At 39.3% G+C, this 144,179-nt stretch overlaps 2 protein-coding genes across 7 annotated transcripts; one reads left to right on the forward strand and one right to left on the reverse strand.

Annotated features, from left to right (window-relative positions):
* Positions 1–25,806: 25,806 nt before the first annotated feature.
* Positions 25,807–58,010, forward strand: PSIP1 (PC4 and SRSF1 interacting protein 1). 4 transcript variants are annotated; one of them, XM_080921162.1, is made up of 16 exons: positions 25,807–25,935; positions 26,280–26,489; positions 29,674–29,750; positions 35,468–35,606; positions 37,605–37,709; positions 38,885–38,947; positions 44,393–44,486; positions 45,441–45,516; positions 47,226–47,451; positions 49,041–49,159; positions 51,565–51,620; positions 52,243–52,313; positions 52,528–52,629; positions 52,732–52,945; positions 54,254–54,365; positions 55,453–58,010. In XM_080921162.1, exons 2-16 carry the CDS (start codon positions 26,418–26,420, stop codon positions 55,511–55,513), a joined length of 1,587 nt encoding a protein of 528 aa, XP_080777288.1. In that variant the 5' UTR covers positions 25,807–25,935; positions 26,280–26,417; the 3' UTR covers positions 55,514–58,010. The 4 variants fall into 4 exon arrangements, with proteins under 4 accessions (XP_080777288.1, XP_080777291.1, XP_080777290.1 ...); XM_080921165.1 differs by lacking the exons at positions 51,565–51,620; positions 52,243–52,313; positions 52,528–52,629; ... (1 more) ...; positions 54,254–54,365; positions 55,453–58,010 and adding an exon at positions 50,139–50,661; XM_080921164.1 differs by lacking the exons at positions 51,565–51,620; positions 52,243–52,313; positions 52,528–52,629; ... (1 more) ...; positions 54,254–54,365; positions 55,453–58,010 and adding an exon at positions 50,219–50,661.
* Positions 43,321–80,197, reverse strand: SNAPC3 (small nuclear RNA activating complex polypeptide 3). 3 transcript variants are annotated; one of them, XM_080921166.1, is made up of 12 exons: positions 79,895–80,197; positions 79,171–79,248; positions 71,842–71,926; positions 66,734–66,838; positions 65,609–65,758; positions 64,342–64,424; positions 62,352–62,516; positions 61,312–61,419; positions 58,363–59,671; positions 57,480–57,577; positions 52,424–52,620; positions 43,321–44,097 (listed from the first exon to the last, which is right to left on the reverse strand). In XM_080921166.1, the coding sequence occupies exons 1-9, from the start codon at positions 80,194–80,196 to the stop codon at positions 59,524–59,526; spliced, it is 1,224 nt and encodes a 407-aa protein (XP_080777292.1). In that variant the 5' UTR covers position 80,197; the 3' UTR covers positions 43,321–44,097; positions 52,424–52,620; positions 57,480–57,577; positions 58,363–59,523. The 3 variants fall into 3 exon arrangements, with proteins under 3 accessions (XP_080777292.1, XP_080777293.1, XP_080777294.1); XM_080921167.1 differs by having other exon boundaries at positions 57,480–57,596; XM_080921168.1 differs by lacking the exon at positions 52,424–52,620.
* Positions 80,198–144,179: the final 63,982 nt, after the last annotated feature.

Raw genomic sequence — 144,179 nt, forward strand, 5'->3', positions numbered from 1 at the left:
CCAGTGGAGCAATAAAGACACTAACCCCCCCCAAACTTTCAACCCAAAATTTATCCTGTTTACAAGTAATGCAGGCAAGGGGGAGAAAGCAGAGACTGAGGGAATGGCCAACCAATAACCAACCCAACTTGAGACCCGTCCCATGGGCAAGCACCAATCCCTGACACTATTAATGATACTCTGTTGTGTTTGCAGACAGGAACATGGTGTCCTCTGAGAGGCTCCACTCAGCAGCTGACTCAGACAGATACAGACACCCACAGCCAAAGAACGAAGAGCTCAGGGAGTCTTATAGGAAGAAAGATTGTAGGTCCTGAAGAGGATAGGAACTCTGCAGGAAGACCAACAGAGTCAACTAACCTGGATCCTTGGGGCTCACAGAGACTGAACCACCAACCAAAGAACAAACACAGGCTGGACCTAGGCCTCCCCACACATATGTAGCAAATGCGCAGCTTGACCTTCATGTGGTCCCTGAACAGCCGGAGCAGGACTATCTCAAAAGCTGTTGCCTGTATTAGGATATATTCTAGCTGGGCTGCTTTGTCTGGCATCATTGGGAGAAGTGCCTAACCTTACAGTCTTGGAGTGCTAGGGTGGATAGATACCCAGGAGGCCTCACTCACTCAGAGGAGAAGGAGATGGGGAAGGATTTTGAGAGAGGGTGACCAGAAGGGGTGGGCTGTAAAGTAAATAAGTAAAACAATAAATAAATAAAACAAGATTGTCTCCCACCCCCCGTAGGCTCATTTATTTGAGTGCTTAATAATCTCTGGAGTGAAAAATCTTTGATAGGATTAGAAGAATTAGGAGGTGTGGCCTTACTGGAGGAATCATGTCTCAGGGTGAGCTCTGAGGTTTCAAATACCTATCTCAGGCCCAGATTGTCTGTCTGTCTGTCTGTCTGTCTGTCTGTCTGTCTGTCTCTCTCTCTCTCTCTCTCTCTCTCTCTCTCTTTCTCTCTCTCTCTCCCCCTTCTCTCTTTCTGCCCCACTCCCCCTCCTCTTCCCCTCTCTCTCCTGCCGCCATGTTCTCCCCATATTGATCATGGACCAAGCCTCTGAAGTTCTAAGCTCCTAATTAAATTCTTTTACAAACACTGCCTTGGTCATGGTGTCTCTTCACAGCAATGGAACAGTGACTAAGACAGTGTCTAGTCTCATTTATGTTGCTGTGCTAAACACCCTAACAAATGATGCTTTATTTGGCTTAAAATTCTGGGTTGCGGTCCTTTATTTCGGGTTTGTTGGGGCTTACAGCATCACATTCACTGTCGATAGCAGAGAGGAAGTGTACAGGTCCCTGTCTGACTCTCTCAGACATCTTTTCCCTCCTACACTGCTCAGAGCCCCAGCACGCCACGCTGGGGCTTCCGATTATTGATTGTTACATTAACTGTTTCCCTCAGACATGCCCACAGGCCAGTCTGACCTAGATAGTTTCTTACTAGCACACTCTTCCTGGGAGACTGCAGTTGTGACCAGTTGACAGTTATAACTAAGCATCACACTCGCCATCGGGGGAAATGAAAATCAAAAGGACATTATGATTCCACCTTACCCCAGTCAGAATGTCAGTCACTAAGGAAACAAACAAATATCTACAAATGGTGGCTAGCATTCGTGTGACCACAAGAAACTCACGTAGGCTGCTTGTAAGAATGCAAACTAGTCTAGCCACTAGGGAAACCAGTGCGGGCATTTCTCAAAGCAAGCAAGCAAACCAAACTAAAAGTGAACTTTCCATGTGACTCCTGAGACATTTGGAAAATGTGTGTTTAGCCAAACGACTCAAGGCCATCAAGTCACACAGATAAGTTGTCACACAGATAAGCTGCACGCCAGCGCTGGGTTTCTGTATGCTCATCTTTCTCACCTGAGCACCACTGCTGGGGGCCTCTATACAAGACTCTGTTCAATGGGCGAAAACAAAAAGCTGGAGCGTGGCTCCAGGGAGGGCTTCTGGCTTGTCTGAGATGGTAAACCTGTCCCTGCATCCTATGCCATTTCTTCCTTCCTGAAACTCACATATGGCCCTCAAGAGAACAGTCATCTCCTTCCTGCGAGTCCACTACACAGCCAACAACAGCCACAGCAGCCATCGGTTCTCCAGCGGCCATGACAACATTCGTTTTCTCCTTTAACTTTTCCTGTTCTTTGTGTTCTAGGGTTTGAATCCAGGTTCTTAGATGTACTATGCACGCACGCACCCTTTCCTGAAAGCTCACCCTTTTAGGTGCCTTAGTGCTAGGTTTACAGACTCACCACCACACTTCTCCTTTCTACTTCTTAAATGAATACTGAGGACAGTGGTGAGCATAGGTTATAAGACAGGGTGATGGCGTTAAAGAGAGAACTAAGAGCACAGACGAGAGAGAGAGAGAGAGAGACAGAGAGACAGAGAGACAGAGAGACAGAGAGACAGAGAGAGATCAGTGTGAAAAAAGAAAGTCAAACAAACATCAAAAGGAGGGACTCATAGCTTAATCTATGTGATATCAAGAGTTTCTATCCTAAGATGATGCGCTGGGTAAATAACGGAATGACATGAAGTAGTTACAAAAGGCTGGTCTTCCTTACTTCCTAAACTACAGATTGAACAGAAGGCCTTTGTACATCCTGGACAAGCATGCTATACACTGGGCCATATACATCCTAAGCTGTGTGTGTGTGTGTGCTCTTGCGTGTGTGCATACACATGTAGATTCTGTGGATTAAACCCAGATCATTAACTTTGGTGACAAGTGCCTTTTCCTGCTAAGCCATCTTGCTGGTCCCTGTAATTTTTAAGGCAGGATCTCACTAAATAGACTGGGGTGGCCTTGAACTCACATTGTATCCCAGATGGGCATTGATGCATGGTCCTCTTACACCACTCTCTTGAGTAGCTAGGTGTGACAATTAATATTGATTGTGAACTTGACAGGCGCTAGAACCACCTTGGAAATAAACCTTCAGACACATCTTGAGTTAACTAAGTAGGAATTCCTTAGTTATTGTATTAGTGGGTGGGTAGCACTGTCTCAGGGCTGAGGTTCGGGACTGGGTACAAAGGACAATACAAGTAGAACTCCAGCGTTCCTCACTCCATCCCTAATCTTGGATGCAATCTGACCTCAAGCTCCTGCCCCCTGGAAGTCCCTGCTATGACAGACTGAGCCCTTGAACTGTGAGCCAAAAGAAGCCCTTCCTTAAGTTGCTTTTCTCAGGTTTGTTTTATTCCTTTGTTTGCTGTCTGTCAGTCTGTCTGTCTACCTATCATTTCTGTGCTTTCTCACACTCAGAACGTAAGGCAGAGTAGAAAGCCATGCATGTACATGGGAGGTACCCTTGTATCCATGCAGAGGCCAGAGAAGGACACCAAGTGTTCTGCACCATCATACCCTGTCATTTTGCTAGGCTGAGTGGCCTGCCATCAAGCTCCTGGGATCTGTCTCTACTCCCCAACATGGAGTGTAGAGATTTGGTCTGTTGCTATGTATTGTAATGCTAAATACTGGTTTCCAAAGTCTCTCATTGCTTCCCCAGGACCATAAGGTCCTCATGTACACCAAGCAATGCTATGTAACCTTGTTTTTACTTCTGATTTTACTGGATATATTTTATTTACATTTCGAATGTTATCACCTTTCCTGGATTCCCCTCCATATTCCCTAACCCCTTACCCCTCCCCCTGCTTCTGTGAGGGTGTTCACCCACCCACCTACCCTCTCCTGCCTCCCCTTCCTGATATTCCCCTACACTGCAGCATCAAGCCTTGGCCGGACCAAGGGCTTCTCTCATTGACAACAAGGTCATCCTTTGCTTCATGTGCAGCTGGAGCCATGGTCTGTCCACGTGTACTCTTTGGGTAGTGGTTTAATCTCTGGGAGCTCTGGTTGGTTGGTATTGTTCCTATGGAATTGCAAACCCCTTCAACTCCTCTAATTCTTTCTCTAACTCCTGCATTAAGGACCCAGTTCTCAGTTCTCTGGTGGTCTGAGAGCATCTGCCTCTGTATTTGTTATGCCCTGGCAGAGCCTCTCAGGAAACAGCTATATCAGGGTCCTGTCAGCATGCACTTCTTGGCATCAGCAATATTGTCTGGGTTTGGTGGCTGAATATGGGCTGGATCTCCAGGTGGGGCAGACTCTAGATGGCCTTTCCTTCAGTTTCTGTTTCAAGCTTTGTCTCCAAATTTCCTCCTGAGAATATTTTTGTAACCTTGCTCCTTAATTTACAACTATTATTTGAATAAAGATGCCTACAGCCTATCTGGAGAGAAGAAAGGCAGGTGGGGTTTTTGATTCCCAGGCTTGGGGTCTGTCTTAGTCAGGGTTTCTATTCCTACACAAATATCATGACCAAGAAGCAAGTTGGGGAGGAAAGGGTTTATTCAGCTTACACTTCCATATCATTGTTCATCACCAGGGGAAGTCAGGACTGGAACTCAAGCCGGTCAGGAAGCAGAAGCTGATGCAGAGGCCATGGAGGAATGTTATTTACTGGCTTGCTTCTCCTGGCTGCTCAGCTTGCTTTCTTATAGAACCCAGGTCTACCAGCCCAGGGATGAAACCACCTACAATGGGCTGGGCCTTTCCCCCTTGATCACTAGTTGAGAAAATGCCTTACAGTTGAATCTCACAGAGGCATTTCCTCAGCTGAGGCTGCTTTCTGTGATAACTCCAGCTGTGTCAAACCAGCCAGTACAATTGACCCCTTGTCAACGTGACACACAAACATCACTATTAAGCCTCAACCCTTACTTTCTTATTTATCCCCAAGATCTAAATAACCTTAAGAGACCCACAGTCTTTACAAAATCTTAATTTTAAAAATCTCAATCCCTTTAAAATATCCAATCTATTTTAAAATTCAAAGTCCTTTTTCAATTCAAGGTCTGTTAACTGTGAGCTCCACTAAAATACTTTCTTTCTTCAAGAGTGAAAAATATCAGGGCACAGTCACAATCAAAAACAAAATCAAACTCTAACCATTCAATGTCTGGGATCCACTTACAAACTTCTGGGCTCCTCCAAAGGCTTGGGTCACTTCTCCACTCTGCCCTTTGTAGTACACACCTTGTCTTCTAGGCTCCAGCTGCCTGTTCTCCACTGCCACTGCTGTTCTTGGTGGTCATCTCATGGTACAGGCATCTCCAAATCACTACTGTTTAATGATGAAACCAGGCTTCACCAACAGCCTCTCATAGACTCTCTTCATGGTGCCAAGCCTCAACTCCTTTTCATGACCCCTTCAGTCCTGGGACATCAATTGCAACTAAACCTAAGCAAATGGCTTTCCATGGCCTCTTACAGTGCCAAGCCTCAGCTGTTTTTCATGACCCCTTCATGCCTTCAAAACTAGTAACACCTGGGTGACTCTTACACATTGCCAAGTCCAGCCACAGCATGAGGTACAACCTTGGCTATTTCTGGAACAGAGTTTTGTTTGTCCTCTCAGAAAACACATCCCAGATGATTTCACCTCAATGATGCTGGTCTCTTCTTAATCACCACTAATTTCTTAACTCCAGCTGATCAGCATCAATAGTCTTCTTCCAGAGGTCTTAAGTTCAAATCCCAGCAACCACATGGTGGCTCACAACCATCTGTAATGAGGTCTGATGCCCTCTTCTGGTGTGTCTGAAGACGGCTACAGTGTGTTTATATATAATAAATAATTCCTTTTTAAAAAAGACACCAAAATGTGTCATATTTTTAAAAAAGAGTTTAAAAAGGTCATGGTGCCTGTCCTTGTCCTCAATATTGAACTCTCTCTCTCTCTGTCTCTCTGGTCTCTGTATCTCTGTCTCCCCCCACCCCTCTCCCTCCTCTCTCTCTCCTGTTTTGAAATATGGTGTTACTAAATAGCCCCTTATCTGGCCTCAAACTCTTAGAAATATTTCTGTTTAACATCCCAAGTACTAGGATGACAGTTACCATGCTTAGGTCTGGTACTTCACGTGGACTGGTCCGTGTCATCCAAATAGGCTATCATTATGTAAAGCACAATTCTAGTGTAGGGTAGAGAGGAAGGAACTCATTCTACCTGCCCCCTTTGGTACAGCAGCAGAATCAGGCTTGAAATCTAAACAAAGAGTCTTACAGCTCAAGGACAGACTGAAATGGAATGCTGACAGAGAAACAACAAGCAGGAAGGTAGGACAAAAGCAAATACTGGAGACAAAGGGAAAGGACAGAGAAGAAAAGGCAGAATTCCAAAATAAAGTCCTAACTCATCAATGACGACATTAGATATAATCCATTTAAATACACTAACTAAAGGACAGACAGGAACATTATGCATAATGACCTGATTACAGTGTGTTTCTAAGAAACACCTCAAATATATAAACAGGTTAGTTTACAAGAGGGACAAGGGATAGTGGCAGTGAGGAATATGGTCAAGCAATATATGTATGTGTGTGTGTGTGTGTGTGTGTGTCTGTGTATCTGTGTATGTGTGTGTATGTGTATGTGTGTATGTGTGTGTATGTGTATGTGTGTGTATGTGTGTGTGTATGTGTGTGTATGTGTGTATGTATGTGTGTGTGTATGTGTGTGTGTATATGTGTGTGTGTATATGGTCAAGCAATATATGTGTGTGTGTGTATGTGTGTGTATGTGTGTGTGTGTGTATGTGTGTGTGTGTGTGTGTGTTAAATTAAAAATAAACCACTTGGAAAAGTCTTATCATGCAAATGTTTATCAGAAAAAATCGGGCAAGGCATGATGGATGTACCTTTAATGTCAGCACTCAGTCAGCAGTGGCAGGCAGATCTCTGAGCTGGAGGCCAGCCTAGGCTACAAAGATAATTCTTGGACAGCCAGGTCTACACAGAGAAACACTACCTCTCAACACATCAACACCCAAACAAACAAACATACAAAAATCCCCAAAACCAAAACAAGTAAGCAGAAAGCTGGGTTCAATGGCCAAATCCTACTATCCCATATGCTCAGGGGATTGAGGCAGGAGGACCACAGGCGTGTCTGGGATACAAGAGCAGGTTCAAGACTGGACAATTTACTGAGACTGTCTCAAAATAAAAAAATGTAGACAAAAAGGCTGAGAATGCAGTTCAGAGATAGAATATTTGATTGGCACATGCAAGACACTAGATTTACTTCCAAGCACCACACACAAACATGTACAATGAGCAGGAGTAGTCAAATTACTACATAAGGCAGGTCTCAAAGGGAAAAACAACAGTGAAACACAACCAGGACACACACACACACACACACACACACACACACACACATACACGGTGGGATGGGGTTGTCGGTATGGTAGACATTGCAATCCTAGCAAATACCAGCAGTTTCCAAACCCATGTTATCCACACAGCCCATTCTAGGACAGCCAGTGCAAGGGAGTGAACTGTCTCAAGAACAAAACAACAACCCTCCACCCCACCTCCGGTGAATGCGATACTATCGACTAGAAATCGTAATTGTTGAATATTTCACTTAATTAAATCATTCCTTAAAATTTTCCAAATGTCAGTGTGTGGTGCTTCTCACTTGCATCGCTTTTCATAATAAGGTTTTAAAATGTATTAAAAATTAAAATGTAAAAGATGCTCAAGCGCGCAAGGCGGAGGGAGAAATCGCAGCTCTGCCTGAGGCTCCGCTGCCCCACCTCCCGCTCCCCTCCCCCACTCAGTGCTGCGGTGCTCCCTCCGTGAGGACCTCCCACCTCTTTTGTGAAGACTCAGCTGAGGAGACTCTCAGCTCTGCACAAGAACCCCAAGGGAGGAGCGGAGACTGAGAATAGCGATCATATTATTTTGAAGGTAGTGGGGAAGGATGGTTCTGTGGTGCAATTTAAGATCCAAGAAGCTCGGACCACTTAGTAAAGCAATGAAAGCCTATTGTGAGCGACAAGGTTAGTGAACTCGGCGGCTCAGATTCCCGTGTGATGGACAGCCAATCAATGAAACAGACACGCCCACTCAGTTGAAGCTGGAGGATGAAGATACAACTGAAGTGTTCCTGCCGCGGACTGGGGCTGCTTCCTCAAAGTAGAGACGGCTACTTTATTACAGAATTTCGTTGTTGTATAAGAATCCGTCTCAGTACAGTTATCTTTATCTTTCCGTTCCACCATTCTCTCTCTCTCTCTCTCTCTCTCTCTCTCTCTCTCTCTCTCTCTCTCTCTGTGTGTGTGTCTCTGTGTCTCTGTCTCTCTCTGTCTCTGTCTCTCTCTCTGTCTCTCTCTCTCTCTCTCTCTCTCTCTCTCTCTCTCTGTGTGTGTGTGTGTGTGTGTGTGTGTGTGTGTGTATACAAAGTGCATATTGAGCCTTAAGGGAAACAAAGTTGCCAATGTTTGTTTTATCTGACATCCGATGGAGACTGGAGACGGGATGGGAGAAAGTCTTGGCTCTGGGAAAACATCCTTTTGTCATAAATTAAGATCAAAAGAGGCGCCTGGGGAGATGGCTCTGGAGTTAGGAAAGAGTAGTAGCTCTTGCAGAGTATTCAAAATCAGTGCCCAGTCCCCAGTCAGGCGGCTCACAACTGTCTATAACTCCAGCTCTAAGCTCTGGCCTTAGCAGACACCTGTCTTCACGTGCACATAGACACTCGCAAAACCAACCAGTTAGAAATGAAATGGATGACCAGTTGAGTGTAAGCAGAGCTCAGTGGGAAAGCAATGGGATATTTTATTGAATTTGAATTGGCTATGCTTTTGTTCTTGCTCTGTTTGGTTTGAGACAAGGTGTTTGTACCAAGCCCTGGCTGTCCTAGAATTTCCTCTGTAGACCAGGCTAGGCTCAGACTCAGAGCTCTGCTTACCTCTGCCTCCAGAGTGTTGAGATAAAAGACGTATGCCACCACCTACCCCCTAAGAACTGTCACATTTTGACCCAGAGAGGGCTTCTCATGTATTTGTGTGCATGTAGCCTACTGGAGTCTCAGGACTTTCTAAAAGGAAGAAGGGAACCTCACAGTGCGACAGAATTTTCTGGAGTCGGTATTGTAGGAGTCAGAGTAACTTTCTAATGAGGTTTTACGTTCTATTTGTTTTAGAGTATGATCTCTCCCTGATACCACAGGCTGGTCTACATCTCATGTCCTTCTACCACCGTCTTCTTGGTGCGGGGACTGTGGACAGAGGCCACAGCACATCTGTCTCCAGATATTATGTCATTAAAGTCTGTAGAACTGGGAGTGTGGTTGGGTGGGTAGAGCTCCTATAGAGAAGGCAGATGATACCCTGCATTCCATTTTCTCCACAGCATGAAAAATGGCGGTGTTGCTGTAATCCCAGCACTTGGGAAGTGGAGGCAAGAGGAAAGATGTTCAAGATCAGCCCTAGTGACATTGCAAGTGTGAACGAGTCACCCTGAGTTACACCAGACCTCGTCTCAAGAAATAAAGAGCTTGTGAAATCTAGGCTTACAGTATTAATTGGGCTTTTACTTGTGATATTTTTCTCTTTATCAGCACTTAACGGCCTAACAAAACAGCAGATATGGCCCAGCACCTCCTCTTGTGTCTCCCAAATTGTATAAGGAGTAGAAAAGGCTCTCACAACAGCAAAAACGGACCCAGCACTGACAAGAAATCCAGACTAGTGGAGTGTTTCCTCATTCCTTTTAAACAAAGAATTTTCCTCAGTGATTCTATTTTATGAGTTATGAGCATTTTGCACATGCTTCTTGGTGCCTGCAGCAGTCAGAAGCCGGCACTGGATCTCCTGGGACCGGAGCTGCAGACACTGTGGACTGTCACGTGGGAGCTGGGAACTAAACTTGGGCCGCCTCGAGCTCCTCAGTGTTTTCTTTACTCACTGCTTTGATTTCTCACTCAGCAAATTATGATTTTAACCCATATCTGGGAAGTTTCTTAGATTACTATTTCCAAATAGGTCCATTCAAATCCAGGATAAAAATGTGATTCTGTCAAATGGACTATATTCTACAGTATCTTTCAAACTTCTAACAACTTTCTAACTAACCTTTAGATTACATTTATCCTGTAACATGTTAAAATATGTCTAATATGTGGTAAAAAATTTAGGTACATGCTAACTGCTAGGCTGAAACACACACACATATTTTGCCTTTCATAGAATATATGGACAGGATGAAATTTATGTTTTTAGGATTTTTGTTATAATGTTTGTATATGTGTCTGTCATATGTGTGCAGGCACTGGTAGAGGCCAGAAGGCATCAGAGTCCCTGGAGCTGGGGTTATAGACACTGTGATCTGCCAAAGTTGGATGCTGTGAATTAAACTTGGGTTCTCTGGCAAAGAACAACGGTTCTTAACTGCTTAGCCATTTCTCCAGCTTCCTACACTGTATCAAATGGTACAAATGAAAAACTGTGAGTATTTTGGTACAGTTACTGAATATTACTCACTGGCTCTACTTAACAGAAGCAGTTTCTATGGTGAATACCTTATGAAAATCACAGAAGCAGTTTCTATGGTGAATACCTTATGAAAATCACAGAAGCAGTTTCAATGGTGAATATCCTATGAAAATCACAGAAGCAGTTTCTATGGTGAATACCTTATCAAAATCACAGAAGCAGTTTTAATGGTGAATATCCTATGAACATCACAGAAGCAGTTTCTATGGTGAATACCTTATGATAATCACAGAAGCAGTTTCTTTTTTCTTTTTTTTTTATAAATATTTATTTATTTCATATATGTGAGTACACTGCAGCAGTGTTCAGACACACCAGAAGAGGGCATCAGATCCCATTACAGATGGTTGTGAGCCACCATGTGGGTGCTGGGAATTGAACTCAGGACCTCTGGAAGAGCAGTTGGTGCTCTTAACGACTGAGCCATCTCTCCAGCCCTCAGAAGGAGTTTCAATGGTGAATACCTCATGAAAATCACAGAAGCAGTTCCTATGGTGAATACCTTATCAAAATCACAGAACAGTTTCAATGGTGAATACCTTATGAAAATCACAGAAGCAGTTTCTATGGTGAATACCTTATGAAAATCACAGAAGCAGTTTCTATGGTGAATACCTTATCAAAATCACAGAACAGTTTCAATGGTGAATACCTTATGAAAATCACAGAAGCAGTTTCTATGGTGAATATCTTATCAAAATCACAGAAGCAGTTTCTATGGTGAATACCTTATCAAAATCACAGAAGCAGTTTCTATGGTGAATACCTTATCAAAATCACAGAAGCAGTTTCTATGGTGAATATCTTATCAAAATCACAGAAGCAGTTTCTATGGTGAATATCCTATGAAAATCACAGAAGCAGTTTCTATGGTGAATACCTTATCAAAATCACAGAAGCAGTTTCTATGGTGAATATCCTATGAAAATCACAGAAGCAGTTTCTATGGTGAATACCTTATGAAAATCACAGAAGCAGTTTCTATGGTGAATACCTTATCAAAATCACAGAAGCAGTTTCAATGGTGAATACCTTATGAAAATCACAGAAGCAGTTTCTATGGTGAATACCTTATGAAAATCACAGAAGTAGTTTCTATGGTATATACCTTATGAAAATCACAGAAGCAGTTTCTATGGTGAATACCTTATAAAAATCACAGAAGCAGTTTCTATAGTGAATACCTCATGAAAATCACAGAAGCAGTTTCTATAGTGAATACCTTATCAAAATCTGTTACAAGTGCTATTTGTCTTCGTCACTGTTCTATTGCTATGAAAAGACACCATGGCAATGGCAATTCTTTAAAATGCATATGTATATAAGTGCACTGTATCTGTCTTCAGACACACCAGAAGAGGGCATCAGACCCCATTACAGATGGTTGTGAGCCACCATGTGATTGCTGGGATTGAACTCAGGACCTCTGGAAGAGTGGTCAGTGCTCTTAACCACTGAGCCAACTCTAGCCAGACAATGGCAACTCTTATGAAAATGGGGAAAAAAGCATTGAACGTAGGTCTTGCTTAATTTCAGAGGGTCAGTCCATTATTATCATGGCAGGATGCATTATAGGTCACATGGTACTAGAGCAGTTACTGAGAGCTACATCCTGATGTACAGGCAGAGAGAGAGAGAGAGAGAGAGAGAGAGAGACAGACAGACAGAACTGAGCCTGACATGGGCTTTTGAAACCTGGAAAACCACCTCCAGTGACACACTTCCTCTGCCAAGGCCACACACAACTCCTACCTTGCAGTCTTCTCAGAGGTCCACCCCCTGAAACGTTCATGGACCTACGGAGGCCACTCCTTCAAACCACCACACTACTTGATTAGTTGTACTTGGCTAGATGTTATTGAGAACCCGTCTGAAGGACTGGGGAAACGGCTCAGCTGATGACATTCCTGCCACCCAAACACAAGGATTTGAATTCAGACTCCTAACATGTAAAACAAAACAAAGGTGGGGCAAAGTGAATCTGGAGTCCCAGTGCTGGGGAGACCAAACCAGAAGAGCCCTGGAGCTTATCAACTAGCTAGCCTAGTGAATGGTGAGCAATCCTGTCTCAGAAAGTACAACGGAAGGCAGTAAGATGTCTCAGTGGGAAAGGCACTTGCTGCCAAGCCGGATAACCTGAGTTCGATTACTGGGACCCACTGACTTTCAAAAGTTGTCTTCTGACTTTAACATGCCATGGCATGCACACACACTGAAACACACACACGCACACACACACACATGAGCAATAGAGAAAGACACCCGAGTTGACCTCTGGCCTTCATAAGCCACATGTACCTGAACCCTCCCTCATGAACATGTATGTATATATACATATAATACCCATATGCACACACACAACCACCCATCTGAAAGTAGAGGAGTTAGAAGAGGGATGAGAAAGGAGCATGGGGCCAGTGAACCAGCCTGCGGTCCCCCGTTCCCCCTCCTCGCCCCAGCTTGCTCCAGGGAACCAGTAACCCCGCATCAGGCTATTAACAGCTGAACAACAAGGAGTGAGGAACCTCACTCAGACCACCGGCCACCAGGATCAGTGGTGAGCCAGCAGAAGAACAGTGAGCCAGCAGTGAGCCAGCAGTGATCCAGGGACACAAGACTGACAACAAGATGGCAAGAGGAAAGGGAAAGAACGTACCCCAGGGAAACCAAGACAACCTGGCAACACCAGTACCCAGCTCTCCCATCACAGCAAACAGCAGAATGCCAAACACACCAGAAAAAGAAGACACAGACCTAAAATCATACCTCAAGATGATGATAGAGATCCTTAAACAAGAACGGGAGGAAAAGCAAAAAGAATCAGAAGTTTTTAAAGACGAAACAAGAAAAACACTCAAAGAACTCAAAGAACTAGAGGAAAACAGAACCAAAGAGATGAAGGAATGGAAGAAGGAATTTAAAACGAAAATTGACACAATAAAGAAAACACTAAAAGAGATAACCCTAGAGGTAGAACACCTAAAAAAGAAATCAGGAGTCACAGAAGCAAGCATTTCCAATAGACTACAAGAGGTGGAAGAGAGAATCTCAGGGGCCGAAGACAACATTGAAAACATAGACAAAACAGTCAGAGAAGATGCAAAAACCAAAAAGCTCCTAACCCAAAATGTCAAGGAGATCCAGGACACAATGAGAAGACCAAACCTAAGGATAATAGAAATAGAAGAGGGCAAAGAATATCAACTAAGAGGCACAGTAAATATCTTCAACAAAATCATAGAAGAAAACTTCCCTAACTTTAAGAATGAGATGACCATGAGCATAAAACAAGCCTACAGAACTCCAAATAGTGTGGACCAGAAAAGAAACTCCTCCCAACACATAATAGTCAAAATGCCAGGTGCCCAAAATAAAGAAAAAATATTAAAAGCAGTAAGGGAAAAAGGCCATATAACTTATAAAGGCAGACCAATCAGAATCACACCCAATTTCTCAACAGAGACTATGAAAGCTAGAAGAGCCTGGTCAGACATCATGCAGACCCCAAGAGAGCACAGGTGCCAGCCAAGGCTGCTATACCCAGCAAAACTCTCAATCACCATAGATAGAGAGACTAAGATATTCTAAGACAAAACTAAATTTACACAATCTCTGACAACAAACCCAACACTACAATGAATTATAGGTGGAAAACCAATTACAACGAGGGGAAATACATCCCAATAAAACAAGAAAACCTCTAAGCAAGAAAACCAAAAGAAGAAAGACATACAGGCACAATTCAACCTCCAAAAGCAAACATAGCAGGAAACAGCAACCATTATTCCTTAATATCTGTTAACGTAAATGGACGCAATTCCCCAATAAAAAGACACAGGCTATCAGACTGGATACATAAACAAAACCCAGCAATTTGTTGCATATAAGAAACTCATCTCAGTGACAAAGACAGACACTATCTCAGAGTAAAAGGGTGGGAAAAAACCTTCCAAGCAAATGACCCCAAGAAGCAAGCTGGAGTGACCATTCTAATATCGAATAAAGTAGATTTTCAACCAAAAGTTATCAAAAAAGATAAGGAAGGACACTTTTTACTCATTACAGGGGAAATTTGTCAGGAGGAACTCGTGCTCGCTTCGGCAGCACATATACTAAAATTGTCAGGAGGAACTCTCAATCCTTAACATATATGCTCCAAATACAAAAGCACCGATATTCAAAAAAGAAACCCTACTAAAGCTCAAAAAATACATTGCGCCACACACAATAATAGTGGGAGACCTCAATACTCCACTCTCACCAATGGACAGATCAGGGAAACAACAACTGAACAAGGATACTGTAAAACTAGCAGAGGTTATAAACCAACTGGAATTAATAGATATCTACAGAACATATCATCCTACAAAAAAAGAATACACCTTCTTCTCAGCACCTCATGGCACCTTCTCAAAAATTGACCACATAATTGGTCACAAAATGAGCCTCAATAGATATAAGAAGATTGAAATACTCCCATGCATCCTCTCAGATCACAATGGTCTAAGGCTTCTCTTTAACAACAACAAAGACAACAAAAAGCCCACATACACATGGAAACTAAACAATGCTCTGTTAAACGATAGCAGGGTCAAGGAAGAAATAAAGAAAGAAATCAAGGATTTTCTAGAATTCAATGAAAAGGAAAACACAACATACCCAAACCTATGGGATGCAATGAAAACAGTACTGAGAGGAAAACTCATAGCTCTGAGTGCTTCCAAAAAGAAACTGGAGAGAGCATACATCAGCAACTTGACAGCAGAGTTGAAAGCTCTAGAACAAAAGGAAACAGATGCACCCAAGAGGAGTAGATGGCAAGAAATAATCAAACTTAGGGCAGAAATCGACCAAATAGAAACAAAAAGAACCATTGAAAGAATCAACAAAACAAGAGCTGGTTCTTTGAGAAAATCAACAAGATTGACAAACCCTTAGCCAGACTAACTAGAGGGTAAAAAGAGAGTATCCAAATTAACAAAATCAGAAAGGAAAGTGGAGAAATAACAACTGGAACTGAGGAAATTCAAGAAATCATCAGATCATACTACAAAAGCCTATAATCAACAAAACTGGAAAATCTGGAGGAAATGGATGAATTCCAAGACAGATACAAGGTACTAAAGTTAAATCAGGACCAGGTAAACCATCCAAATAATCCCATAACACCTAAATAAATAGAGGCAGTCATCAAAAGCCTCCCAACCAAAAAAAGCCCAGGTCCAGATGGGTTTAGTGCAGAATTTTATCAGACGTTTATTGACGACATAATACCAATACTCTCCAAACTATTCCACAAAATAGAATCAGATGGAAAACTACCCAACTCATTTTTTGAGGCTACAATAACCCTCATTCCTAAACCACACAGAGACCCTACAAGGAAAGAGAACCGCAGACCAATCTCACTTAAGAACATTGATGCAAAAATACTCAACAAAATCCTTGCAAACCAAATCCAAGAACACATCAAAACGATCATTCACCATGATAAGTAGGCTTCATCCCTCGCATGCAGGGATGGTTTAACATACGGAAATCCATCAATGTAATCCACCATATAAACAAACTCAAAGAAAAAAACCACATGGTCATCTCACTAGATGCTGAGAAAGCATTTGACAAATTTCAACACCCCTTCATGTTAAAAGTCTTGGAAAGAACAAGAATCCAAGGCCCATACCTAAACATAATAAAAGCAATATACAACAAACCAACTGCCAACATCAAACTTAACGGTGGAAAACTTGAAGCAATCCCACTAAAATCAGGGACTCGACAAGGCTGCCCATTCTCCCCCTACCTATTCAATATAGTACTGGAAGTCCTGGCTGGAGCAATTAGATAGCAAAAGGAAATCAAAGAGATACAAAATGGAAAGAAAGAAGTAAAAACATCACTATTTGTAGATGACATGATAGTGTACTTAAGCGACCCCACAAATTCCACCAGAGAACTCCTACAGCTGATAAACAAGTTCAGCAAAGTGGCTGGATATAAAATTAACTCACACAAATCAGTAGCCTTTCTATATTCAAAGGACAAACATGTGAAGAAAAAAATTAGAGAAAAGATACCCTTCATAATAGTCATAAACAATATGAAATACCTTGGTGTGACTCTAACTAAGCAAGTGAAGGACCTGTAGGACAACAACTTCAAACCTCTAAAAAAGGAAATCGTGGAAGATCTCAGAAAATGGAAAGATCTCCCATGCTCATGGATTGGAAGGATCAACATTTAAAAAATGGCCCTCTTACCAAAAGCAATCTACAGATTCAATGCAATTCCTATCAAAATTCCAACCCAGTTCTTCACTGAGTTGGAAAGAGCAATGTGCAATTTCATTTGGAATAACAAAAGACCCAGAATAGCGAAATCCATCCTCACCAACAAGAAAACATCTTCGGGAATCACTATTCCTGACCTCAAGCTATATTACAAGGCAATTGTGCTGAAAACTGCATGGTACTGGTACAGAAATAGGCATGTGGATCAATGGAATAGAATAGAAGATCCAGAAATGAGCCCTCACATATATGGCCACCTGATTTTTGACAAAGGAGCTGTAAACATTCAATGGAAAAAGGACAGGCTATTCAACAAATGGTGTTGGTCCAACTGGCACTCAGCATGCAGAAGAATGAAAATAGACCCTTTCTTATCTCCTTGTACAAAGCTCAAGTGCAAGTGGATCAAAGATCTCCACATTAAACCAGGTACACTGAAACTATTAGATGAGAAAGTCAGGAAAACCTTAGAACTCATAGGCACAGGAGAAAATTTCCTAAACAGAACACCAATGGCTCATGCTCTAAGGTCAAATATCGACAAATGGGACTTAATGAGATTGCAAGGTTTCTGTAAGGCTAAGGACACTGTCAAGAAAACAAAATAGCAGCCAAGAGATTGGGAATAGATATTTACCAACCCTACATCAGATAGAGGCCTAATATCCAAGGTATACAAAGATCTCAAAAAAGCGAGATACCAGAGAATCAAACAACTCTATTAAAACATGGGATACAGACTTAAACAAAAATTTCTCAATTGAGGAATAGCGAATGGCTGAGAAACATCTAAGAAAGTGCTCAACATCCTTAGCCATCAGGGAAATGCAAATCAAACCAACCTTGAGATTCCACCTCACACCAGTCAGATTGGCCAAGATCCAAAACTCAGATGACAATGGATGCTGGCGAGGATGTGGAGAAAGAGGAACACTTCTCCACTGCTGGTGGGGTTGCAAACTGATACAACCACTCTGGAAATCAGTCTGGCGGTTCCTCAGAAAAATGGACATAGTACTACCAGAAGACCCAGCTATTCTACTTCTGGGCATTTACCCCATAGATACTCCAACATACAACAAAGATACATGCACCACAATGTTCATTGCAGCTCTATTTATAATAGCCATAAGCTGGAAAGAACCCAGATGTCCTTCATTAGATGAATGGATACAAAAATTTTGGTACATTTATACAATGGAGTACTATTCAGCTATCAGAAACAATGGCCTAACAAAATTCTCAAGAAAATGGATGCATCCAGAGAATATCATCCTGAGTGAGATAACCCAGTCACAAAAGAACAGACATAACATGCAGTCACTGATAATGGGATACTAACCCCAGAAAGCCCTAAACACCCCAGAAACAACCCACAGACTGTGAGAAGATTAAGAAAAAAAGAACAAAAAGAATATATTTTATTTAAAATAGAACTGTATCACATCCCCCTTTTTTTTCTAAAACCCCTCCCAGTTTCTCTCCTATCTCCTCAAATTAATAACCTCCTTTCCTATATTATGGCTACATATATACATATGTGTATGTATAGGTACCCACAAATACTTAATTACAACCTTATAAAAATGTGTTTGTATACTTTTATACAAAAATGCTTAAAAATCTGTACATTTATCTTTGTTTTTTAAAATAAAGTTAAAAAAAAGAGAAAGGAACATGGGATAAACAGAATCAGCATGTGTATACATATATGAAAATGGCAGTATAAAATTCACTTTTGTGTACAGTGAATAGCATGCTAATTTTAAAACAGTGAGGAAAACAGATGCTTTATTATCATAATATAATATGTATTTTTACAATAACTAAAACATGTGAAACTGCACAGGCACTCAGGAGGTACCAGTGAATGCTACATTTAGTAGTGGTCCTGAGAACAGAACCTGGTACTGATATCTTAACATAATGTCACACACTCGTGCACACATACACACACACATACACATACAGATACACACACACACACACACACACACACACACACACACACATACTTATAGGTTTAAAAACCCATCTGATGGGTTATATAGATGGCTTAGAATCATAATATAAGTAGTGTGTCAACGTAGAACCAGCAGTCATAACTAGCAAAGCACTCTGGTGGGGAATGTAGGTAGGAAGATGCTGATGTGCATAGAATATTTTGGTGAGAATGAAAATCTGTTCACTAAGAAATAAGGTTGTAGGGCCAGTGATATGGCTGGGCAGGTAAAGGTGTTTGCCACTGAGCCCTGTGAGTATCTGATCCCTAGCCCTACCTTATGGAAGGGGAGACCCCACTCCTGCAAGTTGGCCTCTTTTCTCCACTCATTTGAGAGCACACATGCATGCACACACACAAGGAAAATTAAAAATAATAATAAATACATAAATAATTCCCTTTTAAAAATTCATTGCTTGTATGGTGACAACATGCCTATAATCCTAGTCTAGGAGGTAGAGGCTGAAGAGTCAGGAATTCAAAGTCATCACTGCTTCCATAATGGGCTTACGGCCAGGTTACAGGAGAGCTTATCATAAAACAAACAACAATAATAAAACCTCCCTTCTTTTTCTTCCTTCCTTCCTTTCTTCTTTTTCCCCCAAAAGTACCCCCAAACAATGACTTATATTATGTTTCTCGCTTGGTGCTGAGCATTCATGATTCATAGACATCATTCCTGTACCACACAGAAAAGTGTCACTGCCATAAAAATCCTGCATTGCCCTGTTCATCCTGTAACTGTGGGCCATCATGGCTTTACTGTCTTCAGGGCTGTCCTTGTTAACTTCCCTCCCTCCCCTAGAACATCACATAGTTGGAATCATGGTAAACAGCCCTTAGGATGGTGGTGGAGCTCAAATGCCTCGTATTCATAGTCCCTGGGTTTCGTTCCTGGCACTGGGAAATTAAAGGAGGGGTCAAGATGCTCCTTTTCCACTTCGTAACTGAAGTTGGTTTTCTTGCCTTTTCACAGATCGATAGCTCATTTCTGTTTGGCATTAAGTAGCATTCCCTTGTGTAGACACAACACAGGTTATTTATATGTTCACCTAATGAATTTACCTAAGAGGAACAGCATCTCTCTACTTAGCTGGCTGTCCTGGAGCTTAATCTGTAACCAGGCTGGCCCTGAACCCATAGAGATCCATCTGCCTCTGCCTCCCAAATGCTGGGATTGCTGACATGTGCCACCACACCTGGAAAAAAAAATTAAAAATCTAACAATTAAGTAAAGCTCTTTGTGTTCGGCTACAATAGCTCAGAGGTTTGTGTCCTGTGTATCACCAAGCTAAGAAAGCACACCACCAAAATGTAGTGCAATATGCTCTACCATTGGTGGTCCTACACGGGAGTTTCCCAGGAAAATAACAGAGAGCTCTACTCTTGAGGGACTTTGATAGAGCAGGTGTCATGGTGGATGCTTGTCATGCTAGGACTCAGGAGGCCAGAACTTCCAGGTTATCCCTAGCAGCACAGTAAGTTCAAGGCTACCTTGGGACACCCAGATTTTGTTTCCAAAACAAATATATAAAATCACTTGATGGATCACCTGAATCCTTCCTGAAAACTTCAGCAGTAAAATACTGTGTTAACAGCTTTTTGAAGGTTTCCTATGTTTAAAATAGTTGTGTAACCCTGACTCACTATTTTTTCAGACTTGCTTTATTCAATTCACACATTTTTAAATTTGTATTATCGGAAAAACACACTGACTTAGGAGACTTAAGAGCAAGGATGTAATTAGAGATGTCACCGGGCCAGCAGACTATGGACCAGATTGGAAAAAGATTCTACTTTTAAAGTGAATTCTCAAGTATCAAAATTAGGAAGCCAGTAAGAACAGGAAAAAGGCTGCAAGTAACAAGGAAAGAAGACAAAAAACAAAACAAAACAAAACAAGACAAAAAAAAAAAAAAAACCCAAAAAACAAAAAACCCAGGGAAGCGTAACATGCAGCCCTGGGTATTGATGGGGAGAAATCTTAAGGGAAGCTGGACACAGAGAAGAGAGGGAACAAACCCAAAGTCTGAGACAATAGTGATCCAATTAATTAATTTTCAGGCATGGTCTCACTATGCTGCTCTGGGTGGCCTCCGACTCCATATGTAGACCAGGCTGGCCTTGAACTCACAAAGATCTGCATTTGCCTCTACAGCTCTGGAATTAAAGATGTGTGCCATTATACATAGCCTAGGTTATTGGAAAAAAAATCCACTGGGACAGCTGCAGAGCTTACACAGCCTTTAAGGTAGCTCCGAAGGTGACCTGGTAAGACCTATTCAGTCTAGCTTCTTTTCAGCCTGTCCCCCCAGAGTCTAGTCTTGTTACCATCTCTTAGCTACCCAGCTGTCTTCTGACTATTGATTGGCCCATCAGCTCAGCAAGTCCTTCTAGGCACTGCCTACAAGCTAATCCATTTTGTTTTTTCTCTACCTAAGGGTGAACTTCCAAATTTGTCCTTAAGAGGGAGAAAAAAAAAACCAAAACCTTGACTACATTTAGGGCATCTCTGACTAACTAGTTAACTCTTAGTTTAAAATAAAGGACATTAAACAAATATTAGATTTGCTAACTTTTCATTGCATTCTTGACATGAGATTGAAATACCATGAATAATATATACATGTGTATATATTATATATATAATATACCAGCTTGCCTCTATCTTAGACTTAACAGCTATCTTATAGTAAAGACAAACTGGGTTCATTCCTAATGTGAGCAAACCTTATGAGGTATGATTATGATGAAACCTGTTTCTCAAGGACTGGGCTAGGCCCCACGTGCAACCTTAACTACAAATGGTTCTGTTCTGCCCGTTCCAGGAAATGGCAACCATGTCTTTATTTTAAAACATTGTTATGATCATCTTGCAACCCTACTTTTGTTTCAAAAAGTAATTATAACCAGGTATTGTTATGACTACCTTATTGTGTTCTGCTTCTGTGACCCTGACACATATTTTAAGATTTATTTTTATTTTTAAAATTGTATGTATATATGTATGTATATGCCTGTGTGTACATATGTGCATGTATATGTAGGTGTACTTAGGTCCTATGGGAGAGTGGCAAGCACTTTTAACCACTGAGCCATATCTAGTTCTATTAAATGATTTGTAGAGAAAAAAAGGTATATTTTTTTCAATTTTATTGGATATTCTCTGTATTTACATTTCAAATGTTGTACACCCCCAAAGGTATTTTTAAAGGTCAACCTTTAAGTATATGATAAAACTATAAAATCAAACATGAATATCCTCATTTGGCTTTGCTTCCAGCTCTGTGGATTGAATCCCAGGCCTCTTGCCTGCTAAGTAAAGGCTGCTCTCTAACTTCTGGTCCTTTGGCCCAGTGATTCTCAACATTCCTAACGCTGTGACCCTTTAATACTGTTTCTCATGTTGTGATGACTCCAAGCCATAAAATCTTTGCTACTTCCTAACTGTAATGCGGCTGCCGTTGTGAATCATAGTGCACAGTGTGTATAAATAAGATTATATGCAGGATAGCTGATATGCCATCCCTTGTACAGGCCCCAACCCACGGGTTGAAAACCGCTGATTCCTCAACTTACCCTTAACATGCCACAGCTCCATGCATCCAGCGACCTCACATGTCATGTGTTTTCCTTTTTAAAAAATGCATTTACCTTATGAGTGCTTAATTTGCATGTATGCCTGCATGACAGAATATCAGACCCCATTATAGATGGTTGCAAGCCACCAAGTGGTTGCTGGGAATTGAACCAGTGCTCTTAACTGCAGGGCTCCCTCTCCAGCCCCTGACCCTAAGGAATTAGAACTCTGTCAGGGCTCATCATTGGTCCCTGCTTACTGTTCATGCGGTAACTCCATCTTGGAAAAAAATTGTTGAGTACCCCCACTGATGAGGAAGGCAGTGTTTGTTCTAAATAGTTTAAAGACTAGGAAGGTTGTAAATGAAATACAGTCATTAGAAGATGATATTTAGGTGTGCTGTATGGGTCAGGTCAATTAGGCCCACGAAGAGTTAAACAGAAGGGCTGGTAGAGGGGACTAGCTGGGGACTGGGGTAGGGAGTTTGAAGCTGGAATAAAAGAACCAGGCTGAATCTACTTCCAGCATCTTTTTCTAATTATGGGCCATTCTCAGTCTTTTGCAGCGTCCAACCTTCCTGCGCAACCTAGAGGGCTTGTAAAAATCACACAGGGTGTAGTGAGGGGACAAAGAACTGGAAGTCTGCTCGGGCCCCTGGACTCCAAGTGTTCTTGGGCAAGTAGCTTAACGTCTCTGAGCTTGCTTTCTCATCTGTAGAATGGGAAGAATGTAGCTTGGGTTTTGCCCTCAACACATTTAAATTTGCCTGTCCTCTCTGGCTAGCTACAGTTCTGGAAAGTGTAGTCTTTCTCCTGTGGGGGGAGGGAGGAGCAAGGCTTTGCCAGTGGCTTCAGCACACTCAGCCATTTCCACACCTTCTCCCTTCCCCCTCTCTCCTCCCACTTGGATTCAGGATTGTGGTTCCCTGGGATCCTGGCCCTTTGTTCTCTGGAGGCTTAAACACACCACCTGTTTTGCCTTGATTTAAAAGGTGTCGCCAGTTGTTTCAGATGATTTCCAACTGAAATTGTCAAAATGTTCAGCTAGTGAGTTATCACATTGATTCACCACTAACACATCAAGTGTATTTCCGATTTCCTTAATTTTTTTTTTTTTAATTTCCCAATTATCCCCACTCACAGTACCTATCTCTTTTAGTTGTTGGCATGGCCACTTAGCACTAATACAAAGTATCTTTTAATAGTAATATACATCTATGTGGTATTATCTCCTTCTCTATGTGTGCATCTCTCTTTCGAAGAAGGCTTTGCCTACAGGTTCACCTCTAGTATTCCATCTTCTACCCTGAGTTTTACTGGTGACTCAAATTTAATCCTGGGACCCACATGGTGGAAAGAGACCCAGGTGTTGTCTCTATAGGCAGAGCCCCACCACAAAAGCAAAAACATCAACAACAGCAGCAACATCAAAAACCAACCTGGAGTATCTTGTTACAAATGTATATTAGAGCTGGAGAGATGGCTCAGCAATTAAAAGCACTGGCTGCTCTTCCTAGGGGACCTGAGTTCAAATCCCAGCAACCACATGGTGGCTCACAACCATCTGTAATAGGGTCTGATGCCCTCTTGTTGTGTCTGAGGACAGCTACAATGTACTTATCCATAATGAAGAAATCTTTTTAAAAATGCAGATTAGTAGATGGGGGAGAGGCTGAGCTGCTCACAAGGCTTCAGGTGAAGCCTATGCTGTGGAGTGTGACCACAACTGAAGTTTCCAAGGCCTTACTTACAGAGTTGAGGACAATGGGAGGGAGGTGTCCACAAACAAAGATAGCTGGGTGCCGTTTTGATACTTATTACTTGAGATTAAAAACTTCCCTTTAAGACCTCTTTCTGTCCTTTCAGGTCCAAGACTTCCCTGAGGACTGTTTCTGTAATTACTTAATTGTGCGCCTCCACCTTTTTTCTTCCCTTCTTAATCAACATCACATAAAGGGCTCCTTCTGCCCACCTCTGCATTGAAACGTCAAGAATCCAGTTTTAAATAATCCAGTTTACTCCCTCCCTTTTACTATGCCCCCCCCCAAAGCACACAGCATCAAATTCACAATAAGAAGCTTGGAGACACATCACCAATAATTCCCTTTATTTCTTTTAGCTCCACATGGAACCCTTCGCACAAAGCAGATCTCCAGTGGTCCCCTTGCAGGGCATTTGACATAGGGGGTGCCAGATTTCCTTTTAAAGGCATGCAGTACTTCTTTTTTTATAAAACCCCAGATTTTTGCCTATTCAAACAAAGCTCTTCCTGACTCTCAGCTGTGAGTCCTCATTTAAATATTTTAATATTCTTAATATCTTTAACATTTTTACCCTGTTTTATATAGGAAATACCTAATCTTATTCCTGGCTGTACATTCAACACCAAACAGTGCTTTATTCTAAAAAGGGTTTTGGAGATATTCAATGAGAGTTGAAACAAAAAATTTATTTATTTTTAATACTTAAATATCTTCTGATTTAGCATATACTTATTGGGAACCTGGATACTAATGGATGAATAAAATCACATAGTTCTGCTACAGTGAAGACGGTAAAATGTCAATGAGTATCAGAAGGTACATTACAAAATATTAAAAGCATGCATTGGTTAAAGACTTAAAAATAAGTTCACCTTTAAATAACCTTTAAGAGTATTTTAAGTGACGAAATATTTAGGTGTTAGTAAAACTTCTCTCTTCTACCACCTACTACCAAACCACTTTTCCAGGGAAATAAAGGTTTAAGTGAAGGCCTACAATTTAGTTTGGGCCCAAATCTACATCCGAACTAACAAGCCAACTAGGCTTTCTCTGTCATTGTTTTATACCCTTGGCGTTTTGCATTCACTGGGATTGCGGGTTTTTTTTTTTTTCTTAACGGTTCTCCGTGGTTGAAATATCAGGCACATGAAATAAGGCTTTCTCATGTTTCAGTCCCTAGAAAAAGGAGACTGCAAAGCCCATTATGCGAGGTGCAAGAGGCCTACAAGGTGCACACTCTGCAACTGCTTCATATTCCAATTTTATGACTGGGTTTTTGCACAGCTCTTCAATTTTGGGGATGATGTAAACCGCGCAGGAGCATTACCGTATTCGCACCACGGAGGAGGATGCGAGAACAAGCACCTTGGGCTGCCAGATTCTCTTAAACATGCAGCCCTGGGCTACAGGCCCGGATACCCGCCCCCAAACCGGGTCCACAACAATCGTTTCCTCCCTCCCCGCCTTTTACATACAGTACACATACAAATACACACAAGAAGAGCAGCCAGCAGGGGCGGGCCGGGCGCGACCACTGTGCCAGCAGCGGGGGGAGAGAAGGAGGGGACAGCTCCCGCGCGCCTCTCTCCAGGCCCTTGCCCTCCCTCTTCTCCCGCGGCTTCTGCTGGCACTTAACCGTGAGCAGGGACACCTGTGGGCTCGAGGGGGCTTCAGGCCCTCAGCTCCCGAGCCACGGCGCTCTGCGGCGGCAGTGCCACCCGTGCCCGGGCCAGCACTTGGTACGGCCCAGCGCTAGCGGGCGCCGAGCGGGAGCCGCGCGGGAGCGGCGCAGCGACATCGGCGGCAGTAGCGGTGGCGGTTGCAGCTCGGAGCCGTTGGGACGCCTCTGCGGCAGCTGGTGGCGCAGGTGGCCGGCGTGGACGTGGGCAGGAGCGGCCAGCGCGCCCCGCAGCCCCAGCGCCACCGCCCGGCAGGTGAGAGCCGCCCCGCCCCCGCTCGGCGCGGGTGGGAAGCGGGCGGCCGCGCTCGCAACCTCTCTCCTCTCCCGCCGCGCCCCTCCCTCGTGGGCTGCGGCCCGTGGGAAAAGCCCCGGGAGTGCTGGGGGTGGGAGGCCGGCGGCCCGGTGGCGGGCAGCATCCCTGCCTCAGGTGGCCCCGACTGCAGGCCCCGGGCGCCGATCGGGGCAGAGGCCGCGCTCCGAGGAGGCGCGCAGGCGGCTCCCCCTCCCCCTCCGCCACCTCCCCTCCCCCCTGCCCTCCTCCCCGCGGCCCCTCCCTGGGGTTTGCGCTTTAACCGCCCTCCCTGCTGTCCCTCGCAGGCGCGTCGGGACACCCGGAGGCATCCGCCCCCGCCCGCGGGCCCGCCAGTCCCAGCTCGCGTCTGTGCTCGCATCTCCCGATCGCGGCTGCGCTGCTCCCCCTTCTGGTCTCGGGACTCCCGGCGTCGCCCCTCAAACATGACTCGCGATTTCAAACCTGGAGACCTCATCTTCGCCAAGATGAAAGGTTATCCTCATTGGCCAGCTCGAGTAAGTGATTTGTGGCCCCGGTGTAGCGGTGCGGCCGCCTTTGCAGAGGCCTGCTTCCCATCGGTTCTTCTAGGTTTCCTTTCGGTCCTTCCTCTCCTTTTCCCTTTACCGTTACTTGGAACCTTTCATTTCAGCTTTTTTTTCAGTACTCTCCCATGCAATTGTAAAATTCTAGGTTTTCCTGCATACCCGCGGCGGTTTCCCTGTGGCTTGCTGTTTGAGTCTCTGACAGGTGTTCTACATAGGAATATTTAGGGATGACATTCAGTTAACGTTTCATTGAGGCGAAATCATCAAGTACGATTTTTGTGTTTAAAAATGAGTGAAATCATGACATTTCCTTAAATTTTGGAGTTTTGAACAAAATACAAAAACGTCAACGAAATATGCAGATTACAAACACTTGCATGTCAGATTTGATTAAATTACTTAGTACACGATTTGCAGTTGGCGATGCATTTGGACCTTTCTAATCACATTCTTTGGTTTATGACCTTGAAGATGTTTTCCATTTTTTGTTCTCCATACTCAAAGGGGGGAGTAGACCAGATACTGGGTTAACCTAACTGGAGAAGTCTTAAGGACTCAAGACGTGACATTAAACACCCGCGCTCCATTTTCAGGGAAAAAAAAATAGCGGTTTTTTTTTTTTTTTGGTTAGTTTATAATGATGTCAAGGTTCAGAATACAATAAATAAGACTTAAAGAATGGTTAGATAAACTAAAAAAAGTAGACTGATATTCTAAAATTGTAATTTTTTTATACAACTTTTTTTTTTTTAATTTTCATTTTCAAGACAGAATTTCTCTGTGTAGCTCTGTTCTAGAACTCACTCTGTAGACCAGGCTGGCCCAGAGATCTCCCTGCCTCTGCTTCTGGAGTGCAGGGACTAAAGGCATGTACAACCACACTGCCTGGCTGTTTTCATGCACATACCTAATTTGATCTTTGAAAGGTATTACTTAAAAATAATAAATTCCACAGTTGTAGTTCTGGCAGCTATGTCTGAACGCTGATTCAGTCAGCTTCCCCAGCTTCCCATTGTCCTCAGGGATTCTTGTTTGGGAGAGCCTTTCTTGAACGATTCTTCATTATAACTCTTGTCTATATAATTGGTGTTCTTGTTTTCCTATAGGAAAACTTTTTAATTACTGCTTTGTGTATGCTTTGACTGTTAACATCTTTTGCAAACATCTTTAGGGCAGTGACCTAAAGTTGAATTTACAGCTTAGTTACACAGTCACGGACAGGTGGGTACAACACTGTATACTTTCAGCTTTATAGAAGGGAGCTACACTTTATGATTCAAGGTATCCTTATTTTGAGGTGTTAAAAATCAGGGTTATCTGATACTCAAGAGTTCCAAGCCAGAGTGTAGTTAGAGGCCAGGTGTAAGTACTTTAGAAACATTGTATTTTTGACGGCTGGAGAAATGACTCAGTGGTTAAGAGAACTTGCTGCTCAGTGGACCTAATTGCAGTTCCCAGCACCTGTTTCAGGCAGCTCACAACCACAGTGATGTGTCTGTGACTTCAGGTCAGTGTCAGTGTCTGCACGCATGTGCACACACCCATATGCAGGCACATAGACCTACCATTAGTTAATATTCTTTTTCTACCTCTTGGAATATGTTACAGGTGACTAAGTTGGTGCTGGTTAAGGTAAAAATAGCCTTTGGAGAGTCATTTTCCTCTTGATTTAATAAATAAGTCTTTTTTTTCCTTCAAAATTAACAAGTTTTTAAAGTTCTATGTTTATGGGTATTTTGCCTGCATGTATGTCTATACCACTTCCATAACTTGAGCCTATGGAAAAAACTGTCAGGAGCTGCTATATGGGTACCAAATTGAACCTGGGTCCTCTTAACCACTAAGCCATCTCTCCAGCTACAAGTTCTACTTGTGCTGAGTTTATTTGGATTGGGACAGGACAGACATTTTTCTCCCTTGTTTTCTTTTTCTTAGAAGCAGTTGAATTTGGCTTTTACATACTTTAAGAATTACAGAGTGGGTTCTAGGACAGCCAGGGCTACACGGAGAAACCCTGTCTCGAATCCTGTTCCCCAAAAGATTTTCATTCTTTACTCTTAGATATTCTTAATCTCTGCTGTAGAGAATGTAAGAGTATGTAAATATTTAAGATTGCAACTGTAAGGGTGACATCTTTTAGCCAATTATTTATTTTTAGCTTCTACAAATTGAAATAGAATTGTTAATAACAACAGCCAATTCTTCCTCTCAGTGCTCTTCAAACGTTGAGAAATAATGCCTTACATTTTGGATCCTGTTTGCTTTTATGTTACTTTTTCCCCTCTGTTTGCATGCTGTGTGTCTGTATACCACATGAATGTGAGTGTCCCAGGAGGCCGGAAGAGGTGATGCCCCCCACCCCTACCCCATGCCCACACGAGGAGACTGAGTGAAGTGACTGTAAGGGACTTGAGAACTGAACTCAGATTCTTGGAAGAGTTGCAAGCACTCTTAACCACCGAGCCATTTCTCTTGCCTCTCATTACTCTTATTATTCGAACAGCTCTCCTGCAAGATTACACACCAGCTTCAGACTCCCAATATGAAATGTTTGGTGTTAAATTTGTTCTAAAACTTAATTAACTGTGGATTTTAGGAAGCGAGCCAATCTCAGTAGCTGTGCTTCAGGACTTGTTTCTGGGATGATTTTGGGTAGCAAGCAGGTGAAGGATAACCTTTGTGTTTCTCCAGAGAAACAGTGATAAAAACGTTAGATACATAAAAGACAAGGGTCTTGGTGTCAGGACAGGTTTTGCCACCAAATGAATTCTGGGGGAAAGATCTTGCTTTTTTAGAACTTGTTTGAGATTATGGGTTGTAGAGAAAGTATCTTGTGTATCATATGGATATATCACCTGTCAATTAAGATATCGAAAGCCTATAGGAAAGGGTAGGATAGAAGGTGGGGGGCATTTGGAGGCAGAAAGAATGCTGGGATAGAGCACTGGGAAGCCGCGAGGAGACACTTGGTACCTGGCAGAGCTCTGCTCAGTAGAGAGTGGTAGCTCCTCAGGGAGCTGGAAGCCGGGAGGAGAACAAACTGTAAACCGGTTTGATTTTGTATTAAACCCATTTGGGATGCTTTACTCTGAATTCGATCAAGTGTACTAAGGTTTGTAAGATTAAAACAAAAATTGACTTTTCTTTCTTACAGGTAGATGAAGTTCCTGATGGAGCTGTAAAACCACCCACAAACAAACTACCCATCTTCTTTTTTGGAACCCATGAGACGTAAGTCCTGCTAGCTTTAAGCTGAAATGGCAGTTAACTTGCAGAAGCTAGGTATGAAACAAAAAGCAAGTAGAAATTTCAAATTCTAAGGGGGAAGTGACAATTAAATTAAGAACTTATTATTTTTAAGGACAGAATCACATGTAGCCCAGGCTGGCCCGAGCTCATAGAAGTCCACTTGTTATTCGCCTCCCATGTTTGGAGATAGAATGCAGTGCACCTGGCTCAACTAGAGAACTTTAAGAAGCCATTTTAAAATTTTAGAATAAGCCTTTTAAGTTTCCTTTAAAAATTTTTAAAATGTGTCCTTCAGCTTAATGCTAGGAACTTTTTTGTTTGTTTGAGACAGAATGTCTTTACGAATTGCTGGCCAAGAACTTACTATACATACCCAGTTGGCATTGTGCCACCATGCCTTATTTCTCAGTCTGTCCTGTTGCTCACTGTAGACCAGGCTGGTCTGAAAACTCAGAGGCCTGCCTAGCTCTGCCTCCTAAGTGCTAAGATTAATGCCCACCCCCCCATTCTTTTTTAAAGCACTACACATTGGGGAGAATTGAAAGTTGGAGGCAGGGAGTGAGGGGAGAATGTGATTGGTCAAAATATGCTGTGTACATTTATGAAGTTCTCAAAAAATAAAAAAAGGAAAAATAACTTAAGTTTACTTAATTGAATAGATGCTTACATGATCAAAAAGAAGTTAGGTTTGAAGTAATCCCAAGATTGATTGAGGGTGAAAGTAGCATTGAGCATTCTTGTTAGTAAAATAAGTCCTGCCTGCTGCTGTCTGAGGTGTGGTCTTTTTAGCCACATAGATGGTGGGAAGATCATAAGAGGGAAGCCAGCCAGACAGTGCTCTTTGTGTGTCTGCGGTCACTACCAGAGCCAGTCTGACCTGCTGCCTCAGGTGGATGTATAGCAGGAGAACTGACTGCATGAAGGAAGTCAATACTCTACAAGATGCCAGCTGCACACTGCGGTGTCGGAGATACCAGCTGCAGTGTAGGGGATGCTGGCTGCAGGTTGAACTGCTGAATTTCTGTTTCCAGAAATTTTACAATTTTGAGACATTCTGGTAAATTCAATAGGGAAAGGGGTCTTTAGGAGAAACTATCTGACTAGGGATTTGAATGGTGTGGTGCCAACTCTGCAATGCTAGTATCTTTTTAAAAATTTTATTGGATATTCTTTGTATTTACATTTCAAATGTTATTCTCATCCCCACTCGAATCCCCCTTCCCCTCAGTGCTAGTATCTTATGGAACTGTAGTTGAAAAATGTTCCTAGGGCCTACCCTGGACATAGGGAGTCATATGTGACGTGCGGGGCTCAGTGATTTTTTTTTAAGAGTCCCAGTTGATTCTGATAGATGCAAAGTTTTGAGTCATTTTAATTGATAAGTTATTTCTTCATGGGTGAAATGAGCCAATTCAAGGTAGGTTAGAGTATATAAACACAGGTTTATTGGGAAGCTGCTCTTGGATGAGTTCGTTGGCCCCAAGGACCAAGAGCAGAGAAGTTGCTATGGGGAAGGAAGAGAGAAAGCAGAGAGAAGGGAGAACAAGTGTCTGGATTATATAGAGAAGAACCTCTGGGGAAAGGGCAGTCCAGCTCTTGGGCTGGAATGGTCATGGTTGGGGGCAGGTATGTCTGGTAAGGACTGAGAAATGCTGGGAAAAACTGGAGGCCAGGTTATCTAAAATATGTACCTCAGACCCTTGTCCTGGATCTGAAACACAAAATTATTGTGAAAGGGAGTTTTTTAGGACTTAACCATTTTAAAATTTACTCTTGATTTATAAAAGATTTTATGATTCTATATTCTATAATTTTATATGACACATAGTTTGTGGTGTTGGGGATCTAACTTTTGGCTTTATCTGTATTAACCATGTATTCTCACTCTGAGCTACAACCCCAACCCTTAAATGTAGAAGAAAAAAAGACTTCCTTCTCCAGCATTTAAAAAATAGAACCTTTGTATTGTGTGTATTTTATGTTTTTTTTCTTTTTCAGTGCTGAGGATCATATCTGGGGCTTTGCTCTACCACTGAGTATTATATCCTAGATTGGTCTCTATAGATTTAGAGTCCAGCTGTTACATTAAATATGCAACTTCTTTGGTTAGTTTGAAATTAAGTTGGTTACTCTAGGGGCTGGAGAGATGGCTCCGTAGTTAAGAGCTCTGGGTATTCTTCCAGAGGGCGCGGGTTCAATTCCCAGCACCTACATGGCAGCCCACAACCATCTGAAACTCCTGATCCAGGGGGTCTGGTACCCTCATCAGACATGCTTGCCTGCAGAATAGCAGTGCACATACAATAAAAATAAGCCATTTGGGGAAAAAGTATTGTCAGTGTCGGGCTGGGATTACAGTTATTGGTAAAGTATTTGTCTATAATGCAGGAAGTTATAGGTTCACTCCCTAGTACCATACTAATAAAGGTGGTTAATGAAGAAAATGAGTTAATATGAAAGAAATGAGGATATTTTTAAAGAATTAAAAGGCTTTTAAAATTAATGATATTTTTATTTCAAAGTGGATTTATAATATTTTGATACATAGTGGACACACTATCTTTAGAAAGGTGATGTTGCTTTATTACTATTGTTTTGCTGATTTTCTTCTTTTTGTTTTGTTTTGTTTGTTTTGTTTTGAGACAGGGTTTCTCTGTAACCCTGGTAGGCTAACCCAGAACTCAAGAGACCCATCTGCCTATGCCTCCCAAGTGCTTGAATTAAAGGCCTGAACTACTACTGAACTTTTTTCTCCTCTTATATATTATATCCTGACTGCATTTCCCCCACTTCCCTCCTCTCTCCCTAGTCTCTACCCCACCTTTCTTACTCTTCCTCAGGTTCATCCCAACCCCCCCATCCTCCCCAGAAATGAGCAAGCCTCCCAGGGATATCAACCAAACATGGCATAACAAGCTACCATAAGACCAGGCACATAAAACCACATCAAGACTGGAGGAAGCAACTCAATAAGAGGAAAAGGGTCCCACAAGCAGGGAAGAGAGTCCCAGATAGTCACCACCTCCACTGTTAGAATCCATAAAAACACTCTATATATAGCTGTGACATATGCACAGGGCCTGACCTAACTTTTTTTAAACAATGTTTTAAAATAAACTATTGGTAAAAATAGGTGTATGATAGTCTTTCTTGCTCCCAAAATTTGGGAGGGGAACTATTTAAATTTGGATTTTTTCAAACATTGAAGTCTATTGTAATAACCAGGAGTTAGAGAGATGGGGAAGGAGGGATATAGGAAAGTAGTATTTTGGAAAAGTACTAATTCATAACTGATTTATATTTGAAAATTATAGTTCTGGTTGACCTGGAACTTGTCAACTTGGCAGTGTAAACCAGGCTGATCTTGAATTCACAGAGTCACCTGGCTCTGGATTTGGTGCACTGGGAGGAAAAGTGCACCACCATTTCTGCCCTTAGATTAAAATGGTGTGTGTTCATAGAGCAGTGGGAGGGGAGGAAATGGGATTCTCTGAAAACATTAAGAAAACTGAGTCAGTTCTCATGTAGTCCAGCCTGACTTTGATCTTGACATATAGGCAGTGCTCTTAATTTCTGACCTTCTTGTTTCCTAACTCCTGAGAGTAGCATTGCAAGTGTGTGCCTCCATTCCTGTTTTTTTCTCTGGGGAAAAAATTAGAGCAGCTTTATTTTTTATTTTTTTTTTAAGATTTATCTATTTCTTTCATGTATATGAGTACACTCTAGCTGTCTTCAGACATACCAGAAGAGGGCATCAGATCCCATTACAGATGGTTGTGAGCCACCATGTGGTTGCTGGAATTTGAACTCAGGACCTCTGGAAGAGCAGTCAGTGATCTTAACCACTGAAAGACGTTTCCAGCCCTAGAGCAGCTTTATTGAGATTCAGTTCATATAGCTCACCCACTTACAAGTCTAGAAATTCAGTAGTTTTTGCAGTTCTAGAAAGTAGCACAGTAGATTTTAGATTGTTATCATTTCAGAAGAAACCTATCGCATAATAACAGGTACGTTGTGTTTGTTCAATGATTTTGCTGTGGCTGAGGCAACCCTTAAAGTGCTTCCCTGAATGCTTCATATAAGTGAAACCACTTAATGAGGTTTTTAGTCACTTAATGAGGTTTTTTATTTAGCACATTTCAAGATTAATACTGTAGCATATGATAGTGCTTCCCTTACTGTGCCAGCTAATATTTCATTGTATCAACTTACCATGTTGTATTTATCACTTGATAGACATCTGGTTTCCCACTGTTGGCTATCGTGAAGAACAGTGATATGAGCGCTTATGCACATTTATGTCATCATTGTGTATGCTTTGTATGGACATATGTTCCTGGTTCAAATGACATCTTCATGTACAGTCATTGGAGAAACAGCCAAACTGCCCACAGAACGTTCTTCTATATTTTAGTGTTCCCCCCCCCCCTTTGGAGACTGGTTTTATTTCATGTATGCCAGGCAGATTTCAAGCTACATAGCTGAGAATAACCTTAAAGAGATTCTCCTGTATACTTTCAGAGTGTTGGATTACAGACCTGTGTCACCATACATGGGTTATTTGGTACTGGGATTGAAACTAGGACTCCCAGCATTCTAAGCAAGCACTCTACCAACTGAGCTATATCCCAGTCCCACACTGGTACTTTAGTATAGCTGTGCTGCTGGATTGCAGTGATGTTTTGTGCAGTTTTATTTATGTTTTTGTGATTAGGTAGTGATGCTGAGTATCTTTCATGTATGAATTAAAACAGATCTTGGGGCTGGAGAGATTGATCAGCAGTTAAAGAGTACTGGCTGCTTTTCCAGAGGACCTAGGTTTAATTCCCAGCACCCACGTGTCAGCTTACAACTGTCTGTAACATCAGTTTTAAAGGATCTGGCCTTCATGTGCAGACATACATGCAGGCACAACATTAGTGCACATAAAAATAAAATAAAATAAAAATAAAACTTGTACCAGGCCTAATGGGACACAGCTTTAATCTAACACTTGGGAGGGAGAGACAAGCATATCTGTGATTTCTAGGCCAGCATAAAGAGCGTGCCAGGCCAGAAAGTACTACTTAATGACCCTGTCTCAAAGAAACTTTTTTTTTTTTTTTTTTTTTTTTTGTGGGTTGGGGAGTGTTGGAGATGCTCATCAGTAGTTAAGAGAACACAGTTGCTCTTCAGGTTACTTCCCACAGCCCACAACTACATGCAAGTCCAGGGGGATCTGATGCCTTCTTCTGGTCTCTGTGGGCAATGTACTGAGGTGCAGCCCTCCTCTGTAGACATAGAATTAATAAAACAAAAGTCTTAAAGATTTTTGTATAGTTATTATTAATTAGGTTTATAAAGGACTGTTTGGTAGGAAGGCATAGTACTTAAGTTCTTGTTAAATTAAGGTATATGAACTGGGAATCAGAACCAAACCAAAGCAAAACCAAGCATTTTTATCAGAATTTTTTCTACTCCTCCAAAGTTGTTCTCCCTAGTGAGACCACTAGGATTTAAAACTATTTTTACTTTGTATGAGCGGGGCATGGTGGGCCACAGGTTTAACCTCAGCACTCGGGAGGTAGAGATAGGCAGATCTCTGAATTTGTGGCCAGCCTTGTTTGTTAATAAAGTATTTATTGAATAATGTCACTGGTAGCCTAATATGTGATCTCATCACGTTTGCTTCACACTTAAATCTTCCCTTTCTTTTACAGTGCTTTTTTAGGACCAAAGGACATATTTCCTTACTCAGAAAATAAGGAAAAGTATGGTAAACCAAATAAACGAAAAGGTTTTAATGAAGGATTGTGGGAGATAGACAACAATCCAAAAGTGAAATTTTCAAGTCAACAGGTGAGTCCTTCTATGAAATTTATTAGAGTTAGAGTAAGAATATTGTCATTGGAAAATACATAACTAATTGAAGAACCTTATGAATTTTAGGTTGTTCTCTTTTTAGCTTGTTCCTTGACGTTCATGTCTAAATGGTTACTAACTAAATGTGTAAAGATACACTTGGTTGCACAGCTCTACTTGATTGAGCAAAATTTATTTAAACTATTACTGAATTTAAAGTCTTGTTAGATTCAGAGCCCTAAAATTTTATTTATTATAGTATGTTTGATATGGGGGGGATGACATACGTCATTGTCCGTGTATGTAGGTCAAGTACATCTTTGTGAAGTTAGTTCTCCATTCATGGTTCTGGAGATGAAAATCAGGTCAGCAGGCTTGTATCACTGAGCTGAGCCATCTCAGTGGCCTAATTGTTTTGTAAACTTAAAGCCTATGCCCTTTAGTTTGTTTTCTTTGATGTTTTGTTGTTGATGGGTTTTTACAGGTTTATTGAATGGTATTAGAACAAACCTCATTAATTAAATATGTAACAGAAGTACTTACATCTCCAATAGAAATTCCACCTATTCTAAACAGCCTCCTGCCCAGAGCTTGTAATTTATATATGGCACTACATTTTGATTTTTTTTTTTTAAAAGGCAGGGCTTCTCTTTTGCCCTGGATGCCCTAGAGCTCCCTCTGTAGACTGGGCTGGCTTCACACACTCATACTCACCCACCCAAATCCTGGGATTAATGCTGGGATTAAAGGCACACATGCACTCCCATGCATTTTTATTTTTATTTTCTCTTGGTACTGCTAATAGCTTTTGTTTATTTTGTGTTTATGTGGGTGTGTGCATGTGTTACAGTGCATGTGTAGTGGCCAGAGTACAACTGTGTGGAGTTGTTTCTCTATCTACTTTTACCTTTGTTGTTGAGTGTGCTTAGCAAGTTTTAAACTATCTTGTGGTCCCCTGATAGTACTTTAATAATGTTTTTCTGTATTTCAACTTAGTTTTTCTATATTGCAATCTGTACTCTTGAATGTATGAAAGTGCTAGAACTCTTAGATAAAACGAACCCCTAGAGCAAGACAGCAGTGGTGCTTGCCTTTAATCCCAGCACTGGGGAGGTAGAGGGTCCATGGGCCTGAATTTGAGGCCAGCCTGCTCTATAAAAGCAAGTACCATCACAGCCAAGGCTACACAGGGAAACCCTGTCTGGGGTAGGGTGGGAGTGAAAAACAAAAAACAGAAAACAAAATTTCAATGTAATTTTACATGTACTATGCTGTTTCTTGGCTTTGAGAAACATTTAATCAATTGACAAATTGTTCTGTGCACTTTGGAATCTTTCTTTGGTATAGTGAGCCTCCTTAGATGATCTTCACGGTACTCAGCATAGTCACTGTGACGGCTTCTGTACTTGTAGCTGCCACAGTTTTTACCTACAGTGTGACCACAGTGCTTATTTGATGCATGATGTATTCCCAGGCCTGCATAGGTTGAAGAAACTAGTAATTGATTTATTGAAATTAACTCAAAACATATCTGGTCATTTTAATTTAAAACTTTTTGTAGGCTTAGTAATAAAGATTTTCACATTACTTTTCTCTGGCTGATACAAAGCTCAGGCTGGCCTCAAACTCAGAATTTGTCTGTCTCACTCTTTCTAAGAGGTACTCTATCATGCCAAAACTGACTATTTTAATTGATGGCTTTAAAATTCTTTAAGGCAAGGTGTTAACTACATATTCCAGCTTGGCTTATACCTAGCTCTTTAGTTTAGGATTGCTTCAAACTTGTAGGCATCCTACTAAATAAAATGCTGTGATTATAGTAGCATCACTCCCTGCTTTAAAACTTTAAAAATTCTATGTGTATAATGTCCTTTGCAACAGAAGTTGGAGTATTCCCATATCTATACATACATACAAGTTTTTGATTTTACATGTGTAGAATATTTTCAAGTTATATGAAGCATATCTTAAAAATGAGTAATTTATTCTTCATAGGTATCCACCAAACAGTCAAATGCATCATCTGATGTTGAAGTGGAAGAAAAAGAAACTAGTGTTTCAAAAGAAGATACTGATCAGGAAGAAAAAGCCAGCAATGAAGTATGTTCTATATGTTTTCTGGTCTAAGAAAGAAAATGAAGAAAATGTATCTGTAGATAGCAGTTTATTGAATAAACTACATGGGAAAAATGGGCTGGGGGGTCTTGAGTACTGCCTGTGGCTTTTAATTATTGCAAGAAAGAAATCACAAAGTGAGTTAACTGGCAAAGTTAAGAGGTAATCTTTAAAATATTTGTAAAGTGCATGAAAACATGTTAGTTTTCCTAAATATTATATAGGGTTTTATAGTCTGTGCATTTTTAAGATGCATGGATTTAAAAGCTTTCTATTTTTCCTGTATATATGCTTGTATGCTGAATGCATTCTTGATGCCTGTGGAGGGCATTGGATAGACACCTTGGAAATGGAATTTAAAATGGTAGTGTTTCGTCATTTGGGTGCCGGGAACCAAACATGGATCCTCTATGCTCTTAACTCCTGAGCTTTCTTGTTAGCCCTTGGATGGATATTTTTATTTGAAATGGTTTTTATAAGGAAATCAGGTATAAGGTAGGTTAGTGTTTATAAAAAATACATTAAAAAAGAGTATTATGTACTGGAAGTACTTAAAAGTATTAAACTGAAAAAAATTGAAACCTTGGTTTTTTTCTACCTGTGTTACTGAGAAGAGATCCATTGTAGGCTGCTTGGTCACTGATCTACTGATGTGAAGAGATACCATGACCAGGGCAACTCTAAAAATAAAAACGGTTTCAAAGGTTAGCTCATTATCATTATGGAGGAACCATGGCGCTAGAGAATTAGCTGAGAGTTCTATGTCCAGATCTGCAGGCTGCAGGCATAAAGAGACACTGGACCTAGGTGTGGGCTTTTGAAATTCTGAAGTCCACCCTGGGTGATGCACTTCCAATGGTGCCCCAGCCCTTCTCAAGTAGTATCATCCCTTGATGACTAAGCATTCTCAGATGCGAGCCTGTGGAAGCCATTCTTATTCAAACCTAAAAACAGCAGGCATTCCATGAGGTGTTTTTCCCCCTGAAGATACTAGTTGTTGCCCTCACTAGGTCAGAGTCACAAGAAACCTCTCAGCACTTTCAGTGAAGCTGTTTTATGAATCTTATTTTAAGAAAATTTGTTTCTTTCTTGTATAATTTCATCTGTGGCTTTTTTTCTTGTGTTTTTTTTTTTTTTCTGTCTGCCACTTTGCATTTTAGGATGTGACTAAAGCAGCTGACATAACCACTCCGAAAGCTGCCAGGCGAGGAAGAAAGAGAAAGGTAATTTCTTAAATACCCGTAGGAATTTCAGAGGGATTTTCTTTAAATTGAGGAAGAATAGAGATGAGGAATTCTTAAAGGGTAAGTTGGCTATAGTAAAACTTCTTGGTGAAGCTGTGGTGCCCTCAAGTTAAGCTGAATGATAAAAGGAAATAAAGTGAACCAATTTTTACTCCTTTCAATCTGCCTCATCTTCTCTATAAAATGAACAGTATATAATCAAATTGTTGATGATTTAATACACGCGAGCTCTTTGTAGTAAATCCCGATTCCTCGATACCAGTGGCTGTTGTCCACTGTGCTCATTCAGGGCTGTGTGACAAGAGGGGCCGTGACAGTCTAGACCCTGTATTTTGTAGTCTTTCAGTTAATGTGGGTTTTAGTTTTGATCACACTTTCCGTCATCACATCCTGGACATTTGTATGCCAGCAAACATGAAGTAAAAGTAAACAGTTGCAGTACAGGAGGGAAGTGATTATAACTTCGTAGTGTTAGATAATGAAGTCAAGGAGCAGGTCATCCGAGGAGCATGATGCTGCATCTCACCACTGGCAGGCTTTAAGTTAGAAGTTGGGAGAAAATCTACAGTGGTGTTCTGAAGAACTGTTGTGATGGGAAATCACTCATTTTAAATGTTCTGTGGCTCACTTAAGGCAGTGTGAGTAGATAGACAGACTATTAGGGCAATGAGGGTAGGCCCGTGATAGAAGTCAGGGTTTCAGAACTGACTGCATTGGCATAGATAGACTTGGCACAGGGAATAAAACAGACAGATCCCTTGCTAATTTTTAAAAAAATCACAATAGGAAAATACAGAAATGCTTCATTTTCTTGAGCTTTGTTGTGTTATATTGGACTTTGTAATAATACAAACTGTTTTTTTTAAAGACGTACTTATTTATTATATATGAGTACACTGTAGCTGTCTTCAGACACACAGAAGAGGGTATCAGATCTCATTACAGACGGTTGTGAGCCACCATGTGGTTGCTGGGATTTGAACTCAGGACCTCTGGAAGAATAGTCAATGCTCTTAACTACTGAGCTATCTCTCCAGCTCTCAAACTGGGTATTTTGTTGTTTTGTTTTGGCTTAGTCGATTTGTTTTGAGACAGGATCTCTTTATATATACCACCAGGCTGTCCTGGAACTCACTATGTAGACCAGGTTGGCCTCAAACCTACAGAAATCACCTGCCTCTATTCCCTGAGAGGGGGATTAAAGGCATATGGTTAGCCCACAAAGTGTTTTACACATAATTGATAAGAATATGTATTCACTCTCTGTCACATTTTGTTAAGATTATTATTTGTAGATTTTGTTATTTATTAAGGTATTCTAGTGGTCTTTGATAATAGTTGGGCCACCACAAACTGCTTAGATAAGATGCATCCTCAATTGAAACATGTTCAGACTGCTTCCCCTTACAGGCCATTCCCACTCTTTACTGGGTTTAGTCAGTTTACAAAAGGCCTCTAGGTCTTCAGGTGGAGAAAGTCAGGCCTCTTTAAAAGGTACAAATGATTAACCGTAGAGTAGGGTGTGTCAAAAGCTGAAGTAGGTTGATAACTGAGCTTCTTGGGTGAATAAGCCAAGGTGTTAATGCACATACAAAAGAAAAATTCTTGTACAAAATTTAGAGTGGTGCTCAGGTGAATTCTATAACGATGAGGAAGTTCAACAGATCACTGCTGCTGAGGAGAAAGTGTTAGTGTCAGGATAGAAGATAAAAGCCGATCAGAATGCTTCTGTAAGTCAAATCCCAATCCAGGCAAGGCCCTGTCTTCAATTCTATGAAGGCTGAGGGTGGTACAGATGGAGCTGTTCTGGGTCAGCTGGTGAGAGTGCAGCGGGAAGCTATAAGGAGTAGCAGCACGTGCTGAGGAGAGGCTCCTGTAAGTTATTCAGAGCTAAGGAAACTGAAGAATGTGATCACACATTCAATGACTTTTTCATTGCAGACCGCCTTAATTTGAAAGAAGTTGCAGCTAGGAATTGTCAGTTTCTGTATTCAAAGCCTAGGGTCTGGAACTACTAGTGACTTGAATATGAACACACTTTGGAAATCCTAGAACATTTAGTTAGGACTTAAACTAAATGACGTCTGCCTGCCTCTTCATTATAAAATAAACAAAGCCTGATGGTAGCAGTTAACATGGTTTGCAGAGGAGCCCTGCTGCCAGGGCCGACTCCTCCTACAGACACTCACTGACTGTCCACTTGGTTGCCCAGGTGCTGTGCTGGGATGGAAATGTGCATGTGTACAGTAAGGATATTCATGCCTGAAACCATCAACACTGTTGCATTAGCAGTCAGTAATTTCTTAATGGTCCCTCTTGGTGAACGTACTATAAATGTTGAAATTACATCAAAGAATTTTAATTATGTAAATGGATGATTACTGGTAGCATCAGATTTTGAGACATTTGACTCCACTTTTGAAAGTACTCTGTAGGTAAAATACAAAAAAACCAATCACTCCATTCTACAACGAAACTTTCTGTGCGTGGAATAATTCAGTTGACGGGATAGATTTCATTTTGGTTCCTTTTAAGAAATTATCACAGGTACCCTACGTTTTAGTAACTACCATGCTGATAAGTAGCCATCAACACCAAGGTAAGGCAACCACTATGGCTTACTGAAGGCACAAATGATCTGTTAGCATTTTGATGTATGTGGAGTTTTTTTGTGTTGATCAAATCTGGAGCTTTCAACATGCTATAAGCACAGGCTCTGTTTGCTAGCACTTTAAACCAATGAGTGTTTTTGTTCTGTGGTGCTGGGGTTCTACCAGTGCTTGCTTGAACTTGTTAGGCCAGGCCCATCGCTGAATTACAGGCCCATCCTAATTAAGTGATTCTGAATTGAGGTATGTGCATTGTTCTTTTAAAACAATAGTGTAATATACATGTAACTTTGATATATACAGGGAAGCCAGTTTATTTGCTTAACTGCCTATAAAAGTTAAGATTTGGGGCTATAAGAGTGACCTAGTAATTGAGAAGGTCATAAAAGGCCTTAAGAATTTGCATTAATTCCAAGGACCCAGGCTTCACATCAAGTTACTTACTTTTGTTAGTGTGAGATGGAATGTAGAACGCCTCAGGAAGTTAAGTTGATAACTGACTGATGCTGAAAAGAATGGAGCAGAATGTAGGAAGACTGCAAGTTGTTTACTTTAGTGACTGTATACTTGTTGGGGATGTAGAGCCTGCTGGTTTCCTTCAGAGGAAAGAGTTAAGTACTCTGGGAAATAGAGTGGAGATACCTGACTACAGTATAAAAGGGAAGAGAGACCACCATTGCTATGAAAGTAAGATCTTAGAGGAGATGAAGAGAATGTGTTCACTGGATAGATACAGAAGCCAGAATTGAGGCAGGACATAATACAGATGAGGGAACCATGCCTCTATGAAATGTTGACTTGGAAGAACTATGAAGAGTGACCAGAAGTTATCTAGCTAAGAAAGAAAAGGAAAATTAACAAGGGAGTTAACAGTATTGACTCAGTACAAAGAGTCCAGAAAGATATTTGGTAATTAGTCTATTCAGGAGATTTTAGTTTTGTTCCGGTGTTAGGACAGAAATGAAATGAAGTAGATTGGAGAATGTTTAGTAACATCTCAAGAAATGGGGGAAATAATGCATCAATAAATCAGGGCTTTGCATTACATACAGGGAAACATTTAATATGAAATAGCATGAAAAATCTTGCCATTTTCTTTCTTTGCAAAAGTAGGAAAAATGATAGTTATGTAAATAAATGCATAAAGGAAATGCCCACTTTGAATGGGTTGCTTTGAAAAGGAAGAGGAGATGTATGACTCAGGAAGGGATTTAGAAATCACGGGAATTCTTTCTGGCTATATTTCCCTTTCCCCATTCTGACTTTGGTTCAATCAATGAATGGATAAATGTATGTTAGGGACTTGTAGAAGGTCAAAGGAGTAATCATAGATTTCAGATTCCAGTTTCAAATACAGAAAATGATTTCCTATTTGTGTCCCATCCCTCCTGTCTTCCTAGTACTTGTCAGCTTAGTCTTGGTTGGGGATTTGTGAAACAGGTACAGCAAGGCAAGGATGCTGGGCTTGGCAAAGGATGTTATCGGTGGATATGGAAAAGCTTTAGGAAAGATGAAAGAGTTGAGTTGAGAAATGAATCCAGTGTTACAGGCTTCAGTCAAATATAAATTACTTTTAACAATTAATCTTACTAGAATGTGAACATTAAAAGATACTCACTCATGCATGTATTTTAAATAACTAGTCATGAGTAATGGCTTTTACCTACATGATTTTGCAGTAATAGTCATAGACATGATCCATGCCAGGGCCAATCTTTGTTCAATACTAAAGTTTTTTTTCCTGTATTAATTATTGATGAACATTTCACTGTTTATTGGCATCTTCTCAAATGATCCACTGTACCTGTAATTCTTACTTGCTTTCGAATTATTTCCAAATGCAGAAAGGGTAAGTGAATAAGTTTTTTTTGCCCTTGAGCCAATAAGAACCTCTGACCTATTAAGTCATCAGGAAGAGTTTAACCTTTGGCATCTCTGGGGGCTTTATGGAAGTACAGATGTTTGGCTCCTTACTTTGGGGTTGCAGATTCAGATTTGGAATTATAATGATCTCATATCCTTAACCTGAGATCTCATGAGAAAGTTTATTTTGTTTCTGAGAACAGTCAAAGAGTAACTTAGGATCAGTTTAAATAATTTGAGTATGCATTGTGTATAAATTCTTTGAGGCAGATAACTTTATTATCCTGGGCATCAGTGATTAAAGGTAGATTGACCTGGGCTTGTTAGCATGCCTATAATCACAGTTCTTGGCAGGAATCTTTATGGCATTTGGAGAGATGCAATACTTCTTTGCCCCTCAGAAGTAAACAAAAGCAATGCTGTTTCTTGTAAATCTATTGACAGTTTTCTTATTAATTAAATGCGGTTCTGCATGTTTTTGAGAACATTCTTGCTCTGGCTGGTGCATTAGTGATGTCCAAATGGCTGTTTAATATCCTTACATGCTGCAGTTGTTCATCCCTTTGCAGTTATGACCATCACCATCTATTTCCTATGTCTAAGTCAGGAATAGCTGGTTCTCATTTGGGGCCACTGGCTTTTCAGCCTTGTAGTTTTCTAGAAAATAAAATAGCATCAGATGTCAGTCTCTGTTGAAACATAAAGCACAATTAGTTGGAAGTGGCAATGTGAGTCATTATAGTATAACTGTACACATCGGTTTTCATATCGTATTAACAGTTAGTCTTATTTTTTTCAAAGAATTGTTTTTAGGTTGGAAAATTTTTTAAAAGGTGATTGAAAACACTGAGATGATATAATGTTGATTGTTCAAAAGTAATAAAAATCATAGAAATTATGCTTTTATGCTTATAATTTTGCTAAATAGGTTAATTAAATTCTTGTGATTCAGGCTGAAAAACAAGTAGACACCGAAGAAGCAGGAATGGTGACTGCAGCAACCGCTTCTAATGTGAAAGCAAGTCCTAAGAGAGGACGACCTGCAGGTAGGCTCATTAATGCTTAAATGCTTGTTTGGCTTGTGATTGGTACTCCAGTCCACATTGCTGGCTCAAATGTTCTAGAATAATAACAAACATTGATTAAAGACAGTCACATTATCACTTTTAACATGGACTTAGATGAGGCTGGGGAAATTGGTCATCAGGTAGTTTGACTGCATGGCTGTCTGTGGTATCAACAGGAAATGGAGTTTTAAAGGATCACCCTTGTGCTTACACACCTGAGAAAATGCCATGTGGGCCTCAGGCTATATACAGAACAGTTTCAAAGGAGAAATGGTTTCTGCTTGTGACTACTGTTAAAAATTTCTCCAAATACTTGAAAATGAATCTAGTGAGATTAAAAACATCACGAATTTGGGCTTATTTTACTTTTTTCACTTTCAGATTACCATATTCTGATAGGATGTTTAGCATTGACTTGATAATTTGGAAATAATCTTGAGTTGTTCTTCCTAATACCGAATACAACACTGAAAATCAACCAGAATAATTTTTTCCCCTACATCACAATAGTCATCCTTACTGAAAACCGTTAAGGGGAATGGTTAGATTGAAAAGAAATTAAAATGTATGAACATGTTTTGTAGTATTATAATGCATCAAACTGGTGATGATAAAGATCTTTGATAAAAATTGATAAGAAATTTGTCTTTGGGTAATGTTCCAAAGATGCATAGTGCACATAACATTGGTAATAGATTGATGAATTCTGAGTGTGCGATGCTGTCCATACACACCATCTGCGGTGTCTGTCCCCTGTTCCTCCCACTTTTAAATCTGTCAAACATGAGGACAAATGGAAATTTATTGTTAATCACTAAATTGTCACTTTCTTTATCCATGGGGTCACTAGTTTTTAGGATGTACATATATATTATGTAACATAAAATCCTCACATTTACGAATGACAATTTTTTTTTCCTATATGAAAATTAGCTACTGAAGTCAAGATTCCCAAACCAAGAGGCAGACCTAAAGTGGTAAAACAACCCTGTCCTTCAGAAAGTGACATGTGAGTTTATTTTGAACACAAAATTATAGTGTTAAGTTTTTTTTCTGTCTTATTTGATACTTGTTTCTTATGTCATTTATGAGTACACTGTAGCTGTCTTCAGACAGCTAGTAGAAGGCATTGGATCCCATTACAAATGGCTGTGAGCCACCATGTGGTTGCTGGGAATTGAACTCAGTCAGTGCTCTTAACTAACTGCTGAGCCATGTCCAGCCCTTGGTACTTGTTTCTATCACTGTTCTACTTCTAAAACTGTGATGAGAGGCTGGAGTGGGGAGTATGTTTAAAGGATTCAAAATCTGCTCATGTTTTGTTTGTTTTTTTGGTGTATGGTAACAAACCTAAGTAATGTAGGTTAACAGGGAGATTGGGCAAGGTAAGGTGCTAGACAAGTTTTGTGCTGATTATATTTGAGTAGCGTCCAGAGACCTATTTGTTCTGTGTAACTTTATTTTGTGTATGTAGGCAAGTATCACAAGGTTAAAAATCACAAGGTCATTGTACCATCTGGCTCCATGGACTCAATCACATAATTAGGCCTTAATAGCAAGCATCTGAACCCACTGAGCCATCGGTGCTTCCCTTTTTTCCCTCATTATCTTTTCCTACTTAGAAAATGTGTTTACCTTGAATTTTTCTGAGAAACCTGAGAAGGGATATAATTAGGGAAAGGAAAGATTGTTGTGATGATTTTGTTTTGAAGGTTTTGTAGGGATGACTTAGAAATGGATTTCCTGTGGTTATTTACACATGTATCACAACTGCTCTTAGAGTCAGAGAAGGACATCAGATTTGAAACTCAGTGCTGTGAGCTACCTAAGGTTTTCAAACCTTGCTGCAAAGCAAACTGGTTTTCTGAACGAGTAAAAAGTTCTTTTTCAGTGAGCCATTTTTCTGCACCTGAATTGATTATTTGAAGGATTAATGATTATTGGAATACTACTTGAGTGTTGGTACTTTTTTTCCAAGCTGGTTGTTATAGTACTCTCAAATGGGGTAACCACCATCACAAATACATGATTTTTTTTGTTTTTTGTTTTGCAAGACTTTGTTATTTATGCGTCCCTTTGGCATTTGCAGCCAACATGGAATACAGTTAAACTTTTGTCTTTAAAAACAACAAAATGTAGATACAGTAACAGTTAACATACTTAAAAACTGCAGAGAAAATAGATTTGAAGGTTCTTGTGTTATGTAGACCATTCATGTCATTATTTCATGTCATTATTTCATGGCTTATATGACAATTTAATAAAGGTAACTGGTCATTTATTAAACATGTTTTTCAATCCCTACAAATGACTGTGATTTTATTCCTAAAATAAGTATGTTTATAAACATGTAAGATGTAATTCTATTAAGTGAGGTCTTGGGATATACCTCAGTGTTGAATATATGCTAAATAGGACCAAGACACATCCAAAGATTGTACGTGATGCCAGTTCCGTAGGAAGGCAAACCGTCTTTGTTGTTGTTGTTATCATAAATTTTGCCATTATTTTTCCCCCCTGGTAAACTTGTTTGGTAAAGGAGAGTGTAAATGTAAAGGCAGTTAGAATGCCTACTATTCTATAGCTGAGCAGAGCTTGGTTCTCTGCACCCATATCCAGCAGCTCACCTGCACCTGTGTGCACACACACGCACATGCACATACAAGTAACTTTCAAAAAAGTATAAATGAATTTTCCACTGTTGCACTCTTATTGTAGGGTTATTGATGAAGACAAAAGTAAAAAAAAGGGGCCAGAGGAAAAACAACCTAAAAAGCAGCTTAAAAAGGAGGAAGAAGGCCAAAAGGAAGAAGAGAAGCCAAGAAAAGAACCAGATAAGAAAGAGGGGAAGAAAGAAGCTGAATCTAAACGGAAAAATTTAGCTAAACCAGGGGTTACATCAACCTCTGATTCAGAAGATGAAGATGATCAAGAAGGTGAAAAGGTAGAAGATTTAAATTAAAAAATTCTTGCCTGTTTGTGTGTGGAAATCAGCCCATTGGTGAAATGAGGTCTTCCCCATGTGTTTTTTGCATGAGGTGTTCATGTGCAGCATATAGTGTACGTAGAGGCCTAAGGTTGATGCAGATAATCTTTCTCCATTGTTCTTAATTTCATTAAGTATATCTCAAGAAAACTCAAATTCCTCATGTGGCAGCTTTGATCTGGAGGTCACAAGTATCTACCTACCATGGCTGAAATTACAGGCGGGTCACCACAATTGAGTGTAATTTTTGAGTTTTCAGGATACAGACTCCGGTCCTCTTAACTAATGAACCCTCTTCCTCATGCTAATTATTTTTCTGTTTCATGTGAATGTTTTGCCTACAATATGTATTTATGTGTAGACAGATCTCTTGGAACTTCCATGTGGGTATTGGGAGTTGAGCCTAAGTGCTGTCATTTATTTAGATGTCATTTGTTTAGATGGGGTCTCAATTAATCTGAAGCTAGACTGATTGCTTAGTCAGCTTATCTACCTGTGTTATTCTCCATCCCTTCCACCCCAGCACAGGTATTACAGATACATGCAGTCATACTCAGCGTATGGGGTCTGAAGGCAGGTCCTCATTCTTGAACAGGAAGCATTTAATCTACTGAGCTATTTCCTCAAATACGTTGTAAGTTTGTTTACTAGATAGTTTAGGTACTTGTTAATCTTCTGTAGTGAGTGTTTAATATTTGTTAAAGGTTTATGGGTTTCTTTATTTTTCATAATAGAATTTCCATAAAGGCTTATTTGAAATGTTTTTATATTTTGAATTTATCTTGCCCCCTTATAGTATAGTTAATTTCTCGAAATTAGATATACTTCCAGTACCCCAGCAGTTGTAGATAATCCAGATGACTGTGAGCACGGACAAGAGATGCATTTATACATTCAACTTTAATCTTTTCCTCTTGTAATTTTTTAGTGAAGTATAACTATTTGGATGACATTAAATCTTACTAGCTTTATCTTTTTTGTTGAAAAAATACAATTCTTAAAAATAGCCTTGAGGTGTGTATATGGGTTTTCCTATCTGATTTCTTTCAATATTTTAGAAACCTAGTTTTTGAAGGGACCTAGTGGGTTTGAGACAGGATCTAACTATTTAACCTTGGCTGACCTGTAACTTGCTTTGCAGACCAGACTGGTCTTTAAATTCACAGGGATCCACCTGCCTCTGCCTACCAAGTGCTGAGATTTTAACAGACTCATATCTACTCAGAAGAGTTGAATCTGTGTTCTTGTTTATCTAAGCAGGGCTTAGTTTTTTTTTTTTTTTTTTTTTTAATTATTTCTTTATTTTATGTATGTGGGTACACTGTAGCTGTCTTCAGACACACCAGAAGATGGCATCAGATCTCATTACAGATGGCTGTGAGCCACCATGTGGTTGCTGGGAATTGAACTCAGAACCTCTGGAAGAGCAGTTAGTGCTCTTAACCATCCCTCCAAACCTTCTTTTTTTTTTTTAAATTTCCCATGATTGTAATTAGCCTCAAACCACTAACTTGAGAGTTAATAAATGAATCTTAATTCTCAAACAGAAGAGAAAGGGTGGAAGAAACTTCCAGGCTGCTCACAGGAGGAACATGCTAAAAGGCCAACATGAGAAAGAAGCCGCAGATCGGAAACGCAAGCAAGAGGAACAAATGGAAACTGAGCAGTAAGTATTCTTTTTAGTTTTAAATTTTGCATTCTTTTTTAGAGAGTAGTGTTAAAGTTTTTAAGTAGCCTCTCATTTTCCAGAGTTGAAGCCTTTTGAAGTGACTTCCCATATTAGAAAATCTCCCATATGTTCTATTTCAGGCTCTATTCTTTTTACACAGGATAGAATTCACTGAGGTAATCCTCTGTTTTGTGACAGTACAGTTAGGTTTTATATGACATGTTAAACATAGAATTATGAAAATATATTGGTGGCAAAAGAATGCAACCCCAGTAGGTACCTGGAGGCTGATAAAAGTAAACCCAAAGGCTGACAGGGTTTGATATTCTATGAGTCAAGCTTGAATTCCCTTTTGACACTTGGATATACACTTACCATGAGGTCTTTCTTTCTCCTTTATACAGTATTTTATCAGACTTTGTGTCTCTTGTATACATTTGTTCTCCTAGTTTATTATTTTTTCTAGCTTATAAAGTGTCATACTCTCATAAACTTTCGTGGGCTTTTTATTGGTAGTTAGGAGATAATTGAAAACATGTTGTAGGTCACTTATTCAGTGGCCAATAGTAAAAAAAAACATGGATTCATTTGTTTCTATGATGTCTCTACAAAGTAACCATCTATAGGTACACTGTCTCTGCTTCTGTAGCTACTTGGAAGATACAGAGCAATTTAGAGGGAGTTTTTTAAAAGTGATTAAGATGCCAGATTATGGCCACATCTGTAAATGCCATTATTCCTGTCCTTTCTCTCCACTGAAAACTGTGACTGTTGTTGCTTTTTAACTATGTGCTCCCAGAATTCAAATATAAGTTAGTTGTTGCTTAGTGAATCTAGCCCATTCTTCTTCAGAATCTCAAGATATCTTTTTTGTATTTCATTTTCTTTTGAATGTCCTCCAATGTAACTTTCTCAAATTCTAATATTTGTGTTTTCTTTCCTTCTTCTGTTATTACAAAACTTTGTACTTGGACAGTTTTGCTCTGTAAAGCATTTCAGATGCAACTTGTATGAAATGCATTATGCAAAATAAAGTTTATTGTATTGTATTCCCAGCCAAACAACATGTAATCTACAGTAATAAAAATATATCTCATTTTGGGCTCAAAGCATTAATCCAGTAACTGAAAAGAGAGCACAAGTGGAGCACACAAGCGATGAAGATGTTGAGACAGACTCATTGGACTGACTCCCCCTCCCCCTGATGGAAGAGATGTTCCAGATTCTAAATTGAGGACTTCACTATTAATGGCATTATTTACTGTGTTATGATTGTTAACAAAATATCCTGTAAGGTACACACTACATATTAAGGTTGGCCATCATTCCTGGTTTTTTTTTTTTTTGTTTTTTGTTTTTAGTTTTTAAAGCCAAGCTTAAAATGAAGCTTTGTGTTTGAAGTTATAACAAACATAGATGAAGACGGTGGTTGTACATTATTTCATTTAGAAAATATGAAAACTCATTTTGTTTTGAAGCTAGGTATTAAACTGGAATAGCTATTACATTCTTGAAAAATGGGGCAGGTGTGCCCTTCCCTTGACATTCTTTTGTTGTTAAGTTCTTTAGAGTCTTGGTTTTTTTCTTTTTGATCCTGAGAGATTAAACAGTAGACTTGTTAAGTAAAAAAAAAAAAAAAACAAACGAAATTGTAACCAAAATTTTAAAATAAAGTTTTTTTAAAAAAAAAAACCTGATTTTTAGGTATTTTTTTGTTCTTGTCTATTTTAATTGGTTCATAATAGGGCCTGAATGCCAAACCAAGGTACTAGAAAATTCCTTATTCAAATGGTTATTTTTTTTGCTAATCTTAGTAAAATGGTACTTTTTCATTTATGAAATGGTATGTAAATATTAGTGGATGTCATTTACCTTGAAAACAATGGCCTCCTACAAGTTAAAAAAAAAAAACAAAACAAAAAGTGTTAGCTTAAAGCAGGTCTATTTATTATTGAAGCCAATTTCTAAGTCCCTTGAACTACCTGTCCTTTGGGAGATGTGGGGTACAACGTAAGTAGTCTACTGTAATATGCTTTAAAAAATGTAGTAAAGGAAGTTGATTTAAAATTCATTATGAATTTGTAGATTCTCTTTTGCCATTGTGGATTGTTTGTCCAGTGATTATGAAATTGGACTTTCCGTATTTTACTGTGACTGCTTCAAAGTCATACTGTGATGTCACTAAAGACTAATTGAGCATGTTGGAATTTTGTCTGTATTTATGTTAATGTTGTAAAGCTACATAGTTTCTAGAACTAGTCAGTGTTCTGTTTTGTAAGCTGATGTGTTATATTTTTAAGAACATTTTTTTTTTTAAAACCTTTACACGGGGAATATGGGCATCTGCTAACCTCAGTCACAAAGTTACAGTGTTTTGAAATATTTGTGTTAACATTTGATAGGCAGAATAAAGATGAAGGAAAGAAGCCAGAAGTTAAGAAAGTGGAGAAGAAGCGAGGTTAGTTATTTTATTTTCTAAGACTTATACAGAGAAAGCTAACAGAAGGTGGGTGTGACGGCACATGCCTGGAATATAGCATTTGTGGAGGCACAGCCAGGAGAACCTCAAGTTCCAACCAACCAGGGAGACAAGTGGGATCAACACAAAATTTAAAAATGACTTTTGGAATCCCATTTCATGTTTTTAGAACTTTACAAACATATGTTTTGAAGTCTAATAGATTCTGTATTAAATTGCATTTCAAGCAGTTAAACCTGCTAATGTCTTAATACTTACTTGGTGTCAGTTGTGCAGCCTGGCTAAGAGCTGGAGGCCTCTGATAATATCTTGCAATTAAATTTGTAAGGTGAAGCAGGAATTTAAGAGCTGCCATGTAGGAGTAGGAGCTCATCATCCGAGACAGAACAAATGTAATTGTGTGCTTTTATGCTGCATGTTTCTTCTCGGAACCATATGTGAAAATTAGCAGGTAACCTTTTACACTATTCATCTATATGGGTTTCTTAAAGATTATGAAGAAAATTTTTATAACCACCATTACTTTTTATGTGTTTAGACTGTACAAAGATGTGGTGTGGGGAAAACCTATTTACTGTTTTTCACATATTTCAATTTATAGAAACATCAATGGATTCTCGACTTCAAAGGATACATGCTGAAATTAAAAATTCCCTCAAAATTGATAATCTAGTAAGTGTTTAAAATTTAAAATACATTCATTTAAAATACACTGCTTTAATAGCTTTATATATTTTGTCACTCGACTTTACTGTATAAGCTTAAGACAAAAGGAACAATACCTGGCCATTTTTGTTCCACCTTAAGAGCTTTTAAAATCTTCAGCAGTGGATTCCATAGGTTCTTTGGTAATTAACAGTTGTAAAATTGCTGTTTTGTCATGAAGGATGTGAACAGATGCATTGAGGCACTGGATGAACTTGCTTCACTTCAGGTAACAATGCAACAAGCTCAGAAACACACAGAGATGATCACAACCCTGAAGAAAGTAAGTGCCATCAACACTGCAAATCTTAACATCTTTTCTCAGTTCATTTTTAAGGAAGTGTAAATCAGTTAGGGAAAATAACTATGACTATTGTTTTCTCAGATACGACGGTTCAAAGTCAGTCAAGTTATCATGGAAAAGTCTACAATGTTATATAACAAGTTTAAGAATATGTTTTTGGTCGGTGAAGGTGATTCAGTCATCACCCAAGTGCTGAACAAATCTCTTGCTGAACAAAGACAGCATGAGGAAGCGAATAAAACCAAAGATCAAGGGAAGAAAGGGCCAAACAAAAAGCTAGAAAAGGAACAAACAGGTATGTTGGTGATACGCTAAGCTGCTGTTTTTCCCCTTCTCAATCGTTTGTCAGGACTGCTTTTATAAATGGTTTTGTTAGTATGTTAGAAATAAAGGACTTTCTGTCAGTATGTTCCAACAAATAGTACTAACAATGCAGATGCTGTTACCAAGAGCTACTTAACCTGTAAGAATGTTATGATGGACATTAGGAAGGAAACATCTAACAAAAGCATGGTTAATGACAGCTTACTTTTGAGGAAAATCAGAATGTTTTCTAGAGAACCAACCAGTTCTCATTTGCTTTTGCCATTGGGATGGGAATGCATAGTTTAGCATACAACCAGAATTGCGGCAGAGCTGAAAATGCTGCTTATTTCTTTCTTATCATAGCCATCAGGTATTTTGGCCAATGTTTTCAGTGTCCCTTTGTTATGCACGGTATTAAATAGTAGATGACTTTAATTAGGTGGTTATTCTATTTTGCCCTAAAACAGTTGGTTAGCGATAGGTAGCATCTGAATGGAGTCGGGAGGAACAGTGATGACAGTCAATAATAGCACACTATCCAAATAGATGGATGACACACATTGTGTGATGTACCAATGAATAAAACTGCCTTGAAGGCAGTGCATTTACGATGCATATTAAATTGAGTCCTATAGTCAAGATGCAGCACTGGGGGTTCCAAGTGTGTTGGATAAAAGGGCTGCTTAATATGTCCATATTGTGGTCTTGAGCAGCTTGTGTCAACCCAAGTATATTTAAAAATAAACTCCAGACATTGTGGTTCAGAATGTACCTGAGGATAGAATACCATTATCAGCCTCCCCAGTTCAATGCTAAAAACACTTTGACGGGCATGTACTTATCTTTCAAGACCAAAAATCTCTCATTTACTTGATAGGGTTTCTTTTTTTTTTTTTTTTTTTTTCTTTTTAAAGATTTATTAGTGGGTTTTACAGGAAAATACCCAGTTTTGCCATTTGGATACTTTAAGCACATTATGCTCTAAAATACTATTAATACAACAGCAACAAAACCCCCAAAACTACATGTTAGTGTCTTACAGAGTTACTTAACGTTGTTCCTAAATGTAATGAGAGTAGTAAGTCAAGTCTTCCATTCATTAAAAAAAAAACCTTTTTGTGCTGTTCTAGACTTTGAATGGTACAAATTAGCAGTACATCTTTTCATTGTTGTTTGAAAAGCAACCTAATCATTTATTGGAAGACTGAATTGTTAGCACCTAGAGGGCCATGCTTTGACTTTAAAGATAATTTAGTGTATCACTTGGTATTATGGTAACAGTGTTTCCATCCTAAAGGTACGAAGAGTGTAAATGGAGGATCTGATGCTCAAGAGAGTAATCATCCACAACATAATGGTGATAGTACCGAAGAGAGCAAAGACAGCCGTGAGGCCAGCAATAAGACAAAGTAAGGCATGTTAGAGTCAGGCTGGAGAGATGACCCACATGTTAAGAGTACTAGTTCTTCGGAGGACTTAGGTTTGCTTTCTAGCAACCATATAGCAGCTCATAGCTGTATATATCTGTATATTTGTAGCATACACTCATGAAGAAGGTTCTTGGTTTTGATGCTTAGTCTGGCTTCAAACTCCTGGGTTCTAGAGATCATACGCCTACCTTGGCTTTCCCAATTGCTGTAACTACAGAGTACTATTGTGATTTTAGCACAATAGAGCCCGGAAGTTATTAGGAGAGATATCATACTGTGTATTTTGCATTTCTTCCTGAGACTGAACCATGATAGGGACACATTATCACTGAGCTCTATATCCAGTGATAGATATATTTTGATAGTTCTGTTTTTGTCTTACCCCCTTTCCCCCAAGACTCCTTTTAGACAAGATCTCACTTTTATATTTTATGATTGTATATTTCCCTGTCATGGAAGTTGGAATGTAGACCAGGCTAGTCTTGAACCCACAGATATGTCTGGAATTAGACATTAGTGCTGGGATTAGAGGTGCATGTTACTTGTATCAGCTTTACTAATTTTTAAAAACGTTTTGAATCAAAAGGCAGGAGGAAGAACTGGATGTGTTCAGTGGTAGTGCTCTTGGCTAAGGCTCTGTGTTCAATCCCTATCATCAGAAGATAGAAAGCTACAGAGAACCCATCTCATCTCCAACACCCTAGAAAGGTTTCCTTACATTGTACAGGCTGGCCTTGAACTTGTAGCAGTCCTCTAGCCACAGCTGGCTTGTGATTAGAGATTATATCATTAAATTGCCCCTATATTTATTTACTCAGGAAAATGGATCTAGGTGGGAACTCAATGAAGGAAAACAATCATGTTGTGATCACAAAAGTTAGTGCCAGAGGATCCTTTCTAGGATTATCTCAGATCTGTGCATTACACATTGGTAGCAGTTTGGGGTTTTTGGTTTTTTTTGTTTTTCTTTTTAAATTAAGTAGGACACAGATTTAATGCCCTCTTGCTCAAGAGAAAACCCCCAAGCCTAGTTGTAATGACTTTTTTTTTTCTCCCTTTACTTTAGGCCACCTGGAGAAGAGAGAGAGGCTGAAATCTCTCTGAAGGAGTCTACACTAGATAATTAGGTCGCCAGACTTCAGATGTAGAGTCTGTTCTGAGTGGCTTCATTTGAAATACTTAGGCTGCTGAAAGGTTTAAAGTTTTATAAGCATAGGTTTTGATGTTTAAGTAGTTGGGGGAAAGAAAAACCCTTTATATTTGTGTAAAAGTCAATTATTGCTAATTTTCCTTGTGCAGTATTAACAGCTCCGCCATCTAGTTTAGGGGAGACCTACTTAGAAAGGTTAACCTGCTTTATAGACATGACTGTAGTGTATTTTCAGTTAGTGTGTGTGTTAATATGTAATTTGTAGTAGGGCGGTTACATTTTAAAACTGCTACTTGTATAAATCTTTCCTCTTTTCCCAAATACTGTGGGTTTTGTGCATAGTTTTTACAGATAATTGGATTTACCAGACTGTCTTTTCACTGTTTGTGGGTTTTTTAGAAGTTGAGCATTTTTATGGGTGATAAAATGAATGTTACTTCTAAGTACTCACACTCCCCTTTTATCAGCAGTTATAACCTCAGTCCACTGTTTGACTTAGCTTGCCTCTTTGTAATAATGTGTAGTTTGTATGACTAGATGTCCACCAGGTTAGTATAGAAGGTACAGATTTGTTTACTTTTGTAAGTAATTTAGTTTTAGGACTGGGATTTCAGTGGCGTTAGAACTAAAGAGAATAGACTGGTTATATATACATATAGGAAGTCCATCTACAATTCTTTATAGGTACTAGTCACACACACGAACTAGTTTGTTTTTAATCTTACACTCATTAAGGTGTTTTTTTCTTTTAATTAGAATCAATTCATGATGCTTAAGTGATAAATAAGGAAACTAACCTAATTGAAAACATGGCCATATTAGAATGGGATTTTTAGTTTCTCTATCACATATCAGGATTACAGAAAAAAAACAAACATCAGTTGTTCCAAGGTAGTAACCAGATAGTCTATATACACAGATGTGGACTGTCACTCTCAAAGATATCCTGAGTAATTAAGTCAGTTACTGGTTTTTATTAGGTTCATCCTTATGCTCTGGAATTCTATAGTTAAGTGACTTAATGCCAGTGTTTGGGTGCAGTGTGATTAAATATGTTCTTGATTTCTCAGATAATTATTTTACCTATGTAAAACTTTAAATTACTTCATAATTGGACTGTGATAGCTCTTAGAATTTAACTTCTGTTTTGAGCAAACGCTGTACATTATATATACACCAGTCTTCTGTTTTGTCCTTAGCACATTTTTAACTTGGACAAAAATTATTCTAGTTCAGCCATAAGTGTCAATGTGTAAATTGTTTTAATTAAAGTTTTTTTGTTTTTGTTTTTTTGTTTTTACCAAACTCTTAGTAAATTATTATTACTAAAGGAATCCTGGATTTCCTGTTAAGGGAGTAGTCACTGAGACCTGTTAAGGGGTACAGAAACTATGCTGTGTAGTGAGATTCCCTCTTCTTCCCTAACCACAGGTGTTAGTTTCGTCAGTAAGCTACAGATTATCCAACTTCAGAACATTAATGGCACTCCTAAGTTATGTGCCTACTTGGGAGGCTGCCTTATTCTGACCATGTATGTTTATTTTCAAGCTTCATTTTTAATTTGGAATAGTCTGTTCATGGACTATTCATATTCATGTTCATGTTCAATAGGCTAATTCATGGACAAGCAATCACTCTCAAAACATTCATAACAAAACCTAGCTCAGCTAAGATCTAGTCAATGAGATAGCCACCTCTCCCACTGTGTATGTATGCATGTCTAATGTGCATGTATGAGCACCTATTTTGATTTCTCAGCTGCTTGGATCAATTTCAGATATTACCCCTAATGAGAATCTGTCTGCAAGCCTGTACGTGTAAACAATCTGACCAAAGCTCACCTGACAACCTTTGCTATTCTAGTTAGGAATTCAATAGCATAATAGATGTTACTAAGGCCTTGGTGCCATACACTAAAGATGTTCTTGTTCACATCAACTTACCTGAGTAAAGATGCCACTTGAAGGCCAATCTGCCATCCTTCAGATGAGTTTTATTCCATTGGTCAGAAACGAAAATAGCAAAACTGTAGCTTGAGACCCTTAAGAAATGAGAGTTAACTAAAAACAAACATGCATAAATTTGTGTTGTGTAATTCTCCAACAGATATTAGAGGTGACTGCCCCCTGCTGTAAGACCAAAGTAGAATCATCCTTAACTGTGACGCATAAGCAAGATGCTTGAGGAAACAGTTGTTTTCCACGCAGGTGTATCCACAGGGATATTCACTGATAAAGTTGTTCATTCATATTTACCTACGTCCTTAAAGTGACACATGAAACATGATGTTATATTTAAGATAAACTCTCTGAGGTCAGGGGGCCTTTATAGCTAGCTTCTAAGTACAAAGTTGAAATTCTGTTGATGTGAACCAGTTGAGAGATACAGTAAAAATTGCAGTAACATGACTAGCCTTTCCTCATTTCACCATCAAAAAAATGGAAGGTATGTAAACTTTTGGTGAAAAAGAAGTAGAATAGCATTCTCAATAAATAATAAGGATTCCATAGAGTAATGTTTATCTGTCATCTTTGTCTAGTAAAATGGGGTAATTGGCATTATACATGTATTAGGAATAACTTGCTGGAATTTCCTTTATGAAAGATGATCATAAACTGATAAGACCCACAAGAACTGTCATTAAATCTAGGGACTGAGTAAAAAAAAAAAAAAATCACACATCATGAATGTGTGATTATGTAGCAGAATTCTCAGGGTACTTAACACTGTTCAAAGAAACTCAGGCACATTGTAAGTTAGCCTTGGCAAGTAAATGGTACCTACAGTGTTGCCTACAGCACTAAATGAAAACACTTGTAGACATACCACAAGCAGGCACTTGTCAGCTCCACGTCAGTCGCCATAATTGGGTTTGTAACATTTACGTCCATGAAACGTGCTTCAACTTTTAAACTTCAAAATCTTTTAAACAGATGTTTAGGCTTCATTGGTTATTTATATGATAATTGTTTGTTAAATGTAGGATTCGGCTGAATTTAATATAAACCTAGGACAGAGAAAGTAATAGTTCAAAGTCTATTTTATATTACTATTATACATTTTCTACCCCATCTGTCCACAAAATATTTTGATAGATTTGTTTGGAAGTGTTGTTCTTCTATAGCTCAGAAAGAGAAGCCTTTGCTATATATACTACAGGGACAGAAGAATGAAGGAGCTAAGCCAGGAGAAAGCTTTTCTTAGCAATTTTTACATGATTAAAAGTATTATGGGGCTGGAGAGATGGCTCCGTGGTTAAGAGCACTAACTGCTATTCCCGAGGTCCTGAGTTCAAATCCCAGAAACCACATTTTGGCTCACAACCATCTGTAGTAGGATCTGATGCTCTCTTCTGGTGTGTCTGAAGACAGCTACAGTGTACTCATATATATGCTGAGAGTGACCCAGGCTTCATGGGATGTCCATGGTAATGTAAAGTCTGCCATTATTTTCTCCAGCCATGGCTTTAAATGACATTTGAAACTCAGTGCATCTATCTCTGTGATTCTTTCAAAAAACCAGGCCTCACTAAGACCGAGTGACGTAGATTCATTGTCATCTCATGTGCCTAATGTTGCTTTAAAGATATGAGCCCAATGTTAAATTGTAACTGCTCTTGATTTTGTGCTGCTTATCAAATAATGTTTGCGATTTCCCCTTACTGCAGGTATTTGAAGGATCTTCCCCTTGGAAGGTGTGGCTCTCACATCCTTCAAAGATTTCTTTAAAAAGACTACCACAGGGGATGCATTATTAACTGCATTCTATCATTAGCAAAGCCCACTCAGGGTACAGAATGCATAGGACTCAGAGAAAAGAATCAGAAATTCTGTTTCTGACAAGGTTTATATATTCAAAATACAAAAAAGCATTTCTACATCTCAGTAACAAACAAGGAAAAATCCATAATAGACCCTTGTAATAAATAATGTAATTATTAGCTAAACTGTAGTAGGAAAAAATTGTGGTTTTTTGTTTTTGGTGGTACTAATTAAAGGTTCCTGGGTCAACATAAGGATAAGCAAGGAATTCCCCTAGTTTGTTGCCTTCGGAATCATAGTGGAGCATTCTGAAGCAGACATCACAAAAGAAACATGGATCCTCTGGTGCAAAGGTGTCATTGTTCGTCACCCATCTGTAGTCAAAAAAAAAAAAAAAAAAAAAGGGTATAGCAATTGTTTTTAAAAAATGCTTCAACATTCTATGATTTGTGTTCTCTAACAGTGGTTATCAACCTGTGGATCATGACCCCTTGGGGGCAAGGTTTAAAGGACCCTTTCATAGGGGTCACATAGCAGTTATCTTGCAGATCAGATATTTACATTATGATTCATATCAGTAGCCAAAATTGCAGTTATGAATTAGCAACAGAAATAACTTCATAGTTGGGGTCAACACATGAAAATAAATGTTCACAGCATTAGGAAGGCTGAGAACCACTGTCCTATCCATAATACATACAATACATAAACAACATTTTCACTACTGCCTCAGCAGACTGTATCAGAACTGTAGGGACACCAGTAAGAAATGCTGCAGAACTGTACCTGAGATTTCTTCTTATGGTAAGGAAAAGCACCTATTAGAAAGCACCACACACACTTGCCTGGATAACTGTCCTTTAAGTTCTTCCTTGCTTACCACTTTCTATTAGTCCTCTCAGCATGCTACAGACCCCAGTGGACTTCCTTAATTTAGTGATGTAATCCAGGGTTGCCTTAAAATCATGTCCCCCTTACCCCAGTTTCCAGAGTGTTGGAATTCTAAGCATGTGTCCATATACCCAGATACTTTAAAATGAGGCAAATTTACACATACTGGTATAGGATACAGAGTGACCATGCCCATGCTCTTCCAGTTATTTACAATGTAGCGAACGATTCGAGACATTTTACCTTATTGTGCCATTAAAATAGAGACATGTATGAATTTGCATTTCATTCCTGCACAGGGGCCATAATACTGAGATTTGAGGATAAAAATACTGCAGTTTGTACTATAATATTCACCTGAGATTGTTTCATGCTTTGGGATGCCACTGGTTACATGAAATCACAATATAAGTTTCTTTTATTATTTTAGTCTTTTCTGAAAACTTGAACCCATTTGTGGATTTTCATTTTGGTAACTATTTTCCTAATCCTTTTAGATAAATACTGTGATAAGAAACTCAAAGCCAACTGATGATAAATTCTCAATTATTTCCCAGAGTAGTTTCCAAACTGGGCTCTGATTAAGAGTCGGCTGGGGCTGGGAGAGGGGGGCAGTTACGCACTCAGAGGTCAAGGTAGAAATATGGTTTGAGGAGCACATCTGACTCAGGCTGCATGAGACCCTGACTTTATTAAAAGTAAAGAACAAACCCTCAGTGTGCTAAAGGCACAGCTTGTGCCCTACCACGAGCAGTGCCTCACCCTGCCCAGGCCAACATAAATTCAGACTCTTCTGCTTCATCCTCCTGAGTATTGCAGGTCCAAACTGAAAACCTAATTGACTTTATATGCTGGTCATTTCTGTACTGAGAAAGATGAAACTGGTTTTGTGATGACCGGCAAGAAGCATGGTTCCTTACAGCCTCCAAGACTGTCTGCTTGTTTTAAAATGCTGTCGGGGTTATTACCTACTGTGCACATGCTCATTAGCAGGCAGCTGGCTCTGGGTTCAATTCTTTATACAAAACAATATGCTAACTTTTAGTCAAGTACACTGACTGGATCTCCAGAGTTTTACTGTGAAAACCAGTATTTCTTAGAGGACAATAAAAGTGTCACTCACCTAGCGGTATACATTTTACAGACAAAACATTTTCTGGTCCATAGCCAATGCTTCTTGGTAAGAAGGGGATAAAGTGTTCTATCCAGGCAGTCATCGTGATGCACAAGCCTTGCATGAGGAAATACATGAAGATATTAAAGCGCAAACTGCACCTGTTCTCCAGCAACATCAGCAACATAGTTGGCCTGTCATTGATGCATCCCCACCACTGGGGATGTAACTTGGTGGTAGAGGTCTTGTCTAGCTTGCTTACTAATGGGCATGGGCAATCACCTGCATCGCTGAACACTTTCTCCAGAGAGCTTTTCAGAATGAACACGGAATTGATTTCTTAATTCCCTTTATGCTAATATGCTGTGATATTCTAAGAATTACTGTTTAAAGTGTCCTTTAAAAGTAGATTCCATCAATTTTAACTGTTATTTGTGGAATACTTGGTGCCTGAGGTAGGCAGGTATACAAGGCACTTCACATGTCTGTGTGTGCCATTTCCTCAGCCCTCAATTCTAAACTATTCAGTTTTTGAAATTTAATTATTCAACTCCCCAATAGTGAATGACTATGATTTTGATTAAATTGAGATCCTCAAAAAACATGGGAATTCAGTCCTTTAGTAAATATTTTCATGTATGTATATTAGACAAAAGTCTCTTATTATGTAGTTCTGCCTGACTTAGAACTTGATATGTAGACCAGGCTGGTCTACAACTCACAGAAATCAGCCTGCCTCGGTTTCCCAAGTGCTGGAATTATAGGCCCACACTACCATGTCTAGTCTAGATTTTCCTAAAACTCTCCATTTCCATCTTCATGGAAAGTATACATGTGCTGCACCCAAGCTAGGCCACACTAGACAGGAAAGTTGTTCGATGCTGCCAAGCATGATTACTTCATTTCAATCCTCAGAACCCACACCGTGCAAGGACAGGCTCCTGCAATAATCTCTGACCTCTACAATCCAGCTGTAACACGTATCCCTCCCAAATAAACTTTTTAAAAAGACAGCTTTAAGGTAAAATATTCTGAATGGTGTCACATACCTTATGTCTGTGAAGACAACAACATGCTCACAATCTCCCTGGTGACAGTATAAGTAAGGAAAGCCAAGTTTAATATGCAAGTCATTAAATGTGAAGTCCTCCATTCTAGCGGCCTGGAATTTTCCATATCCTCGATCATGGGACTCTGACCATTCTATTATAGTTCTGTTTTAGGAAAGGGCAAGGATAAAACACTGTTATTAGAACTTGAAGAGGAAAGAAAAGATTGTGGGCAATTAAACATAATCTGGCCTACTAATTAAATGGATGGTTGCCATTTAGAAGGGTTATCATAGTGGTTAATAAATACTGGAGCAGGAAGTGTCAATTTGAACCAGTAGTTGTCAAACCTGATGACCTGGGTTCACACTGGAAGACTCCCACCAGCTTTCTCTGCTCACATGCCATAGCACACACATATATCCAAATTCCCAGAGGGGGGGAAAAGTGCTCCTCCCAGGGGGGTTGCAGAGGGATTAAACCCAGAACTTTTTCATCTGTGTAATAGGTCATTTTTATTTTTGGGATTTTGTATGTTTGTGTTTTAGAACAGGGTCTCCTTATACTTAGCACTGGCTGCCCTGGTACTTTGTAGGACAGACTGGCTTTGAATTTAAGAGATTCACCTGCTTCCCAGCTGCTGGGATTAAAGGTGGGAACCGCTTTGCCTGGTTCCTTTGTAAAGTCTTGTCAACAGAGACCTGTCTACCTCACTGATCTATTAACCTCCCAGTTTTTGGGAGGTTGTATGTGTGCCACTTCAGAGTGAGCACACAATGTATAGTGGTGCCACATTTCATTCTCATTTTTTGACAACAGGTCAGGTTTCTTTTAAAAACCTTAACACATACTGAGATTAAAGTGTTGGTGCTGAATGGTGGCAGCAGTGATGCTGGCCTTTAACTCCAGTGCTTGGGAAGCAGAGGTAGATCTGAGAGGCCAGTCTGGTTTGTGAGTTCCAGGACAGCCAGAACTACAGGGAAACCTTGTCTTGAAAAACTGGGGGTGGGGGACAAGACGGATGAACACAACTAATTACAGCAAGTATGATAGTTATGACCCAACTGGATGGAAAATGGCTGGAACCAGTACATGGAAGGATATGGCCACTGACAATGAAACAATGCTAATAAAATGCTATTAGAGATGAACTTTCATATTCATATAACTTCGGCATTACACACATCCACATGCATGAGACAATTAGAAAAACAAGAGAAGGTGGCTAGTGGGTAAAAGTGCTGCTGTCCGCAGGCCCTTGACATACCCTAGCTCCAAGGGATCCTAATTCCTTTTCTGTCTGCACACAATGTTGCCTGCCTCCCAATATACACATTATTTTAATGATCATCATCTGAGAATAATCAGAACCTTAGTGGGCCTAATCATTTTAGAGGTATGAGCCATTCAAAGTTAACAATTACTTGAAGGAGGGGGATGGACTCCTTAAACATACAGTAGCAAAACTTATGGAAATGTCACTAAGAGTTAGAAATAAGCTGGGTGTTGCAGCTTTTAATCCCAGCACTTAGAGGCAGAGGCAGTTGGGTAGAAACCCTGTCTCGGGCTGGAGAGATGGTTCAGTGGTTAAGAGCACTGACTGCTCTTCCAGAAGTCCTGAGTTCAAATCCCAGCAACCATATGGTGGCTCACAACCATCTGTAATGAGATCTGATGCCCTCTTCTGGTGTCTTTGAAGACAGCTATGGTGTACTTAAATATAATAAATAAATAAATCTTTAAAAAAAAAAAACCTTGTCTCAAGAAAAAAAGATGTGTATGAGAGAGAGAGAGAGAGAGAGAGAGTGAGTGAGAGAGAGAGAGAAAGAGAGAGAGACAGACTAGAGACATTTGTATAGTTAGATAGGTATGTGTTTGGTAGGCAGAGGCAGGCCTAGGTCTAGGCTATCAAGAGATACATACTGAGGCCTTTTCTCAAAATAACAAAAAACAAAACCAAAGACTTTGGCAAGATTTTTGGGAATAGTACCTGCTCAAGTCTCTGCATTCCGGGTATCTTTTGTCATTGTAAAATGTTCCTTCAAAATAAAAAAAAGCTGACTTGTATAGGTCCTACAAGAAAACAGTATTTAATGAAAGCTTATTCAGAGTAATTCAAATATTCACATCACAATATATAGACCCACTCAAATACCACACAACTCATGTATGGACCTCTAAACCTTATTTCTTGGACACACATAGGAGGGAGAGATATGACTCTTTTTCAGCTTTATCCTATTGCTATTCTAATCATTAGGCTTGATTTAAACGTGCATTTTGAGACCTGAGAAAGGAACCAAATGGACTCTGGTCAGGTCAGTGTTTGCTTACTGTGTGCTGCCTGTACCAACAGTTTTCTTTCTGTCAAAACTATTCTGATGTCTTCCTAGTAATGACAAAGATCTCTAGTTACATATTTTCCTGGCACTTATTTTCAGCTTTCTTACAAAATGTTTCCTATTTTCAGCAAATCTTAAGAGTATGGATTTCTTTGTGTAGCCTTAGCTGTCCTAGAACTCTGTAATCGGGCTGGCATCCAACTCAGAGGTCACCTGATCTGCCTCCAGCCTGGTCTACACGGTAAGTTTCAGGACAGCCAAGAATACAGAGACCCTGTCTCAAAAAGCAGAACAAACCAAACTAAACCTAGTAACAACAACAAAGATGTTCAGCCAATACTTTGTTCATAGGAAGCACTTTTAACGTCATAAACAGACATTTCTAAGACACTGCTGAAGAACTAAAAGCCAAACGTATTTCTGAACAGACAAATTTCCTACAAGGCCCTGTGCTAGAAGCCTGCTGGTGAGTTAATCACACTGATTCATCCAAGTCATCCACAGCCAGCAGCAGGGCAAAGACTGGGCTTTGAAGGGGAAATGCGAATCTGACTCTAGCCTCCACCACTGATTGCTGAACTTAACTTGAACAGCTCAGGACTGCTCTTTTTCTTATAGAAATGATGACAATTCTTTTGAAGGACAGCATATACTAGGCACATTGTGACTGTAAAAAAAGGGAAAAGAGTGACTGGATAGACAGCTAGATGGTTAGCAGTAGCTCAGAGGATAGTGTCAGAATAGCTGTAAATGGTGAGAAGAAAATGAACAGCCTCCTGCCTCTGAAAGGCTCCAGAGGATGGCGGATGGAAAGACAAGACCTCATTCAACACTTAGGACCCTGCTGGAACAATCACTATTTCCTTTGCTATTACCTTCTTCTTTTTTTAAGGGGGAAAGGGAAGGTCATCTTACTTTGCTGATGTGTTCAGGGGCTTGGTCTGGAGCGTTGCTGAATTCTCCACCAATCTGGAGGTCACTGACACAGCAAATTGAATCTCTCAGCTCCGTGAGCTTCTGACTGCCCAACACCAACATCGTCTGATACGGTTTGTGTTCTTTGTGCTAAAAGCAAACAGTAAATAAGTACCCATTTAAAAAACTAGTTAACCACAAATCCTACCAAGACCCGATAAAGAAGTTACTAATTCTCTCTCTCTCTCTTTTTGTCCTGGAACTCACTCTGTAGTCCAAACTGGCCTCACCTCAAACTCAAAAGATCCACAGGCATGGTTGCATGGCATAATTTCTTAATTTGACCTATCCTTTAGGGTTCGAGTCAGGGTTCAGTAGTACCGCACTTGGCTAGTCTGTACAAGGTTCTGAGTTTGATCTATGTAGGATGATGTCATTATGCAGCAGGGAGGGTCCAGCCTATCATTGGATGAGAAGGGTAGGCGGGGAAAAGTCTAGGAAGGAGACAGGAAGAAAGGGAGTGAGGAGAATCAAGATGGAGCTGGTGAAAGAGAATTTAGATCCAGGTGGTCTTAATTGGTGATAGGCAGATATGAATATTTTCAAGGGGTTCTATGGGTCAATTTGTCTTATCTAGGTGGGTGGTTTATATCTTTGTCAACTGGATGCAAGCTTATTGCGTGGATGGATTGTGGATTTCGAATTTAACATAAATCTGATTGATAAATTATTGGTTGTTGAGTCATGATTTTACTGGGAAATGTGAGGAAAGTTCCAGGCTGGTAGGGAGACAGCTAAAAGATGGAGGCTTGTGGACCTGGCGGTAGAGAAACAGGTAGGGAGAGATCCGGCTAAGTAGACTGCAGCTCTCTCTGCAAGTACAGTCAGAGTGAGAACTCATGGGAACCAGTAACCGCAGATCCAGGTTTTACTTTTACCACAACTGATCTATAGTACTGAAAACAAAGAAACCTGAGATAGGACTTCAAATATTAAATGCTTTGTCTAAGGTCTTTTTAGGTGCTTATAGGGTCACAGTGATAAAGTGCCTCCCTGGGAGGCATGCTTGGGGTCCTAATACTCAAAGTTACTTAGCCATGAAAACCAAGAGGTTTTACCACTGACCTTATTAAATATAACAGGATATAAGATGTTCACAGATAGGATAAACTCTCCTTTTTCAATCATGTCTGCTGGATTTTCAGGCTTTTTTCCTAGAGCATGAGATTCCTGAAGAAAGAAAACAAGACCTTGAAATGAGCCACTGTAACTCAGTTAACAGGCAACATAACACAGAGCCATGAGAGAGGGCTCATTGAGGTCTAATTTAAAGTGAGAAAGACATTCTCTCCCTCTCTCTCTGCTTACCTCCCGCCCCTCCTCTCCTTTCTTTTTTTTTTTTTTTTGTTTTTTTTTTTTTGTTTTTTTTTTTGAGAAAGGGTTTCTTTGTGTAACCTTGACTGTTCTGGAACTAGTTCTGTAGACCAGGCTGGCCTCAAACTCACAGTGATCCACCTGCCTTTGCTTCCTGAATGCTGAGATTAAAGGCGTGAGCCACTACTGCCCAGAGAACGGTTACTCTCTATGCTCAGTTTCACCTATTGTAGTAACAGAAAATACTTCAAGGAACTAAAGTCATACAAAGTATCTTGGATCACCAATACTAGAAACCAGTAACAAGGCAAGCTCAAAATCACAAATGCTTGGGATTCTTAGTAATACAACAGTACAGCTATGCATAGTGATTGTGTCTGCTACACTGTCAAAGTGGGGTCAGGAAAGACAGGGGCAGGAAGACTTCAGAGTTTAAAGCCAGCTTGGGCTATCCAGAGAGACCCTGGTGCTGGAGTGGTGGCTCAGGCTATGAGTATGCACCCTGTGGCTTTATGAACATGCATGCTGTGCCCTTGGAGGCCAGAAGAGGCCGTTAGATTAGAGGGAGTTAGAGCTATAGGCACTTGTGAGCTTCCCTGAATGAATGCTGCATCCCAAACTCAGGTCCTTTCCAAGAACCAGTGAGTTGTTAAAAAAAATATGCAAGGGAAGTTAGAAAACACTGTGAAGCCTAGACATATTTAAAAGACTGAAGAGCTATGGTTAAAAAGAGAATTTATATCTGGAAACATTTACATATAAAAAACTGTATTAATGAAGAAAAAGAACAAACGAATTCCAAAGTTAGCAGAAAAGAGGAAATAATGTAAGGTAGAAAAACAAAATAGAAAAGTTAACCAAAGCAATCTTCTGAGTGAGTGCATCTGTGGCAGTGTTGGATCCCTTGGAGGTTGTGATCTTCCAACATGGGTGCTGGTTACCAAGCTCAGACCCTGAGGAAAAATAAAGGAGGGCTGCCAATCACTAAACCACTGGTCACCACAAAAGTTAGTTCTTTAAAAACGCTGAATTACTAAAATCAGACGTAAAAGCAGGGGCTGTTGAGATGGCTCAGTGGGGGAAGGCACTGTTTCTGACAGCTGACAACCTCACTGCAGCAAACGCCAGCTAACCAGAAAGGGCAAGTCTAGAAGGTGTTAAAAGGAAGGCCAATTCTGTGCTAAAGTCTTTGGCTTCCGGTAATTGGGCAACTGTATGTCTTAATTATTTTACCATATGTGATGAAATCGAGATGGTAATTCTAGTAAGACATCCCATTTCCCATGGGACAGAAGTCTAACCCATGGCCTTGGGTATGGTGTGCAAGCACTCAGCCCAGACAAAATTAATCTCTCTGTTCCTTTTCTGACTACTCACAAGAGATCATGTGGCCCTTAATGCTGAGAGACCATTTAGTGTTTCCTGCCTCCTAGAATGAAACATAGGCAAGAGAGAGGGAGGTGGGGAAGAGAGGGATGAATGGGATCTTTTACCACCGATTTAGCCACATAAAACTCATCTTGTCACCTTTGCTGAAATTGTTGTTTCCAAAGTGTCTTCTTATCCTTGTATCTGCCTGTGCTAGAGAAATACTGAATAGCTGGCATGTATTACTATTCTGTATTATTCAGGTGTCAGTGGGTGGTACAGGCCTTTAATCCTAGCACTGAGAAGATAGAGGTGGGCTGATCTCTCAATTCAAGATCAGTCTGCTCTATATAAAATTAGTAAAGTTACAGGCTAGCCAGAGCTACACAGTGAGACCCTGAGGTCTTAATAAAACAAAACCAAAAAAGTAGACACGTTCACACACACACACACACACACACAATATCTATATAATTTTGAAACCATGCTTTTGGGGGACAGGGGTACCTTGTACTTCATCTGATTGCTATGTACAAAAGAAAAAAGGCTAACCGTTTTACATCACATTTTAAAATTGACTCGAACTGGGGCTAGAAAAATGGTTCAACAGTAAAGAGCATTTACTGCTTTTGAAGAGGACCATAGTTTGGTCCCAATAACTACATAGGATTCACAGCCATCTTTAAAACTCCAGTTCCAGGGGATCCAGCACCTTTTCTGGCCTCCATGTGCAACCAGGCGTACAAGGGCTGTGAAGACTTACATTCAGGCAAAAACCCAAACATGAGAATTTAAGTAATAAAAATCAAAATGAATCAAAGATCTAGCCTACAAACTAAAATTGTAACACTTCACAGAAAAATCAAAGGACAATCTTCACAGTACTGGGTTAGATAGTATTTCTTAAATACTCCAAAAGTCAGTAAACAACAACAAAATGATATTCTTGAGCTCATCAAATTTTAACATTTGGCAATATCAAAAAAATAAAAAAGACAATCTGCAGAAAGAAAGACAATATTTTCAAGTCATAAATATGGCAAAGTTTTAGCATTCAGAATACCCAATGAGACAAGGTACTTTAATTGTAAAGAATTAGAATATGTTTTTCAGAGAAAATATATAACCAAGCAATATTTAAATAAAAAGATGCTTAACATTGTTAGCCACTAAGGAAATACAAATAAAAATTATAAAATATGAAAAATATCTACTAGGATTATTCTAACAATATATGAATTAAAAAAGATCTGGAGAGATCGCTCAGCCGTTAAGAGCACCGACTGTTCTTCCAAAGGTCCTGAATCCAATTCCCAGCAACCACATGGTGACTCACAACCATCTGTAATGGGATCAGATGCCCTCTTCTGGTGTGTGAGAAAACAGTGTACTCACAGTAAATAAATAAATAAATAAATAAATAAATAAATAAATGTTTTAAAAAAGAAAAAAATTAAAAAAAAAGATCTGAACAGTTTAAGTTTCGCCAATTACTAATGGGAATGGGAAATGCAGCTTTTTATGGAAGACAACAGTGTTAAGACAGAATGATCACATGCCCATGAAATGTTAAGCACAGAGTCATCATGGTGCCTAGAAGTTCCACCCCAGGTATCTCACAAAAACAGAAGCCAAACACTTACTTAAACTCCAATATTCACAGTAACAATAATCCATAGTAATCAAAAGGTAGAAACAACTAAAAAATTAACAGCATGTTAACAAATAAAATATGGTGTACTCACGTAACACAAGATTTTATTTGGTCATAGAATGAAGTTCTAACACATACTAAAACATGGATGGACCTTTAAACTTTATGGTAAACAACCCATACAAAAAGAAACATACTTTTAATTCTAGCACTTGTGAGGCAAAGGCAGGCAGATCTCTGAATTCAAGGCTAGCCTGGTCTACAGAGTTAGTTCCAGGACAAACCCTGTCTCAAGAAAAGCAAAAAAGAAAGAAAAATATTATGTAAGTTCACTCACATGAGCTATACAGAATAGCAATTTCATACAGACAGAACACAGACCAGAGGCTACCAGGGACAGAAGAGACTACGTCATTCCTTACTGGGCACAGAATTTGTGTTGGAATAATAAGAAGTTCTGGAGCTAATGAAGAGTAAACATTACATCAGTCAGGTTTCTTTTTTTTTTTTTTTTTTTTGAGACAATGTCTCACTGTGTGGCCCTAGCTAGGCTAGAACTTGCTACAGGCTTGGTCCCAAACTCAGAGATCTGTCCACCTTTGTCTCTTGAATGCTGGAATTTAAAGGTGAGCAACACCATGCCTTGATTTAAAATTTCTTTAAAACTTTTTTTTGTATTACATTCTTCTTTTTTTTTAATGCATATGGGTACTTCGCTGGCAAGTATGTCTTTGTATCATGTACATGTAATGCATGCAGTGGCCAGAAGAGGCATCTATCTCCCTGGAACTGGAGTTGTAAATCAGTTAGCCACCACGTTGGTGCTGGAGTCCAATCTGGGTCCTCTGGTAAGCAGCCACCACTATAACCTCAGCTATCTATCACACCTTGTGTGTGCGTCCATGCGTGTGTGCCGCACCTGCCACAGTGAAGAGCAGTTCATTTTCTCCCCATGTGGGTTCTGGGGAGCTGGTAAACTGTGGGGCTCGGTGGCAGGCTCTCTGACTATAGTGATATCTTGCCAGCCCCAGTGTCACTTTACTGAACTCTTGAAATAGGCAAAAAGGTTTTCATTTTATTAACTTTTAGCATATTTTTTATTTTCATACATGACCCTACATTTCATTAGGGTATTTTCAACAAAGTTAATGTATGGTGTATTTTGAGTATGTCCCACCCCCATATCCTACCCTTCCAGGGGCTTGCTATGTAGACAAGGCTAGAGTGGAACTTGCAGGGATACTTCCTGTCCATCCTCAGAGTGCTCAGATTACAGGCATGCACAACCATGACCAGTCAGAGGTATTTGTTACGTAACTCTACCACAGGCTGAAAGGTGGAAGCCAGCAGCTGCCCTTAGGCCTTATCAAGTTCCCAGAAGTGTGGCATGTGACTGCTTTTGAACCATCAGGTCTCCTAGTGCCCCAGTCTTTAACACCTCTCACTTTTACTCTGAGTTTCATTCATGAAGCAATGGCTTAAGAGTACGGTTTTAAAAGCTGGGCATTGGTGGTATGTGCCTTTAATCCCAGCACTCAGGAGATAGAGGCAGGTGACACTGAGATTTCACGGTTAGCCTGATCTACATAGCAAATTCCAAAATCTGACTCCCCTCCCAAAAATATATGTTAAGATAAATTCAGGAACAGAACAAAAAGTTTCAGGAACAGGGTGGTAGACAGGTGTAAATTTGGACTTAAAGTGACAGCATGACTGACCTAAAGGGAAAAGTCAGACAAAGAAGTACAGTAGTCAGAAGGGTGGTCCCTTCAGTTCTGTGGGTAATACTCTGTCACTAAGTCACACACTCAGGGAAGGGTGGGAAGGCGAGACTTACCATTTCATATGCAAATGTTTCTTGTCTACAGGCACGGTCTATGGTGATGTTTTCTTCCCGATAGTCCAAGAGCCCCTTCCTCACACTGACAGAGACACATGGGAATAAATTGCTCAGCATGTTCTCTACAACAATTACTTAAAATACATTAAAAAATCATTTATATGTGTTAATGCCTGCATATATGTCTCTGCACATGTACTTGATTCCTATAGGGCAGAAGACATTGGGTCCCTAGAAACCTGAGTTACAGAGCTGCGAACTTCTAATGTAGGTACCCAGAACTGAGTCTAGAGCAGCGAGTGTGTCTGCCTACTGAGCCATCTATCTCTAAGCCTTAGCATGTAAGGGCTAGGAATCAAATCCAAAATTTCATATATGCTAGGGAAGCGCCAATCTTTCAACTTTTCATTTTAAACTTCTTTTAGACTTAAATTACAAAAATAATAGCAAGAGTATACTCCTTTTATCTTTTCCCAGGTTTCCTCTTTCTAGTGTCTTCTATGATCACAAAATCATGGACAGAAATTAATATCAGCACAATGATTATTAGCTACAGATGTTTTCCAGATCACACACAACTTCTAAGGTAGAGCTTTCTTTCTTCTTCCTGCTCCAGATTTCTAAGTAGGATTCTACAAGGCACTGGCTGTTTTCCCTTTGTCTCTTTAAGCCTGCTAGATTCCTTTATGATGCTGACACTGTAGAAGAGTAACTGACAGTTTACAGAATGCCTCTTAAGTTAGGTGACTTCAGTTTAAAAGTGACTAGTGTAAACAGCATCTTGAGAAGACCATTTACAAGGCTGATGCACCTTCTGGGAGCAGCGCAACTCAAGAATCTGGTGTGAGTGAAGTCATGTAAGGATGTTCACATCAGCTAAGTTCTGTCTGCCAAGTGCCTCAACTACAACAGTACTTCATCCTCTCTGAAATGGATAAAGATTTGGAGGGAGGTACTTTGAGACAGTGCTTCTTCCAGCAGGAATTTTAGCACCTACTTGACACCCGCAACACCATTTACTATGGAATATGCCTAACGGTGTTCCTCCCCCCACTCCCCCCCACCCCTGCACTGGAACTCTACTATGAATAACCTGTCCCTAAATCCTTTGCTCATTTCTATGCATACTAACTCTTGATCTTCTTTATGTCTCAAGCGGTGCATTACAGATCACAGCATCCTGCCCAGCTTGGGAGACAGATTCAGAAACCAGTGTCTAGGCACTATGTGTTATGGTTAATAGAGTTACTGCTTCTAAGCCTTTCAGCTGAGACAGGCAGGATGTATGTTAAGCCACACACCTGCTATTTTTGTTGTTATGTATTTAAGATATGGATAGTTTTATGTGCATACGGTAAGACATGTATGTGTGTGGATACATGTGTGTGTATGGGGGCCAAAAGTTGGCAATGGGTGTCTTTATCATGCTCCATTCTTTTGATTAATTAATTGTGACAGGGTCTTATTATATAGCTCTAGCTCTACTTGCTATTATACCTCAAGGCATACAGCACCTCACCTGGTTTCATCTTGTTATTATATATTATATTACTGTGTATAATATATGGGTGTTTTGCCTATATGCATGTCTGTATACCGCCTGAGTGCCTGGTGCTCATGGGAGCCAAAAGTGAGCATTAGCTCTCTGAGAAATGGAATTACAGATGACGGTGAAGTGCCATGCACTGAACACAGGTCCTCTGGAAGAGCAGAGTCAGTCTTCCCCCCTGAGCCATCCCTCTACTGTACTGCTCTCAAGATCCCCGTGTCTCTGCTTCATGCACACCAGGATGTGGATCGCTGTCTCGTTAATGTGGGTGCTAGGAATCAAATTCAGTCTGCATGCAGGCACTTTCCTGACTGAGCCACCTCTGTTTTGGATACTTCAAATCCCAAAACCAAACCACAAGACTCATCATAGTGCAGCTTCTCTCCACGAGAGAGAAGAATGGCTCCGAGGACTGGCAGCTATTCTCTATTCCAGTAATCATGTGAAGCAGCTTCCCAGCTGCTACTTACTAACAGGACAGAAGGGCCTTTTCCCACGTGGACTCAGGCGCTCTCCGCATCCTCCTCAGTGTTGTGCACATTTGCAAAACACACGGGCTCTCTTGCTGCTTTTTTGTATCCTATTTTAGGTTTATGTACTCAAATGCAGGCATACATTTTTTTTTTGTTGACAATCAAGAGCTTGTGTGTGTGTGTGTGTGTGTGTAAGCCGAAGGGCAGTTTTTGGTTGGTTTGGTTGGTGTTTCATTTTAAGTTTTATTTTTTTGGTTTTCTGAGACATGGTTTCCCTATGTAGCCCTGGTCTTCCTGGAGCTCACTATGTAGACCAGGCTGGCCCCAAACTCACAAAGATCTCCCTGCCTCTGCCTGCAAAGTGTGGGAGTCAAGGCATGTAGTGGCTCTACCCTGCTTAGTTTATTTTTATTTTTGATGAGGTTTCACTAGTCCAGTGTGGCCTAGTCTCTGTCTTAACCTCTCAAGTGAAGGATTACAGATGTAGGCCACCACATTCAGCTTGCAAAATATTTGTATTATCTTAAACACATCCATAAAGGTGAGTATTCAATATGCTATGGGAGGTCCACACAGTAGAATAAATAATGAAGCTACGATAAAGGATGAGTCAGTGATTCCCAAGACATACTTGTGAATGGTAACCTTGGAAGGAAGCTAAGTTGGGTACACTATACCAGCTCATATCTGCAAACACACGTTCTTACCTGTTCTGTAAAAATGAACCTTCACAGCTTAAATATTTTTTTCTTTTGCCAACAGGTACTCGTTAAGTGTATAAATACAGAAGAGAACTTTTATGTAGCACTTGGGGAAGGTTTTGCTTTCTGGTGACATACTAACTCAGCAGAATCCTAAAGTGCACATGGTTTCCTTGTATCAATTCCCACTTCCTCTGATGCACCTAGTGCCCAGCAGCTTTCCTTCTCACTGCTTCCCTGAATAGCTTTTCCTGGCAGATGGATTTCTACCAAAGCAACATCACTGCCAAACAGTGAAACACAGGCAGGCCCTTTTCAATGGTTCTGGGTCTAAGTCTAGGGGAAGAAAGGGCCTCTTCCAGCCCTCAGTCCTATTATAGGACACTCCTTATGTCTGCTTTACCACTTACTCATATTTCCTTTGTTTCTGTCAGTGCCTCACTGTTCTGACCCTTCCTCAACGTTTTTTTGTTTGTCTTGCCCTGTTTTTGGAAATGGATTATTTTCGAATAACCCAGGCTGTACAGGAACTCACTGTGTAGACAGCTGGTCTGAAACTTAGTGATCTTCCTGCCTCTCATACCTAAGTGCAGAATTACAGATTCGAACTACTATGCTCAGCGTAGAAGTTAACAGTCCTTTAGATTAGGCTTCCTCCATTAAATCGACTACTCTGTTTTTACTCTTAGTTGGGCTGACTGCCATGGGAAAGAAAATGCACAGGCATCCACTGATTTGGACAAACAGTAAACCAAAGCTAGAGACTAGCTATCTGCAGAGGGTCAGTGAGGAGGAGGTGAGGGATGGGAACAGATTAGCACGGACCAAAAAGTGTAGCATTCTTGACTCCTCACTGCTGTGGCTACACTTCTTGTTTTAATGTCCTAAGGTAGTCAGAGCAAATCAGAGGTTTCAGTTTAGTTTCTGACTTTGGAACAGGGGGTCAAAGCCAGGGCCTTGTGTATGCTCAGCAAGTTTTGCCACCAACTACATCTTTATTTGGGGGTCTTTTGAGACAGGGTCTAATTCCATAGTCCAGGCAGTGACCCTTCTACTTCAGCCTCTCAGAACTAGAGGGGTTATAATTGTGGTCCATACACAATATATTTTTTAAACTTTTAAAATGTAAATTATGGGTTCACATCCCTTCCCCTCATTTTCCCACGAGGTGTTTTTGTCTGCTTCTGCCACATAAACATTCAATCATTTCTTTTCACTCTCTATGAATTTGAGTTCCAATTTACTGCACTCAGATCTATCCCGAAAGCTGATCTCAAAGAGTCTCTTCCTGCAGTAAGTTCTCTGTGCAGTCTCATTTCTTCCTGTGTCTTTGTGGTATTTGGATTGGTTTATAAGACTCCTATTTTAAAGATTTATTTTATGGATATGAGTACACTGTCACTGTCTTCAGACATGCCAGAAGAGGGCATCGGATTCCATTACTGATGGTTGTGAGCCTCCATGTGGTCGCTGGGAACTGAACTCAGGACATTGGGAAAGAACTTAACCTGAGCCGCCTCTCCAGCCCAAGATTCCTATTTCAATGGTGCTTTTTTCCTGCACTCTAACAAAGGTTAAAGTTTTACTTCTTCACACAATCCAAGGTTTGATTTACTTTAGTTCTTACATTTCTTTGTTTACTATATGGACTTGAGACCTCATACTATGGTAGACATAGGGCGGTCACAGGATTTATGAGGAGCTGGTTCTCTTACCTTTATGATATGGACTCTAGGAACTGAATTAACGCTAGGTGTGATGACCAATGCACCTTGGTGGCTCAAAATCTACTTTTAAAACATTCCCAGTTTCGGTGACATTTATGAATCTTACAATTTTGTGGGTCTTCCAGAACTCTTCCAGTTTATTTGTTTTATCTGTTAAATGGTACATGTCAGAGCAGTAAGCAGTGCTTTCCAAGCCATACCAGTGAGGGGCGTGGGTACAAGGCTTGAGGGAACAGATTTTACCATTAATATGGATGGTAATAACCACTCCCTCTAAGATTCAGAAATTAAAACCCGCTTTAAGTAAATACTGGGAGCTGGAGAGATCGATGGAGAGGACACGGATCTCTGAGTTCAAGCCTGGTCTACAGAGTGAGGTCCAGGACTTCACAGAAACCCTGGTTCCTAAAAAGCAATCCTTAACAAAAAGAAAAAAATATTAAATACTAACATTATTTAGCTTGTTATGATAAAGGATGGCAAACAGCAAGAACCAATTTCTAACATTGTCTTCTTTCCCTCTTCAATGCCTGACAAGAAGTTTCTTAATTAGAAAAGAAAAACAGAGTGGCAAACTTCTATTAGACTTAAGGGATTTTACGTTTCTTTCTATAAAGAGAGCCTGGGGGCTGGAGAGATTGCTCAGTGGTTAAGAGCACTGACTGCTCTTCCAGAGGTCCTGAGTTCAACTCCCAGCAACCACATGGTGGCTCACAACCATCTGTAATGAGATCTGATGCCCTCTTCTGGTGTGTCTGAAGACAGCTACAATGTATTTATATATAATAAATAAATTTTAAAAATTAAAAAAAAAAAGAGAGAGAGAGCCTGGAACTCATATGGATAAACCAGGCTGGCCTGGACCCTCTGTTAACCCTCATTGCTATGTCTCTCAAATACTGGGATTACAAACATGAGCCACCACCCTGGCTAGATTTTTATTTTTATTTTAAGTTATCGACACAAGGAGTTTTAGGGAAAAAACAAGCATAGGGCTAGATTTTGGCTTTTGCAAAAGTCCAGCATTTTACAAGATTATTAGAATTAATTTAAGTTTTAAATATAATAGCTTCCCAACCCCAGCTGAGGAATAGACTCTTTTGTCAACACACACACACACACACACACACACAAAATATACACAAAACATGAACAAATACATAAACATAAAAACAAAACATGAAAAGACAAATACACTGAGAAACATATACAACCCCTCCCTCCCATACCCCTACAAATACTTGGGGATAATAGAAGAACTTTGGAATGACAGATTGTAGCTGAGGCTGTTTAAAATTAGTGAGCTACAAACCAGAAGTTATAAATTTCGAACATCTATCCTTGAGTACTGGTGCTCAAAATGTGTTGCGTGGGCTAAAAAGAATCTGTAGGAAGTGATAAGCAAACTGCAAAATGAAATTAGGCAGGTCGAGACTTTTACAAGTTGACAGCATTTTTATGTCTGAATTTTGCAATGATAAAAATTGGACTTCGGGCTGGAGAGATGGCTCAGTGGTTAAGAGCACTGACTGCTCTTCCAGAGGTCCTGAGTTCAACTCTCAGCAACAACATGGTGGTTCACAACCATCTGTAATGGGATCTGATGCCCTCTTCTGGTGTGTCTGAAGGCAGCTACAGTGTACTCACATAAAATAAATAAATCCTTTAAAAAATTGGACTTCTATTATGTTAGCATTTTGAGTTAAGTGTTTCCTCTTTAGTAATTTATTATAATTAGTTTTAAGAAGAATTATTGTTGTTTTATTATACTGGAGACAGGATCTCACATTTAATTTCAGCTGGCCTGAAACTTAGTCTGGCTTTGAATTCATGGTGATTTGTTTAGCTCGGCCTTTCTGAGTGCTTTGCTACCATTCCAGGATCAGGAATTCATTTTTATCTTTTAATCTTCCACTGAAAATTAAAAATTAAGAAACAAAATAACATGGGCTAGAGAGATGGCTCAGTGGTTAAGAGCACTGACTGCTCTTCCAGAGGTCCTGAGTTCAAATCCCAGCCACCACATTGTTCCTCATAACCATCTGTAATGGGATCCGATACCCTCTTCTGGTGTGTCTGAAGACAGCTATAGTGTACTCACATACATGAAATAAATAAATAAATAAATAAATCTTAAAAAAATAAAGAAACAAACAGTGCTTGTTTCTTTTACTGAGGCATCATGTAGCCCCGATTGGCCTGGAACTCAGTATGTTGATCAGGCTGGCCTCTAATTCACAGAGATCTGCCTGTTCTTGCCTCCCTGGGATGATTTCATCATTCCTAGCCACAAGTGGTTCTTTACCACAAGCATTTTGAGAAACACTATCTGAGTATTAAGCTTGAATTCCAAATCTAAGTAGATAAAAGTCTACATTCAAAAATAAATGCAAATTCAAATGTGTATTGGATATTAGGGACTTTGTGTTCTATCACTTGATTATGCAGAATGGTACTTTTGGAGCCACATACTGATGGATAAATTATCACAGTATTGGTGATTTACTGAATGAAAGGGGGGGGGGGGATCACACAGTTGTATCCCACACTCACAGAGCTAAAGAAAGGATGTTTAAAACAACAACAACAACAGTCAGTCATCAAACAAAGCTGAACTCACTAGGTAGCTCCAGGCTACCTAACTTATATGAATTTTTCTGACTCAGCCAGAGTTCTGGGATTGCAGCCAAAAGCCAGGACACCAAATTAATGGTTAGACTTAAGTGGTAGATTTGTGGAGAACAATACAATACTTTACAAAGTAAAATATTGAGTGTTCAGATAAACAAGGGAAGGGCTAACAGTGTAGTTTGGGGGGAGGACGTTCTTCATCTCCAACACCAAAACAAATAGCATATAACAGAACAAAACCATACCATAAAGTCACTAGATCAGTGTTCTCTGGGATGACTTCTGGGTCTTCATCTTCACCGAGGCATCTTAGTTTATCAAGGCTTAGAAAGAGGGGTTGGAACAGGGAGAAAGGAAAAGCAACGTTTTATGATCAGCCATGCATTTTTCAACAGCCAGTCAGAGCTTGTCCTAAATACATCATTGAATAATTAAGTCTTATGAAATCCAGCAGGCGGCTCAAAGGAGGCCAGAATTCAAGACAATGGTTATTGTGCCAATGTTATACTGAAAAGAATCTATGTTCATTTGAGGACAGCCAGTACTGTCAAAAGGAGGACTATTACAAGTCAGTTTTATATTTCTACCCCAGGTAAGGAACTTCAGAGAAATTTTAGTAATAACATTTACTATTCGTGAGGACCACTAGAGACCACGATTAATCAAGGTTTTAACCCAGCTCTGTTAAGTATCCTCCATCCTCCCGTGCTTCCATTGTCCAAATATCAGTGAAAGATATATACCGCTGTTACTTAAACAAGCACCTTAAAGATCGAAAATAGAAGTCTTTTATGCAGTTGTAGTGTCCCGTTACTGGATCCACCCTCAGAAAAGTGCTTTTGGACTCTAAGACCTCTTCCGGCCTTCCGGAAAGGGTTTAGGGGGACGAAGGTTAAGGGTCCCCGGGAAGCGCAAGTACCAGGCTGCGCCCAGCCGGATCCACGCAGAGCCTCGAGGGCGTACACTCACCCGCATACGACCCTCAGTTCGGCCGCAGCCTCCAGACTGCAGCCCAGATCCCTGGCAACCACAGCATCCTCAAAGCTGTTGTTGGATGCCCCTCCGTCCGTCGGCTGCGCGGCTGCCTGCGGTTCGCTCAGCGACAAATCCTGGGCTCCTAATCGACCGCGCCACAACTCCCCAAAGGCGCCCACGTGGAACACGCGCGTGTGCAATTCGGGAAGCTCGTACTCTGGAAAGCTGCTGTGGCTCGCGCTGGGGACTGGGTGCTGTGGTCCACCAGCACCGCCGCCCAGCGAGTCCTCCGCCATGTCAGCCACAATCCCTTCCGGCAAAAGCTGCCGAGCGTGCGTCGCCGGGCGTGACGGGATTTGTAGTTTCGTGGGGCTCCCGGGCGGCGGGCGGTTGCAGGAGCTGTGCTTCAGAAACTACATTTCCCGGCAGGCTAGCTAAGGCATGGGCGCGGCTCGGTCGCTGTGGGCAGGGCTCGGTGCATTGTTCTCTCGGCTTGTCCGAGGGCGGTGCCGCTTTCTGTGTGCCGGGCTGAACGGGTACTGGGACCCACAATTACCTAAAGATCCAATCATTAAGCCCCCTCTCATAGTTTCCTCACATCTGGTTTGTGGGGGTGGGACTTTTGCCCACTGGTGTTGCTAGCTGCTGTGCTGTTTTTCCTTTGTTGTTTCTCTTAAGAGCTAGAGTCTTAGGGGACAAGGACCAGGGGCACTGAGACAGGTTCATCCAGAAGCTTCTAAAAGGCCCTGTGTGTATTTGTATGCGTGCTTTGCTGTATACCTGCTTTTTCGAACATTGGCTGTGCCTCACACCCCGTTCATGATATATATTTTGAAAAGTTACCACTTTTCTGGGGAAAGCCACATGTGATTGTTGAAGTAGTAACCAGTAAACTAAGAAATGGAAGTAGGTTGAAACTTCCATTTCTTCAGTGGGCCTAGATGCTTCTGAAGCTTTGCCATCGCTCAGCTGTTCCAAAGACCATACATAGCAAGGTGTGCTGAACAATCCCTGGCTTGTATGACTGTTCTGTAACACATAGTGTATAATTCACCCATTTGAGCTATTTCTTTAGTGGGTTTTTTTTTTTTTTTTTTTTTTTGTATATTCACAATTGGGCAGCCTTTAGGTTGAGAACATTATCACTACTCCTGAAAAGGCAGTCTTTTGCCTTTAGTTATGACTCCTAATTCTTACACTTTAGCCAACAATTTGTAGGTTTGCTATCTGTAAAGGTTTGCTATCTGAGATTTTTGAAACAGAATGTCACTATGTAGAGCAGGCTAGCCTTGAATGTTCAGCCTGCTCCTGCCTGAGTCCTGGAATTAAAGGTGTGTCCCACCATGCTGAGTTTATTCTCTGTATTTAAGATCAATGTGATCAAATATGACCTTGACAAAGGGTTTCTGTAATATTGTACAATATTTTCACGTTGCAGCAAATTTCAGTGCTTTAATCCTTTTTAGGTTGAATTAAATTGCAGAACACAGATATTATACCTTTTATTTATTGAAACTGTTGTTGGGTGGGCTGGGACACAGCTCAATTCATTGAATATTTGTCTCACATGCATGAAGTCCTGGGATTGATAATCCCAGCCCTTGCAAAGTAGAGGCAGGAGGATCAAAGGCTCAAGGTGGTATACACCTTCAGAGGGAGTTTGAAGAAAGCCTAGGATACATAAATCTCTGTCTCTAAAACAACAAGCAGGACTGGAGATGGCTCAGAGGCTAAAGAACTCTGGCTACTCTTCTAGAGGACCCAGGTTCAGTTCCTAGCACCTACACGGCAGCTCTCAATGGTCTATAACTCCAGTTCTAGGGCCTCTTCTGTCCTCTTTGGGAACTAGGTATTCAAGTAGTATACAGACAATACAGGCAAAATACTATGACCAAAGCAACGTGGCTTCCATAGCACAGGTTGGAGGACCCTAGAGGCTTTGGCCAGCCTTACACACACCACCTCTGGTCAAGATTAAGCCAAGTTCCATTCTCCATCCACAGTTCTTGGGAGGAGCAGGGACATTCTTGAAAAATGGCAAAATGTATTGACTGATAGTCACCTGACCAGATAGAGTTCGAATGTATGTCATCATCTGCCCATGCTTACTGTTGGGATTCTGTCAACCCCATCCCACATTTACCTGGCAACAGCCAAGTATATTCCACCCATAGTTACTTGGCAACACCCAGGTGTACCCTACCCTACAGTTACCTGGCAACAGCCAGGTATGCTCTGCCCTAGTTACCTGACACTTTAAAAGGAGGTGATTGCCCCCTCCCCTCTCTCTTGTGTTCTTGCTCTTTGCTCTCCCATTCTTGTTCTTCCCCCCTTCCCCCTCCTCTCCCCATTCCCTTCCCCCTCTCTCCACATGCTCATGCCTTTACTTCTTTTTAAAAGATTTATTTATTATATTTATATGAGTACACTGTTGATGGTGACTGCACCGTCAGTAGTTATTCCAAATCGGGCAAAGGCCTGAGGGTTTGAAAAAGACATGACTCGGGTCATCCATGTTACAAGAATGCCATCTTTACTCTCTGAATCCAGGTCTCAAGGTATAAAGGTAGTACGAAAATGCCATAGCTGCTTCTGGAAGAAACACCCCCTAGGTTGAGGCTGTAACCTGCTGCAGTGTAAACAGGTGTGAGTCATGGGCTTGTGACTAGACAAATCCGAACTTCAAAGGAGGGCTCATTGTTTTTCCAAAGTCTAGGCATACAAGCGGGCAGTTCAGCTAACCTTTTGGAGAAGGGGGTGGGAATCGCTCCCAACAGCTGCTCCTAAATTACTTTATAAATTAGTGTCTGCCTTAGGTGACTCAAAGACATCAGCACTTTCTGTACCCGTTCTTGAGAAACCCACACAGACGACCGTGGATCCTATATCTTAGGTTGGCAAGCACCCTCTTGGTCTTTCTGTCTCTGGTTTCCAAATTTATTCAAGCTCAACTGAACTTGAGCTGCAGGTTTGCTTACTGCTAGTCTGTCAACTGACAGCATGGCTCTGGGCTTGTCTTTTGCCTAAGTGACATAAGGGAAGATACACACCAATACTGCTCCAAAGGCTAATATGCCCAGAGCTGTGGTATTAGCCCAATGTTATGAGCCTCTAGAAACTCAACGAGTTGTTCCTGTAACAGTGCCATCTGTTAATTCAAATTTAATATTCCCAATTGAATGCATATCAAATTAAATGAATGATTTCAAATTAATTTAAGTAAAGAGGGCCTCAGTTGCTTCTTCAGAAAGTTCCACCATGCAGATGTAGCAATAAAGTGGGAAAGGGCAACCTCAAAAACTGCAGCTGCAGAAGCAGCTGCGGAAACAGCACTAATAATGGCTGAAATAGTGTCAAAATTCTCCTGGTGCAGACAAAAATCAGTTGATTCTCTCCAGTACGCGCCACAGGCACAGGTATAGTTCTTGGGATCCTTGTCACCACTGGAAAATATTCCCACTCTCAGAGACTTCTCAGATGACATTTCTGTTGAGAACAATTAAGACGATCTCCTTCATTAATATCAATAGTACGACTCCATGGGTTTGACAGAGTGAATACAGTGCTCAGGAACATAAGCAGGTGACTCTGCATCCTGAGGAAAGATACAAACAGAGTCTTGGGCCCTAGTCAAAATAGGGTCTGGTCCTGCTACAAGCTGGAGACAAGATCTTACCATCCCACCATTCTCTGTTGCTCTGGGCATGCTCTCCAATGTCAATCATCTGCAGAGGGGCCTTCAGAATTTACAGTTAAAAAATTTAAATATACAAAATTAAGGATAAATGCACATGAGAGGATATATGTTCCCCCATTTCTGTTTTAGACAAATAAATATTTATGGTGTGATGAGTACGTTCAATGATGGCTTGTTCTTGAGGATTATAGGGAATTCCACTTTTATGAATTATAACATATTCTGGACAAAATTGTTCAAACCCTTTACTGGAATAAGCAGGATCATTATCTGTTTTAATTTTCTTGGGAACATTCATATATGCAAAGGCTTGCAAGCAGTGATTTTTGACATCTTTTAGTTTTTCACTACTATGTGCAGATGAATATATCATTCCTGAATAAGTATCAATTGAAACATGTCCAAATTGTAATTTCCCAAAAGAGAGGACATGTGTAACATCCATTTGCCAAATATCATTGGGAGTCAGTCCCCTAGGATTAACTCTCAAATTAGGAGCAGAAATAAATCTGCACACATGGGACATTGAGTGCCTATCTGTAGAGCTTGGTCCTTTGTAATTTTGCAATGAAATATTAAAGATCTTTCAATGAAATTTATGAAAGCATTCCAATAGCTTTATCCACATTAGATTCTTCTATAACCAATGTAAGAGGTGAGTGTACGCATATGAAAGTGGATTTCCCCTTGAAAGAGGTACAGAAAGGGCAGTATGAGTTCTAATGTGCCCCACAAATCTAGGAAATATTTTTTTTTTTGCCAAATCAAAGTCTGTGAGTTTAATAACTGACCAAGAACTGCTGACATGGGGGCAATATAAGCAGCAGTTTCTAAAGGTGGCAGAATTCAAGCAACATAGACACCATCAGTATAAATATTCAGGGATTCTTCAGGAAACCTCGGCAAAGCAAATTGCATAGCATCATTTTGGCCATTTGAGCAGATTTAACTGCTACTCGATTGGTCTCATAAATCTCTTTAGATACTATAGAAGTAAAGACATGAGAAATGGCTACCTAATAGGATTTAAAACTCTACTTAAAGAGGAAGAAAGATGAATTCATACTAATGGTTCCTTTAGACAAAAGGACTACTGTGGGTGCAAAGCAAAAAATATAAACAGCCAACAGTTGATCATAATATATATAATATCTGTTGTTAACGAATTGCTTCCTCTATATTTTCTGTAAAACTTTATTTCCTGTTTATGGTATTGTGTTTATTAGTCCCACTCAGAGATAACCTCCTGCCTAACACTGTATAAGATACTTTAGAGATCAGACTCTGTGTGGGTGTGTTTTCAGTGGCACAGTGTGGGAATTTAGCTTTTTAAAAAAATTAATTAATTTATTATACATACACAAATCCACCGTCACTGTCTTCAGACACACCAGAAGAGGACATAGATGCCAATACAGATGGTTGTGAGTCACCATGTGGTTGCTGGGATTTGAACTCAGGACATCTGGAAGAGCAGTCAGTGCTCTTAACTACTGAGCCATCTCTCCAGCCCCCATGAATTTAGCTTTTATGTTTGACCTATTTATTGTCTCTATAACCAGTATAATGAAAAGGGTCAAGGAGAAAGATGAAGGCAATAGCTCTTTTCTTGCAGTGCTAACAGAACATATCAATGCTAGTCAAAACAGAATTAAAAGGTGGGAGAGAGCCTGCTTCCTGATCTTGCAGAGGATCTGGGTTCTGTTTTGTTCCAGGCATTCACATGAAGGCTCACAAGTACCTTCTGATAACACTTTCTTTTGACTTTCAAGAGTATAAGCACTTGGTGCACAGATACACATTCAGGCACACATACATACATGCATAAAGGCATACACACGCACACATATGTATGGCCCTTTTAAAAATGGAATCTAAGACAGTTCTCTGACAAAGCACCTTTAGGTGGCTTTCTCACCCACCTCTAAACATCAGGTGACTATTGTAAGTTTATATTTTCTTCTGCTGTGTTATACTTGACGATACAAAATGGAGACAGGTTGGCTTCACATTTCTCCTGAAGCCAGAAGGGCATCTGCTTTATACCAAAGAAAAGAGTAGCAGATCCCATAGGAAGAGAATTGGATCAACAGGAACCCGGAAACAGAGCCCATGTTTATGAAGGCAAATTAGCAGAGAAATAACCATTTCCATAAGAAACAAGGTGTAAAGCCACTCAGATGCCTGACCTTAATGATAAGGAGATCTACCCCGCAGGTGGAAGACCTGGCTCCAGCTTCTTTCTCTCATCTGAGCAGTTCTCCTCTCACAGCCTGAATAACTAGATATTTGAATAATGGCTCTATTTTCTAAATTGTCCTAAAATATCTCCACAGTTCCTTGTTCTCTTACCACAGACATTGCAGCTCCATGGCTAGGTAAAAGTAGGAATTAGCTTTGTGAAGAATTATGCCCAATTTATTGTAAGATGTTGAGATTTTAGATTAGCAGGGACAAGGAGAAATGTGTTTAAAAATTACATTATTATAGAAAAATATATCAGATAATATTCTAGTTTTATTAAGTTATAGGGATGTTGGATATTCTCTCTCTCTCTCTCTCTCTCTCTGTGTGTGTGTGTGTGTGTGTGTGTGTGTGTTTGTGTGTGTGTGTGTGTGTGTGTGTCTTTCATTCTCAAATTCAGAGAGCTCTTGTGCGGGTGCAGCATGTTGGGCACCAAATTGGTTTAACAACACTCCTGTACCAAGGAGCATGGGCTCCCTGGGTTTTCTTTCTCAAATTCTCCTCTCCTGTGATCTTCTGCTGTCCTCTTACACAACATGGAGTCCCTTGCTGAATACTCACACCTTGGTACTGGACTTTGCAGACTCTATAAAAGAGAGAAATAAAGCCCCTTTATTCAGTCAGTTGTGTTCTGTTTAGCAACACAGAACAATGGGAGGAGGTGTTGTCCCCATAGGTTGGTGGCCTGTTCTTATATGGCTGTCAGGCAGTAGCATTCAAATCCTTCATTTCATTGCCATAATATTTGATTGCCAGACTCTTGTTTCCCTAAATTAGACAATTCCCTATTTGCTCCTAAGTTCATCCCTAAACTCCCTTGGTTAGACAGATGCCACACATGGGCATATACAATGTAGTAACTTTTCCTCCCCTGCAACATCAACATTATTTGTTTTTAATCTGAAAGTGTTTTGGGAACAGGTTGTTTTTAAATCAACAGAAATGAATTATGAAAATATCTGACCAACTTCTTTCTTTGGTTATTGCGGCTCTGTACGGACAGACTGTTCCCAAAGCTCCAGCTACAGGAGGAAAGAAAACCAGTCCAAGTATAAACCATTAACAAACAGGTTGTATTGCCTGTTGATGCATAGAGAGAGCAGGCCCTAGGGCTTATAAAACCAGCCTCATTCTCAACACCAAGGCTGAAAGTCTTGAGGCAAAACATTAAGACTCCTTTATAAATATGAGAATAGATTAATCAACTGGAAACGTCTGAATAGGTTAGTAAAGATCCTTGACCACCACATTTCCTTGTTTCCCCCTTGCACAGAGAGGTAGTGATGTGGCCTGACCATACAGTAAGTGCAAACAGCAATTATTCAAGTGTCTTAGACATACTGGCAAGAAGCATCCCAGTCTTCAGGTCTGAGAAACAGTCATGCCCCTAACGGCCTCCTAGTCAACTTCAGTTTCCACCCTGCAGCTTATATGCCCCAGAATTGGCCCAAGAGACCTGGAGTAGGAAAGTAACTGGGGTGACAGCTACATGGTCCCTGCCAGCCCAGCCTAGAACTAAGTTTTTTGGTCCTGTCTAGGAAGTGCACTGTGGTCCATGGGAGCCAAAGCTTCTTGCTAGATTTCAGAGGCTTAGAATTAGGTTGGCCCTAACTATTGAAACACCTCTCACAATGCAGCCATTGGGCACTGAAAGCCCAATTTTAATCCAGGCTTTTCCCAGCTTGCCTGCCTGCCTGCTCTACCTGCTTAGTGCAGGAGAGCTCCAGGGAAAAGCTAGGCTGTGTACCAAGGGGGTCCAGTAGTTTCAGCTGAAAGTCCATCCCCAAGGTGAAGCAGGGACTAGTCCTGCCCCCTTCTCACCTTTCCTGCTCTCCCTGCGTTTGCAAGCTTATTCCAGAGACAGAGAAATAAATGGAAAGGAGCTCTTCATGGCTTTTTTTCTTCCACCTCCATCTCCTCAGAGGCAGCCCCAGTAACAAAAGAGGAATATTTTCAATGAAATTATAGAGCAATTTTCCAAACCTATGTAACTAGAAGTGGTATATATAAGATAAGAACATGATAAAATAAACTCCTCACAATATAGTATAGTTGCAACACTGAAAACATAAGAGAAAAAAAAAAGCACTAAAAACTGAAAGGTTAAGTCACTTATAAAGGCAGACCCACCAGAATAACCGGATTGTTCAATAGAAACTTTAAAATGTTATTTTAATATCTTTATTTAATATATTTTAAATAATGCTTTAATATTATTTAAATTGTTAAGGAATATGAAATGCTTAGGTATGAATGTGATGAAATAAAAGTAAGAAGTATACACTGTAACTATAAAGTATTACTGACAGAAATTACACATATACTTAGGATAGAGATATACTTAGGAGATATATGGTTTTATAAAAAATTTTACTGGATATTCTCTGTACTTACATTTCAAAAGTTATACCCTTTCTCCCTACTCTCATGTTCAGTCCAAAGTTTAGCTGCAAACATCCTCATCTGTACCTATATAACTCTGACAGAATCTCTGAGTAGGTATCCATATCAGGTTTCTGCCAGTAGATACTTCTTGGCATCAGCAATAGTGCTTGGGTTTGGTAGCTGCATATGGGTGGTTCCCCAGATGAGGCAGTCTCTATAGATCTTTTCTTCAATCCCTGCTACTCTATTTGACTCTGTATTTCCTTCCATGAGTGTTTTGTTCTCCCTTCTAAGAAGGACTGAGGCATTCACATTCTGGCCTTTCTTCTTTTTGAGTTTCATAAGTTCTGTAGATGGTTTCTTGGGTATTCTGAGCTTTTTGAGCTAGTATCTGCTTATAAGTGAGTGCATACCATGGGTGTTCTTTTGTGACTGGGTTATCTCACTCAGGATGATAGCTTCAAGTTCCATCCATTTGCCTAGGAATTTCATGAACTCATTGTTTTTAATACCTGAGTAGTACTCCATTGTGTATATGTATCACATTTTCTGTATCCATTCTTCTGTTGAAGGACATCTAGGTTCTTTCAACCTTCTGGCTATTATAAATAAGACTGCTATGATCATGGTTGAGCATGTGTCCTTGTTAGATGTTGGAGCTTCTTTTCGGTATATGCCCAGGAGTGGTATAGATGGGTCCTTAGGTAGTACTAAGTACAATTTTCTGAGGAACGGCCAGACTGATTTCCAGAGTGGTTGTACCAGTCTACACCACCACCAACAGTGGAGAAGTGTTTCTCTTTCTCCACATCCTTGCCAGCATCTGCTGTCACCTGAGTTTTTGCTTTTAGCCATTCTGACTGGTATGAGGTAAAATCTTAGGGTTATTTTGATTTGCATTTATCTGATGACTAAGGATATGGAACATTTTTTAGGTGCTTCTCAGACATTCATTATTCTTCAGTTGAGAAGTCTTTGTTTAGCTCTGTACCCATTTTTAATAGGATTATTTGATTCTCTAAAATCCAACTTCTTGAGTTCTTTGTATATATTTGATACTAGCCCTCTATCAGATGCAGGATTGGTAAAGATCCTTTGCCAATCTGTTGGTTGCTGTTTTGTCCTTTTGACAGTGTCCTTGGCCTTACAGAAGCTTTGCAATTTCATGAGGTCCCATTTGGTAATTCTTGATCTTAGAGCATAAGCCACTGGTGTTTTGTTTAGGCAAATTTCCCCTGTGCCTATATTTTAGGCTCTTCCCCACTCTCTCTTCTAATAGTTTCATTGTACATGGTTTTATGTAGAGATCTTTGATCCACTTGCACTTGAGCTTTGAACAAGGAGATAAGAAAGGTTCGATTTGCATTCTTCTGCATGCTGACTGCCAGTTGAACCAGCACCATTTATTGAAGAGGCTGTTCTTTTTCCATTGAATGTTTTTAACTCCTTTGTCAAAGATCAAGTGACCATAAGTATGTGAGTTCATTTCTGGGTCTTTGATTCTATTTTATTGATCTATCTGCCTGTCTCTGTACCAATACCATGCAGTTTTTATCAAATTGATCTGTAATACAGCTTGATGTCAGGGATGGTGAATCCCTTGGATTTTTTTTTTTAATTGTTGAGAATGGTTTTTGCTATCCTGGGTTTTTTATTATTCCAAATGAATTTGAAAATTGCTCTTTCTAATTCTATGAAGAATTGAATTGAAATTTTGATGGGGATTGCATTGAATTTGTAGATTGTTTTAGGCAAAATGGCAACTTTTAGTATGTTGATTCTTCCAATCCATGAACATTGGAGATCTTTTCACTTTCTGAGGTCTTCTTGAATTTCCTTCTTCACAGACTTGAAGTTTTTGTCATACAGATCCTTCACTTGCTTGATTAGGGTCACCCCAAGGTACTTTATATTCTTTGTAACTATTGTGAAGGGTGTTGATTCTCTAATTTCTTTCTCAGCCTGTTTGTCCTTTGAATAGAAGAAGGTTATTGATTTGTTTGAGTTAATTTTATATCCAGCCAATTTGCTGAAGATGTTTATCAGCTGTAAAAGTTCTTTGGTGGAATTTTTGGTGTCACTTAAGTATACTATAATATCATCTGCAAATAGCAAAATTTTGACTTCTTCCTTTTCAATTTGTATTTCTTTGACCTCTTTTTGTTGTCTGATTGCTCTGGCTAGGACTTCTAATATTATATTGAATACATAGAGAGAGAGAGAGAGAGAGAGAGAGAGAGAGAGAGAGAGAGAGAGAGAGTAGACAGCCTTCTCTACACCCTGATTTTAGTGGGATTGTTTCAAGTTTCTTACCATTTAGTTTGCTGTATATTTCTTTTACTGTTTAAGTATGGGCCTTGAATTCCTGACCTTTCCCAGACTTTTAACATAAAGGGGTATTGAATTTTGTCAAATGCTTTCTTAGCATCTAGAGAGATGATCATGTTGTTTTTTTTCTTTGAGTTTGTTTATATAGTGGATGGCATTGATGGATTTCTGTATATTGAACCATCCCTGCATCCCTGGGATCAAGCCTACTTGATTATGGTGAATGATTGTTTTGATGTGTTCTTGGATGTGGTTTGCAAGAACTTTATTGACTATTTTTGCATCGACATTCATTAGGAAAATTGGCCTAAAGTTCTCTTTCTTTGTAGGGTCTTTGTGTGGTTTAGGAATGAGCATAATTGTGGCTTCAACAAATGCGTTGGGTAGTATTCCCTCTGTTTCTATTTTGTGGAATAGTTTCGAGAGTATTGGTATTAGGTCTTCTATGAAGGTCTGATAGAATTCTGCACTAAACCCACCAGGTCCTGGGCTTTTCTGATTGGGAGGTTTTTGATGACTGCCTCTATTTCTTTAGGCGTTATGGGGCTATTAAGATGGGTTATCTGATCCAGACTTAACTTTTGTACCTGGTATCTGTCTATAAAATTGTTCATTTCCTCTGGATTTTCTAGTTTTGCTGAGTATAGGCTTTTGTAGTAGGATTTAATGATTTCTTGAATTTCCTCAGTTTCTGTTGTTATGTCTCCTCTTTCATTTCTGATTTTGTCAATTTGGATACTCTCTCTGAGGCCTCTAGTTAATCTAGCTAATGATTTATTAATCTTGTTAATGTTCTCAAATAACCAGCTCCTGATTTTGTTGATTCTTTGTATATATTTTTTTTTTGTTTCTATTTGGTTGATTTCAGCTCTGAGTTTGATTATTTCCTGCTGTCTACTCCTCTTGGGTATATCTGCTTCTTTTTGTTCTAGAGCTTTCAGCTGTGCTGTCAAGTTGTTAGTGTATGCTCTCTCTGGCTTCTTTTTTGAGGCACTCAGAGCTATGAGTTTTTCTCTTAGCACTGCTCTCATTGCATCCCATAAGTTTGGGTATGTTGTATCTTAATTTTCATTAAATTCTAAAAAGTTTTTGATTTATTTATTTCTTCCTTGACTAAGCTATCATTGAGTAGAGCATTGTTTAGGTTCCATGTGTATGTAGGCTTTTTGTTGTTTTTGTTATTATTAAAAACAACCTTAGTCTATGGTGATCTGATAGGATGCATGGGATTAATTTGATCTTCTTGTATCTGTTAAGGTCTGTTTTGTGACTGACAATATGGTCAGTTTTGGGGAAGGTGGTATTAGGTGCTGAAAAAATATATATGGATTAAATATTCTACAGATGTCTGTTAAATCCATTTGGTCCATAACTTATGTTAGTTTCAGTGTGTCTCTGTTCAGTTTCTACTTTCATGATTTGTTCATTGATGAGATTAGGGTGTTGAAGTCTCCCATTCTTATTGTGTATGTCTGAGCTTCAGTAGAGTTTCTTTTATGAATGTGAGTGCCCTTGTATTTGGAGCATAGATGCTCAGAATTGAGAGTTCATTTTGATAGATTTTTCCTGTGATGAGTAAAAAGTATCTTTCCTTGTCTTTTTTGATGAATTTTGGTTGAATATCTATCTTATTCAATATTAAGATGGCTACTCCAGCTTGTTTCTTGGGGCCATTTCTTGGAAAGATTTTTTTCCCAGAGATTTTTTTACTCTGAGTTAGTGTCTGTCTTTGTTGCTGATATGAGTTTTCTGTATGCAGTAAAATTCTGGATCTTGTGTACATAACCAGTCTGATAATCTACATAATTTTATTGGGGAATTGAGTCCACTGATGTTAAGGGATATGAAGGAATAGTGATTGTTGTATCCTGCTATTTTCATTGTTAGATGTAGAGTTATGTTTGTGTGCTTTTCTTCTTTGGTGTTTGATTCAAGAGGAATACTTTCTTGATTTTCCTAGGGTGAAGTTTTCCTCTTTGTGGTGGAATTTTCCATGTATTATCCTTTGTAGGTCTGGATTTATGGACAGATATTGTGTAAATTTATTTTTGTCCTGGAATATCTTGGTTTCTCCATCTATGGTAATTGAGAGTTTTGCTGGATATAGTAACCTGGGCTGGAACTTGTGTTTTTTTAGGGACTGTATGATATCAGTCCAGGATCTTCTAGCTTTCATAGTCTCTGTTGAAAAGTCTGGTGTAATTCTGATTGGTCTGCTTTTATATGTTGCCTGTCCTTTTCTTCTTACTGCTTTTAGAATTTTTTCTTCAGCATTTGTTGTTTTGATTATTATGTGCTGGGAAGAATTTCTTTTTTATTTATGTTCTGTAGGCTTCTTGTATATTTGTGGCCATATATTTTTTAGGTTAGGAAAGTTTTCTTTTATAATTTTGTTGAAGATATTTATTGGGCCTTTTATTTGGGAGTCTTTGCTCACTTCTACCCCTACTTTTTTAGTTTGGTCTTCTCATTGTGTCCTGGATTTCCTGGATGTTTTGGGATAGAATCTTTTTGATTTTTGCATTTTCTCTGACAGTTGTGTCAATAATTTTTATGATATCTTCTGCTCCTGACATTCTTTCCTCCATCTCTTGTATTCTATTGGTGATGCTTGCATATATGACTTAGGAGATATATGTAATGGACTGTTTTCTTCCTGGCCCCAAGCTCCCAAGATAACAACTCAGACTCAAAATATATTTACAATACCTAGGCTCATTTTCTGACTAGATAATAATTTAAAATAACACATTTATACTAATGTACATTCTGCCATATTGTTGTCAGTTTATCTCTAATTAGGTGCCATGTGACTGCCTTCTTCATGCCTTCCCAAGGACTCTTTTTTACACCTGGTTCCATTTCAGCATTCTTTCTATCTCTATGTTCCACCCCTATTCTCCTCTTTTCTATAGGCCATTTGGTCTTAAATTGACAGGTGATGCATCCATTCGACATATAAGATATTCTCTCTACAAAAATGTATATATTCAGACACAACAGTCTTTTTTTGTTTTCTCTGTGTGTATATATACGTGTTTACACGTGTGGGGCATGCGTGTTCACATGTGGAAGCTTGAGGCTGATGTTGGCAGTGTCAACCTTATTTACTGAGTCTCTCAATAAATAACTCTCAAATAAGTTTTTTGAGGTGATGAGATATTTCACGTTTGTTTGTTTTTGTTTTTCAAGACAGGGTCTCCCCATGTAGTTCTTGATGTCCTGGAACTCACTAGGTAGGTCATGCTGGCCTAGTACTCACAGAGATCTGCCTGCCTCTGCCTCTGCCTCCTTAGAGCTGAGGTTAAATCATGTGTCACCATACCCACCTAATGTTCTATCTTGACTTTGGTTGTAATTACAAGATTATATATTTAAGATGACATGTCATAGTAGATAAATTATATCTTAGTAAAACTACTTTTAGGGAAGAGACAGTTGTACCTTTGCTAGAAGGAACAATTTTATTTCTGTAAAATAAAGTATCTTATAGTTTTTTGGGAAGGAGGGAAAAAGAAAGGAAAAAAAGGAAGAAAAACAGGCCTTATCTTTGTTTATTAGTATGCAGAGTAAAATTCTATAGGATGCTGTGGAAAGAAAGAGATGTGTTAAGATAGCAGAAGGGGCTGGCCATGGCAATACAAACCTGTAATCCAAGCACTGGGGCGGTGAAGGCAGGGGCTAGCAGTTTGAGGCTAGTAAGGGACACATTAGACTCTGTCTCAGAATCCAAACCAAACCTGCACAAAACTGAAAAAAAAAAAAAGAACAGCCCAAAACCCAAAGAGACATTTATCAAGAATTGCTAGGCACATCACTCCACACTTGGAAGACTCCCAGGCAAGCATCCTTATAAGTGGGAATCAGCTTCATTCAGGCCTGGGTTGGTTCCCAAGGGACTGAACACACAGGTCCAGATTCACAGTCTTTAAAAATATGACCAAGGAAAGAAGATCTGGGAGGGAAGCTCTTTTCCTGATAAGACTGGAGCATTATCATTTAGAATTCTCCTGAACTAAATAGTTCTGCCACATAATAGTCACACTGGTGAGATGTATCTTACTGGTTGTCTAGTTCTTGAGAGAACTCTTAACTCTTGTAAAACGGGATGGTCAATTTTCCCTTTCCAGACTCCAAGTAAAACAGCCAATGAGCTAAAAGCATGAGGTAACAAATAAGGTGAACACACAAAATCTGTTTTTTTCTATTCACTTAAGGACACAAGGTAGGTCCCAGGTTGAGATCTTGAATCTCACAGCCAAGATCAGTTGTTTGTGGTATCAGCTTGTGCTAGTGCCAGGCAAGGATGAGGTGTGCACAGGATAAAACAGGTGATTATCGAAGAAATATAATTTTCTCTGTTCTGAGGGGCTATGTAGTAGAGGATGTGGTTTGTGGCCTGAATAAGGCCACTGAGTTATTATGGGTTGGATCTCTCTCCTTCCTGTGGGGCAGGTAGGCCATGTTGGGAACCCTGATTCTCAGCTGAGATGGTCAAAGCCCCAGCAATGATAAATGAGATGGCAGGTAGCTTCCCAGTCTCTCAAGAATCAGGAACCTTCATGTTACCATAAGCAGTGCATGGCCCCTCAGGGTGTTGGCCACGCCCCAAGTCCCACCTCCTTAGGAGAATGTGATGTGGACCTTAGCCAGATCAACCATGCCCCAAGTCCCTCCCCCACAGGTGGATGTGACAGCAGGTCATGTAAACCCCAGGCAGAAGCAGGACCACCCCCAGATATGTAGACAAGGTGGTTCCAAGCCCTCAGGCCAAGCCAAAGGAAGTACCGGTGGTAAGACTCTGAACTGTACATGTACGGGGGCTTGGGTAGAGAGAAAAAGACTCATGTAAGAATCATTCCACTACCTGAGAGCCTTTATTCTAAAGAGCTGATAACACATTCAATTGGGAAGAGATCTTCTCTTCCGATGCTTCTTGCACCCTGTGCTGGAACCTTTTGCTAGCTCAGTTCAGCCTGGCCCGGTACCCCATGGCAGCAGCAGAAACAAGGGCAAGCCGAGCCCAGTTGCGTAGTTGCACCAAACTGGGTTTTCTATCTGTTTACCTGAGCTTGCATGCCCTGCTGAGTCCAGCAGCGGAAACAGTAAAACCTGTTTCCCGTACCCAGCAGTGAAGCAGTGACCAAATCCATTTTTCCTCCTCTGTTCTCCCAAGCTCGCATGTGAGCCAGCTGGAGCAAGCGGCGGAGGTGGCAGAGGTCACTCCTATCTCTAGCCAGAGAGCTGTGTGGGATTTCTGGCTCAAGGTTTTACACCTCCTCTCTCTTCTAATATTTCTCTTTAATTAATTATATAAGACTAGCCTTGGTGATCTACTGTGAGAATTGAGGAGCAGGCTTATAGGCTCCTAACACAAGCCTTGTACTGAGTAAGTGCCTAGGGAATAGTGAATGTTATCTGCAACAGAATCTGAAATATCATATGTTGAATAAGTAGTAACCATCACATATCAAGAGTGGATGTCTATAGAGAAAAGCTGTTGCCATTACAGGATTAACCCTGAGAAGGTTGAGATTCTCCTGCCTTCACTGGGAAAGCAAAGCAAGATCTCCAGTGAGAGACCACATGGCTATTCTCTTTGCCCTCACATCCATTTTACTCCCTGGAAGGCTACTGCTCTGGGTTCTCTTACAAGCTTCTTGCTGGATGACTCCCAGTTGAATTGGCCAGTGAGGGCTCTGGCAGTTGCTCATTGAGCTAGAAGAAGGAGTTTTGGCATTTCTTTCTAGCTGCTTCTCTGTATCCATGCCATGTGTTTGGCAGTGCCAGCATCCCTCCAGAATTATACATCTAGGCTGCTCCTTGATAATCTTTATTGCTTTATTATAGACACAGGACCTATATCATTTAGTATAATGCTCATGGTTTCAGTGGTGAAAAAAATCTGGGCCATCACAGGTTAGTAGTTCCTTCCTTTACTCTTTTCTAAGGTGGTAATGGCTTTCTTTTGTCACAGATCTGCAGACACAGTCTTTTCCGTGTTCCATTCAGCCTGTTTCTGTAATCCACATGGTGGACCCTTCCTTACAGTCTATGATGACATCTGAGACATGTACAATTTTCTGTCAAGATTGTGACTCAGGTGTCTCCAAAGAGGTCACAAATGTGCCCATTAGTGAATGACAGTTGTGATTTTATGGCACTATCACTGGGTAGCAATGGTCTTAAAAGGTATTAAAATTTCTCCAGGGAAGCATTCTAGGGTCAGGACTTTGAGGGATAGAATTAGGGTGCTGTGTGCTGCCTCTCCTGCTGCTGTGTCTGGATGCCACCAATACATCGGCTTGGGGAGGACAAGGCAAAGTCTGGAACAGGGGTCCACGGTCCAAATTCCCTTTGAAGCATCAGACTTGGTTGTATGCCAGGCCTGAAGGAGAAAGCAGATCTGGGTCCAGTTTGGAGTGAAGGACCCTAGGGGCTTTCACCAGCCTTACACCCACCACTTCAGGTCAAGACTAGGCCAAGTATCAGCTTCCTGTCTTGGGTCAAGGCTAGACCAAGTTCTATTCTCTACCCACTGCTCTTGGGAGGAGCAGGAACATTCTTGAAAAACTGAAGAATAAGCTGACTGATAGTCACCTGACCCTCTGGTCCCAGTTAGAGTTCAAATGTGTGTCAGTCATATGCTTGCTAGCCAATAGATTCGAAGGTCAATATGCTTAGCCAATAGGTTTAAACTGTAACCTTGCTGATGTAACCTGTATCCCTAAAAAGAATAAAAACTGCTTGTTATAGCCATTCGGGGTTGCCTTTGAGTCACTTGCCATGAGGGGCTTATTGAGGGTTGACCCCAACACGTTCATTCATTTGCACTGAACTCCATTCTTGTGTCTCACTTGGAGAGGGTCTCCAGGTAGTTAAGACTCACTTCGAGTCTTACTGAATCGAGTGCCAGGTGTGTGGGGGTGAGGTAATGGGGGAGGCTTCTTCAGGAATCTTAATGTTACTGCTCCTTTAGGAGAAGGCCTTCCGTGTGGCCATCTTTAACGAAGCAACTCTCAGAGACAGTCTTTGTATTACTTTACTGGGAACAGGTATTTTGAATGCATATGCATTACTCAGAGTGAACCAAGGATTATATAATTTTGGGAAAGGGCATGGCAGTATCCAGGAAGGAGAGGTCACTGGCTACTGGCTGAAGGCTAAGTCTACTGAGAAACCTTATTAGCATGGAGAGGTGGTTTAAGTACTGTGCTACGTGACTGACTGCTTGTGATCCCACTAGTTGAGGGGTATGGTTATGTGCTCCAAAGCATTTGGAGGTAGGGAGCTCTACTCCTGCCATCTCACATCAGAGTTTGTGCATGTTTCCCCCTCACTGGAATGGTCCACGCACCCTACAAGAATAGCTTAAGGTCCTAGTCCCACAAGAGAGACTGTTTCCCAGGGAAAGGTTAAGTAATACAAAGTTATTATTGGTTTTGTTTCACCTTTTCTATAAACTGTAACAGGGCTGTAGGCAAGGAGGGGGGAGCAAGGACTCTTTCCCTCACCAGTTCTAACCAAAAGTTTAAATAAACATGCTTTCTTTTATCAATTTCTGTCTTTTAGTTTTAGTCAAACACCGGACAGAGAACAGACCTGAGATTATACAGAACATCTGCTTAGTCATGATTGTGTCAGTAAAACTTTTCATGTTCACTGATAATTTTCCTGGTAGAGGTCAGTGAAGTCACACATCCAGGCGAAAGCAAGGGGCTTTTATAGAGCTTAGGCAAGGAGTGGTGACATGTCAGCTAGGAGCTGGGGTGGGGTCTATACATGGTCAAAACCTGAGTCCCTGGGCAGGCACTCGGGGGTGGGGTTGCTGGGAGGGCAGAGACAGGGAGGGAGGACACTTTAGCCCAGAGTTTTTTCCAGGTGGGCAGGGGGAGTTCTCTGGGCAGGGTTGGGGAATGAGGGCAGATGGGGTTTCCCGGCTTGTGAAGGAGACAAGCAGGGTTCCTGCCTAATGGTATCTGCTTTGTGTCTTTTTTCTCCCAAAGGGGAAGAAGAGGAACAAACTTCAATGAGGCAAATAGGGACTTGGGGTGTAGTTCACTGGTAGAGCTCAAGTTTAGCATGTGCGAGTTCCTGGGTTCAAGTTCCAACACTCCCAAAATAAAACTCAGAGGAAAAAAAAATATGCATTACTATATATGCTGGGACCATACTGTTTAGTAGGGAGATTCTGCCGTTTCTATGGTGTAACAGTAACGGCACTGGGGGAATTAATCTTCATGGCAAGGTTGAAGAGTAAAAAGCACCTGTTGACATCACAGAAAGTCTCTAGAGATGACCACTCAGACAGAGATAACCACTCAGACAGAGATAACCACTCAGACAGAGATAACCACTCAGACAGAGATGACCACTCAGACAGAGATGACCACTCAGACAGAGATAACCACTCAGACAGAGATGACCACTCAGACAGAGATGACCACTCAGACAGAGATGACCACTCAGACAGAGACTGGAACCACATCCAAGTGTTCAGGAACCTGGGTCTAACCTCAAGTGTTCAAAACATGTGTTTAAAGGCAGAAACTATATCCTGGTGTTTTGCTATTTAAAGCACTAAATGCAATTAATGCTTCCTATTGATCTAGTTAATGACTCCTCATGCCAAAGTGGATGAGCCCACAATGATACACACATGTGCAGCACCTACTACTGTATTGATATGGACAATACTAAATAAATCATAAATCGTCACAGGAGGACATGAAGTTGCAAGGCTGATATGATGCTGGGTTTGGGGGGAGTATGAATTGAGCGTGACTAAGATACTTTATACATGTGTCAAATTTTTATAGAGAAAAATTTAAATTGAAAAAAAAATCTACAAAAATGGTCACTTATTTAAAAAACTAGGAATAACCCAAGCCTCATTCCTGGCTGAGGTGCTGTCCAGTGTTGAGGGTTAGCTACCAGGGAGGATAATCAGGGTTTTAAGGGTATGGTCATGAGTAAGATGACGTCACATACTTTAGTAGATGACCACACACAAAAGTATATGGGCAGCACAAATTATATTTTATAGATCATTCTTTAAATGGAGCAAATTATCAGTAAGAGTGGCTCTGGGAGGAGTAGAGGAGAGTAGGGTTGAATACAACCAAAACACTTTGTCCTCATGTGCAGAATTACCAATAAACTAGCAAAAGATCATTAAAAAACAAAAAGTATAATAAAAAGAAGAGTATTGAAATTCAACACAGTGGTCGAGTACAAGCCTAGTATGCGTGAGAACACAAGAATGAGCCAGAGGTAAGAGACATAAATGATTTTTTTTACCTTAAATCGTTCTGTACTGAAGAACTTAGTAAAGTCTTAGGCATCTAGAAGTATTTCATCAGGGCTGAAGCATAATGATGCCACAAACTTTTTAGATACAAAATGAGATTTGTATATGACTTTGACAAATATACATTTATTTATGAAAATATTTATGGTTAATTTGTGCCATTTGTATAATCTTCTCAATTTGCGGCACTCAGAAATTCTCTACCTTACAAAACTCAAAAAGTAACTCTTCAGTCCCCCTACACATCTGTAGCATGATGGAAACACATAAGACATTTCTCTAAGGCCGAGATATCCTACCTCAAGTGACAGAGTTCTTCTTGCTATGCCCTTTAAGTCTTTAGGTGAGGTCTCCTGTCTTCTCCCTCTGACAATTCCTTTTACCTTTTTGTTTTTATTTTATTTTTAATACATAAGTAGTTCCGGGTTACATGCTGCTTAGGTTTACAAGTTGTTTATGCACATGAGCTGTATGGAGAACCACCAGTAAGTAGGTTATAAGAACCTGTTGTGGAGTAACCAGAAAAAAAAAATGCAAGAGTTATTTCAGTATATTTTAAACAATGTACACTTCAATGCACATTCATATGCTTAGAAGATGTGTATGGAGTAACTACAAAGCAGAATACATTATGATAAATTTTAGTATAAAAATGAAGATATCTCTGGTTCGGGTCAGCTTAAAGTTAAGGGGACAGGGGGATAAAACTATAGACACTGCAACTTCAAATAAATGCTAAGAAATGCGTAGTTACATTATCAAATCTGTCAGACTTGGGAAGATGTCCTAGACAAAGACATAGTATACTGAGAAGGAAACATGAGGAAGGGTTTGAACAGAGGATGAAAGGAAGTCATCCCGCAGGGTGCTGTGGAGCTTTGTTGGTACCTGTCGTTAGCCAAGGCAAAAGAAAAAACAAAATTCAGCCAAGGCCTATCTGTATGGACTAGACAAAAGGGTGTTGGTGAGGCACTGGTGTCCCCTACACATCTTCAGGAACACCTTGAATATGCATAGATAATATAGGCATGCAAGAAATGATCCAATAACCTGGAGGGAAGTTTCTGGTGTTCACAAGGTGACAGGAAATGTATATACTCCCATTACACAAGGTGAACAAATCTACCAGTCCAAAGCCAATGGACAGCATAAGAAGACAATTCTTGCCTTGGCAGTAAAAAAGGATTTCTAGGTTGAACCTTTCGATACTCTAAACAAATCATAAAAGCAAGACCATAGAATTCCAGATTCCTCTAAGGGCCTGAAACACATCCGATCTGAGATGCAAATGCAAAAAGGAATCTGCATATAAAAGATGTGTCAAATTTGAAATTTGGTTTTATAATTGTATACTAAGCTATACATCATGAACACCCCTCATTCTCACTCGCCAATTCTTCCCATTTCTTGCCCACTTCTCTAACCCATGCCCTCCTTTCCTTTTATTTCCTTTGTGATATGTGCTGGCCTAATGCATTTACTGCTGCTCATATGCTCAGGGTCTGAAGCTAACTACTTTGAACTGAATACATGTTTAGGACATTTTTCTCCTTCTCATTGCATTGTTTGTAGCTCTTCGTTCAGGCTCAGAGCCCTGAGAGGTCACCCATCCACACTGGCACTGGTACTGTCATTGTGCAGCTCATACTTAGGCAACAATACTTTTGAGGTTTCTTGGATTCAGCCTCCCTATTATATATAAAGCCACTATGTCATAGGAGACATTCTCATGGGCCTCCCATCTTCTGAGGTTCTCCCTGATCCTTAAGTATAGGGTTTGTGTTGTAGACGTATCAGTTTGGGCCGGGCCTTACCCACCCCAACAGTCATCTCCTGTATTTTGACCAGTGTGGATTTCTGTAATGGTCTCCATTTGCTGTAAAAGAATTTTACTGGGGAGAAGTGAGAGTCATACTTTTCTTTGTATAGAAAGATTAGTCTTTAAACTGCAGTTGGTAAGTACAGTGGTTTGGAATAATAGCAGTAATAGGATCATTTCTAGAGTCCATAAGCTCACCAACTATGGGTAGTTAGCTGTGTTTTCATTACCAGGTGTGAATTACCTCCGACTGAGTGGGGTCCTAAGTGCAATTAAGCAGCTATTATTTATCTCTCAAGATGTAAGTACCACCAGTGCAGCCCTGAGATTATCTCTGTGGCCTGATCATTGCTGTGGTTTTATAACTGGGCACGACTGTTACTTGCTTCTCTGCTTTGGCAGAACACATTCCAGTGCTCTGAGAGCTCTGCTTTGAGGAGGGGACTTCCAGATCCATTTTAGCATGGTGTTCTATGTCTTAAGTGTTTGTCTTCTTTCCTTCTAATTCTGGGGAGCAACTATGGGAGACAATTATAAGGCATATTATTTATGGTGGTATCTTTGGTTCCCCTGGCCAACAACGAATTAGTCTATAGCTCCTAGTTAGGTAGTATTCTACGTGGCATAACTACATTCAAACTGTATGTATGTGAGTGTGTGTGTGTGTGTGTGTGTGTACAGACATGCTTAGGACTCTGGTGCTCTGAATGGACTAATGTTAAAAATAGAAGGGTGGACTTACCTGGGAAGATAGAAGAAAGGGAATACAGAGGAACAGGAAGAGAGGACAGATGAATAATATTAATTTTTTTTACTTCATAGGAAAACATTATTTTTTTATTTATTTATTTTAAGTTTTAAAATGAGTTTATTGAAGAATATTTTTATGAAGGCAACCACTTTTGATTTGTCATTTTAAAAAGTTACATTTCTTTATGCTGTGTACTAAAGGCCATTTAAGAGAACAGAGTCCCATGCTTCTCTCTGTGGGATCCTTGGGTAGTCTATATAACACAGTGTTGTCATTTCTGCACCATGAGAATAAATTTCAAAAAGTCTCTTCTATGTTTCTCTTCCAAAAGCAATGAAAACAACAGAAGGTGGCATGAAAAAGCCACATTTCTCTACTCATTCTGTAGTATTGGAGCCAGTGTCCTGAAATTGACTCTGTTTCTGACTCGCTGAGCCAATGCTAACTTACAGCTTTATCAGACTGAAGTAGAACCTGACTGGCAAGCTTGGGGCTGATCTGCTGAGACTGTGTGAGCTCATCAAGACTCTCTTGAAGGCTGTTCCCTAAAGTCATATTTCTGTATAACTGATATGATATGGCTTAAAAGGACACGATTCCTTTATCTTCAGGCTTGCATTGATGCCCTAAGGGAAGGTGCTTCTGCCATGGTTGTAGCAGAGGCAGGTTGGGAGCCCCCTGGGACCTCCTCAGCCACGGAAATCACAACCCTCTGTGTTTATTTAAAAATAGAGTCCGGTGAGATGACTCAGTGGTTATATACATTTTATGCTCTCACAAAGGACTTAGGTTTGGTTCTCAGAACTTGCATGGTTACAGCCATCCTCAACTTTATTTCCAAGGAACCTGATGCCCTCTTTGAACATCAGGCATGCACACTGTGCACATCAATACATTTAAGAAAAATACTCATGCACAAATGAATTAAATGAGTAAACATTTAAGGGTTTTAAATGCATATAATGTACGGCAGCTTCTGTATAAAAGTGATTTGGTCTGGCTATAGAAGATCAAGATCCAAATAGGGTGAATGGAGGAATGGCTCAGCTGTTAAGGGTGCTCACTGTTCAATCATGAGGAAAGGATTGTGAGGGCCAGCACACATGTCAGGTAGGTCATAAATATCGGCAACTCCAGATCCAATAGATCTAATACCTTTTTATAGCTTCTGAGGACACTCACTAACACATGTGTTTATACACTCATAAAGACACATATATACACTCATATAAATAAATATTTTTTAAAAAAAACCAGGATACTCTCCATAGGAAACACATGCTAAATGTATGAAAGTGGACAGAGTGAAAAATACAAAACTCTATAGAACGTGAAAACACATTATTCACTGTGTGGGTGTGTGTGTTATGATGTGTGTGTTATGATGTGTGTGAGTGCTTCATCCAAATGAGCCACATCTCTAACCCAAGAGCTGAACTTGGTTGGCTTATCATGTTTCATGCCAAAGTACACTACTGAGCAAAACCTGTTTTTGCTGTAACAAGATCTTTTTGTAGTAATAAAATATTCTGTTAACAAAGGATGTAATGCTGAAATGCAGATGTCCCAAATGCAACTTCAAGAGAAAAAGGAACATGAATTCTTGTATCATATGAAATTTCAGTATTTCTAAATATTTATAGAACAAGCAGACAGAAAAGCAGTAAGAATATAGTGCGCATCAACATTCTCATCCCCAAACGGAAGCTAGAGATATATGATATATTCTACTCAAAGATCACTTTAAAATGACTGAGGCCATGGAATATATGATTCATCATTACAAAGCAATAAAAAAAAGAAATGGCTAAAATGGTAGAAGTATCTCTGGAGATTATTCTACTACTTCTAATCTTTATAATACATATCAAAATAATCCTGGGCCATAGTCACATTGAAAACAGAAATCTGAGATAAAAGACCAAAAGGGAAATAAAATTATAAGTCGTATTTTTATTTCAGAAATTAGAAAAAAATAATCTTAATAGAAGTTAATATTTATCTAGTGATAAGCTTATGGGAGTCGTAAGGAAGTATTAACCTCCAAACATCATCTATAATATTATGTTTGAAAGGCAAATCTGTCACTTACTGTTGAGTTTTAAACTTAAGGGATGAATCGGAAGTACAGTAATTTTTTTTACAAAACAAATCCAAATTAAAAAGAATGTTAACATATATAAATATATAATTTTAAAAGGAGGACATGAAGTTGGGATGAAAATGCGATGTGGGCTGCTGAGGTAGTGGGTGGTGTGGGCTGGATGTGATTATACATACATGAATTTGAACCAATTTAAAAAAGTATGTAGATAAAGGACTCTCAGAACTGCAGCAGGGAGTGACAATTGGTACACCCATTTAATCTCAGTACTGGAGAGGCAGAGGCAGGTAGATCTCTGAGTTCCAGGCCTGCCTGGTCTACTGAGTGAGTTCTAGGACAGCCAAGACCACACAGAGAAACTGTGTCTCAGAACATGAAATAGGCAGACTGACTGACAGAGAACTTTAGAAACTCTGAAAGTGCTCACTAATTGTATAGGGCTTGATACCCATGCCCATGTGAGCAACATTAGTTGGACTTGGTGGCTTATGAAGAAGGTCATGAAGGTGGGAGTGGAGGATGGAGAGTTGGATAGGGTAGTGGGGATGTGGTCATGTGTCGTTATACACATGTGTGTCCCGCGCATGTGTATGGACATTAGAAATTAGACTTAATGAAAATTTTGGGTGGGTAGAAAAGTGGGGATGGTTATAGAAAGAGTTGGAGAAGGGCTTATTATGATCAAAAATTGAAAAAAAACCCCCAAAGACCTAATATAAAAAAGGATGGGGAACAAAATAAGTAAAAAATAAAAGGTAAAACCACCACAGTAAAGGGGGGGGGGGCGTTAAAAAGTTTTCTCTCCTTAGTAGCAGAGATCACCTTCATCCCTTTTGTTAACAAACCACGTAATTCAACAGATAGACCGGAAAATAGGCCTGTCAGAAACAGGAGACATCGGAGACAATGGAAACTGGGACCAACCTTGGCAAGCTAGGCCTGCTAGCTCTCACTCCGTATTGGTGACTTAATGCCCCCAAACTTGGAGTAAAATTTCCACTGAATTCAAGACGGTGATGAAGATGTGAAGCACCAGTTTCCTCGGGGATGTGCACTGCCCTGGTAAGGGAATGTGTGAGACGATCTGTGTCTGCAGTGAGCCTGGCACTGTCTTTCTGCATCTTCCATTTACTCTTGGAAGCACTAAAAAGACAAAAACTTCATATGCATATATCTTTTGTTTCCTAAATGGATTTTCAAAAGACTTCTTTAAAAAATGGCCATCAGAATAAATGGAATATCCCATAAAAGAACTTGTTCTATATTTAAATGCGTCAGAGCATACTTTATTATTCACCAGCAGAAATTTAGGTAAAGTAAAAAACTGTCAAAGGCAGTTTGACTCTAGATTACTTCAAGGTGATTCTGAAGGTCATAGAGTTGATTCACCCAGTAGCAGAGGAGAGGTGTTAGAACCACCAGGGTTTACTTGTACTTGGTACTCACACACTTGAACCTATTAATGTGTCTACTTAATTGAATATTGACAGGAAAAATTACAAAAAGAGAACTGTATTAATTAGAATTATACACCTATACTTAGCTGAAATCTTAACATGTCAGCTTTATTCTAAGGACATACTAAGAGAAGAAAGCAACACTGCAGCATAAAAAGTATTACCTGTGCCCAAGCTTTTTTTTTTTTTTTTTTTTTTTTTTTTTTTTTTTTTTTTTTTTTTTTTAGAGAAGTTATTTTCCTGTAGCTATTTTGCAAAATTATGTCAACTGGACATTTACTTCATACTGATTTCATAAAGACTTTTCATTAAATATTAGGGTTACCATCAAAGGCGTTGTTAGTACCTTATTTTCTGGGACTCAGTTTGACTTACTTGTCTATTTGTTCAGACAGTGATGCTGTAACCTGTAGCTGGTCCTGATAGCATTGCTTGTATATTCCCAGCCTTAATTTGACAGAATCTTCATGAGCTTTGGCTCTAGAGAGTTTGGATTCCATGTCTTTGATTCTGCATTCCATGTCTGATATTTTCAAAGCAAGAGAACTCTCTTTCTTCCGCTGTGTTTGCTCATGAGCTTGAGATTGGGTCTAAAAACAATCACAAGCTATACTGTAAAAATTGGGCTGGTAAAATGGGTAAAGGCACCTGATGCTAAGCCTGAGTTTGAACCTTGAAATCAACATTGTAGGAAGACATAATTAACTCTATTTGCTTGTCCCCTGACCTCCACATAATATGTAATTAAAGGAAAAAAACCTAGCAGTATATCCATGGCAGGAGCAGGAGCAGGAGCAGGAGCTCAGCACCTAGCAGTACTTGCTGCCATTATAAAAGATCCAAATTTGATTCTCAGCACATACATGATGGCTCAATTCAAGTTCAAAAAGATTTTATTTTTTTCCTCTTCTAGCTTTGCAAAACACAAGACACTCAGGTGGCACAGAGTCATATACACTGGCAAGATACCCATACACATCAAATAAAAAGTTTAAATAAAATAATCAGTATATACAAAATTATTATATAATTTTATTCTTAATTGAATGGGTGACACAGATAATAATTTAAAATGTTTGCAAAAGGTGCTGGACTTGAGATAATTATCTTCCCCCTTTCAGGATTCCATCTTCCTTCAGTTCTGAACCTTACCTGCAGTCATGGACCTGCAACACACTCCCCAGCCCATAGGTCTGCCTGCCTTTGGGGAGGCCTGCTGCAATCTGGAAAAATCAGTCTCAGAGGCTTGCTACTCTCACAGACTACCAGGACAGCCAACACCAGTGACAACCAAGATGGCTAAAGGTATGTACAAAACACAATCAACAGATCCCAGTGCAACATGGAATCTTCAGAACTCAACTCCCCTGTTGGGATACATCACACCCTGGATATGCTAACATACCTGAAGAAAAGGACTATGACCTTAAATCTCATCTTATGGAGATTATTGAGGCCATTACATAGAGACTTAAATAAGTCCCTTAAAGAAATATAGGAAAATTCTATTAAAAAGGTAGAAGTCATTAAAAGGAAACAAATAAATCCCTTAAAGAAATATAGGGAAATAAAATCAAACACATGAAAAAAATGAATCAAACAGTCAAGACCTAAAATGGAAATTGGAACAATAAAAAAACCACAAATGGAGACAAGCCTGGAGATAGAAAACCTAGGGAAGAGAACAGGAACTACAGACTCAAGCATCACTAACAGAATATAAAAGATGGAAGAGAGAATCTCAGACGTAGATGATACAACAGAAGAATTAATGCATCAGGCCAAAAAAAAAAAAAAAAAAAAAAAAAAAAAAGCTAAATTTAAAAAGATTTCCACTCAAAATATCCAAGAAATTTAGGACACCATGAAAGACTAAAACTAAGAATAATAAGAAAACCCAGAAAATATCTTTAATAAAGTCATAGAAAAGAAATTCCATAACCCCCCCCTCCCCAAAAATGAGATAGTTATATATAAAAAAAAAGAAGCTGACGGAACACCACATAGATTGAACCAAAAACAGAATCCTCTTGCTGTATAGTAATAAAAACACTACATGTACAGAACAAAGAAAGATTATTAAACTCTTCAAGAGGAAAGGGTCAAGTAACATATAATGACATACTTCTCAAAATCACACCTGACTTCTCAAAAGAGATTCTATAAGCCAGAAGATCCTGGACAGATATCCTGCAGACAGTAATAGACCACAGGTGTCAGCCCAGACACAACAAACCAGTCTATCACCATAGATGGAGAAACCAAGATATTTCATGACAAAACCAAATTTAAACAATATTTTTCTACTAATCCAGCCCTACAGAGGATACTAGAAGGAAAACTCTAGCACAAGGAGGGTAACTACACCCAAGGAAACACAAGAAAGTAGTCATCTAACAGAAATGACAAATGAAAAGAAACACACACACACACACACACACACACACAGAGTAATATCATCAACATTAAAATAACAACAACAATCATTAGTTATTAGTATCTCTTAACATCAATTCACAGAAAAAAAACAAATATAGACTAACAGAGTGGGATGTGTAAACAGAATTTATTACTCTGCTGCATGCAAGAAACACTCCTCAACAACAAAGATAGACACTACCTTAGAGTAAATGGATGGAAAAAGGTTGCCCAAGAAAACAGACCAAGAAACATGCTGGAGTTCTAATATTTTGTAAAATAGACTTTTATGTTAAAGATACTAAAAGAGATGGGGAAAGACACTTCATACTGATCAAAGGAAAAACCCACCATGATGACATTTCTGTTCTGAACACCTATGCTCCAAATCCCAGAGCAACCACATTCATGAAAGAAATATTAGTAAAACTCAAATCACAGATCAAACCCTATACCACGAAAATGGGAGACTACAACAACACTCACAAATGGACAGGTCATCAAGACAGAAACTAAACTGAGAAGCAATGAACTTAACAGATAGATGTTATGAACCAAATCAACATAATAGACATCTAGAGAACCTTTCACAAAAATACAAAATAATATACCTTTTTCTTAGCACTTCATGAAATCTTTTCCAAAATTGACCATATGATTGGACACAAAGCATGCCTAAACAGATCCAAGAATTTTGCATCTTATCAGATGCCCATAGGCTAAGGCTAGACTGCAACAACAACAGAAACACCAGAAAGCCCACATACTCATGAAAGCTGTACAACTCTTTACTCAATGATAATTGGTCAGGGAAAAAAATAAAGAAATAAAAGACTTTCTAGAATTTAGTAAAAATGAAGGCATAACATTTCCAAAGTTGTGGAACACAATAAAAGCCATGCTAAGAGAAATGTTCATAACACTAAATGCCTTCCTGAAGAAATTGGAGCTTTTTTATAATATGAGCACAATAGTACACCTGAAAGCTCTAGAACAAAAAGAAGCAAACACACCCAAGATAGACAGGATGAAATTGTCAAAATCAGGTCTGTAAGCAATCAATTAGAAACGAATGGAATGATATAAAGAACCAACAAACCAAAATATGTTTCATGGAGAAAACCCATAAGATAGACAAACCTTTAGCAAAACTAATTAAAAGGTACCAATTACAGTACCCAAAATCAAAAATAAAACGGGGGGGGGGCATATAACAAGAGGAACTGAGGAAATTTAAAAAGAAATCATGAAGAGATTGGGTCACTGTCATCAGGACTCAGGACCTACCCAAAGATGGCTGAGCACCCAGAAGAGCCTCATAAGCTTTCTCCCACCTCAGCCCATAGAGACAGAAACAAGTCACCACCATCAGAACTCACTGCTTGCCTGCAAGGAGCCAGATACCCAGGAGCAACCTTCCTCCTGAGCCCATGAGCCCTCAGACCCACAGGAGAGACAAGCTCCAGTCAAAGACAACAAGATCACCTGGAAGCACAGATAAGAAAATGGCAAGAGGAAAGTGCAAGAACCTAAGCAATGGAAACCAAGACAAGCTAGCAACATCAGAACCCAGTTCTGCCATCACAGCAAGTAGTGGATTTCCCAACACACCAGAAAAACAAGATTTAGATATAAAATCATACTCCATGATGATGGTGGAGGTCTTTGAGAAGTGCATAAATAACTCTCTTAAACAATTACAGGAGAACCAGCAGAACACATGGAAACAAGTAGAAGCCCTTAATGAGGAAACACAAAAATTACTCAAAGAGCTACAGGAAAACACAACCAAACAGGTGAAGAAATTGAAAATGGAAATAGAAATAATCAGGAAATCAGAAAAAAAGAGAACCCTGGAGATAAAAAAACCTAGGTAAGAAATCAGGAGTCATAGATGCAAGAAACACCAACAAACTATAAGAGATAAAAAAAGGATTTCAGGGGCAGAAGACAACATAGAAAACATTGACACAACAGTCATAGAAAATGAAAAACAAAAAGCTCCTAACCCAAAACATCCAGGATATCCAAGACAATGAGAAGACCAAACCTAGGATAATAGGTATAGAAAAGAGCAAAGACTTCCAACTGTAAGTCCCGGTAAATATCTTCAACAAAATCATAGAAAAAAACTTCCCTACCCTTAAGAACTAGATGACCATGAACATACAAGAAACCTACAGAACTCCAAGTAGAAAAGAAACTTCTCCTGACACTCAATAGTCAAAACACTGAATGTTTAAAAACAAACAAACAAACAAAAAAGTCCTAAAAGCTGTAAGAGAAAATGGACAGATAACATATAAAGGCAGACAAATTAGAATTGCACCAGACTTCTTAACAGAGACTATGAAAACTAGAAGATCCTGGACAGTAGTCATACAGACCCTAAGAGAACACAAATGCCAGCCCAGATTACTATATCTAGCAAAATTCTCAATTACCTTAAATGTGGAGACCAAGATATTCCAAGAAAAAAATTATACAATATCTGTCCACAAATTCAGCCCTACAAAGAATAATAAATGGAAAATCCTACACAAGGAGGGAAACAACACCCTAGGAAAAGCAAAAAAAAAAAAAAAAAAAAAAAAAAAAAAGCAAAAAATCATGCAAGAAAACCAAAATGAGAGAAGTACAGAAACATAATTCTACCTCTAACAACAAAATAACAGGAAACAATAATCACTATTCCTTAATATCTCTTAACTTCAATGGAACCAATTTCCCAATAAAAAGACATAAACTATCAGACTGGATTACATAAACAGGATCCAGCATTTTGCTGCATATAGGAAACTCATCTCAGAAATAAAGACAGACAATACCTCAGAGTAAAAGGCTGAGGAAAAACACTTCTTAAGGAACAAGCTGGAATAGCCATTCCAATATCAAATAATATAGATTTTCAACCTAAATTTACCAAAAAAAAAAAAAAAAAAAAAAAAAAAAAAAATAAGGAAGGACACATTTACTCATCACAGGAAAAATCTATCAAGATGAACTCTCAATCCTGAACATCTGTGGTCCAAATACAAGGGCACCCACATTCATAAAAGAAACCCTACTAAAGCTCAAAGTATATATTTCACAACACAAAATAATAGTGAAAGACTTCAACACTCCATTCTCATCAATGGACAGAATCTGGAAGCAGAAACTGAACAGAGACACAGAGAAACTAGCTATGTCTATGGACCAATTGCAATTAACAGACATCTACAGAACATTTCCTAAAACAAAAGAATATGCCATCTTCTCAGCACCTCATGGAACCTTCTTCAAAACTAACCATATAGTCAGTCATAAAACAGGCCTTAACAGATATAAAATATTAAAATATTCTCATGCATCCTATAAGATCACCATGAACTAAGGCTTGTCTTAAATAACAACAAAAGCAACAAAAAGCCCACATACCATGGAAGATTTTCAATGCTATACACAATGATAACATGGGCAAGGAAAAAATAAAGAGAGAAATTAAGGATTTTTTAGAATTTAATGGAAGTGAAGGAACAACATACTGAAACTTATGGGATGCAATGAAAAAAATACTAAGAAAAAACTTCATAGCTCTGAGTACCTTTAAAGAGAAACTGGAGAGAGCATACACTAGCAGCTTGACAGCATATTTGAATGCTCTGGAACAAAAAGAAGCAGATACATCCAAAAGGAGTACAAGGCAAGAAATAATCAAACTCAGAGCAGAAATTAACCAAGTAGAAACAAAAAGGACTATACAAAGAAGCAACAAAAACAGCATCTGGTTCTTTGAGAAAATCAACAAGATTGATAAACTCTTAGCCAGACTAACTAGAGGGCAAAGAGAGTGTATCCAAATTAACAAAATCAGAAATAAAAGGGGAGACATAACAACAAAAACTGAGGAAATTTAAGAAATAATCAGATCCTATTACAAAAGCCTATACTCAACAAAACTGGAAAAATCCAGATGAAATGGACAATTTTCTAGACAGATACCAGGTACCAAAGTTAAATCAGGATCACATAAACCCATCTATCTGAACAGTCCCATAACACCTAAAGAATAGAAGCAGTCATCAAAAGCCTCCCAAGCACAGAAAAAGCCCAGGACTAGATGGATTCCGTGTATACTTCTATAATACTTTCATAGAAGACATAATACCAATACTCTCCACCAAATAGAAACAGAAGGAACACTACCCAGTTCTTTTCTTCAAAGTTACAATTATGCTCATATCTAAACCACACAAAGACCCTACAAAGACGGAGAACTTAAGATCAATTTCTCTCATGAATGCCAATGCAAAAATACTTAATAAAGTTCTTGCAAATCAAATCCAAGAACACATCCAAACAATCATTCAACATCATCAAGTAGGCTTCATCCTAGGGATGCAGGAATGGTTCAATATATGGGAATCTATCAATGTAAATCCATCCACTATATAAACAAACTCAAAAAAAAAAAATCTAAATGATCATCTCATTAGATGCTGAGAAAAAATTTGATAAAATTCAATACCCCTTCATGTTATAAGTCTTGGAAAGAACTTGAATCCAAGGCCCATACTTAAACATAATAAAAGCAATATACAGCAAACCAATAGCCAACATCAAACTTAACGGTGTGAAACTTGAAGTAATCCCACTAAAATCAGAAAGGAGACAAGGCTGCCCACTCTCCCCCTACCTATTCAATATAGTACTGGATGTCCTGGCCAGAGAAATTAGACAACAAATAGAAGTCAAATACAAATTGGAAAGGAAGAAGTCAAAATATCACTATTTGCAAATGATATGATAGTATACTTAAGTGACTCAAAAAATTCCACCAGAGAACTTCTACAGCTGATAAACAACTTCAGCAAAGTGGTTGGTTATAAAAATTTTCAAACAAATCAGCAGCCTTCCTCTATTCAAAGGATAAACATGCTGAGAAAGAATTTAGGGAAAAAAATACCCTTCCCAATAGTCACAAACAATAGGAAATACCTTGGTGTGACCCTAACCAAGCAAGTGAAAGAACTGAATAACAAGAACTTTTAGTTTCTGAAAAAAGAAATTGAAAAAGACCTCAGTAGATCTCCCATGCTCCACAATAAAAGAACTTCTGGGGGAATCACCTTTCCTGACCTTAAGCTATATTACAAACCAATTGTTATAAAAACTGCATGGTATTAGTACAGAGACAGGCAGGCATATCAATGGAACAGAACTGAAAACCCAGAAATGAACTCACACAATTATGGTCACTTGAAGTTTGACAACAGTGCTGAAAGTATTAAATGGAAAAAGGGCAACCTCTTCAACAAATGGTGTTGGTTCAATTGGCAGTCAGCATGCAAATTGATCTATTCTTATCTTCTTTTAGAAAGCTCACATACAAGTGTATCAAAGACCTCCACATAAAACCAGGTACACTAAAACTATTAGAAGAGAAAGTGGGAAAGAGCTTAGAACACATAGGCACAGGGCAAACTTTTCTGAACAGAACACCAATAGCTTATGCTCTAAGGTCAAGAATTGACAAATGGGACCTCTTGAAATGGCAAAGTTTCTGTAAGGCTAAGGACATTGCCAAGAAGACAAAACATCAGCCAACAGACTGGGAAAGGATCTTTACCTTTACAAATCTTACACTTGATAGAGGGCTAACATTCAATATATACAAGGAACTCAAGAAATTAGACTCTAGAGAATTAAAAATCTATTGAAAAAATGGGGTATAGAGCTAAACATAAAATTCTCAACTGATGAATACCGAATGGCAGAGAAGCACCTCAACATCCCTAGTCATAAGGGAAATGTAAATTAAAACAGTCCTGAGATTCCACCTCACAAACATCTGAATGGTTAAGATCCTGGCAGATGCTGGCAAGGATGTTGAGAAAGAGGAACACTCCTCCACTGTTGGTGTGGTTATAAGCTGGTACAACCACTCTGGAAATCAGTCTGGTGGTTCCTCAGAAAATTGGACATAGTACTACCTGAAGACCCAGTTATTCCACTTCTGGACATATACCCCAAAGGTACTCCAACATTTTACAAGGACACATGTTCCACCATGTTTATAGCAGCCATATTTATAATAGCCAGAAGCTGGAAAAAACCTAGATGTCCTTCAACAGAGGAATGGATACAGAAATTGTGGTACATGTACACAATGGAGTACTACTCAGCTATTAGAAACAATAACTTTATGAAATTTCTAGGCAAATGGATGGTACTTGAGATTATCATCCTGATAAGCAGATACTATCCCCAGGAAGCTCTGAATACCCAAGAAACAATTCACAGACCTTATGATGTCTGTGAAAGGAGAAACAAAAAGAAGGCCAAAACATAGATACCTCAGTCCTTCTTAAATGGGAGAACAAAACATTCATGGGAGAAACTTCAGGGACAAATAGAGGAGCAGGAATTAAATAAATGATTTCTCAGAGACTGCCTCACCTGGGGTTTTACCCCATATACAGACACCAAACCCAAGCACTATTGCTGATGCCAAGAAGTACATATGGGCAGAAACCAGATAGGGATGCCTTCTAATGGGCTCTGTCAGATTCATACAGATATAGCTGAGCATGCTTGCACCTAACCATTGGACTGAATACAGGGACCCCAAAGAAGCTGCTAAATAAAGGTCTGAAGGAGCTGAAAGGGGTTGCAACCTCATGGGAAAAGCATTATCAACCAACCAAACCCTCCTTAACTCCCATGGACTAAAACACCAACCATTGAGCACACATTGAGAGACCTATTGCTCCAGTTGCATATTTAACAGAAGATAACAGTGTCTGTTATCATTGTGTGAAGAGGCTTTTGGTCCAGTGAGGGCAAGTTTTCTCAATGTAGGGGAATGTTGGAAAGGGTGATTAGGAGAGAGTGCTCCTTTGTGTAGACAAGTGGAGGGGAAGGGGGATGGGAGTGAAGTGGGGAATAGGGATAACATTTCAAATGTAAATACAGAGTATCTAATAAAAAATAACTACAACCTACTTTAAATGTCTGTAATCCACAAAATTTATAAAACTACATTAAATTAATGATTTTTCTAAACAAATACCACTTGCTAAATTTAAATTAAAATTAGGTAAACTAAATAGTCTTACAACTCTTAAAAAATAGAAGCAATTACTAAAAGTCTTCCAGCATAAACAGTCCACGGTCAGATGTTATTTTGCAAAGAACTCTACTCATCTTTCAAAGAAGAGCTAATATCAACACTCCTCAAAATAGAGACAAAAGGAACACTGCCAAATTCATTCTATGAGGTCACAGTCACACTAAGACGTAACCCACACATGGCCCCAACAAAGAAAGAAACAGCATTAGGGTAAGGAAACATGGGAAGGGCACACTCTTGTATTACTGGTAGGATTGCCAACTTGTGCAACCACTTTGGAAACTAATTTGAAGTTCTCTCAGAAGATTGGAAACATTTCTTCTTGGATACTCAACTATAGTATTACTGGGAATATGCCTAAAATATGCTCCACCATACTACAGGGACATTTGCTCAACTATGTTCATTGCATTGCAGCTATATTAGTAATACATTATATATATATAAAATATTACGCATTTACATATATATTACACACATATTATGTATATACTACATATAAGTAATATATATCTTGCACACACATACACACATATATATACATATAAATACATTGACTCAATGAAATACTATTCAGGTGTCAAAAACAAGGACATAATAAAATTTGCAGGCAAATAGATAGAAATAGAAAATATCATCCTGAGTGAATTAACCCAGAGCAAAAAGGCCATGCATGGTATGTACTTATTGATAAATGTATATTAGACATAAGGTCAGGATTCCCCATGATACACCCCCAAAACTAAACAAACTGCGAGACCCTAAAAACACTAAAAACCACTAAACAAGAAGAAAGGCCCAAGTGAGGATGCTTGAATTTCACTTAGAAGGGGGAATAAAATAGTCACAAGAGGCTGATGGAAGGAGGTGAATGGGTGACAATGGGGAAGGGGAGGGCAATGGGAGATTCAGGATCAGGTTTGGGGAGAGACAGGAGAGAGGGACTAAGTTCCAGGAGAATGAATAGGAATTTGGAGCAGGCAGAAGCTGGGGGTCAGGTTGGGGGAATTGTCTAGGAAGTGCCAGAGACCTGGGGTGGAGAGCCTTCCCGGAGTCAAAGTGGATGATCTTAGCTGGTAGATATTTGTATTCTAACGCTAATTGGACCTCTCCAGACTGTGTCCACAACAGGGTCTGCCTATAGCTTCTGGAAACCTGCCCCCCAGTGAATTCTGATTGGTAAATAAAGATGTCAGCAGCTAATAGCTAGGGAGGAGAGACATAGGCAGTGTTTGGGATCCCACGCTTGGGACCACAAGGAAAGAGAAAGAGAGAAGCTGCCATAGAAGGGTAATAAGGTGCACAAGGGAGAAACAGAGCTGCCAGGTAAAGGGGCTACAAAAACGCTATTCAATTTGAACAACAGCCACCAAGTTGGAACATAGGAATCAGTAAGTAGCAACTTGGAGTTATCTGTGGGAGGTAGATTCTAACAGCATGGAGGTTAGGCAGTTGCCCAGATATTGTGCTGCTTAAGGCATATTAAAATATAAAGGCTGTGTGTGTGTGTGTGTGTGTGTATGTCTTTCATTTGGGAACATAAATAGTCTAAGACAGGAAGGAACCCTGCAAAAGGATTTATTAAAATATTTAGGCTACATTAACCTACAGTGGGAATACAGAATTTGAAAAGGCGACATCCTGTAGCTAGGCAGGACTCTCAGTAAAGGAATAGGGACATCAACCCACCCACAGACCTTTCAAAACTTGACCTGTCTTAAAGTACTGAAAGAACAAAGATGAAACAAGAACTAAGGGAATGACCCAACTTGAGACCCATCCCATGTGCAAACACCTATCCCTGACACTATTAATAATACTCTTTTGTGCTTGCAGACAGGAACATTCTCTCCTCTGAAAGACTCCACCCAGCAGCTGATTGAAATAGAAGCAGACACCCACAGCCAAACATTGGATGAAGTTCTCAGATTCTTATGGAAAGTTGGGAGAAGAACTGAGGTCTCTGAAGGGAATAGAAACTCCACAAAATGACCGTCAGACTCAACTAACCTGGATCCTTGGGAACTCTAAGAGACTGAGTCATCAACAAAAAGCGTACATGGGCTGGTCTGAGGCTCCTGGCATATATGCATCAGATGTGCAGTTCAGTCTCCAGTAGGTCAACCAACACTAGAGCAGAGGATGTTCCTAAAGCTGTTGTCTGTGAAATCCATTCTATAAAAGGGCTGCATTGCCTAGCTTCAGTGGAAGAGGATGCACCTAAACTTTCATAGACTCACAGTGCCAGGGTGAGGGGATACCTACAGTGCCCCACTCTCTCAGAGAAAAATGGGAAGGGAGATAGGGGATGGATTCCGTTAGGGGTCACCTGGAGGGGCAGCACTTGGAATATAAATAAGTTAGTAAGACACTCTGTAAAATCATGATTAAGTACAAACTTCATATAAATGAAAAAGTAATATTCATCTTCAATATCAAATGCAATAAATGATTTTTTTGTACTGATACGGGCTTTCTCTTTGAGTATCCTGGGTGCCCTATAACTATTTCTGTAGACCAGGCTGGCCTTAAACTCACAGAGATCTGCATACCTCTGACTCCTGAGTGCTGGATAAAAGGTGTGCACTACCACTTGCAGCTAAGAATTATTTTTAAAATCAAAAGTATATTTTACAGATGAAGCCTCAGGCCTTGTACATACTAAGAAACTACTTGATTATGAAAGTAATCATATGAATGCAAAAGTTTCTGCTAAATAACGAACTTTTTGAGCAATGTAATAACAAAATAATTTCTACATTCAATTTACTTTTTTCTTTAAGCAGTTATCCTTTGCCAATTAATCTTAAAAATCAGATGACTTAAAAAAAACATTATCTTAAGAGGTGTGTTTACTTAATAGGGTAAATTGTAATATTTAACTGAAGAAGTGGATGACTTATTTTGACAAGTCTATAAAACAAACTACTATAAAGGAAGAAAAAAATTACATGATAAATATGCATTGAAAAAATAAAGCTTACAATAAGAAAAGCACACTGAAAGATATATTAACCTGTGAAAACAGAGAGATTCCACCCCAAATGTCCAATAATTGCTGCCGGCATCTTTCTTCAGTCTCTTGCTTTAACATTTCTGCCTCTCTCTGGTCTATCATATTCTTCTGCATATGAGTTTCAAGGATTAAGAGTTCCTGGTTGAGCTTCTCCTCTCTGTCTTCAAGCATTTTGCATTTCTCCTGGATGGCTCTCATAGCTACCAACTTCTGATGCAGAATCTGGTTTTCATTTTCAATTCGCTCACAGTTAAATAACACGTGGTGCAGCCTTCCTGTGGCAAGATCAATCTGCATCCAGAAATTAATATTGTTTATCAATAAAGATGTTGGCAGAAAATCAATTTAAGAATTATCCATAATCAGGAGAGAAAATGAACTACACAGGTGGAGAAGCTTCTTGCCTCAAAATGTGGCAACTTAAGTTTGATCCCCAGAACCTACATAGTGAAAAGGAGGGAACTGATTCCTACAAATTGTCCTCTCCTTTCACATGCAAACCATTTTACATGCACACTACAATGTGTGTATGCAAACCTCTACACACTGGGAGAATAATGAATCCACTATTCTTTAAAAAATAAGCAATGATATAAATGCAGTCTAGTCAAGCACTATGGCATTGAACTATGTCCAGCTTCATTTTCAGTCTTCTCCTGGGTGAAATAAATATGTCTTTTGAATATAAAGAATTTGAGAACATGTTCTCTGTTTTCTGATATACTTTATACAGCTTATTTTGATTTCTAGATCATTTATTTGCAAAGGCCACTTGGACCGCAATTTTCCATATCATACAAAATGACTTTTAATACTGGAAATTCAGTCCACTGCCTTGATTGTCTTTGACATTTTCCCTCAACTTCCTGATTTTCAAACTTTCTAGCCTAGACCATGTATTCTTCAGGTAAGTTGAACAATTTATTCTGTGATTCTTGTGTTAACCTATTAAGTGTATTCTGCTTCCATATTTGTTGACTAAAAATGGTAAATACAGAATACTCATTTAAGAGAATGGAGAATCTATAACTTAATAATTATGATTTAGGGTTGATTCAAGTGTATATAACCAGGTTTACTTCATTGTTGTTAAAAAAGGGGTCTCATTATATAGCTCTGGGTGGCTGGAACTTAACATGTAGACCAAGCAGGCCTCAAGCTCACAAATATCTCCTGGCATCTGCCTCCTTAGTGCTAGGATTGAAGGCATATGCCACCATCCCACAGAACAGGCATTAAGTCACATCCAAGTGTAAAGACAGAAGTAAATGTATAGTATATATATATATATGAACAGAAAAAAAGTAAAGATTTCAATGACTTCTGGTTATAATTTTTTACAATTCTTTGTTATATGGATAAAATAATTGAAGGAATTATAGTAATCAATTGAAACATACCTTGTGTTTTAGTAGATTAATTTCATTTGCTTCAGATTGATTAGTATTTAAATCTTCAGGACAAGTAAATCTTTTATTTTCTTGTTCATTTGAGCTCTTTTGTCTCATTTTAAAAATGTTCTTTACCCTGGAGGCAAATGATCAGAGAGAGTAAGTGAAGTTTTGTAAATTTATTTTAAAGATAGAGCTTCATCTTGCCCATGCTGTTCCCAAGATAGCTATGTGGCTGCAGATAACAGTGGACTGTAGTTCTTCTTGTCTCTACCTCCAGAGAGCTGGAATTACAGTCATATATCACCATGCCCAGCTCCTAAAATATAGCTATTTAATCATTTTATAACAGAGGATAGATTTCTTACATAAAGGAAGCACATGTATAAATTTTTAAACCTTCAATCACAGAGGCAGGTGCTTCTTTGTTTTATTTTTGTATTTAAGAAACAGAAAATTTCCTGATTGGTGGTCAGAAAAGGTAGGATCTGGGAGGAGTTGGTTGAGGGAAAAGAATGTGAACAAAATATGCTGTATAAAATTCTTATATTAGTTGGTTGTTTTAATTTTAATTTTCATTTTATTGATAGAGAAAAAGGGGAAAATCCATGCAAATGTTGTCTACACAAAACACATCATAGCTGAAAGAATACTATTGTAGAGTAAAATGTTGAAGACAGTATTCCATTCAAATTGTACCATTATACAAGTAGGAGTTGCTACCCTAATATCTCATAAAATAGACTTCAAACAAAAATTGACAAAAAAAAGATAGAAAGAACTTTCTGTGCTCAAAGCACTGGCTAGATTAGTAACACGAGCACAGCTAGTTTAGTGATGAAATTAGGGGAAAAAAGCCAAATTATTGCTTTGGAAAAATGACATGATAATATATGTTAAGAGATGACAACAATTCCATTAGATAACTTCTACAAATAATAAATTCAGAAACATGGCTAGATACAGGATAAACTTTCACAAATCAATAGCTTCTCTGTACACCACCAACAAATGTAGAAATAGATCCTGGATATATTCCCATACACAGTAGCCTCAAAGGAAGTGCAATGTCTTAGAATAAACCTAACCAAATAGAAGGACATTTATAATTAAGTCCTTAAAACTCTGAAGAAAATAGACAGAAAAGGCAATTGGAAATAGAAAGACATATTATGATCATGAATTGGTGGAACTAATATTGTGAAAATTACTGTTCTGTTAAAAGCTATTGAAGTATTCAATGCAATCCCAACCATAATACTCATCTTCTTCTTTACAAAAAAAAAAAAAAAAAAAAAAGAAAAAAAGAAAAAATAAAAGTCATATGGTGCCAAAAAGAACCCAGATAGACCAAACAATTGAGCAAAAAGTACAATGCTGGAGGAATTGATTTCCAGATCCCAATTACATTACCAAGCCATAATACTACAACCAATATGGTTCTCCCAGAAAGATAGACACATGGGACAAGTCTGAGAGTTGAACCTTTGTATATATAACTGTAGCTGCTTAATATTTGACAAAGATACCAAAACCATAAATTGGAAAAAACAAAGCATCTTCAACAAATGGGATACTGGGAAAATGAGCTGAATATATATAGAAGAATACAATTATTCCCATATCTAGTGCAATACACAAAAATGAACTCCACATGAATTAAGGCCTAAATGTTAAATCTGAAACACATATAGTTGCTTAAAAGATATAGATTTAGGAGAAGGTTTTCTACATATTTCATTGTGGAAGGTCATTTGAAAGAATCTTGAGAGCTTGGGGGCTTGTTTTAAGATAATGTCTAACACCTAAAGAGGATTTATGTTGCACTCTCTTAAATTCAGAGACTATCACAGAAGAGAAAGAAAAAAATATAGGAGAAAAAGAAGGTCTATTTACTGCCAAGAATCCAGCATTTTGTTGCATATAGAAAACACACCTGAATAACAAAGACAGACATTACCTCAGATCAAAGAGTTAGTAAAGGTCTTCCAAGCAAATGGTCCCATGAAACAACCTGAAGTTGCCATCCTAATAAACAAACAAACAAAAAATTGACTTCTAACCAAAAGTTACCAAGCCAGTTGAAAAAGAACACTTCATATTTATCAAAGGAAAAAAAATCCACCAAGAAAAAGTCTCAATTTTGAACATCTATGTCCCAAATGCAAGGGCACTCACATTCATAAAAGAAACTGTACTAAAGCTCAACCGCACATCGAACCCCACACAATAATAGTGGGAGACTTCAACACATCACTCTCACTAATGGACAGGTCACTGAAACAGAAAACAAACAGAGACATAGTGAAACTAACAGAAGTTATGAACCAAATGGATTTAACAGATATTTATAGAACATTTTATCCCCAAATAAAAGAATAATCTTCCTCTTAGAACCTCATGGTACCTTCTCCAAAATTGATCATATAATTTGTCACAAAACAATCTTCAATCCATACAAAAAGATTAAAATAATCCTATACATCCTATCAAATCACCATGGCCAAAGATTGGTCTTCAATAACAACAAAACAAACAGAAATTCAACATACAAAAGGAAGCTGAACAACTCTCTACTCAATGATAACTTGATCAGGGAAGAGATAAAGAAAGAAATGAAAGACTTCCCAGAATTAAATGAAAATGATGACACAACAAACCTAAACTTAAGGAATACAATGAAAGCAATGCTAAGAGGAAAAATTATAGTACTAAGTGCTCTGGTAAAGAAATTGGAGAGATCCTACACTAGCAACTTAATAGTACACTTGAAAGCTGTAGAACAAGAAGACACAAACATCCTCAAGAGGAGTAGAAGGTGGGAAATAGTCAACCTCAGGGCTGAAGTCAAGCAAATAGAAAAAAAAGCAAACAATACAAAAAGAAAGAAAGAAAGAAAAACAAGAAAAACAAAAGCTGCTTCTTCCTTTTGAGAAACTCAACAAGGTAGATAAAGCCCCAGAAAAACTAATGAAAATGCCCATAGGCAGTATTCAAGTTAACAAAATCAGAAATGAAAAGGGAGACATAAAACAAAATCTGAGGAAATTAAAAAATTTAACAGATCCGACTGCAAAAGCCTATACTCAACAACACTAAAAATCTAGTTGAAATGGATAATTTTCTAGATAAATCCTGCATGCCAAAGGCAAATCAAGATCAAATCAACTCCATAAACAGGCCCATATCCCTTAAGGAAGTAGAAGTAATCATTACAAACCTTCCAAGCAAAAAACAAACAAACAAACAAACAAACAAAAACCATACAAAACAACAAAAAACCATAGCAACAACAATAACAACAAAACAAAACCAGATAGCTTTAGTACAGAATTCCACCAGACCTTCAAAGAAGATCTGCCAGTATTCCTCAAAATATTCCATAAAATAGAAAGAGAAGGAGCACTACCTAATTAATTCTATGAAGCTACAATTACTCTGATTCCTAAACCACACAAGGACACAACAAAAAAGAGAACTTTAGATTAATTTTGCTTATGAATATCAATGCAAAATACTCAATAAAATTCTTGCAAACCAAATCCAAGAAAACATCAACACCATCATTTCTCATAGTCAAGTAGGCTTCTTCCCAAAAATGAAAGGTTTGTTCAATATATGAAAAATCCATTAATATAAACTACTATATAAACAAACCCAAAGAAAAAAAATCACATGATCATCTCTTTGGTAAGAGACCCTCGGGGACTGAAAGGGGAAACCCTAAATGTAATGACTTACAGTGGGGAGAAGGAAGAAACATAGTACCCAACTTCAGTAGAAAGACAGGGTATCAAGTGAGAAATGAGGTTTCTATACCACAGTCAAAATGCTGACCCATAACTGTTTCCATCTGAAAAAACAAGCAAAACAAAAAAAAAACCAAAAAAACAAAAAAACAAAAAAACAAACAAACAAACAAAAAAAACCCTGCAGGAATGGAAACACAGAAGAGCCCGAGAAAAAGAAGGCCCAAGAAAAGGCCCAAAAGGGGATTTAGGTCAAGGAGAGGGCCCAAGGCCTGATACCATTACTAAGGTTGTGGAACACTCACCAAAAGGGACCTATCATGACTACCCTCCAAAAAAGCAAGAGATGCAGATATTGACATCCAACCAACCAACATAAGCTGCTGACCCCTGTGATTAAATTAAGGAAAAATAGTATGAAGATGAGGGCGACCCTGTAAGAGGACCAGCAGTCTCAATTAACCTGGACCCCTGAGATCTCTCAAGACACTAGATCACCAACCAGGCAGCACACACCAGCTAATACGAGTCCTCCAATACTTATACAGCAGAGGACACTTGGGTCTGGTTTCAGTCAGAGAAGACACACTTAACCCTCAAGAGACTGGAAGCCCCTGGGAATTTAGAGGTTTGGCAGCGTGTGTGGGTTGGGGATATCCTCGTGGAGACAGTGGCTGCAGGGAAGAGGTATGGGATGTGGAACAGTAGGACAGTGGACTGGGAGAGGAATAAAATCTTGAGTATAATAATAATAATAATAATAATAATCATCATCATCATCATCATCATCATCATCATCATCATCATTAGATGCTACTACAAAAGCTTATACCAAACAAAACTGGAAAATAGACAATTTTCTTGTCAGTCATCAGGTACCAAAGTTAAATCAGGATCAGAAAAACTACTTAAACAGTCCCATAACCCCTAACAAAATCCAATCAGTCATTAAAAGACTCTCAACTAAAAAAATCCCAGGTCCAGATGGTAGTGGGGAATTATATCAGACCTCTAAAGAGGGCTTAATACCAATACTTCTCAAAGCATTCCACAAAATAGAAACAGAAGGAACACTATGCAATTTGTTCCTTGAAGTTACAAGAAGGCCGATACCTAAACCACACAAAGATTCAACAACAAATGAGAACTTTAGAACAATTTCCATTATATATCAAAGCAAAAATACTGAATAAAATTCTCAAAAACTGAATACACAAACACATCAAAACAATCATTCACCATGATCAAATAGGTTTCATCCAGGGAATGCAGGGGTGGTGCAATATAAGAAAACCCACTCATAAAATCCACTATATAAACAAACTCAAAGAGAAAGAAACATGACCATCACATTATATACCGAAAAAGTCTGTGACAAAACAAAACACCCCTTAATGTTAAAAGTATTGGAGAGATCTGGAATTCAAGGTCCATACGTAAACATAATAAAAGTAATATACAGCAAGCCAACAGCCAATCAAACCATGGAGAGAAATTTGAAGGAATTCCACTAAAATCAGGAACAAGACACAGCTACCCACTGTCCCTCTATCTATTCAATATAGTACTCAAAGATCTAGACAGAGCAATTAGATAACAAAAGGCGACCAAAGGGACACAAATTGGAAAGGAAGAATTCAAGATATAACTATTTGCAGATGATATGGCAGTACACATAAATGTCCCTAAGAATTCTACCAGAGAGCTCTTACAGCTGATAAACAACTTCAGCAAAGTGGCTGTATATCAAATTAACTCTAACTACTTTGTAGCCTTCCTCTACTCAAAGGTTAAATGAGCTGAGAAAGAAATTAGAGGAATGACACCTTTCACAATAGTCACAAATAATATAAAATATTTTGGTGTGACTCTAACCACACAACTGAAAAATCTGTATGACAAGAACTTTAAGTCAATGAAGGAAGAAATCGAGGAAAGTCTCAGAAGTTAGAAAGGTCTCCCATGCTAATGCATTGGTAGGATTAACATAATAAAAATGGCCTTTATACCCAAAGCAATCTACAGATTCAGTGCAATCCCCATCAAAATTTCAACTCAACTCTTCACGGAGATACAAATAGCAATTCTAAAATTCATCAGAAATAACAAAAATGTGAGGATAGTGATAACTATTCTCAACAATAAAAGAACTCTTTCAGGAATCACTATCTCTGATCTCAAATTGTACTACAAAGCAATAGTAACAAAAATCACATGGTATTGGTACAGAGACAGGCAGGTAGATCAACAGACTACAATAGAAGACCCAGAAATAAACTTACACACTTATTGTTACTTGATCTTTGACAAAGAAGTCAAAACCAGACAGTAGGAAAAAGAGAATTTTCAACAAATGGTGTTGGTTCAACTGGCAGTCATCATGTAGAAGAATGCAAATTGATCCATTTTTATTTTCTTGGACAAAGATAAAGTCCAAGTGGATCAACCACCTCCACATAAAACAAGATAGATAGAAATTAATAGAAAAGAACACGAGGAAGAGCCTTGAACACATGGGCACAGTGGCAATTTTTCTGAACAGAACACCAATGACTCATGTTATAAGACCAACAGTTGACAAACGGGACCTCATAAAATTGCAAAGTTTCTGCAAGGCAAAAAGACGCTGTCAATAGGACAAAATGGCAACCAACAGATTGGGAAAAAATCTTTATCAATCCTATATCCAGTAGAGGGCTAATATCCCAAATATACAAAGAACTCAAGAAGTTAGGCACCAGAGAACCAAATAACCTTACTTTTAAAAATGGGGTACAGAGCTAAACAAAGAATGCTCACCTGAGGAATCTCAAATGGCTGAGAAGCACGTAAAAAATATTCAACGTCTTCATCATTAGGGAAATGCAAATCAAAAGGGCTCTGAGATTTCACCTCACACCAGACTAAGATCAAAAACTGAGGTGACAGCAGACGCTGGCGAGGATGTGGAGAAAGAACATCCACCCCTCCGCCGTTGATGGGACTGTGTTGTGCTCTGCGGGGGTGGGGGTGGGGGGGCCTGCTCTGCTTTTCTGGGGGAAGGTAGCTTCACACCGCCAGTTTGAGAGAAGGCAGCTTCCGGTGTGCTCTGCCGGGCCAGCAGGAGTCCAGACTAGAAAGCAAGGGGAACAAACCCAAGCAGGGTGCTGCCAGGCTTGTGAACTCTGGCTGGGTCAATGCTCAGCGGGGTGCTGAGATTAAAGTCCTGCCTGCTGGAGCTGTCAATCCCAGTGAGACTCTCAGGAGCAGTCCAGGGCCGCAATCAGGCTCTGGAACAGAGCATTCACGGAGGAAAGAGGAGCCAGGACCACAAAGGAGCCAGGACCTAGGAGAAGGTTTCAATATGTGTCTTTATTTTCGCACCTCTCTCCTTTGTTCCGTCCTTTTCAAACAGCCTGGGATCCAACCACCCGCTTTCCATTAGTTTGCCTCTGAGACAAGGATAGTTGTTTTTCTAATGCTATGCGTGTGTGTGTGTGTGTGTGTGTGTGTGTGTGTGTGTGTGTGTGTGTGTGTACAGGGGAGGGACTTAGGGAGTGGCTGATCTGGCTAGAGTCTATGTTACTCTCTGCTGTGGAGGTGGGGTTTGGGGTTTGTCTAGAGTCTTGTACATCTGCCCCATTGTGGTGCGTCCAGGCAAAGTGGATTTACAATCCGGAGTTCAGAAAGCACCTACCGGTTGATGATTATTTGCATAACCATTTTCGAGACTTCAACTGACTTCAACCTCTTGTATTTCCAACTTTTATCTTTCTGACTCACAGGACTGCAAGCTGGTACAACCACTGTGGAAATCAGTCCAGCAGTTCCTCAGAAAATTTAACGTAGTACCACCCGAGGACCTAGCTATAGCACTCCTGGGCATATACCTGAAATATGCTCCAAAATGTAAGAAGAATACATGCTCCTTTATGTTTATAGAGACCTTATTCATAATAGTCAAAAGCTGGAAACAACCCAGATGTTCCTCAACAGAGAATGGATACAGAAAATATGGTACATGTACACAAATGAGTCCTTCTCAGCTATTAAAAACAATAACTACATGAAATTGTGAGGCAAATGGATGGAAATAGAAAATTTCATTCTCAATGAGGAAACCAGACCAAAAAACAAAACAAAACAAACAAACAACAACAACAACAACAAAAACCCACATATGGTATTCACTCACAGATAAGTGGATATTAGCCCAAAAGCTCAAAATACCCAAGATACAACCCACAACCATATGGAGCTCAAGAAGTAGGAAGACCAAAGTGTGAATGCTTCAAACCTACATAGAAGGGGAAAGAAAATAATCACAAGAGGTAGAGGGCAGGAAGGATCTTGGAGGGAGATAAGAAGGGGAGGGATAAAGGGTCATTATCAGGTATTAGAAGGGGCAGGAGGAAAATACAGAGGGTTGGGAAATCAAATGTAAATATATAGCTGTAGGGGGTGGGGTACTGGGGCTACCCATTAGAAAGTCCCAGAGACCAGGGAATTGTGAGTTTCCTAGGACATGATGGGGTTGATTTTAGAGAAAATACACAACAAAGGGGAGATAGAAGGTGTCAAGACCACTTCTAGTAAATAGGTATGGCTCCCAGTTGAGGGATGGGGCCATTCACTCATCTCAAAATTGTTAACAAAGGAACCAAAAAAAAAAAAAAAAAAAAAAAAAAAGAAGGGAGAGACTGAAGGAAAGGCCACCCAGAGACTGACTGACTACTTACAGCTCCATCCCATCTGCAGACACCAAACTCCGACACTATTGCTGATGCCATGAAGCACTTGTTAAAATGAGCCTGGTATGGTTGTTCTCTGAGAGGTTCTAGCAGTACCTGACAGATGCAGATACTCACACCTAACTATCAACTGTGCCCAGGAACTCCAATGAATGTGCTAGGGGAAGGACACTAGGGGAATTCAATCCCATTGGAAGATCAATATCAACTAACTGGAGTACCTAGAGACTAATTCACCAACCAAAGAGTACTCATAGAGGGATCCATGATTCCAGATACAAGTGCAGCAGAGGATGACCTTATCTGACATCAAATGAAAGGGGAAGCCCTTGGACCTGGAGGCTTGATGCCCCAGCATAAGGGGAGGCTAGAGCAGTCAGGTGAGAGAGTGAGTGGATAGAAGAGTACTCTCACAGAAGCAAAGGGGAGGGGAAGCGAGAGAGTGGGATGGGGGGGGGGCTTGTGGAGGGGCACCCAGAAAGGAGAACATCATTTGAAATGTAAATGAATAAAATGATTAATAAAAATGAAAAAAAAAAACAACAAAAAAAGAAATGTTATGTTTAACTGAATAGTCCCAAATCTATGCACATATTCCCAAATAGGCAGTACTACCTGAACTTAAAGGGTTATTTCTTTTTAAATCTTGAGGTGGAAATAGGACATGTTGGAGATATAAAAAAGAAGCTAAAGTTGGGAAATGGTGCATAGGTATGATATATTTCTTTGTATACCTGAATAAAATTCTAAGAAAAAAATCCATTAAAATAATTATACAAATTGCCATTAAGACATATGTATACTGAATGCAGAGAAAATTACACTTCCAAGACAAACTGACCCAAGTGTGCTCAGAAATATGAATTCAAAAATAAATTAAGTATACTTTCCATAGAATAATTTATTTATAGACATACAGATATGAAATCAATTTTTATAAGTTTTGAGAAAGAAACCATTATTTAAGAGATGTGTGAATTGTTTGGAATATTAAAATATTACCTGGTTAGCTCTTTTGCATATTCCTTATTTTTCTTCCATTCTTCATCCAATCTATATTTCAGAGATTGATTTAACTCAGTATATTTACTTAATTGTTTCTCATCTTTTTCAAACTATGAAAAAATATTTTCAGAAATTTAGACATCCTTTCATTTCTTAGAAATAATACTTTTAATGAGTTCATGGCAATATCTGTTTAGACAGGTTCACAAATTATGGTTTTACGTATGATACAACTGAGTACCATCCTCAAGACATCAAATTGATTTATGTTGTTCACCATTAACTTTTCTGAATGTTTATCTACAAATCTTGTTTGTAAAAATGTCTTCTCTGCAATAAGTGAAACATCTTTTAATTCTCTTTGGATGATCCATTTGGGAGGTCTTTGTTATACTGAAATACATGACCCCATCTACAAATAGTTTTTTTTATCACTAATTATCTTCATGTATATTAAATCTTCCTTTTCCCTTTCTTTTTTATTGAATATTCTTTATATTTACATTTCAAATGTTATACCCTTTTCTCCAACTCCTATCTCTCCTCTCCTTCCACTTGCTTCCATGAAGGAGCTCGACTCTCAACCACCCTCTCTACCTCAGCACCTTGGCATTCCCCTACACTGGGAAAATGAGCCTTCACTGGACCAAAGACTTCTTTTCTCATTGATGCCAGACAATGCCATCCTCTGCTACATATGAACCTGGAGCCATGGGTTTCTCATGTGTACCCATTGGTTGGTGTTTTAGATCCTGGGAGCTGTGGTGGGTTTGGTTGATTGACAATGTTGTTCTTCCTATAGGGTTGCAAACCCTTTTAGCCCCTTAAGTTCTTTCTCTAGCTCCTTCATTGGGTTCCCCATGTTCAGTCTGATGATTATCTATCAGCATCCTCATCTGTATCAGTAAGGCTCTGGAAGAGCCTCTGAGGAGGCATCCATGTCAGGCTCCTGCCAGTAAGCACTACTTAGCATCAACAATAGTACTTGGGTTTGGTGACTGCATATGGGATTATACCCAGGTGAGGCAGTCTCTGAGTAATCTTTTCTTCAATCCCTGCTCCTCTATTTGTCTCTGTATTTCCTCCTGTGAGGTTTTTTTCCCTTTTAAGAAGGACTGAGGCATCTACCTTTTGGCCTTCCTTCTTTTTGAGCTTCATAAGATCTGTGAATTTTTTCTTGGGTATTCTGTGCTTTTTGGATTAGTATCTGCTTATCAGTGAGTGCATACCATGTGTGTTCCTTTGTGACTGGGTTACCTCACTAAGAATGATAGCTTTTAGTTCTTGACTAGTAATTTCATAAAGTCATTGTTTCTAATAGCTGAGTAGTACTGTGAAACAATTGGGGGGTGATAAAGAGTACCCTGGTTCTCTGAAGAGATAAGTGAAGCCCCAGGAATGTTAAGTGAGATGGTAGGAAGCTTCCTAGTCTCCCGAGAAATTGGGCTTCTTCACGCCACCATAAGCACTGCACTGCTCCTGTAAAGTAGCATCGGCCACACATGAAGTCCCTCCTCAAAGGTGAGGTAGGCTCAATCACACCCCAAGTTCCTTTTCCACAGGTGAATATGTGACCACAGGTCACATAAGCTTCAGCCAGAAGCAAGACTACACCCTCAAATATGTAAACAATAAGTTCCCAAGCCCTCAGGCTATGCCAATAGGAAGTACCTGTTGTCAGACTCCAAACCATTTCAAAAACTGTATATATACTTATACATCATATACATATACATACACACACACACACACACACACACACACACATGATGGGTTTGCTCATGAGTAAAAGTGTGTAAAAATCATTCTGCCATCTGAGAGCTTCTGTTATAAGAGCTCTTAACACCACCATTTGGGAAGAGATTTCTTCTCCTGAAGCTTCTTGCACCTTATGCCAGAGCCTCCCACTGGTTTGGTTCAGCCCAGCTTGTTGCCTTGTGTCAGCAGCAGAAATTGAGACAGGTTGGAGCCAGCAGAGGAAGTGGTGGAATTGGTTCCCTTTTCCCTGTTCTGGGCTTCCCTTCTCTGCCTGAATTTGTGTGCCCAGCCAGACCCAGCAGTGGAGGCTGCAGAAGCCACTCCCATGTCTGACCAGAGATCTGTGTGGGGCTTCTGGCACCCAGCCAGGACCAAGGTTCTATATTGTGTAAATGTACCACAATTTCTGTATCCATTTCTCCGTTGAAGGACATCTCAGTTCTTTCTGGCTATTATAAATAAGGCTGCTATGAATATGGTGGAACATGAGTCCTGGTTATATGTTGAGGTGTCTTTTGGGTATATGCCCAAGAGTGGTATAGCTGGGTCCTTAGGTAGTACTATGTTCAATTTTCTGAGGAATTGCCAGACCAATTTCCAGAGGCAGTTACCCATGGCAGCAGAGGCAATTCTAGGACATGCCAGAGACCAGAATCAGGGGGAGGACCCACTGAGTCTATGGGAGTTACTCTAGGTGAGAGTCCTAGCAAAGAAGAATATGGAGTCTGCAATAGTCACCTTATGAACCCAGGCAGGACTTTCCAGTGCAGGGATAAGGACAGAAACCTACACACAAAACCTTCTACTGAAAATGTGCCTTACCTAGAAGATGTACAAGGAGAAAAATGGAACAGAGATAGAGAAAATGGCCAATCAACAAATGTCCCAAATATAAATCCATCCCAGGATCAAGAACTAACTCCTGATAGGATTAAAGATACCCTTTTATGCTTGTCAATAGGAACCTAACATAACTGTCTTCTGAGAGGCTCCACCCAGCAGCTGACTGAAACATATGCAGAGACCCACAGCCAAATATTAGCTGGAGCTCTAGGAGCCATATGAATAAGTTTAAAGAAGGACCGAAGGACCTGAGGAACACAGGAACTCTGGAGGAAGACCAACAGGGTCAACTAATGGGGGACCTCTGGACTTTCCCAGAGCCTGGATTACCAACCAAAGAGTGAGCACAGGATGGACCTAAACTCCTTGCCTATGATGCATTATGAACAGCTTGGTCTTCATGTGGGTCCCAAAACAAATGGAGCAGGAGCTGACCTTGAGTCAGTTGTCTGCCTGGGATCCTGTTCCCAAAATGATCTACTGTCTGAACTCAGTAGAGAGGATATTTCTAGGCCTCATGGAGTTGTTCTGAGGGATGGTGGAGGAGCTAGCATCCAGAGGGGGAAAGAGAGGATAAATGTGGGAGAATCTCTGAGGGTATAGTGGGAGAAAATGGGGGACTGATATTGAGATATAATTTGAAGAGTTCCTTCTCATTTATATAAGCTTATTATGTTAGTATTAATGTGGTTTTCTTAATTGTTGACATTTTTGTGGTATTGATTTCTATTTTTGGAAAACATTCAAAATACATGCAACATATTTGTAGAAACATAATTGTTGAGATCTTAATACATTTCTGTCTGACAGTTTCATAGAAAGTGACTCCAGGCATTTTTTTTAAAAAAGTACTTATCAACATATTATTATTTCAGATACATGCAAATCATGTTAATATTAATAAAATCAAAGTTATTTTCTTTGAAATCTACAAAAAGAAACTTGTAGAAAGAATTTAATCCAGCAACATGGCTATTCTTCCTGAAATACATACATGATCTTAGTCCTCACATATATTTCCAAAACAATAAATGTCAAGATAGTTTGTAGAAGGCATCAGCCATATTTGAAAGTGATGGTTAATTGAGTGGCAGAGAAAGTGACAAATCGGAGAAAGTTTGGCAGAATAGTTTGTTGTCCAACTCTCATGAGAAGAGAGAAGAAATGAAATCTACTTAAGGGAGCAGCAGAAAGAGTCAGAAAAGTTAGCCTTTTCAGGGGAGTTCTACAAAACAGGTTGAAGTGAGAACAATGTAGACACAGGTGAAGCCAGAAAAATCCAGAAAATGAGAAGAAGCCAAAAGATTAAAACAGATTGCTAGAGTTAGATTGAGGCCAAGAGAGATGCTAGATTGAACCAGTCATCTTGAAGAGGAATTTGAGCCATAACATCTGAGTGGAATCAGCCACTGAGTTCAGAAAACAAAAAAAGAGTGATCTTAGTCACAGTATATCTTAGAACCTGAAGGCATTCTAGGCCTACATTAGAATGAACAAAGGGTAGAAGCTTCCAGGACCAGGCAATAAGTCTCCAAGATGACAATTACAGAGACAAACAAAAGTTACTTTTACAAAAAGTGTTCAGCATCTTTTCATCTATTACAAGGATCAGAAAGTTAAAAATGTGAACTTCCCCTGAAGGCAGTATCTAATGTAATTGCAGGAGCTGAACTGTGGCTTCTGTAACCAGGTGTAAGAGTGGCTACAGCACCACTCCATTTCCATGCTTATAATGAAATTCTCTAATTTCAATTTCTATGAATGAAACTGAATGCCAGGTGATCTCTGGATAGTTACTTAGTTTTTATATTCAGGCTCACGAGGCAAGAAATGTGTATTGAGACATTTTCCAACAGTAGATCTTACTTGAATCTCATCAAGTCCATGGATTGAAAAAAAAATCTCTGTGAAGTTAGTGTGACATCTACTGTCACTCCCAAATAGAAGCAGCACGAATGTAGCAAATACCTTTATAATTTGTCACCAGTCAAATAATTCATATTACCTAAAATATTGTCATTACAAGTAGAAGAGAAAGACAAGTCCCTTTGCAGTAACACAGAAATAAAAAAAATATTAACAAAGGTAGAAATGTATACTTACTGACTTTTCCAGTAGTTGTTCATTGTTCCCTGTATTCTGTCTTACTCTATCTCTTAAATTTGAATTTTTATGTACAAGCCTAAAAGACACATTTAAAAGAATTATTACCAATGAATTATCATATGGTTTAAGAACAAATATTTAAAGATTAATTACATAAATTCTGTGTATTTGAGAAACATACGATACAAAAGCTTGTTTCTCTAGGGGCATTTTGTGGAAATCATGCAAAATGAGTAGGTCAGGTGAACAGCTATGGATTTTACTTCTTTTGTCTTTGTGATGCTGATTATCAAGCCCAGGGTTATATGATCCCTATACATTTCAATTCAACTCCATTCACAGTGCTAATTTTATACTTCTCATTTAACGGACAAAAGGAATTTTCACTAGTTTCACAATATGTACTTATAAATCCATAATCTTCCTTAATGTTTATTTTATAAATATGCTGTTCCACATGATTATCGTAAACTTAAAATGATGATGCCTGTAAATGTAGAGGTTCTAAGAGTTTCCTTGTGGAAAAGGACTACATAAAGAAGTGTTTGTCACATTGGCCTGTGCTGCAATAAGAGGACCACATTCTCCTCAAACTGCCAAGTGAACATCGCCTCATCTGTGAAACGCTTGGTTTCCAAACACGTAAAATGCTAGAGATGCAGAGGTCTTGGGACAAGGGTCCAGAGAAAAGGCCATGAAGCCAGGTTGAGCCTATTTGATTAGGTTCCTCTAAAGGGCTCTCTAAAAAAGATTATGTTTAGAGCTCTGAAAGTGAGCCCAAATTTGCAAGCGAGGTCTCAGGGTGTTGGTAAACCATGACAGTGAGATAGCTGATGAGGAAACCTGCGGGCAGTGAGCAGAATAAACCGAGAAGCAGCACATGTCATAAATGGCATAGCACTGAGACAGGACTGCAAGCCAGTCAGTAACCAGATAGTGCCACTGTGTGCCATCTACTGGATCCGACACTACAAAATTTAGTGTGGATTCTGTTGTGTAAAGATTTGCTTAGATGAAATCTTTTCTTATTGTCTTCAATTCTTGACATCAAAAATTGGAATATTTCTACCATCTCATATCTTCTAGAAAAACTCACGTTTTTTATTTGACTGAGGCTTAATGTTAAGAATTTGATGAGTTACAGAATAGACTTTGGATTTTAGAATAACATTAATACTATGAAGTTTTTTGTACGTGGTCAATAAACAGCAGTACAAATAATAGGTGACTCTTATATTTCCAGATTTTAAAAGCTTCCCTTAAATACTATAATAGGAATTTTGAAACAATATTCATTTTGTTCAGAACAACTTAAATATACTGATCAAATCTTTTTTTAAATTTTTTAACAACTTTATTTTACAAAACTAAGATAAATGTACAGATTTTAAGCATTTTTTTGCATAAAATTATACAATACATTTTTGTCAGTACTTTTTTTTTTTTAAAGGTTTGATAGTGTGATAAAGATCCCACCAGTAACAATGAGCATAAAGTACATGTAAAACAAGATGTAACCTGGAAATAGTCAAAGTTTTCTCGGTGTGTAAAGATTTTTTTTTTTTTTTTTTTTTTTTTTTTTTTTTTTTTTTTTTTTTTTTACAATGAGCAGACAGTACATGTAATACAGGATACAACCCGGAATTTGTCAATGTGTTCTTGGTGGGTAAGGATTGAGCATGACTATTTTTTTTTTGTTCTGTTTTGTTTTTTTTTCTTTATTTCTTGGACTTCATACAGTCTGTGAGTTGTTTCTGGGGCTGTGTGAGCCTCTGGGGTTAACATCCCACTATCAGTGACTGCATATTATGTATGTTCTTTTGTGACTGGGTTATCTCACTCAGGAAGATGTTCTCTAGATGAAGCCATTTTCTTAAGAATTTGGTCAAGTCATTGTTTCTGGTGGCTGAGTAGTATTCCATTGTGTATATGTACCACAATTTTTGTATCCATTCATCTACTGAAGGACATCTAGGTTATTTCCAGCTTCTGGGGATTATAAATAGAGCTGCTATGAACATTGTGGTGCATATATCTTTGTTGTGTACTAAGGTGTCTCTGGGGTATATGCCCAGAAGTGGAATAGCTGGGTCTTCTGGTAGTATTATGTCCAATTTTCTGAGGTATCGCCAGACTGATTTCCAGAGTGGTTGTATTAGTTTGCAACCCCACCAACAGTGGAAAAGTGTTCCTCTTTCTCCACAACCTCGCCAGCATCTGTTGTCATCTGAGTTTTGGATCTTGGCCAATCTGACTGGTGTGAGGTAAAATCTCAGGGTTGTTTTGATTTGCATTTCCCTGATGGCTAAGGATGTCAAGCACTTCCTCAGATATTTCTCAGCCATTCGATATTCCTCAATTGAGAATGTTTTGTTTAGCTCTGTACCCCATTTTTAATAGGGTTATTTGATTCTCTGGTGTCTAGCTTTTTGAGTTCTTTGTATACCTTGGATATTAGGCCTCTATCTGATGTGGAGTTGGTAAAGATCTTTTCCCATTCTGTTGGTTGCCGTTTTGTTTTCTTGACAATGTCCTTAGCCTTACGGAAACTTTTCTCATTAAGTCCCATTTGTTAATCTTTGACCTTAGAGCTTGAGCCATTGGTGTTTTGTACAGAAAATTTTCTCCTGTGCCTATTTGTTCTAAGGTTTTTCCTAGTTTCTCATCTAATAGTTTTAGTGTATCTGATTTAATGTGGAGATCTTTGATCCACTTACACTTGAGCTTTATACAAGAAGATAAGAACGGGTCTATTTTCATTCTTTTGCATACTGAGTGCCAGTTGGACCAGCACCATTTGTTGCAAAGGCTGTTCTTTTTCCATTGAATGTTTACAGCTCCTTTGTCAAAAATCAGGTGACCATATATGTAAGGGCTCATTTCTGGATCTTCTATTCTATTCCATTGATCCACATGCCTATTTCTGTACCAGTACCAAGCAGTTTTCAGCACAATTGTCTTGTAATATAGCTTGAGGTCAGGGATAGTGATTCCCGCAGATATTTTCTTGTTGTTGAGGATGGATTTTGCTATTTTAGGTCTTTTGTTATTCCATACAAAATTAGGGCAGAAATAGACCAAATAGAAACAAAAAGAACCATTGAAAAAAATCAACAAAACGAAGAGTTGGTTCTTTGAGAAAATCAACAAGATTGATAAACCCCTAGCCAGACCAACTAGAGGGCAAAGAGAGAGTATACAAATTAACAAAATCAGAAAGGAAAGTGGAGACATAACAACTGAAACTGAGGAAATTCAAGAAATCATTAGATCCTAGTACAAAAACTTATACTCCACAAAATTGGAAAATCGAGAGGAAATGGACGAATTCCTAAACAGATACAAGATCCTAAAGTTAAACCAGGACCAAGTAAACCATTTAAATAACCCTATAACACCTAAAGAAATAGAAGAAGTTATCAAAAGCTTCCCAACCAAAAAAAGCCCAAGTCCAGATGGGTTCAGTGCAGAATTCTATCGGACAATTATTGATGACCTAACACCAATACTCTCCAAACTATTCCACAAAATAGAGTCAGATGGAACACTATCTAACTCATTTTTCAAGGCCACAATAATCCTTGTTCCTAAACCATACAAAGACCCTACAAGGAAAGAAAACTTCAGCCCAATCTCACTTATGAACATTGAAGCAAAAATACTCAACAAAATTCTTGCAAACCGATTCCAAGAACACATCAAAACGATCACTCACCATGATCAAGTACGCTTCATCCCTGGGATGTAGGAATGGTTTAATATATGGAAATCCATCAACGTAATCTACCATATAAACAAACTCAAAAAAAAAAAAAAAAAAAAAAAAAAAAAAAAAAAAAAAAACCACATGGTCATCTCACTAGATGCTGAGAAAGCATTTGGCAAAATTCAACACCCCTTCATGTTAAAAGTCTTGGAAAGAACAGGAATCCAAGGCCCATACCTAAACATAATAAAAGCAATATAGAAGAAACCAATAGCCAACAACAAACTTAATGGTGAGAAACTTGAAGCAATTCCTCTAAAATCAGGGACTAGACAAGGCTTCCCACTCTCCCCCTACCTATTCAACATAGTTCTGGAAGTCCTGGCCTGAGCAATTAGAGAGCAAAAGGAAATCAAAGGGATACAAATTGGAAAGGAAGAAGTAAAAACACCACTGTTTTCATATGACATCATATGTATGTAAGTGACCCCAAAAATTCCACCAGATAATTTCTATAGGTGACAAACAAGTTCAACAAAGTGGTTGGATATAAAATTAACTCAAACAAATCAGTAGCCTTCCTCTACTCAAAGCACAATCATGAGGAGAAAGAAATTAGGGAAAAAATACCCTTCACAATAGTCACAAAAAAATATGAAATACCTTAGTGTGACTCTAACCAAGCAAGTGAAGGATCTATATGACAAGAACTTCAAATCTCTAAAGAAGGAAATCAAGGAAGATCTCAGAAAATGGAAAGATCTCCCATGCTCATGGATTGGAAGGATCAACATTGTAAAAATGGCCATCTTACCAAAAGAAATCTATAAATTCAATGCAATCCCCATCAAAATTCCAACTCAATTCTTCATCGAGTTGGAAAGAGCAATGTGCAATTTCATCTGGAGTAATAAGAGACCTTGAATAGCCAAATCCATCCTCAACAAGAAAACATTTGTGGGAATCACCATCCCAGACTTCAAGCTATATTACAAGGCAATTGTGCTAAAAACTGCATAATACTGGTACACAGGTAGCCATGTGGATCAATGGAATAGAATAGAAGGTCCAGAAATGAGCCCTCACATATACGGTTGCTTGATTTTTGATAAAGGAGCTGTAAACATTCAATGGAAAAAGAACAGAGACAAATGTTGTTGGTCCAATTGACATTTAGCATGGAAGAATGAAAATAGACCAATTCTTATCTCCTTGTACAGAGCTCAAGTGCAAGTGGATCAAAGACCTCCACATTAAACCAGGTACACTGAAACTATTAGAAGAGAAAGTAGGGAAAACCTTAGAACACATAGGCACAGGAGAAAATTTCCTGAACAGAACACCAATGGCTCGTGCTCTAAGGTAAAATATCAACAAATGGAACTTAATGAGATTGCAAAGTTTCTGTAAGGCTAAGGACACTGTTAAGAAAACAAAAAGGCAGCCAACAGAATGGGAAAAGATCTTTACCAACCCCACATCAGATAGAGTCCTAATATCCAAGTTATACAAAGAACTCAAGAAGTTAGACACCAGAGAATCAAACAACCCTCTTAAAAATGGGGTACAGAGCTAAACAAAAAGTTCTCAATTGAGGAATATTGAATGGCTGAGAAGCATCTAAAGAAGTGCTTGACATCATTAGCCATCAGGGAAATGCAAATCAAAACAACCCTGAGATTCCACCTCACACCAGTCAGAATGGCTAAGATCAAAAATTCAGATGACAGTAGATGCTGGCGAGGATGTGGAGAAAGAGGAACACTTCTTCACTGTTGGTGGGGTTGTAAACTGGTACAATCGCTCTGGAAATCAGTCTGGCGATTCCTCAGAAAATTGGACATACTACTACCAGAAGACCCAGTTATTCCACTCTGGGCATATACCCCAGAGAAGCTACAACATACAATAAAGACACATGCACCACAATGTTCATAGCAGCTCTATTTATAATAGCCAGAAGCTGGAAAGAACCCATGTGCTTCAGTAGATGAATGGGTACAAAAATTGTGGTATATTTACAAAATTGGGTACTACTCAGCTATCAGAAATAATGACTTTATGAAAGTCTTAAGAAAATGGATGCATCTAGATTATATCATCCTGAGTGAGGGTTAGGGTTAGGGTTAGAACAGACATAATATGCAGTCACTGATAATTGAATACCAACCTCAGAAACCTCAGAATACCCCAGAAACAACTCACAGTCTATATGAAGTTCAATAAAAACAAAGGCCAAAAAAAGGAAAGAAAATGAAAAACCATTATGCTTAATATTTATGCACCAAGATAACTGACTATTTTCAGGTTACATCTTGTTTTACATGTACTGTATAGTCATTGTAACTAGTAAGATCTTAATGCACACTATGAAACCTTGAAAAAAAATCAAGTACTGACAAAAATGTATTCGTATACGTTTATGCAAAAATGCTTAAAATCTGTACATTTATCTTTGTTTTTAAAAATAAATTTGTTCAATTAAAAAAAAGAAAGGGTAGACCTAACAATTAAAACTGAGGAAATTTAAAAAAATTGTTATATACTACTCCAAAGCCTATATTCAACAAAACTAAAAAATCTCGATGAAATAGACAATTTTCTAGACAAATACCCGGTACAAAAGATAAATCATGGTTACATTAACCATCTAAAGATTACCATAAACCCTAATGAAATAGAAGCAATCATTAAAAGTCTCCAAACCAAAAAAAGTTCAGGACCAGATAAGTTTAGTGCAGAATTCTATCAGACCTTCAAAGAAGAGCTTACTCCAATACTCTTCAAACTATTTCACAATATAAAAACATAAGCAACACTACCCAATTCATTCAATGAAGCCATAATTATGCCTGTACATCAACTAAACAAAGACCCAACAAAGAGTACTTCAAACAAATATCCTTTTATAAACATTGATGCAAAAATACTCAATAAAATTTTTGCAACCCAAGTCCAAGAACACAACAAAATGAAGCATGATAAAGAAGGCTTCATCCCAGGAATGCAGATATGGTTCAATAAACTGAAATCTATCAACATAATCTACTATATAAACAAAGACAAAGAAAAAAAAGACATGAACATCTTATTAGCTGCTGACAAATCATTTGACCAAATTCAACACCCCTTCCTGTTAAAGTACTTGTAAAGCTCAGGATTTCTAGGCCCATATGTAAACAGACTAAAAGTGTAGCAAACAACAAATTAAGTGGAGAGAAACTTGAAGCAATCCAACTAAAGTCAGGGATTAGACAAGAATGCGAACTCTCTAACTACCTATTCAATATAGTATTCAAAGTCCAGCTACAGCAATTAGACAACAAAAGGAAGTCAAAGGGATACAAACTGGAAAGGAAGAATTTACATATCACTATTTGCAGATGATATGATACTATACATAAGTTACTCCAAATACTTGACCAGAGAACTCCTACAGCTGATAAACAGCTTCAGCAAAGTGGCTGGTTATAAAATTAATTAAAACAAATAGGTAGTCTTCCTATACTCAAAGGAGAAATGGGCTGAGAAAGAAATTATGGGATTGACATTTTCCCCAACAGTCACCAATAATATAAAATACCTTGGTGTGACTCTAACCAAGCAAGTGAATGATCTGTATAAGAAGAACTTCAAGTCTCTGAAGAAAAAAGTTGAAGATCTCAGAAAAATGAAATGATCTTGCATGTTCATGGATTGGCAGGATTAATACAGAAAAATTGGCCACCTTGACAAAACCAATCTACAGATTCAATGCAATCCCCCACCAAAATTCTAATGCAATTCTTTTTGTTCTTGGATATTCTATGTATTTACATTTTAGATCTTATCTACTTCACCCAATACCATCCCTCCTTGCCCTCCCATTGGCTCCATGAAGGTGCTCCCTCTCCCAACCACCCGCTCCAATCTCAGCGCCTTGAAATTCACCTACACTGGGAAATTGACCCTTCACTGATCCAAAGGCCTCTCCTCCAATTGAAGCCAGAGAATGCTATCCTCTGCTGCATATGCACCTGGAGCCATGGGTCTCTCCATGTGAAATCATCGGTTGGTGTTTTAGTTCCTGGGAGCTGTGGTGGATTTAGTTAGTTGATCATTTTGTTCTTCCCATGAGGTTGCCCACCCTTTCAGCTCCTTCAGTCCTTACTCTAGCTCCTTCACTGCGGTCTCTGTGTTCAGTCTGATGGTATGACTGAGGCAGAGCTGCTGAAAAGGCATCCATATCAGGTTCCTGCCAGTAAGCACTACTTAGCATCAGCAACAGTGCATGGTTTAGAGGCTGGATATATAGGGTGGATCCCCAGGTGAGGCAGTCTCTGGATAATCTTATCTCCAATCCCTGCTCCGCTAATTGTCCCTTTATTTGTCCCATGAGTGTTTTATTCTCTCAACTAAGAAGAACTGAGGCATTCACCTTTTGGCCTTCCTTCTCTTTGAGCTTCATAATTTCTGTGTATTGTTTCTTGGGTTTTCTGAGCTTTTTGGGCTACTAACTGCTTATCAGTGAGTACATACCATGAGTGTTCTTTTGTGACTGGGTTACCTCACTCAGGATGATAGATTCAAGTTCCATCCATTTGCCTATGAATATCATGAAGTCCCTGTGTTTAATAGCTGAGTAGTACTTAATTGTGTAAATGTACACAATTTCTGTATCTATTCCTTGGTGGAAGGACATCTGGATTCTTTTCAGCTTCTGGCTATTGTGAATAAAGTTGCTATGAACATGGTAGAACATAAGTTCTTGTTAGATGTTGCAGCTTCTTTTGGGTATATGCTCAGGAGTGGCATAGCTGGGACCTCATGTAGTCCTCATGTACTATGTCCAATTTTCTGAGGAACCTCCAGACTGATTTCCACAATGGTTATACCAGTTTACAATCCCACCAATACTGGAGGAGTGTTTACTCTTTCTCCACATCCTTGCTAGCATATAATGTTATCTGAGTTTTGGATCTTAGCCATTCTGACTGGTGTGAGGTGGAATCTCAGGGTGTTTTGATTTGCATTTCTCTGATGACTAGAAATGTTGAGCATTTCTTTACATGCTTCTCATCCATTCGATATTCCTCAGTTGAGAATTCTTTGTTTAGCTCTGCACCCCATTTTTAATAAGATTATTTGATTCTCCAGAATCTAATTTCTTGAATTCTTTGTATATATTGGATACTAGCCCTTTATCAGATAGAGGATTGGTAAACATCTTTTTCCAATCTGTTGGTTGCCATTTTGACCTTTTGACAGTGTCCTTTGCCTTACAGAAACATTGTAATTTTTCTGTAAGATCACATGCCCATTTGATCTTAGAGCATACTCCATTGGTGTTCTGTTTAGGAAAATTTCCTCTGTACCCACGTGTTTGAGGTTTTCCCCCATTTTTTCTTCTATTAGCTTCAGAGTATCTGGTTTTACATAGAGGTTCTTGATTTACTTGGACTTGAGCTTTGTAAAGGAGATAAGAATGGGCAGTTTCTCAGAAAATTGGACATAGTATTAGCTGAGGTTCCAGCATATACCCAAATATGCTCCAACATGTAATAATGACATATGCTCCACTATGTTCATAGCAGCCACATTTATAAAGGCCAGAATCTGGAAACAACCCAGATGTCTCTCAACAGAGGAATGAATACAGTAAATGTGTTACATTTACACATCGGAGTACTACTCAACTATTAAAAACAACGACTTTATGAAATTTGCAGGCAAATGGTTGAATCGAGAAAATATCATCCTGAGTCAGGTAACCCAGTCACAAAGAACATACATGTCATGCACTCACTGTCACAGACCATATGAAGCTCAAGAGGAAAGAAGACCAAAGTGTAGATGCTTCAGTCTACTTAGAAGACAGGAACAAAATAATCAAGGGAAGTAGAGAGTGGGAGGGACTTGGGAGAAAGAGACAAGGGAGGGGAATAAGAGGGGCAGCATCAGGTATGTCAACAGATGTAGGGAATATACAGAGGATCTGGAAATTGAACAGAGTTATGCAGAAATGGGGAATGGGGAACTGGAGTTAGTAACCAGAAAGTCCAAGATGCCATAAAAGAAAGAGCATCTTAAAACTTCATGGGGATGACATTAGATGAAATACCCCACAAAGGGGAGGGAAACATGTTAGACCATATCCAGAGATTAGCTTGAGGGATAGGCCCACCAACCCATCTCCAAAAATTTAATCCAGAATTGATATGTCTAAAGGAAATACAGGGACAAAGATTGGAGCAGAAACTGAAGGTAAGGGCACCCAGAGACTGTCTCTCTTGATGTCTTACGTGCAGACACCAAACTCAGACACATTGCTGATGCTTGCTGACAGGAATCTTATATAGCTGTCTCTTG

This window comes from Micromys minutus (assembly GCF_963924665.1).
Source record: "Micromys minutus genome assembly, chromosome: 9".
In the NCBI taxonomy this organism is placed as follows: domain Eukaryota; kingdom Metazoa; phylum Chordata; class Mammalia; order Rodentia; family Muridae; genus Micromys; species Micromys minutus.

Bases quoted from the DNA above. Each gene is read 5' to 3' on its own strand.
- SNAPC3 (XM_080921168.1), bottom strand. From the start codon at position 80,196: ATGGCGGAGGACTCGCTGGGCGGCGGTGCTGGTGGACCACAGCACCCA. The intron at 66,839-71,841 runs GTAAGTCTCGCC...TTCTTTCTTCAG, and splicing joins AAACATTTGCATATGAAATG to GAATCTCATGCTCTAGGAAA. The intron at 62,517-64,341 runs GTACTATTCCCA...TTCCTAAAACAG, and splicing joins GAATGCAGAGACTTGAGCAG to AACTATAATAGAATGGTCAG.
- PSIP1 (XM_080921162.1), top strand. From the start codon at position 26,418: ATGACTCGCGATTTCAAACCTGGAGACCTCATCTTCGCCAAGATGAAA. The intron at 26,490-29,673 runs GTAAGTGATTTG...TCTTTCTTACAG, and splicing joins ATCCTCATTGGCCAGCTCGA to GTAGATGAAGTTCCTGATGG. The intron at 38,948-44,392 runs GTAATTTCTTAA...CTTGTGATTCAG, and splicing joins GGCGAGGAAGAAAGAGAAAG to GCTGAAAAACAAGTAGACAC.